General features: G+C 59.3%; 2 protein-coding genes and 1 long non-coding RNA gene across 19 annotated transcripts; 1 reads left to right on the forward strand and 2 right to left on the reverse strand.

Annotated features, from left to right (window-relative positions):
- Nucleotides 1–823: 823 nt before the first annotated feature.
- On the reverse strand, nucleotides 824–56,844 carry ARHGAP8 (Rho GTPase activating protein 8). Of its 7 annotated transcripts, none has more exons than XM_045083721.1 (14): nucleotides 56,774–56,831; nucleotides 49,304–49,409; nucleotides 39,269–39,388; nucleotides 36,628–36,771; nucleotides 28,555–28,642; nucleotides 25,056–25,187; nucleotides 20,717–20,803; nucleotides 18,428–18,526; nucleotides 17,188–17,298; nucleotides 8,930–9,003; nucleotides 6,098–6,175; nucleotides 5,638–5,766; nucleotides 3,558–3,661; nucleotides 824–1,275 (listed from the first exon to the last, which is right to left on the reverse strand). In XM_045083721.1, the coding sequence occupies exons 3-14, from the start codon at nucleotides 39,369–39,371 to the stop codon at nucleotides 1,054–1,056; spliced, it is 1,371 nt and encodes a 456-aa protein (XP_044939656.1). In that variant the 5' UTR covers nucleotides 39,372–39,388; nucleotides 49,304–49,409; nucleotides 56,774–56,831; the 3' UTR covers nucleotides 824–1,053. The 7 variants fall into 7 exon arrangements, 5 of the variants coding, with proteins under 5 accessions (XP_044939656.1, XP_044939657.1, XP_044939659.1 ...); XM_045083725.1 differs by having other exon boundaries at nucleotides 1,110–1,275; nucleotides 5,634–5,766; XR_006607778.1 differs by lacking the exon at nucleotides 824–1,275 and adding an exon at nucleotides 3,932–4,149.
- Nucleotides 56,845–56,969: 125 nt separating this feature from the next.
- Nucleotides 56,970–58,521, forward strand: LOC123393074. Its single transcript, XR_006607780.1, has 2 exons — nucleotides 56,970–57,331; nucleotides 58,320–58,521. It is a non-coding gene; the product is annotated as an uncharacterized LOC123393074 (long non-coding RNA).
- Nucleotides 58,522–69,994: 11,473 nt separating this feature from the next.
- PRR5 (proline rich 5) lies at nucleotides 69,995–118,527 on the reverse strand. Of its 11 annotated transcripts, none has more exons than XM_045083719.1 (10): nucleotides 89,391–89,697; nucleotides 87,237–87,336; nucleotides 86,887–86,967; nucleotides 82,471–82,677; nucleotides 82,010–82,058; nucleotides 81,306–81,363; nucleotides 76,559–76,650; nucleotides 75,976–76,116; nucleotides 72,476–72,611; nucleotides 69,995–70,964 (listed from the first exon to the last, which is right to left on the reverse strand). In XM_045083719.1, exons 6-10 carry the CDS (start codon nucleotides 81,340–81,342, stop codon nucleotides 70,489–70,491), a joined length of 882 nt encoding a protein of 293 aa, XP_044939654.1. In that variant the 5' UTR covers nucleotides 81,343–81,363; nucleotides 82,010–82,058; nucleotides 82,471–82,677; nucleotides 86,887–86,967; nucleotides 87,237–87,336; nucleotides 89,391–89,697; the 3' UTR covers nucleotides 69,995–70,488. The 11 variants fall into 11 exon arrangements, with proteins under 11 accessions (XP_044939654.1, XP_044939652.1, XP_044939649.1 ...); XM_045083717.1 differs by lacking the exon at nucleotides 82,471–82,677 and adding an exon at nucleotides 86,106–86,245; XM_045083714.1 differs by lacking the exons at nucleotides 82,471–82,677; nucleotides 87,237–87,336; nucleotides 89,391–89,697 and adding exons at nucleotides 95,741–95,860; nucleotides 118,484–118,527.
- Between the last annotated feature and the right edge of the window lie 20,581 nt (nucleotides 118,528–139,108).

The raw sequence follows: 139,108 nt of genomic DNA on the forward strand, positions 1-139,108 counted from the left end.
GCCTGGGTCTACGGGGGTCAGCGGCCTTGCGAGAGGAGACCGCAGAGGGCTGGCTCTTCCCCAGCTCCCCCGCCCTGCCAGGCACCGACACCGGGGGAAGGTGGCTGCGGGCAAGCCAGGAGGAGGGCTCACACCTGAACCTGTCCGCGCAGATCTCGGGCTTCTGGACTCCAGCCCGTAAGGAAGAAACGTCTGCTGCTGAAGCCCCTGCCTGTGCTGCTGTGGGGACGGCCTCCGCAGACGGACACGCTGGGGGCGCCAGCCGGCCCTCACCCCAGCCCAGGTGGGGGTGGGGCACACGGCTCAGGCCCAGGCCAATCAGCGTGGACCTGGCCACAGCCACGGCGAGGGTGGGCACGGGACCCAAGCCTGTCCAGTCAGGGTGAGTCTGGGGGCTCTGTGCTGGGAATGTGGAAGCACCTGCCTCCGCCGAACCTAAGCTGGACACGGGCGGCTGCCTCTCCCTGCGTGGAGGGCTCAGCCCGCCGGACACTGCAGGGCTGGAACATGACCGGGGCCTCTCAGCAGGCTGACTGCTCTACGGCCCCAAGTCTCTGCCCAACCATGGTCAACCTCCCCCAAACAAGTTCTCAGAACCCTGCCACAGCGACCTCGGCCTCGGATGTGACACCGGCTCTGGCGCCAGCCAAGGCTCGAAAGCCACACGCACTTGAGCTGCCGCCTGTCTGCCCAGGAGCGCGCCCCGCTCAGCCTAGTAAGGGAACGCGGCACCTGCCGGGGTGCTGCGTCCCCAGAGCTGACCTCCCGCCAGCCCGACACCCGCCGAACCATGCCAAAGGGCCAAGAGTCAGAACCTCGGCTGTTTGCTGGAAGGTTTGCTGTAAGTTTAATGGCAAGTTCACAAAGCACAAGGAGCGTGAGAGCGCGCGCGGACACACACACACACACACACACACACACACACAACTTTGATGTGGCATTTCTCACCCTAGCGGAGTGTCTGGGCCACCGTCAGGGGCTGCGGAGGCATGGGGGGCAAGGTGGGGCCCCCGAGAGGGTCTGGCACTGCCTCTGGTGAAGGGTCCGCCCCGCTCACCTACATTGGGTGCCGGCACTGAGCTCCCCATGGGCCTCAGGTGCCTCAGGGGTGCTGAAGACCTTCTCGTGGTACTCGATCAGCAGTTCGGTGAACAGGTTCAGAGGCACGAGGGCGCTCAGGGAGGATGCCCCCTGAGACGGCCAGATTAAATTCAGCCCAAAGACGCATGCCAGGTTGGAGCTGTTCATTCTGTTAAAAATGCACTCCCGGGACACCTGGAGGAGGAGGACACACATGAGACCAGGCGAGTGACGGTGGGTTCTGTGCCAGGGCCTTGTGCAGCCAGCACAGCTCTGGGCCTCAGTTTCCCCGTCTGCAGAAGGAAGGGCTTGGGCTTGACGCTTGAGGGCCCCTCTGGCTTTGTCAACGAGCTTCTTCTGGAATCTCCTTGGCATCAGTCTTGTCTTCTACTCCAAAGGACCGGGAAGGTCCCCTCGGGGCGGCGGTGGGGGGGGTGTGCCTCCAGGACAGTGGGTGCAAAAGCACGGTGTGCAGTGTCACCCAGCCAGAGCACGTCTCCGATATCCACACTTTGGCCAGTGAGTCGGGCATAGTCAAGACGGACCGGCATGCAGGGGTCACTGGAGGACTGGGGGCGGTATGGGGGCAAGAGCCTGCCTTACAGCACTTAGAACCCCAAAAAGCAGGATACGTCACCCATCTTACGGATGGAGACACTGAGGCCCAGAAGGTGCAAGGGACTTGCTCAAAGTCATGCGGCCAGTAGGTGGCTGGGGAAGGGGGGCATCAGAGGGCATGGCCTGATCTCTTCCTTGCCTCCAGGGTCCTGGGGGTGTCCATGAATCAGAAGTAGGCAATGCAGAGCCTCGGGGGTCCCAGGAGAACACAGAACTGGGGGGGTTGGGGAGAGCTGCACTGGGGTGGATGAGGGTGCCCAGACCGCCCAAGCCTCGTCTCTGGGAGACACGCAGCCCCGAGCCCCTGCAGGTGTCCCCCGGGGGCCAAGGCTACGCAGCGCCAAGCCCCAGGGGACATATTAATGCCAGCAGCATGGCAGAGGACAGAATAATAAATCCATCTCTAGTTCATGAAAAAGTAGAAAAAAAGATGCCGATCACTTAGTTTCTGGCTTCTAAGAAACAAGGTCAAGTGACAGAGAGGGAGAACGAGGTAGCCTATTTTTTTACAGTGATCTCTACGCCCAACATGGGGCTCGAACTCATGACCCCAAGATCAAGAGCGGCCTGCCCTACCGAATGAGCCAGGCAGGAGTCCCCAAAGTTTATTTTTTAAAACGAAGAGGTGGTCCAAAAAAAACCCCCCAAAAAACAAAATAAAACAAAAAACCCAAAAAACCAAGAGGTAGTGTTTGATGAACTTCAACAGGTGACACTGGCCCTGCCCAGAGGTCCCTCCCCTCCACTGGTCATCACATTCCCAGGCCACCTGCCAGGCAGCAGGGTTCCCGCACAAGCCCCAAAGACCCAGGCCGGCCCCCCGCCGTGGTGTCACCATGCGGGTGGAAATGTGCCCCGCGGCTGAGAGCCCCACGGCCAGCCGCACCGCACTTGGCCTGCAAAGGGCCCGGAGGGATGCGCATTCCAGGAAAGGTCGGATGACAGAGGGTCGTGGGTCTGGAAGCAAAGGGAGTGACCTCAGAGACTACTCCTCCCTGCCTGAGGCGTGGGGAGCTCAGCCTGGACCCCGAGCTGGGACAAGTGCTTGCCTCACTGTTCATTTTCTCACCCCATGTAGGGGCTGAATGGCAGCTCCACCAAACAGACGTCTCCCGGGAACCCAGGATGTGACTGACCTCAGTCGGAAACAGGGTCCCTGCAGAGGTAATCAAGGCTCTCAAGTGAGATCATCCTGGATTACCCCACTGGGCCCTACACGCAGTGACAAGCATTCTTGTAAGAGGAAGCAGGACATCTGTAGAGAGGGGACGAGGCCTTGTGGGGACAGGCAGGAGCGAGGCGGCCACAAGCCAAGGGATGTGTGAGCCACCAGGTGCTGGAAGGGGCAGGAAGGACCCTCGCCTTGAGCCCCCGTGGGAACACGGCGCTGCACACCCCGCGATTCTGGCCTTTGGGCCTCCAGGACCGTGACAACACGTTTCCATTGTCTGTAGCCGCCCATCGGTGGCACCGCGTCACGGAAGCCCCAGGACACGTGCGCACCCGGTGACTCACTCCTCCCTCAGGAACGGCCTGCCCTGTCCGCTCACTGTGCATCGGGCTCAGTGCCCTGGCTTGGGGACCCTGCTCCTCCCTCCAGACAGCCCGTGCGGGAGACAACACGGGAGCAGGGGACCTCAGTCAAGAAGTTCCCATCAGTAAGCGAGGGCAGCGGGGGGCGGCAGGGGCGGGCAGAGAAGCAGAGCTGTTGCCTGGTCAGGCCTTGAGGTCCTGCAGGCCAGGGAGACCCTAGACCCTGCTCCGTGTGGGCACCGTGAGCGGGACAGGCCGCCTGGGCCAGGCACAGAGCTTGGGCCTCCCCCGTCCCCTGCCGCCGGGGCCCCGCTTTGCCCACTCACCTCGTGCAGGAAGCCCATGAGGTAGCTGAGGACAGCGCGGTTGTGTTCTGGAAGGCTCTGCAGGATCTGGCGGCAGCGGGTCACCCGCAGGCTGCTCTCCACACCTACAACGGGACGGGGCCCTCCTGAGTCCTTCCCGAGGGGACGGCACGGACGGGGCCCCTCCTGAGTCCTTCCCGAGGGGACGGCACGGACGCAGGGAGGAGGCCAGCTCTGAGGACAGACTGTCCCGATGTCGGGTCTGGACGCCTCCCTGACGCCCGGGCCATGAGGCTGTTCCCCGCAAAGCCCCCTTTCCGAGAGCTCCAGTCCGTTCTTTACCCTGGAACTGCGGCTGGGACCTCCCCGAAAGCGCCGGAAGCCGAGTCACTCACTTCCTAGCGGGAACGGTCTAGCCCAGCAGTCCACGAACCACAGCCTGCGGGCCGCAGGGCCCCCGTTCGTCAGTACAGCTGGACGGACACGGAGCCACCCGCTCCGTGTGTCCGTCTGTGGGGCTTCTGCAGGACGGCGGAGCAGAGGATGGCAACACGGATGGACCCGCAGAGCCTGAAAGATGGCCTGGCCCTTGCCAAGAAGTTCGCCGAGCCTGCTGCAGACGGACATGACCTGTGACTCCCGCGGCTCGGGGCCCCATGCCCTCCGGGTCTGGGTGAGGCTGTCCCGGACTCAGACCCCCCACTTTCCTCGGAACGAAACCCTCCACTGGGCTCCATAAGCTGCGAGTCAAAGCGGATCCACAGTGACTCCGCGGGCGCCCAGTGTGCTCCGCGGCAAACACGCGTGTGCATGTCCCGCTCCCCCAACACGCCCACCTCCTCCGGCCAAGCCTTGGGCAGGGCCACCATGAACACCCTGTGCCTTCCAAACACAGCCACTGCTGAAAGGCAGGGACTTCCCTACCCGTGAATGTTCCTGTCGGCCTCTTAATAGAAGCTCTTCTTTTGTGAACTCAAGCCCTAGTGGGTTATGTCAACGGACAGTTCCCGTGAAGTTAATATTCCCAAGAAACCAACGAGCTTGGAGGCTGCCCTCTTGGTGCCTGGACGTCAGCTTCCCAGCCTCAATGTCATCTTTCTACGAATTATAGTCCCAGAGTGGGTCCTGGTACCAGGTCCACAGCTCACGACAGTCCCTTCGAGAAAGAGCCCTCGGGGGTGAGCAGGAGAGAGCCGCCTACGGACTGTCCCAAAGCCCTTTTTGTGGGCCATGAGCCATGTCACGTGTTTTATGCACATTGAATCCTCAAAGCAGTCCCCTGTTCCATACCAGTGAGGAAAGTGACCTCAGAGAGGTTAAGTGACATGCCCAGGGTCACAGAGCTACCACGTGTGGACGCCCAGACGTGGAGCCACATCTGCCCGGCTCTGAGCCACTCCTCTTTACCTCCTCACTGCAGACCAGACGGCTGTCCCGGCTATGATTTTCCCGTGCCTTGGACACCGCAGGCCACCCAGAAAGCCCATTCCTCCCGGGCGCACCCCGGAAAGCCTTGTTTTCACATCCGTGCAAGGAGAGACCCATCCCACATGAGTAGGGCTTCTAGATGAAACAGAGGACACCCAGCGAACTTTGAATTTCAGATAAACAGCAACTCTTACTTACACTATAAAGGCAATCATTGTTGACTGGAAATTCGAACTGACGTGAGCGTCCTGGGTTTTCTCATATCACTAAATCTGGCCGGGGGGGGGCCTCCCCCTTCATTACAGAGCCTCGGCCTCTGCCCTATTGATTTGGGGGCTGGGGGGGGTGTGTTTACACTGTGAACTTGTGTTATTTCCATCATAATTGTTAAAAATTTTCAGCAACTGCCCCAGCCCGGCCCCCTGGTGCAAAAAGGTCCTCTGCCAGGGCCGCCTGCTCTCCTTCGGGGGAAACACCGACGCCCACCTTGAGACACGCTGCCTCTGTGGGGTTCTGCCCCCGCCTTGGGCCGATGACATGCCTGTCCCTGCAGCTAGCCTGGCCGTGGTGGCCTGGCCTGGCCATGGACACCGTGGCCCACCGTACCAGACTGCAAGCAAACCCTACCCCCCCAGACTGGCCCTCCGCGGGCACCCCTAGGACAGGCACCTACTGGTGATCCCGAGAATCTGCTCATAGGCCCTGAAAGTCAGCAGCGGTTGGGGCAGCTCTCGCAGGAAGGTCTTCAGGATCACGGCGGGGACGTGGATGTCTCCATAGTCATCAAAGTTCACCGGCTTCCCTGGACAGAAAACGTCATATCTGGGTCATGACGGGGTTGGGGATCCAGCTTCACGGGGGGCTCAGACGCAAATGCCTTTAAAAACTCCTGTGGGGAAGAGCTTTCCTGGAGCCAGGCGTGTCCCTGCCCCGGGTGTGCCCCTGTCATCTGCGGGCTGGGACGGCTGCGGCCCGCCCTCCTCTGCTCTCCAGAGGCCTGGGCTATTCTGGGGCTGAGGTGGGGCGGGGCAGCTGCTCTACCCTGGGATTTGGGACCCTGGCGCCTTGGAGAGCGGTGGAGGCCGGTGTGGGGCTGGTGCTTACAGTGAGGGGTCTCTGGGCACCAGACTCACCTTGATTGTAGAGCCTCTGAATCTCGCGGATGGTGTGGACGCTGGCCGATCTCCGGAACAGGCCCTCAGTGCGGAGTCCTACGGAAGGAAGACCTCCAGGCATCTCACAGGTCCCAGCACATCAGGTTTCTGGAACATTCCCTGACTTCTGCTCACACATCACCCTCCTGCGGCTGGCAGGGCATGCTCTCCAGCCGGGTTCATTCCCTCCCACCCCCACCATCCACCAGCACCACCTTTATTCCTCGAGCTGCTTTACTCCCCAACCCCAACTGATGGTTACTTCTGAGGCCCCCAGAAGGGAGACTCTCGTCAGACAGTCCTGGGGTCCAGCCCAACTGTGTTCATCCAGCCGCATGACCTCAGAGAAAGCACACAGCTTCTCTGAGCTTGGCCGCCCTGTCTACAGAGTAAGGCCACGAACCCGGAGTCTGAGGGCCGTAGAGAGGATCCACAGGACGAGGCCCGTGTCCAGAAGGCTCCACAGGTGCTGCCTCCTCGTGTTCCCAGCGCTGTGTCTACACGGCTGACCCGTCTGGTGTGGTAGCCACTGTCTGCCCAGGGTGATGTAAATTTATATTTAAGTCATAAAATTTAAATAAGATTAAAAATCCAGTGGCCCAGCATAGGAGGCATCTAGGAAGTGTCGATCGGGCTATTGGCACCCGCAGCCAGAGGCTACCATGTGGGACCCGGCAAACAGAGGATGCGGCCAAGTCATCCGGGATCGCACTGGGCTCCTCTCCCAGTCTCTTCTCTGTCCTGAAGCCGAGAGAGCTCGTCAGCATTCTACATCCGACTCCGATCCGTCTCCATGGAGCCCGTCCCCATCTCTGCGGGTTAGTTTCCCATGGGCACCACGGACCTGCACAGTCCAGCCTCTCCTGCCCCGCTGCCTGCTCCACACCCCTGCGCCAGCCTCCAGTCTGCTCCACACTCCTTACTACTCCCGGCCTTCGCATGTGCCGTTCCCCCGTGTGAGTGGCTGGTCCCTCTTTTTTCCTTCTGGGAGACTGCAGGCGGGGAAGTTCCGAGACGGCTTCCCGTTCCTGGACCCTGTGCTACAGACACTTTCTTCCTGGTATTCATTCAAACACTAGTCCACGTGCTCCAGAGAAGGGACTCTGCAGAATTCAGGTCCAAGGCAGTGAGCTGACCCTAAAAAATGGAGATTATCTGGGGCGCCTGGGTGGCTCAGTGGGTTAAGCCTCTACAGCTCAGGTCATGATCTCAGGATCCTGGGATCGAGCCCCGCATCCGGCTCTCTGCTCAGCGAGGAGCCTGCTTCCCCCTCTCTCTCTGCCTGCTTCTCTGCCTACCTGTGATCTCTGTCTGTCAAATAAATAAATAAAATCTTTTTTTTAAAATGGAGAATATCTTGGGTGGGCCTGACCTAATCAGGCAAACTTTTTAAAAGGGACCAGATTTTTCCTGGCAACAGAGTGCTGGAGCATGGAGGCTGGAATCCGACAGATGGGAAGGTCTGTTGGTGGAGGGGGAGGGCACAGGGGAAGGGGAAAGTGTGCACCTCTACAAGAAAAAGAACTGACAGCCCCGAGTAAATGGGCATGTCTGCATGAACGGAATTGGGCTTACAGCCTAACGAGCGTGGAAGTGGATTCTTCCCCAGGGCCTCCAGGAAGGAACGTAGCCTTGCCAATGCCTGGAGTTTCGCCCTGTGAAGCCCCAAGCAGACTGGCCCCCGAGCACCCTGACTTCTGACCTACGGAAACTTCAAGAATAAATTCATGCCGTTTGAAGCCACTAAGCTTATGGTCACTTGTCATGCAGCAGAGGAAGCTGGTCCAGTGACCCTCGGCCCAAGTGTCCAAGCTCAGGTCCCCTGATGTCCAGGACAGCTCAACCCCGCCCGTGGGAGCACCTGGTCGTCACAAGTGTAGTGTTAATGGAGGAAAACGTCACGGAGTCTCTTGGTTCCCACCACGAGCCCCCAGAACAGGGGCTGGGTGTTGCGGTTACCATGGCAACCCCAGGGCCTCCATCCGGGCTCGAGACAGGGAGGCGCCCAATGAGCACACGCTTAGTCATGTACTCGCTCAGCAAACACATACGGAGTTCCCACTCTGGGCTGGGTTTCTCGTTCGATTTCATACTAAAGGAACTGATAGGTTCGAACCAAGGAGACGCCATCTCACAGTTTCTGACTTGCGGTCGTGAAGCACTATCTTCTGTGTGTTTCCGAAAGATGGAGCAGACGGGAAGTGCCCCCAAAGTGGAGACCATTCCAAACGACCACCACAGCGTCCTCCGGCCCGAGAGGGAACATGCAGTCCTGAGCTCGCCCGGTCACAGAGCACCGGGGAGTCAACAGTGGCCCCCACGTCTCGTCTGATGCAGCCTGCACCCCCCCACCCCCGGCACCTGCACCTGCCGGTCCACCCCCCGCCGGCAGCCTGCCCCAGCCACAGAACCATTCTCCCCGAAGGCACCTGCCCCACTGGGGAAGGCACCTGCAAAACCATTACCTGTCGCGTCATCATTTATGGGGGGCTCTATGTGTATCGCGGCATTTAGGCCCCACAGCAACCCCGTGCTTCAGGTACTGTTACCAACCGCATTGGGCAGATGAGGAGTCAGAGGCCCAGAGAAGGTAAGTAACTGCCCAAGGTCACACAGCCAGTCCACAGTGGAGCCAGGATTCAGACCCAGACGGTCCACATGCCTGAGCCCAGCCCGTCCTGGTCGGCCTCCCGGTGCGGCTTCCACCCCTCCAATTCCCCATCTGCAGGGTGCGCAGGACAGGAGTCGAGGCCCCCAGGGACGTGCACCCAGAGGTCCTTGTGCCCCAGGCGGAAGCCAGCTCTCACTCACCTTTCTCTCTCAGGTACGTCACCGTGAACCTCAGCACAGGAGGGATGAGCTCCCCTTGATTTTTGTCCTTGAGGCTGAGGGGAAAGAAGAGGAAGTAAGTGCTTCCTGGGCCCGACAGGAGACTCTGGTCTTCTCCACGCCACGGTGAAAACACAGGACTGAGGAGCCATGCAGGGGGAGATGCGGCCTCGGTGCTCAGAGAGTCAGTGTTCCGGGGCCGAGAGAGGATGCCTGTGACACAGGGGAAACCTGGGGGCTGGGGGCGCTTCCCATGAGGGCAACTTCTGAGTAGGCTGTGAGGGATGGGTAGGAGCCCGTGGGGAACCAAACAGGGAAGGGCGTTCCAGGCAGAGGGGAGTGCACAGGGCGGGCCCAAAGGCATGGGATTCGGCCGTGAAGACAGACCCAGGAGACCCAGACCAGATGCTGACCCATCAAACACCACGTCGGACACACCGGACATGCCGGACACGCCAGACGACACCTGGCCTCTTACTGTGCTCATCTGACAGAGATTCACCACACAAGACAACTTGAAAACACAGGTAGAAACATAAAAGACTGGCCCTCCCAGACAGACAGACACACAGACACACAGACACATTCCACCCCAGGTGGCAGAGTTAGCATCTGAGGCCAGAGCCGCCCGCACTGAGCATTCCACTGCCCCCTTTCCTCCTGTGTCAAATTTTTTTCTCTCTCCTCATCTGCCGGACGTTCTCGCCCGGAAGGAAGCATCCTTGGGAGACTGTGTCGGACGGAGGGAAAGGGCTCCGAGGTCAGACACACCGGCTGGAGTCCTGCTCCGGCACAGTTTAGCTGAGAAGAGCAGGGGCCTTGCTCCTCTTAGAGAACACGTTGTCCAAAGGTCAGTTAGGTTCGCTCGGATGACTGCGGTGGTCGCGTCTTCTAGACGCTGGTTTCCCACCTACCGGTCGTTCAGAGCAGGGTACGGATGTCTCCGCGTGGAGCCGTGTCTGCTTCTTTCTTGGTTCTACTAGGTTTTCCTTCGTGTATTTAAAAACTCGGTTACTAGCCCATGCACTTTTACATTTATGCCTTCTTTATTATTATGAAATGTCCCTCTTTGTCCCTGGGTTTATTTCTTGTTCTGAAACCCACTCTGCCTGATATTAATACAGTTCCTCCAACTTTCTTTAGGTTGGTGGTTGCACGGCTTAAGTTCTCCATCCTTTTACCTTTTAAAAAATAAAGTTTATTTAAGGGCACCTGGGTGGCTCAGTGGGTTAAGCCTCTGCCTTCAGCTTGGGTCACGATCCCAGGGTCCTGGGATGGAGCCTCGCGTCAGGCTCTCTGCTGAGCCCCCAGGGAGACTGCTGCCCCCGCTCCCACTCTCCTGCTGTGGTCCCTCTCTCACTGGGTCACTCCCTGTCAAATAAACAAATCTTTTTTTTTTTTTTTAAGATTTTATTTATTTATTTGACAGAGAGAGATCACAAGTAGGCAGAGAGGCAGGCAGAGAGAGAGGGGGAAGCAGGCTCCCCGCTGAGCAGAGAGCCCGATGCGGGGCTCGATCCCAGGACCCTGAGATCATGACCTGAGCCAAAGGCAGAGGCTCAACCCAGTGAACCACCCAGGTGCCCCTAAATAAAATCTTTTTTAAAAAAAACAAGGCACCAATAGCATCCACAGGCCTCCGAGTGCCCCGCGCTCCGTGGGCAGCTGGTTTCCCGGTGTCTCGGCTGAAGCTCTATGTCCGGGACGAGAAGCAACAACCCAGCCGGCTGAGAGGCCCTGATGACAGCCGCTGCCTTTGTGAGTCCTGTCGTCATAGGAACGTGGGGGGGACAACCCCCACCCTTGTCCAAGGCTTGGCTTCCCATGTCCCTCTGGAGTAGAGTCCGGACAGTCCCCTCTGCGTCCCACGGAGGGAGGAACACGGTGGACGGATGAGCGGCTTCTTCCTCCTCCTGCTTCCTGTGGGAGCCACACAGAGCTCCGCCCTGCCCTGAGGTGCGGGGCCCGAGGCCAGTTTCTCAGCCTCCCCAGCCTCTGTCTACCCAGATGGAGAGCAGAGGTGCTGGCACCATTACCGCCCCGCCGGGAGCAGCAGTCAATGCTGAGGTTTGTGGAAGGCTTGGTTACATTCTGAGTCAAATATACTAACAATTCAAATCACTGGAATGCCAGGGCCTGAGTGGCCTCCCAGGCCAGATATGGGCGGCTCGTTTCACGGGAAGACACGGGCTGGGGACACTGCAGGGACCGGCCCAAGATCTCCCAACTTGACAGCCTGGGTCTGTTCATTCCAAAGTCTGTGCTAGTTAACATTTCGGGGAGGGGTCCCCCCCGCCGAGACCTGTAAAATAGGCCGGATGGACACTGGCGAGCGGCCCAAAGACCCCCTTGCCTAAGCTTAGCCCGTATCTCCTCTTTCACAAGCAGGCTGTCAGGGCAGGGAGGGGCCCGGGGTCCCAGAGGGGAGGGGTCCGCTCGCAGCCGTGGGGCCCCCCCGCCCAGACATGCCTCCTCGCCTGGGCATTCAGGGTGCACTGACTCCAGCCGGGCGGCTCGTGGTGAGCAGCAGAGAGGGTCCCGGCGGTCCGTTATTCCTCTCGACGGCACAGAAACCCCCGCTGAGGATTTCTCCTCCATCCCTGTCCCCAGCTGCTGGCTCGGAGAGGGGCCCACTCAGCCCACTGAGTCAGGGCGGAGAATGACCTCTGCCCAAGAGGTTCTGGATAAAAGGTGCCTCCTGACCAGGTGAGGGGGGAGTGCCCAGGCCAGCAGAATCCTGTCCTCCCATGACCCGCCCTGTGCATCCCCAGGTGTGCAGGCCGCGGCCAGTCTCCGCAAGGGGGCACGGAGCATTAAACCCACACCCTGAACTCAAGTTCCGAGGCGCATGCCAGGCGCAGGGGCTCTCGGGGGCACAGTGCTGTTCCGGGCCCGCAGCCCCCAGAGGGATTCCCAGGGATTCTCATGCATAATTCTCGCGTGTAGCCCCTCCCCTTGGGGGACGTGCCCCGAGTTATTCAGAGCATGTTTCTTCCCTGGTTTTGCATGCAAGGAACACAGAAAGGAAGAGAGACTGCAGCATTGTAGAAATAGCATGCACAGGGAGGCACGGCCGGCCTGCCTCGCCGGAACCCCGGCTCTCCCACCCGTCCGAGACGGTCCTTCATCTCTCATCCCCCTCCTAGCTCCGAAAGCAGGACGCTGGCTGCAGCTCAGCTCACGTCGCTGACCTGGGGAGGTCTCAGCCGCAGAGGGGGCCGGGAGGTCCCGGGCACTGGCAGAAGTGGGGAACGCAGGTGGAAACCCCAGGAACCACAGCGTGCAGAAGACCAATGTGCACCAGCACGCCCACCCACCACCGGGACTGCGGGCTTCGTCCCTGGGCCGCACTGGGACAGAAGACAAAGCAGACTCAGAGAGGGAAATTATGTTATCTGAAGCCAGAGAACTGAGGGTTCAAATCAAAATTCGCTTCCGGAGTCCTGTACCCAGAAAGACCACAGCTTCACACTGTGGGTTGGGGGGTCTGGTGGGGTTAACCCACCTCGGCACAGCTGGCCCCTTAGGGAGGTGAAGGAAGAACTGGAAAGTTTGCCCCCAAAACTCTAATGGGGTGGGGTGTCTAGCAAGTCAGGCTAGTTCTCATGTGACTGAGAACCAGAGTCTGAGGGACGCCTGTTCCCCTCCGCACAGGCCATTCCCAAAGAGTGGCAACTTCTGTCTTCTGGACAGCCCGTGGCGCAGGAGACCAAAGACGAGTGAACCCAAGCACGCAGCGAAAGAAAAGGGAAAGCCGGACGCCCATCACCTGTTTCCTCGTGAAAGCAGGCCCTGGCTCAGCCAAAACCTCCCGCTCTGGGAGAGACGCAGCTGGAAGAGACACGCGGTCCTGCTTTCAGGGGACCTCTGAATCTGTCACCCCCAGGTCCCATTCCTGCAGATACGAGAGGAGGCGGAGAGGTGGGGTTAGGGGGAGCACCCGCCCTTCTCCCATGAGTCTGAAGATCCCACAACCCCTGTGAAGGAAAGATTCGCTCTGATCCGACACAAACTTTTGCAAAAAACCGAAGGGCCATGAAGCTAAGTCAAAGACACCACAATGGAAGGTGGCCGCAGGCCCGTGTTTCTGAGGAATACAGGCACCAAGTCACCCACAAAATACCAGCAAAGCAATTGAGCTACATGTGAAAAGATGATCTACCACAAACATCCTAGAATACAAGATTGATTATTATGGTTTACTCCTAGAATACAAGATTGGTTCAACACAAAAACCAATTGATGTCATCACTATATTAGCAAAGGACAAAAGCAGGGGTGCCTGGGTAGCTCAGTGGGTTGGGCCTCTGTCTTTAGCTCAGGTCATGATCTCAGGGTCCTGGGATCGAGCCCTGCATCGGGCTCTCTGCTCAGCGGGGAGCCTGCTTCCCCCCGACCCTGCCTGCTGCTCTGCCTGCTTGTGATCTCTGTCTGTCAAATAAATACATAAAATCTTTTAAAAACAAAAACAAAGGACAAAAGCTATGTGATCTCAATAAAGGCAAAAGAGGCATACGACGCAATCTCACATCTCTTCTTGGAAAAAAGAAAAACAAGACCCGACCACTCAGCAAGCTAGGGATGGAAGGGCTTCTCCTCCAATGGCAGACGGTGTCTATGAAAACCCTCAGCTAAGATCACATTGAATGGGGAAAAATCATAGCCACTTCCCGGTAAGAACAGGAAAAGACAAGGATGTGCGTGCTCTACCCAGTGGAGGGTCTGGTCAGTGCGATCAGGCAATCAGAGGAAATAAAAGGCATCTGGAATGGGCAGGAAGAAGTAAAACTATTTCTATTTGCAGATGACATGATCTCAGATATAGCAAATACTCAGAATATTCACAAAACATCTATTAGAACTAAAAACTGATGTTGGGCAGCAGGATAGAAGGTCAGGGTACGAAAATCAACTACATCTACTCGTTAGCAGTGAACAATCCAAAAAAAGGGAACGCAAAAAATTTCATTTACAACTGCATCACAAAGAACAAAATACTTACATGAATTTAACAAAAACAGGTGCGAAATACAGAGACGGGGAGCCGTAGAACCTCACGGAAAGAAAAGGAGAAGATCCACCTGTGAGGAAAGACTTCTCGTGGTTCACCAACTGGAAAGTGTGGTTTGGGGAAGACGGCCGTGCTCCCCGAAGGGATCCGCAGAGACAGCACGATCTCCGCCGAAATCCCAGCTGCCTTTTTACGAAACTGACAAGCTGATTCTGAAGTTAATTTGGAAATGCAAGAGTCCCCAAAGAACCAAAAACATGTCGAAAAAGAAGAACAAAGTCGGGAGACTCACATTCCCGACTTCAGAACTTAGTACCAAGCGACAGTACTAAAGACAGTGTGGAACCAACATGGGCTGATGGATGAGAATCAAGCGTCCAGAGATAAACCCTCACACTCATGGGCAATCGGTTTTTGACAAGGGAGCCAAGGCAATTCGGTAGCGGAGAGAATGGTCATTTCAACAGGTGGTCCTAAGTCTGTGTGGAGTCATCAGGGAAGGCTTCCTGGAGGAGGGGAAGATGAAGGAGAAATGAGAGCCGGCAAGCCGGGCAGCGGGGACTGGTTCACACGGTCTGCACGCCTTGTTGTGAAGCTGCCCCGGGCCTGGAGCTAAGGAGAATATGCTTTTAGCTCCACTTACGGGGAAAGAAACTGGGGTGAGTTACGTCACTGGCTTGACTTCCCCAAGCTGGGACCTGCATCCCCTCCGTTACCCAAAGGAGGCCCTCATTTAGCTGCCCTCCTCCCCATACCCCACAGCTGCCCAGCGGGAGCTGTACGGAACGTGCACGTGCCTTTCTCCCTCTTCGGGGATGGCGAGGAGCAAAGCTAGCTTGACTCTCTGTCTCGCCCTTAATATATTAACTTAATTAGCTTGTTCTAAGGTGATAGCTTTCTGTTGTGTGCTTCTGAACTTAACTCAGCAAATTAACATTTGTGAATAGGATTTGGTTATGAATTTTAATGACTTCCATTCATTCATAGTCCAAACAAATTACATATTTGGTGCTCTATCTAATATGTTTATTGCCATTTTATTGTAGTCATTTGCAATGAAACAGCATAAAATATTAATTTAAAGAGGCAATCCCATGGATTAGCTCTCAAAGTGGCACACACGCGTGTTCTTCAGAGGCTGTCCCGGGATACTCATTGTTCCCTAAAGCTGCAATGAACTGGGGACGCGGGGCCGGCTCGGTCGGTTGAGCCGATGACTCTTGATCTCGGGATCGTGAGTTCAAGCCCCGCGTTGGGTGTCAAAAAAGAAAAAAGTACAACGAACTGATTTTTAGTTACAACTGGCCCCAGAACTGGAGTGAATAGAGGCCTTTGTAAAGGACATCTCTAACACCCGTCTTTGGTCTGCTAACGTACGCTGCCCCACAGACCAGGCTGAAAGCGAGAGGGGACAACAGAAGCCTCAGAAGTACGGAGCCCACCTGGGCCCCTGTGGACAACTCCCAGCTCCTTACCCACCACTCCTTACCCGTGCCAGCCCCGCCCTCGGCTCGACCCCAGCCCCCCAGCCCCCGCGAGCCAGCGCCAGCCCCCGTGGCGTGCTCTGGGAGCCGGGTGACCGCACACCTTCCTCCCCCACACACTTCTCCCTGCCAGCTCTTAGCTCCCTGTTCCTGCTGCAACCAATTACTAGGACACGGCAGTTCCGAACGGTTAGAGCTTACGGTCCTAGCCTTCTGCAGGTGTCAGAGGCTAAAACGGGTCAACGGGGCTGTGTTTTGTACAGAGGCTCGAGGGGAGAACCCGTTCCTTACCTATTCCGGCTCCTCGGGGTCACCTGCATTCCCTGACGTCACTCCAGCCTCCTGCTTCCGTGCTCCTGGCTCCCCTCTGACTCTGACCCTCGTGGTGCCGCTGGGCCCACCCGGGTCCCTCACGGTCCCAAGATCCCTCACTGAATCACCCCTGCAGAGTCTCCGTCACCATGTAAAGTGACACAACCGCAGGGACACTGACGCCCCCAGGGGCCGTGATTCCTCCCGTCACACGCAGCAGCTCTCCTTCACTCCAGGCCAGGAAGAAAGCGGGGTCCCCAGCGTGTCTCCCCGTAGCCCCACAGCCCCCACGAGAAGAGGAGGAGGAGTCCACATGCCCAGAGACCTCAGGAGAGGCAAGTGGCAAGTCCGAGGGGGCAGGTGGGGATCCCCCAGCGCCTTGGCCAGGACACCGTCCAGTCTCCTATGCTCAACCTTTCAGATTGCATCAAGTCGCAGCAAGGATTGTGACTGAGCAAACCACTATCCAGGACCCAGCACCACCCTCCAGACCCCGGTTTTCTACACATCGCGCACACCAGACCCAACGGCCCCACGCGGCCGTCAGATAAAACACCTCCTCCGTCTGGCCTACGGCCGGCAGCAGAGACCAGGATGGACCAGGTGCTCCCTGCCAGGCAGTGGGGTGGGAAGGCTCCCCATCAGCCCGTCAGAGGCGGTGGTGAGGCAGGAGGTCCCCATACTTCACCAGCAGCATCAGGGAAGCCTTCCTGCAGGAGGGGCCACTGGGGGAGTCTCAAAAGCAATGAAGTCGGCCCAGAATCCTTTACAAGGAAATGCTAATGGGCACATCCTCCAGCTCCTTCATTCCAGAAGTAAGTTAACGAGCTGAGATGGGCAGTGGATTCAGGGTCATGCGGCTGGTAAGGGGAGAGACCAGTCAGGAAGGACAGGACACACCACGCTGTGACATTAACAGTCCCCAATCAGGCGCTAGACCTGACAGAAGTTCCTTTCTCAGTTGGGCTCTGTCTCTGGCGTGGCAGCCACGGGAGATGCACTGTGGTCACCGGGGGTGCCGGCTGGCATCACTGCCCGGCTGCGTCACTACAAGGCAGACAGTGAACTGGCTCCCCAAACTCCCTCCTGACGGGCCCTGCCCCACGGCCACCCCGCCTCACTGGCCGAAGCAAAGCACATAGCGTGCTTCATGTTGAGGCTGGTGGCACATGTCCTGCCATGGCCTAGATGCCCTGAACACAGGAGAGAACCCCAGGAACCAGTCCCCTGCCCGCCACTGGGTCCCCTGCACACATTCACATGGACACACCTGGAAGCAGGTGCTCCTGCCTCCAGGAAAAGAGTGCATTTCAGGTTCCCCTCAGGGGTAAGCGGGACTGCTGGATACAAAGGCGTGGGGACAGCCTCCCTGGGACACGAGTGTCCCACGGTCCCCCAGAGGAAATCAGCAGGTCACCCCCCAGCTCACTTACTATTGCAGACTGACGCCAAACTGCTGGGTGGGCAGAGGGGGCCGCGGCGGCGGCATCTTGGCAGGAGAGGGCGACCTGCCCTCGTGCAGGTTCCGGAGCTTCTCATCATACCTGAGGACACAGCGGAAACACGGCTCTCACCTTGCTGGGGCCAGACGCCCTGTGAACGTCTACAGGGCCCGTGCCCTGTCCTTCTGGGCCCAGGGGCCATACAGCCATCGCACGCGTGTGTGTGAGCACGTGCACACACACACACACACACACACACACGCACACACACACTGTCGGCCACTACCGTGGGTGTTCGCACCAAAGGCACAGAGGATGATCCAACTTCAGCACATGCCCACTCTCTCTGCCCAACCCCGGGCCAACATTTCACCCACGTGTCTCCACAAAGGCTTCCCTCTGCTGGAAGCGCCCTTCGCCGGCCTCTGGGCCCAGCCACCGGTCCCTGGGAAACTCACTTCTTCCCCTGCTATCCCCTCGCCCCTAGTCCCCTCCCTAGCTGTTGTCACCGACTCCTGGCCCTACCACCCGGGGGCAGGGTCACTCCGACACCGCCCTGTGTGCCCAGCGTCTGGTGTGCGCCTTGGCGCCCAGAGCAGCTCAACACCTCCCCCACCCCTGAAAGCCGCCCCACCTCCTGCAGCTCGGCGAAGGCCCTGCTCCCTCCCAGGAGCCCCAGACAGGGAGATGCGAAGGGCCGGGGTTCCAAGACCTGCCCCTGCGTGCTGTGGTGCCACCAACCGCCCACCCTCCTCTGCTCCCGACCCCATGGGAGAGATCCCCGCTGCCATGGAAGCTCAAGTAGCAGACACACGAACAGGCTTTCAGCAAAAGCCGCGGCTGGGCTGGCGTCCAGAGCACCTGCGACGCGCCCGAGAACATTGCATTCTGCACGCGGCGTTATGCACACGCCTGAGAAACGCCCCCGTTTCTCCGCTCAAGGCAAACGTGGTAAACACCAAGACGAACAGCAGCGGCTTGTATTTTTAAATCAGTTCTCCCGGGGGGCGGGGGAAGGGCCCGGCGTCCGCACGCACAGGCACAGCCCGCCGCAGGCTGGGCTCCCTGAGTCAGCAGTGAGCATCCCTGCTGACGCCGCGCATTTCGGGGCCAGATCCGCTGGGTGCGTTTGGAGGCACAGCCTTCCACGCTACGGGGGGCGGGGGGTGGGGACCAAGGCCCGTGGGATCCCCGGGGTGTTTCCACACCTCTGGGGACGGGTCCAACTCACCGCAGAACCTCCGGGGGGACGATCAGCTGGTCGTACTTTAGGTGTTCGCGGAGCTCGCTCAAGCCGTTGAGATAGATGACTTTTTTCCCAAACTTATGACTGAAGAATCAGAAGCAGGAGAAGAAGGACAATGAGCCCAGGAGGCCGGGCCGGGGGCGGGGAGAGCCTCGCGCCAGAGACGGCAAGTGCTGACTCCAGCGGAAACTGGGACACAACAGAAGCCGCGCATCTGCAGATCTGCCGCTTTCCTAAGAACTCGGAGGCACCGACACTGCAGTGTCTCATCTGCATGAAAATAAAGATCTGCCTCCAGCTTGACTCTGCCACGAGTCTGCACACACGGGCGTCTGCACACACGGGCGAGGGCAGGGAGGGGCTGGGGGAGCCTGCGGTTTGGGGCGCCTTCCCACTTGGGCACCCCCTCTCTGCGAGGGTCCCGGGGCGGGGCAGGGAGCACACAAGGCACTGTCTGCCCTCTCCAGAACGGTGTCACCCGGGAGGCCAGCCGGGGGTGAGCACCACCGTGGGGACAAGCCCCAGCCGGGTCTGCTTCCCCGCCTCTGAGGGCCTCATCCTCCCCCTCGGGAACGGGTTCTCCCTCTGAGCGGGACTGTCTGGGGAGACGTCTGCCGTCTACACCAGTACATACCACCTGGGACCACCGTTACCAACGAGCCCACTCCCGGAGCTGCGGAGCGAGGATAGGAACAGGGTCCGGCGGGCAAGGGGCCCCACCCCCTGCCCCACACCTGCCCCTGGTAAAGGACCGCTGGCCGCCTAGCTCCTGGTCACGGCTCCGCTGGACGGTCGCCGGCACCCAGGGAGAGGTGGGACACACACATACGCTGTGATGCTGTCGCCACCATCACGGCAATGAGCCGGTCCGTCGTCTACAAAGTGCTCCTCGCGTCCCCTGGCTTTGTGTGTGTGGCTGGAACGCTCAACACGAGATGTGTCCTCTGGACAGACTGTCGAGGGCACGACACCAAGTCGTCAACCACAACCCCACGCCGGTGCCCGGCAGCCGTGGGGAACCTGTTCCCTTGCGGCTCAAGCCCAGCCGTTCCGCCACAAGCCCACGGGAGGCCACGGGAGGCCCAGCCTCGTGCACCGGCTCCCCCTAGTGGGCGAGCAGGAATTGGGCCACGTGCCCCAACCCACAGCCACCTGCCCTTGCGGGCAGAAGGGGTCCAGGCCACTCCGCATGCGTGGCTGGGCTGTGGGGGGGGACAGAGAGGTCAGCTTCTGAGCTGCAGGGACGCCTCTGGGGCCAGCCCCTGCCCACACAGGAACACCCTCCAACATTCGCCATGTTTCTGCTGCCTGACCCCCTCCAGTGGCCAGGCATTTGCTAGTCACCAGGCTCTGGAGGTCTGGAGGACAGATACAAGCAGAACCCTGTTTCTTGCCACTGATACCCCGGAAAGGCCTCGGGGCAGTGCACTCTGGGGGACGACAGTGGAGGCGCATGGGCAAGCTCCGGGCTCCGACCCCCGAGGGTCGGAATCAGGAGGGGTCCGTGGACATCCTGCTGGTTCTTGGGCGCTGGAGGGCCTCTGTGCTGATCCACTTCACTTCCAAATGAGGACTCGAGGGCTCAGAGAGGTCACGCGGCTGCCCGAAGCCACAGAGCCAACAGGTGGCAGAACCCAGTCCTGACCCCAGTGCCTCCAGCCCTGATTCCCAAGGTTCTCTCCTGGCCCCACTGTACGGCCACACCTGAGGCAGGGTAAGTGGCAGAACCACATGGGCTTGAGCCAGAAACCCGCTGAGCCGGGACTTAGCCTCTCTGAGTAGCAACCTCCTCTCCTTTGGAAGAGAGAGAAGACAGCTGACTTCACGGGATCATTTCAGCTGCTATGCACGTAAGGTACATGAGAAGTTGTGATAAATGAATCACGAAAAGATATGAAAAATTTTTTTAGGGGCACCTGGGTGGCTCAGTGGGTTAAAGCCTCTGCCTTTGGCTCAGGTCATGATCCCAGGGGCCTGGGATCGAGCCCCGCATCGGGCTCTCTGCTCAGCGCGGAGCCTGCTTTCTCTTCTCTCTCTGCCTGCCTCTCTGCCTACTTGTGATCCGTGTTGTGAGCCTGCGTTCCTATCCATGACTGTCAGCCCGTGACCCACCACAGCCACAGGGGGGGGCAGCGTAGCACAGACACATGGGTGCCCCGGAGAGGAGACCTCCATGAGGCCACCTAGGGAGAGCCGCCCCGGCCCACCACCGCCCTGAACCCACAGGATGCAGCCTCCCGCCCCCGTGAGGTTCTCGCCAAAATCGCCGCGTACCTGATGAGCGGTTTGAATATGGTCCACAGGACCTTGATGAAGTTGGTGGGGTGCACGACGTACAGCGCCTTCAAGTTCTTCTTGTACCTAAGGAGGGAAGCGTGAGGGTTCTACAGAGCAACACGCCCAACACCCTGAGCTGAGGAACCGCGAAGCCTAACCGGGAGCCTCAGAACCTGGGCTCTGTCCACGCAGCCGGTTCAAGCACACTGAGCCCCACATCGAAGGGGAGAATCAGGACCGCCTGTTTGCCTCTGCTGCCCGGCATGCATGGCACACCTTACAGTTTGCAGGAGCGGGGTCCCTACTTCTGGGCACTCGTCCACACTGGGAGGCGTGGAGCTCGCTGAGCTGCTCATGACGTGAGGTACGGGGTACCCACTCAAAAACAGGGAGATACTGGCTCCCCTCATTCCAGAATAATTCACTCCAAGGCCATGAGGCTGGGCCCAGAAGGTGGGCACCAGCCGGGTGGAGGCAGCAGGGGAGGGCAGGGTGGTCGTGGCCCCTGCCTGGTGCTGTGTGAAGGGAGGGGCGTGGGGTCCACCAGGGGGACTCCGGCCAGCTCTCACCCCCACACAAGAGCCGATGGATGGTCAGAATTTCAGGCATCTGGGGAGCCAGTTGTGAAAAACAAATTAAATAGCATAAACACATAATAAATCACATTAAGCACCGAGGCAATGTTCAAAACTCATCACCTCCTCATTATTTTACTACGTTGACTTCTTCCCGTGCCCGTGATGCTATTTGTCTGCTGCATCTGAGTAAGTCTAATAAGTCCACACTGAGTGCCCCTAACTCTGTGTCCAGTGGGGACACACTGGGACCCTGAAGCTGGCCACGGTGGCTGGAGATCAGCCCATGTCCCCCAGGAGCTGGTCATCACACGTGTACCAGGCTGCTGCGGTGGGGAGGGGGAGGGGCAGAGGACGGGGACTAGGGAGGTGACTGGAGGCCGGCTGTGTGAGCAGGGCTTCCTCACGGGGACACACTGGGACGGGAAGGGGGTGCACAGCGGTGGGGTGGCCCAAGAAGGTAACACGACCAGCAAGTGAGATAAGTCAGATGCTGGGCGACGGACGGGCAAGCAAGTCAGTAAGGGAGGCACAGGCAGGTCCTCACTGCCAGAGGGGAGGGGACAGATGCGGAGAGAGAGAGCCAGAGGAGCCCTGCTGGGCAGGAACGGCCATAGGCACCACGGTAAGCGCACGGTCCCCGGCAGAAACGGAGACATGCAAACAACACCCCAACTGTCCATGCACAGGGCCTGGGAGCCAGTGTCCCCGAAAGCAACCAGCACAGTCCTTCCAGACCCGGGCCCCTGGACTCTCTGCACTGAGCGGAACCAGGGCCCCTAGAGAAACGGCGGACTGCAGGGTGGGCTGAGGGCCAGGTGACATGTGCCTGGAGCCCCACTGGTGCTCGATTCCGGAAAGGCAGGGCTCGCTTGGCGCGATGGGACACCTCTGAGGGTCACAGGAAGGGCACCCACGGGGCTGCATTTGAATCTGATTAAACACAATCAAGGACTAGAACCCACTGAAAGAAACAGGAACTCGCGGGGTACCTGGGTGGCTCAGTGGGTTAAAGCCTCTGCCTTCAGCTCAGGTCGTGATCCTAGGGTCCCAGCGGGGAGCCTGCTTCCCCTCCTTCTCTCTCTGCCTCTCTGCCTACTTGTGATCTCTGTCTTGTCAAATAAATTAAAAAAAAAAAGAAAGAAACAGGAACCCGCAAGTCCATACAAATGTAAGCAAGCCGGAAGTGTACGCTCTGCCTTAGGGTAAACTGCCAGTACTTCCAAGCACCGTTCGGCCCCCCAAGATCCCTCAGAGTTCTCAGCAGACCGAGAACGAGCGATGGAGGCTAAGACCAGGACGCGACGCTTCAATAAGGAGCAAGGTGTCTACAGAGTCCCAAAGTATCTCCCAAGGAAATACTAACAGATTACAAAGAGAAAGACTCTCGGTGCAGGGAGGGGCCGCAGCGACTTGCGGGTGGTCCAGGGTCCCAGACACTGCTGCCGCCGAGTCACTCCTGACGTGGAGGTGGCTTCCTGGAAGGGGGTCCAGCACGTGTGTGGACTGGTTCCTTAAAAGGAACGGCCCGGCAGAACACTCCGGAGAACGAGGAGTCAACAGCCAAGAGGAAAAGAACGCAGGACACCCACCAGGGTGCAGCGAGAGCAGGCAGAAAACCCTTGTGGTATAAATCTCACTGAACTGCATCTGGCGCTCCACTTGCATGCCTCTGGTGACGGGGAACTCACCATCCCAGCAGACACTCCCCTGCTGGTTTTGATGCCTAGAGTAGCTGTCCTTTTCTCTCCCATCGCGCCGAGGTCTACCATCCTACCTACATCCAGGACCACCTCCTGGTCCACCTTTGTGAGAAGTAGGAGACACGTGTGCCTCCTTCCATTTGATAATTGATCTCTATCGGCTCAACAGAGGGGTACGTATCATGTCCTCCTGTCGGCCTGAGCTTCTGGAAAAGGCCACTTTGAACGTGTCATTCACTTCTCCTCAAGCACTTCCCATGGCTCCCCCTTGCCTCCTAAACCAAGTCCGGCGTCTTCAGCACACGCCCGGCCCTTGGCCACCTCCCTCCGCTCCCTCCGTTCCCCAGCTGAATCCCCCAGGCCGGCCCTCCCACCACGAAGCCTCAGCCCCCCTCACTCTTCCTCAGGTCGGCCACCTAGCAACACCTGCCCATCCCTCCAGGGGCCGCTCAGAGGCCACCTCCTCCAGCTGGCCTCTCTGACTGCCCCAGCCTGAACACCAGCACTCACTCCCGGCCCCACCTGGCTCCTCCACCACTGGAGAACCTACCCCATGCAGACCTTTTCCCACAGGCAGGGGACAAAGAGATGAGTTGGGGGGTGCAGCCGGGCACAGAGGGACGCAGGGAAGGGGCTGTTGATTGTCCAGGGACAATCCAGGAGAGCTTCATGAGGGAGGGGCTACTGCTGAGGCCCGGCTGCCTCCAGCTCCCCTGCAGGGCCTGGTACACAGTGTCAGGTAAATGACGCAAGAATCCTTTCCCTAAGACACAGCACAGAAAGGCAAGAAACTCCACCGAAGAGTCACAGATGACGACAGCAGGACTCAAAGGACAGGTGGCCGGCTCTGGGAGGTCAGGCGCTGCTGGCCAGCATCCCACCCACTCGAAGCTCTGCTAGATCTCCATCAGAGGTATGACGGGCCTTTGAGAAGGAACACCCAGAGGATTCCAGGAGACCCGCACGAAGGCCCGAGAGTGCAGCCCATTAGCCAAGCACACTCTGAAATCGACTGTTACGCAAGACGTCGCTCAAGAAAAAATCCTCTGGTTCCATGCTGTTCCCAAGTGGTGCGGAGCATCGGCTGGGACAGGGAGACAGGGTCTTCGGTGGGTCCCAGCCCTGCCACACACCAGGTGAGGGGCACAGGGAGAGACACCTGCCCTCTGGGACTGGTGTGTCCTCACCTGCCCCGCACGCCGCCCACCTCTCCAAAAGAGACACCAGAAGGCCCTGTGCACACTGTAAGGTGCGGAGAAAGCACAAAGGCCATCTGGAAGACGGCCACGCGGTTGTGTTTCTTTGCCACATTTCTTACACGGGGGTCAGCAATCTAGAGTACACGGGCCACATCTGGCAGGCCCCCGACTTTGGCACAGGCTGCAAGCTGAGAACGGCTTTCCAGAGTTCATTGTTGGGGAAAAATGAGAAGAGTAACAGTTCACGGTATGTGAAAATGACACGAAATTCACAATCTGGTGTCCATCAATCAAGCTTTCCTAGAACCGGGTTCCACGTCTGCGTGTGTGTGTGTGTGTGTGTGTGTGTATTATCTGGGGCTGTTCTCCTGCTGCACAGCAGAGCCAAGCGGTTTCAATGGAAATCTGAGGGCCCGATGGGGCACCTGGGTGGCTCAGTCATTAAGCCTCTGCCTTTGGCTCAGGTCATGATCCTAGGGTCCTGGGATCGACCCCCATATTGGGCTCCCTGCTCTGCAGGAAGGCTGCTTCTCTCTCTCCCACTCCCCCTGCTTGTGTTCCCTCTTTCGCGGTCTCTCTCTGTCAAATAAATACACAAAATCTTCAAAAAATTTTGGGAAAAAAAAAGGAAATCTAAGGGTCGGTGAAGCCAAAATGTTGACTGTCTGGCCGGCCCTGCCCTAGATGAGGAAGCAGGTTAGAGGCCCTGCCGAGGGGAGGTGACCCCACCCACCCCCAGCTCCTTCAGCCTAGCTCCCCGCCTCCTGTGGCACAGCCCGGACCCCTCCTAGTCCCCTGCTCCCCTCCCACGGTGGGACCCTGAGCCCCGCCCCCTGCCCCCCAGGGCTCAGGCACACACCTCCTGTCAAACTCCTTGTAGGCACTCTGCAGCCAGCCCAGCGACGGCTTGTTCCGGCTGTTCAGCCCGTAATGGAAGTAGACGACGGTGTAATCGCTCTCCACGTACTGGTCCAGAGTGTACTTCAAGTACCTGGGCATTAAGTGCAAGACCCGGTTTCGAAAATCACCTCTCACTGTCACTGAAACCAAGGACGCTTTCCCCAGAACAGAAGCCATGGGCATCCATTGGGTGCCAGCACCCAGCACCCCAGGTCACGGGGGTACCCATCCAGGGCCCCTGGGAACCCACCTGCAAGGGGCCCCACCCCCTTTTGTTAGAGGCGGCTCAGAGAGGTGGAGCCCTGAGGGTCATGGTCGCACAGCTAGCAAGGGGACGTGACAGGCCCAAAAATGGCCCAGAAGAGACATCCACGGCAAACGTCTGAGCCCATGAACGTGACCTGACTCGGAAAAGGGTCTTTGCAGCTGTGACTGAGGTAAGGCTCTTTCGAGGAAGAGTTTCTCCTAGATGATCTGGGTGGGCACTCAACATGCCCACAGGACAGATAAAAGGGGAAATCCCAGAAGGCAGTTTTGTCTGAGAAGAGAGAGGCAGAGCAGAGAGTGACGGAGCCCCCCGCCCAGGAGGGGAAGGTCTGCTGCCAGCCGGCACCGCGAGGGGCAAGGTTCCTCTCCTGGAGGGGGCTCGCTCTGGAGGAGCACGGCCCCGCCAACACTGGTTTCGGCCTTCCGGCTGAGAGAATAAATTTGTTTCACTTACTCCATATGCAGGGATGAGTTTAGCAGCCCTGGAGGCCGAGCCAGGATTTGAACCCAGAATGGAACCCTGCCATTCGGATGCGTCTCTAAGGAGCAGGCAATTCCTGCCTTCCAGATTAGCTCCAACCGTTTTCTCTCATCACCCTAGAGGAGAATCCTGACTCTGCTTGTTCTGTCTCATGGCCACATGCCACAGTAAGAGTCCCCAAAACTCTGCGATCGCTTCCAGCCCCAGGCCTCCAGCCACCTGCAGGAGGAGGCAAAGCTGGCCTGACGTGTCCGAGGTTTGGGCTTATCTGTTGGGGAGGCAGCCCCAGTGCTCACTCTCCAGGACACTTGCTCAAACACTGCTTGGACTAAGCCCCTGGGGCAGCCTTCACTAAGGCCGTCCTTCCGTCCCCCTCACAGGCAGAAGCCAGGCTGAGGTCTCTAAGTCCACAGAGCACCCACACCGCCCGGAACCCCTCATTTCTGCAGATGGTCACCCTTGCGTTTCTCAACTCTCAGGAGAGGAGACCAGGGGAACCTCTGTGTCAGCTCACTTGTCCACACGGGACACGTGGGCACTTCCGTGCAAGCAGGCACCCTTCCCCGGCCCGGAGCGCTCCCCTGTCCTTCCTGCGAGCGCGCCGAGCTCTCTCCCTGTCGCGGTGCATCTGCTGTGCAGCGTGCTTGGCGCAGGAAGTCATTAACTAAATTACTGGTTGAGCTTCAAAGACACAGACTTATTTCTTCACCCACTGCAAAAATAGGAGCGCACATCTGGTCACAAGAAAGCTACTGCTTGGACAGGGAGAAGGAGGGTGGTGTGTGTGGTGGCAATGTTTTCCATGGAGTCATGGAAGAGAGCCTGGACGCTTTTCCTAGCAAGACCAAGAAGCCCACAGGCACCTTGGAGTAAATCAGAAAAAGGCGCTCCTTCCTCTGCATGGATACCCTCCAGCGCTGGGTGAGAGGAACGGCAACTGGATGGCAGCCCGTCGTGGTGCCTCCCTTGTGCAGTGAACAACCTACACAACTGTCCACAGAGGCTGTGCTGGCCACTTCCTTCTGGTAGTGAAGGTCTCTGAGGCGGCACAAGAGAAAACACCATGTACCCATTGCTATCAGAGGTAGGTTTTTTTGTTTTTGTTTTTTGTTCTTTTGAATTGAGATGAAATTTGTAACATAGCATTAACCATTTTAAAACGCACAATTCAGTGACAGAGTACATGCACGATGTTGTGTGACCACTGCCATCCAGCTCCCGAAGGTTGTCGTGGCCCCAAAGCAAGCCCACAGCCGTGAATGAGTTTATTACCCCGCCTCCTGCAACCTCCTGCTTTCTGTCTGTCCGGGGTCCTTCTGTCTTTACAAGGAAACAAATCCAAACACCTCCTGGGCCAGCAGTGGGCCTTCAGCGACAGCTGACCTGCAGGTCATGGGCTTGTGAAGCCACAGAAGGAATAATCTACAAGGGATCGTGTTAACCTTGGAGGACCCCAGACGGGAGCTCTCCCTGACCCGGGACCCCCTCTCTGTGTGCCCCCATGTGCGAGCATGCTGGAGGGGGCCAGTGCGCCACAATGCCGGCGCTCCTTGTGGACTCCATGGCAATCTCGCCCCACAGCAGCAGCAGCGCTGGCTCGAGACTCCTGAGCCCCTGGGGCCAGCAGGGTTCCTGCGGTCACACTGTATCTCCCACTGCCGTCAGAAGACCCTTTCGCAGACCAGATTAGAGGTTCGGGTCAAGGGGATTCTCACAAAACCACTACCCACAGACTCTCAATTGCTTCTGGGACCCGCTCACACTTTCCCTAGAGCTGGGGGCTCCAGGGCACGGCCCCTCAGCACTACGCCCTGGGTGGAGAAGTGGGCGGGCTGGAGTGGTCAGAACCGGGAATGGGAGCCACACTGGGGCTGCAGTTGGGACGCGCCGACTCTCCCAGCACCTCTCACGAGGCTCGTGGGCTCCCGCCAGGAAGTAGGCATGGGAAGCAGCACAGCCAGCACATGGAGTGTGCAGACGCCAGCGGCAACAGACAAGACGGAGGGGGTGACAGCAGCCAAGGCTGCACGCAGCTAAGTGGACGGCCTTCCTCTGAGCAGGGGAGAAGCAGACCCAGAGGGCGGGGGTCTGTGTGGGAGGGAGGTGTGAAAGGGCCCCTAGGGCTGGGCTCAGAGCTTCAGACTGTGGACCTAAAGCCACCCTGGGCTGAGAAGAGCCTTAAGCCCCGCAGGTGGCTTTGGTGACCTGGAAAAGGATACAACATCCACCTGGGGACCTGTGAGTTGACCTACACTGATGAGCCTTTAACCCTGAGCATCCACTCATGCTGACGGTGAGGGAGAGGAGTGCATGTGCATGCGTGTGCTTGTGTGTATGTGTGCGCACGGGTGTGTGTGTGTATGCATGGGGGTATGTGTGTGCGTGCGGGTGTGTGTGCACGCATGTGTGTGCACGAATGTGTATGTGTGCGTGGGTGTGTGCAGGGGTGTGTGTGTGTGTGCGCACAGGGGTGAGGTGTGTGTGTGTGCGTGGGGATGGGGGTGGAGTGTGTGTGCACGGAGGTAGGGGGTGGGGTGTGTGTGTGTGCACGGGGGTGGGGGGTGGTGTGTGTGTGTGTGCACGGGGGTGGGGGGTGGTGTGTGTGTGTGTGTACAGGGGTGGGGGCGGTGTATGTGCATGCGCGTGCACACAAGGGGACACACACACACACAGAAGTGCATGCGTATGCACAGGCACCCATGGGACTTACTCCAGCAGACGCCTATGGTTGAGCTCGTGGGAGGGGGGCATCCGACAGCAGCTGAAGGTGATGACCCGTCTTCCAAAGCGGTCCTCCCCTGCAGGAGCAGACACAGGCATGAGCCCCACCGGCACCCAGGGCCGCCTTCTCGTGGGGCAGCCCCCGTCATTGACGGGAAACAGAAGCCTCCCGAGCAGCCCCACCTGACCTAAGGGGCCCAGGCGGCTGGCAGCCAGCAAAGACAGCACCTGGATGAGCGAGTGCTACGCGGCGCCCTGTGTGCCTCCGTCAGACTCAGGTTCGCCCCCAGCCCACACGCAGAGGCACTCGCTCCCCTTTACGAACGGCGATGGGGCCTGGCAGGCCGAGTCACCGGTGCACAGCGGCTCCGCGGACGGAGGGCACCTGGGCTCGAACCTAGATGCACTTGGCCTCACCCCTGGGGTCCGGCCACCCTGCCCACTGCCTCCTCCTCATAGAATTCAAGTGTCCCTGACACCCCCAGGACTCCAGGCCCTGGAGAAGGCTGGGGGGGCCTGGGGGACAGTCTTCCCTGGACTGTGAACAGGAGTCCTGGTGCTTGGTGCTGCCACTGGCGTGGCCCAGGGGACCCTGTGACTCTGCTGACACCGTGGTCCTCACCACACATGGGACAGTGCGAGGGGGGTTGCTCCCCAAGGGCCTATGCCCGTCTGATCATCTGTGTCCCCAGCACGCAGGCCCACTGCCCATGCCTGGCCTCAAATTATGTCCAATCACCCGCCACTGATCAGCTGAGAGACGGATTCTAGAACCTGAAGAAAGCAGGTACCCTTCTAGAAATAACACCACTTTAAATTCGCTTTCATCCTAACGAAGTATTTACAGCTATTTTCAGGGATTTGCTTAAAACGAGAAACAATGAGAGCAGCGCTTCCCAGCCCGTCCGGCTCTGACTGGAGCTAGTGGGGACTGCACACACACTCGCTTGCACACATGTCCACACGTGCACACCCACGTGCACGCTCGTGGCTTGCCCTAACTGCGCACCTGGGACGGCTGCTTATTATGGGGGACACGTCTGGATCTTCCCAGGAGCCCGGAAGCTACTCTGATGCTCAGAATTCGAGAGCTGTTCCGATTTCCAGACACGGCACCTTCTCATTTCCGGGGCTCCTCACGGATTCTGCTCACGCTTCCCACGTGTCTAGAGAGCCCCTGCGTGGAAGGGCTGCACCGGAAGCCTCACCGAATGGGGGCTTCGGGCACAAATCCCTCAGCAGGCGTGCCCGGGAGGGGAGTGTGTCCCACACACTGCTCCGAGCGTCCCAGAGGCCGGGGTCCCGTGGCCAAGCGGTGTCTGCTCGCCTGGGGGGCACAAGGACTGTGCCTTGCCTGTGCATTGCCTCTCAAGCTGGGGATCTTCCGTGGGGCGACCGAAGCCGTGGAATTAATTGCCCCTGGGGCTGAAAGAGAAAGTGAGCGTCCGTGATGGAAGGACAAGAACCCCGAGTGGCGTCATCGTTGCCAATCAGGCCAAGTGCAAACTCTTGGGGTGACAAAATAACGTGGCAAATGAAGACAAGTTCAACAAGCATTCACGGAAGGCCCACTGTGCACTCAGCGTGGGCAGAGAGACCAGACACGGGCCTCGCCCGGCCCCAGAGGGGGTCTCTGCCCGCCCCCCACAAGCCGCTGAGAAGCCTGCGGGCTCTGGCAGCCACAGGCTACGTCTCCAGCACCTTCCACCTGTTTGGGCTTGGGCCACACCTCCTGGGCGAAGGGCTCCATTCTCCACAGAGGGTCCTCGCTTCAGACAGCAGCTGCTGGTCGGGGGTCCCCCGGCACCCCTCTTTGGACCAGCTGGCTACAAACCCAGAGGCTCCCACGACGGCCTCCTGTCGGTAATTCACCAGCTCACTTCCATTCTACCATAAAGGACGCCAGTCAAGACCAGCCAGAAGCGGAGACGCAGGGGGCGGGGTGGGAGGGTCCTGGGTGTGGAGACCCACGCTGCCGCCTCCCCCTGCAGTCAGGCAGATCGACGTGTCACCACCACCACCACCCGGGCATGCGGCTCCGGAGTCCTCACTGGTTTCACCACAGGGGTGCAGCGGACAGAGCTGTGACTCAGTCCATATGCGGTTCCGTCGGTGATCAATGCGGATCAAACACCTGGCAGCGGACTGAAGGCAGTCTCCAGCCCCTGGAGGTCACAAAGCTCGGAACCTCTCATCCTGGTTGGTCCTTCTGGCTCAGCAGCCCCGTCCTGAGCGGTCTTGGCAGCACGCACGACCCGGGGTCCGCTGTGAGCCTCCTCTCTGGCAGAAACAGCTGCTCCTGCCACTTGGGAAATTGCAAGGACTCAGAGGCTACTTCCCAAGAATCAGAGACAAAGACCAGACACGCCATTTACCCCGCCGTGTCACATGACCCTGCGCCCCTGCCACGCCGACTGTGCCAGAGCGGGGTGGGACAGGGTTGTTGGGGGGCCACCACACCCAGCAGGCCAGAGACGCAGAGGCCAAGCTCCAGAAAGGGACGATGAAGCAGGAACTGGGGCTGCAGGCAAGGCCTTGCTGAGGGCAGAGCGGACGTCAGCTCGCGGGCCACCCTGATGGGCCGAGAACAGCACGGGTCTGACAGGCGCGCCACCGCGGGCTGCGGGCTGCCTCGGGAAATGATGGTGGAAGGCGGGGTCAAGGCCACGGGGACGAGGAGAGTGAGGGTCTGACTTGATCCCGCTGACACTGCAGAGCCGGTGAGGAGGGAACGAAGAGACGCCACCTGACGGGTCGCTCTGAAGGCCCACCGGCTGCTGGTGGAGGGGGACCTGGAGTGGGGCGTCCCAAGCAGAGACCGCATGTGGGAGGGAGTAAGGCGGTGGGGGCCAGTGACCTCCACAACTGGAGAGGAGCCCCCAGTGCTGGCCTGGGCTGCCGGGCCATTGCTGGGGGCCACAGGAGGCGGAGCCAGTCCGTGCATACACGGGGTGGGCGGGGCTGAGGGGTGCACGGGTGCAGCCTTGGGCGAGGGCTGAGCCCGTCCAGGATGGAGGGTCCCCAGTGCAGAAGGCTGATGGCCTGGAGTGGATGCGGGGCCAGAAGGAGGAGCAGCTGCCCAGGCCAGCGGATCCCAAGGGAGAGAGAGCTTCCACCACCAAAGCTGCCCAGCCAAGACCCACTCGGTGTCCTGGGGGGCCACGGTCAGGCACTGTTGGGGCTGGAAAGAGGCAGCAAGCGGAACGTCCACAGCCTGCCACTGTACAAGACAGTCAGGAGCACAGACTCAGTGCAGGCACGGCAAAGCCTCAGAGAGGAAAAGGGACAGATGTGGGGAGCACATGCCCTGCCACAAGGGCCCAGCAAGGCCACCCCGGGACCCAGTGTTCAGGAATGCCAACCTTCTGGGCAAGGCCAAGACACAGCAGGTCTCCTCAGACACCAGCGCCCTGCCCTCCTCAGCCCACAGGCCCTGCTTCCCTCCCTACTCTGCTCTGCCGATTTGCTGATGGTGGGCTGGGGGCTTGTGGCCTGTCCAAGCCCCCAGACCCAGGGCTGCTGACAGATGCTGTGCTGGCCGGGCGAGGGGACACGCCACCGCGGCTCTGGTCAGCGGGCCCAGAGGGTAGAGGGTGTGCAGAGACAAGGCAGGCCGGGGTCAGAGGGACGAACTCCCCGTGAAGAGTGTGGACTCCGTTCAGCCAGCGATGGGGCGTGAGGGGCACTGACCAGCCGTAAGCCCCGTCCACCACCATCTGCAAACGAGGGAGAGGAGCGTCCCCGGACAGCGCCAGCATGGGCGAGCCACAGGCAGGGACGTGGAGGGGGCCTGGGAGCCCAGTGCCCACGTCTAGCCCAGTCCCTTCTCATCCCGCTCGTATAAAGCGCTGACTTATTCACTCCTTCACGGCATAAACACTTATTGTGCACCTACTGTTTGCATAGTTCATCAATTCGCATGGTGTTGGGCCACCAGTGAAGGGTTTTTACTCCCCTCAAAACCAAAATGGCAACGTCACTTAGTGCAATCTTTCCGCATCCCCCGATTTCTAAATGTCCCCTAAGCTAATATCCCAGCATTACGCAGACGGACAGACTTGTAAAGCTTACGGTGAGGGCAGCGGCGGGCAGACTGGACTTGTGGACAAGGAGACAGGGAGGACAGCCCGGGCCCTGGGATCCTGGTCCCCTCACAGCGGGGCAGTCCCAAGCCAGCCTCTCTGCCACACTGCAGGGCAGGCCCGGTAATCAGCGTGGCTGGGAAGGGGTGCCCAGAGGGCTGTGTCAGTTGAGCATCCGACTCTTGGTTTTGGCTCAGGGCGTGATCTCAGGGTCACGAGATCGAGTCCCGCATCAGGTTCCATGCTCAACGCAGAGATTGCTTCAGGTTCTGTCTCCCTCTGCCCCTCCCCACTACTCTCTCTCTCAAATAAATAAATCTTAAAAAAAAATAACACCGGCTGGGAAGCACTGAGACAGTAACTTTAGTAAAATCTCGGCATGGCACCGGCACACAGTAAGTGCTCAATACATGTGACCCGTTTCCACGGGCCGGATGGGGGTTGTCTCCAGGTGTGCTATTCCATTTACAGACGAGGAGGCTGAGGCCCGTCGGGGCGGGGTTCCCAGCTGCGCGGTGGCACCCCCAGCCGGGTCGGCACAGCGCCCTCCACCCTCCACCCCGAGCGCCCGCGACGCCAGCGGGGAGGCCCCCGGGGCGGCCCTGAGGGACCCCTGGGACAGCCTGGCCTCCCGCTTATTAAGCAGTCAACACGGCATCTGCATCAATGACATCAGTCAATGTGAGTAAATATCGCTCCGCCGCTCTCCGGTGACACAGGCCGGCGTATCGCAAACGGGCTTCAAAATGATATAATGTGGAAGGAAATGAAAACTATCAATAAAATGCAAATTCTGCGAGGCACCCGTTTAATTCATGACCCCTATTCCTCCCCGCACCGCGCGCTGCACAGCATCGCTCACTGTCTCCGAGACGGAGAAGCCCAGTTTATGAATAAAGAAACGGCTCCCGGAGCCATGGCCCGGAACGCGCTCCCGACGATCCGTCATCGGCTCCGGGAGAAGGACGATTAAAATGCATAATAAAGGCCGCAGCAATCCAGCCCGGAGTGACTTGGGCGTTTGTCGCTTTGGGGTTTTGTCTGACGGCTGCTCCTCTTTTATTGCAAAAATGAAGGGGGCCGGAAGACCCGTTTCGGCTGTGACCCGCAGGGAGGCCTGGCTGGGGTGTAAACTGTGGGGGAGGAAGAGCCAGGACTGGGGCGGCCACCAGTCCCCCTCTGCTCTTCTCCGCCCCCGGCCGCCTCGGCCTCTCCGCTCCTCGGGACCCTTCCTGCCTGCCCCGCTCTCCACCCTTGGGACCTCCCTCGGGCTCACAGCCCCGGCCCCAGACGGAGCTCTGGACGGTGACCACTTCTTGAAACGCCGAAATCAACTTTCTCTGCAAAACACTATCTTAAAGGGTTACAATGCTATAAAGCTTCTCTTTGGCCAAGTGCACGCCCCCTCAATAGGGACAGATCATTCAATATGACTTTGTGTAACGGCTCCAATTTCTAGCTGCGGTTCTGGGTGTCCAGCTCTGGGGGGAGTGACACCCGGAGAGGAAACCAGGGGGTCCCCCTTGGTGGGGAGTGAGGTCTGCTCATGCCCCAAGTGGACCCCTTGGACCCCTTGGTGTCACAGGGTGCCCCACGTCGCTTCCCTGTGGAGCAGGGTGAAGGGTTCCAGGTCATGAGCTGTCCCCGAGGCAGGCCGGCTACCCAGGAGCGTGCACCGGAGCTAGGCACGAGGGGACAGAGCCGGACGCCCGGCGGAGGCTGGGAGGAGGGAGCAGGGGACTGACCCTCCGTGAGGGAACGCCAGGGGCTCTGGCCAGGCGCTCCGATAGAAAAGCCGGTGGTGGCTTCAGGACGTTGATTTCTGCTCGAATGATATCTCTCTGCTTAGCCGCGGGCAGGTCGGAGCGTCTGGATTTCCCCTGCTCTAGTCTTTGCCGTGAAGTCTACCTCAGCCACGCTGAGAGCTGCTCCATCCAGCTTTGCTCCGGCCGCCTCTGCCTGACTCCGGAGGAACTCTGGCTGAGCTGGCCTCTTTTAAGGGTCACCTGAGGCCATCAGGTGTTCTCTAAAGACAGTTCAACGTCTCAAGAGACTCTGGTCTAAAACAAGAGAACTCTCCAGAACCCGAGGACGGCTGTCATCCTGGCAAAGAACCCCGCAGCCTGAGGAGAGGCTCAAGTGTGCCACCCGGCTGACCTCAGAGCATCCCTGGGAGAAGCTGCCTGCAGCCCAAGGCAGCCCACAGACCCTGACCGGTCCTGAAGGATCCAGGACAAAGCATGGGCCGCCGACAGCCTCGCCAGGGGAGAAGCCCCATCCCTTCCCCCAGGCCCGCTGGCCAGCAGGCGGAGATGAGGCACACAAGAGGAAGGACCCCAGCTTATTTCCCAGGGCCCCCATCTCTTGATTCAACTCTCCTTCCACACCCCTGGGAGCCTCAGCCACTCTGCTAGGCCCCGTCCCAGTCAGGTGTCAGCGGGTCCTCCCGCCTGATGGTGAAAAGCTCCATAGCGTGAACTCAGACACCACTGCTCTTGCTCCGATCGGGGGCACCCCCAGCTGCCACCGGCAGCCCCACACCGCAGCAGGAAGGGTCACCCTAAACCACAAGCCCCACAGTGCCAGCCCTCTGCCTCACGCTCGCCAGAGACCGGGGACCAGGTGCAGAGTCCCGAGCACGCCTGCGGGGCCCTGAGAACGTGGCCACGTGGAGGACGAGAAGGACCAAAGGACAGACAGTGGGAAAGTGTCTAACTGCGACGCGAGTCAGCCGTGAAGACTGGGACCGGCTGAGGGAACAGCACGGAGACGACACACCCACCAACACCAGTAAGGACAGAGCACCCGGCCGGCCCGACGACACGAACGTCACACACGGTTGCCGTAGCGGGTGCACAGCCGGACGTAAAGGAGGGCACCTCGAAGCAACACAGAGGTCAACACACCCGAAGACGGGACAGCCCTACGTGTACATGCCCCCCAGAACAGTGTCGAGACACACGGAACAAAAGTGGACAGAATCAAAGGCAGAAACAGACAAATCCCAAGCACGAGCCTTCTGAGCCTCCCCCACCCCCCCAGTCAACAGCTGAGCCGGTGCAGACGCGGAAGTGACCGGAGGAGGCAGAAATCTAGACAGCACCACGCATCAACCGAACCCGGCGGAACCACACGGAACATTCCGCCCAACACCGCAGGATACACATGCCTCTCGAGTGTTCGAGGGACATCCGCCGAGCCCGCTCACGTGCAAGGTCACCGCTTCTCAGACTTTCAGGTCTTGGGACCCATCGATAGTCTTAAAAACTATTGGCATCCTCAAGGAGCTATATTTTGTTTTTTTTTAAGATTTGTTTATTTAAGAGAGAAACCAAGCACGTGTGAGCTGGGGGAGGGGCAGAGGGAGAAGGAGAGAGAATCCCCAGCAGACTCCGGGCTCAGTGCACACCTTGAGGTGGGGTTTGATCTCACGACTCTGAGATCATGGCCTGAGCCGAAACCTCAGGTTGGAGGCTCGACTGACAGAGCCACCCAGGCGCCCAGGTCCTCAAAGAGTCTTAAAACGTTTTAAAAGTGGGTTATTTCTATAAAAATTGCCCATACTAGAAACCTAAAAGGGAAAATTTTAAAGTATTTACTCATTTATTTAAAAATAACCCATCGCGGGTGCCTGGGGGGGCTCAGTGGGTTAAAGCCTCTGCTTTCGGCTCAGGTCATGATCTCAGGGTCCTGGGATTGAGCCCTGCCTCAGCTCTCTGCTCCACGGGGAGCCTACTTCTCTCTCTCTCTCTCTGCCTACTTGTGATCTCTGTCTGTCAAAGAAATAAATAAAATCGTTAAAAAAAATAATAATAACCCATCGCCGGGGCGCCTGGGGGGCTCGTCGGTTGAGCCTCTGACTCGTGGTTCCGACTCGGGTTCTGATCTCAGGGCCCCACGTCAGGCTCCACACCCAGAGCAGAGTCTACTTGTCCCTCTCCCTCCGTTCCTTCCCTGCTCACGCACGGGCTGCGACCCACCTGCCACCTGCAGGATGCCATGCCTGGCCACGTCGTAGAAGGGGTGATTCATGCTCAGCGCAGAGTCCTGGGCAGCTGCGGGCGCTGCCGATGGCTTCCTCACTATGCTCAGAGCAGCTGCTTCCTCCTCATCTCTCTGCAGCTCTATGGTAGACAACAAGGATAAGAGGGGCTCAGCTGTCTTCTTGAGGAAGGGGGCAATGAGGCGGCTTCCTGAGGTCTCTTTATAGGACAGTCACCATGCCTCAGTGTGCACCCACTATGCACCCATTTCTGTTGTGTTCCCATTATGTGCCCGCCTCTCCTGCGCACCCACTATGTGCCCGCCTCTCCTGCACACCCACTATGTGCCCGCTCAGCGTGCAGAATCATGGAGGCATAAAATGACATCTCAGGGCTGAATACTACCCTCCACACCGACAGGGGTGGAAACTGAGGCTCAGACAGGGAATGAGGGCCCAAGGTCAGACTGCTCCTGGACAGTGGAGTGTGGACTTGAACTCGATTGCCCAGCTCCAAATTCCAACCAACCCAAGCCCTCATTGAAGATGTGGACACGGGCAGCTCGCAGGAAACCACATTTGGGTTGGAGGACAAAAATGGGCCACTGTGCTATGAAGGAGGAAAAAGGACCATCTTCCGGTTTCATTTCAGGGGGTGGGGGGGTTCCTCCATGCAAAACAAATCAAGGCAGAGATGTTTTCAGCTGGAAAGAGATCGGGACCTTCGACTTGTAGGCTGGAGTAGACTCGGGTCCCTCTAAGAGTCCTGTCCGCCTGGAGCCTCACGATGGGACCTTATTCGGAAATAGTGTCTTTAGAGATGAAATTCACTAAGACGTGGTCATACTGGACTAGGGTGGGTTTTAAATCCGACAGCGGGGGTCGTGATGAGAAGAGAAGAGACACAGACGCGGGGAAGGCAGCCACGTGAAGCATCCTGATAAGCGGGGGATGGTGCTAAGCTGAGTTCTGGCTCCTGTTTTTTTTTTTTTTTTAAGATTTTATTTCTTTATTTGATGGAGGGAGATCACAAGGAGGCAGAGAGGCAGGCAGAGAGATGGGGATGCAGGCTCCCTGCGGAGCAGAGAGCCCAATGCGGGGCTCGATCCCAGGACCCTGAGATCATGACCTGAGCCGAAGGCAGAGGCTTAACCCACTGAGCCACCCAGGCGCCCCCAAGCTGAGTTCTGGAAAACAGGGCACCCCAAAGAACCAGGAATAGGTGTTCTATCAAAGACAAGTGCACGCCACGATCATGGCAGCCAAGACGTGGCCCCGGTCAGCCACACGTCCATCCAGGGAGGAGCAGACAGAGACAAAATGTGGGCTACCCATGTGCTGGGTATTATCTAGACATAAGAGGAACACAGTGCGAGGGGCACCTGGGTGGCTCCGTGGGGTAAAGCCTCTGCCTTCAGCTCAGGTCATGATCCCAGGGTCCTGGGATCGAGCCCCACATCGTGCTCTCTGCTCAGCAGGGAGCCTGCATCCCCTTCTCTCTCTGCCTGCCTCTCTGCCTACCTGTGATCTCTGTCTGTCAAAAAAATACATAAAATCTTTAAAAAAAAAAAAAAAAAAAAAGGAACACAGTACTGATAGTGTGACGACCCAGACGGACCTGGAAACCTGGAAATACCAGACCACGGTAAAGAGGAGACCATACGATGTAGAATTCCATTAATGGGAATGCCCAGGGCGGGTAACCCCAGGATGTCAGAACGTAGACTGATGGCTGCTGGGGCCGAGGGAGGGAGTAACTGTTAACGGGGTTTGGGGTTTCCTTTTGGGGTGATGGAAATGTTCTAACGTTGTGGGGACACCGCCCAACATTTTGAAGGTAGTAAATACTTTGATTTAAGCTAATTTTATGGTATGTTAATTGCACTTCAGTTAAAAAAAAGAAAAAGAAAAAACTGCTTTAGCACATGGGGCACAGCCATGGAAACGGGAGGAGGCAGAACACTGGACCATCCAAGGAGGGACAAGGACATCCCCTTCAGCCATCCCTAACCGTGCCGCTGACGTCGGGCTCCCGCTCCTGCCAGCGGGGGCCCCAGTGAGAAGTGCTTCCATGTGGCTGCACGGCTGAAGCAGCCAGGGGAGCAAACCAGAGGCACAATGATGGGTTCTCAGGCGCGGATCACGCAGCAGGTGCAAAACCAGCCAAGGCGTCGTGCATCTGGGACGCGCTGACGCAGGTCACAGAAATGAAATCCGTCTATTTCAGGGCAACAGGCCGTCAGCAGATTCTTAGGATCTACCCCGGTTTTTGCAGACCTGGAGGAGGGAAGTGGACTCAAACAGCCCGGGCCCGAGTGCGTAACAGGAAGAGCCTCGCAGGTAAACATGTACACTGACGATCCAAACCAAAACGCCAGGGGGCGATTCCGGGGAGAGGCTCTCCTCCCCGCTTGGCCCCTGTCACCGGGTGCCCTGGGGCACGTTTTCCAGGTACCCTGAGCCTCAGCTTGCTTGTCTGTAAGATGGGGATGCAGAAGCTGGCACCTTAGTGGAGAGCCTGAAGCAGCGACCGACGCTATTACCCCACCTGAGCCCCACATACGTAGATGATCTATTAAAAGACAATGTACACCCAGGATCTCCTTGCAGGACGAGGCCAGAAGGAGAGCATCCGATACCTATTTCGGCCAACTCCTCCAAGTCCAGCTGGGACATGCTCTGCTGCTGGGCAGGGCGACCCAGGCACACCGTCCCGACGCCACCTCTCGGGGATTCCGGCATGGGCTCCTTCCAACACCCTGAGGGAGAAGCACAGAGAACCCATGGACATGGAACACACAGGACCCGGGAGGGCTCAAGGAATGAAGGAAATGCCTTCATGTGCCCGGCTTGCTTCTTTCTCCTTAACATAAAAAAAAAAAAAAACACCCACTTCGGATCCCCCAAGACCCCAAATCAAGACAACATTTCCACCTCTGTTCACCTGCCCAGCCCACCCTCCACGTGAGGGAGGTCCGGGGAGCCGGAGCCCCAAAGGTGCAGGCCCGTGTATGTGACTGCCTCTTGTTTGGGCCCTGGTGCCCCCAGCTGGAGCTCCGTCTCACCACGCCACCCCATGTCGCAGGAGGGCAGGGCAGGAGGCCAGGGGGCAGCGCACACCTCGAGTGGGAACGGCACCCTCGGGGCCGAAGTCCTCAAGGCCACCATCACGCCTGCACAAAGACACATACTCACTCCTGCACCCATTTTATGGACAGGGAAACTGAGGCCAGCAAAGGTCAACTAGAACTGCTCGTGGCTGCAGAGCTACAAGTCACCAAATGTGGTTATTCTGTGCCTGGGATAATGCGTCAGTGCCCACACAAATCTTTACAGAACTCCCTTAGGCCCCAGACAATGGAGTATTTGCACCCCCGAGGGTGGTACCACGTGGGTGATTCTTCAAAACGTGACGCTGGGCGAAAGAAGCCGGTCACAAAAGACATGATTCCGTTCATACGAAACATCTGGAACTGGCAAGGTCATAGACAGGCAGCGGATCGGTGACTGCCGAGGGCTGGGAGAGGGAAGGGAACACGGATGGACGGGCAGAGCCAAGAAGCCAGGAGGCACTGGTTCCTTCTGAGGTAAAGGAAATGTCCTCAAAGTGACGGGGGTGACAGGTGCACATTCTCCGAGATGACGCTAAACACGGGGACTATGCCGGCTTTGTGCAGGCCCACTGTTTATGTCACCTGAATCGTATCATGATAAAGGTGTTTCTAAAACACTGAAAACGCACAGTAAGAGCAGCACGTGGTCTGGCCCGGCTTTTCCTAGCAAGAGGAAATGCACGATGTGGCAAGAAAGCCGTTCTCCAAGAGATCCAGGGTACGGGCTGGTAATTCCGTGTAGTTACCCACGCTTGGCCTTTGTCCATTTTCGCAAAGGCCTGTGTGGCTCTCAGTACAAGACACAGTGGCCTGAACTAAGACAACGTGTGGCTGACAATGTAAGGAGGGTGTTTCAGGACCACAAAGAGTCTACAACCTTGCTGCCTTCTTCTTCTTCAAACTCTCTGTTGGCAAAGCGCTGCTTTTCGTCTCCGTTTTACAGATGAGAGAACTGAGCCACGGGTCAGGGAGGCTCCTGCTCGCAGGCAGAGCCTGGGAAGGGGAGGCGTGGAGGATGTTGCGACGCTGACCCACGACATCAACCAGGTGCGCGGGAGCAGGGAGTCGGGGAAGGCCCAGGGCAGGGACGGCACGCCCCCTGCGCCCCCTTCCCGGGGGTCGCGGAGAGACGGCTCATCGTGGCCACACCCACTCCCTTTGCGGGGAGAAGTCAGAGCCTGCGCTTATCCATGACCGCCGCCAGTGTTTAAACATCAGAATCTAACTTGAAAAGAGAAATACACAGGGGTGGGCACCCAGGACCCCGCAAATCCAGCCTGGACCCATGCACAGAACATGTACATCTGTGCCTGGAGAGACAGGAAACGGGGTGAGGACGCTCCGAGCAGCACTCCTGAAAACACCCCACACGGGAAATGACGCAAGGAGCCAGGGCCAGTGGAAGGGGCTGTCACCATGACAGTCCCACGGGGCGCACTCTACGGCCCTGTGAACAGGCCATCCTCAGTGGGTGTCCTGACAAGGGGGGAGCAACCGGCCAGACGCAGAGGGTGACACAGCGCACAGTTCCATGCTTTACAAGTTCGAAGTAGACGAAGTGACCCTATGGCAATGGAGGTCAGGAAGGTGCCTGCCCCAACAGGGAGGGCGCGGGGGCTGGCCACATGGGGTTCCTGGTGCTGTTGTGTGTCCGGGGGGTCAGATGCATCAGGCACCCGGGAAGGGCTGCCCAGCAGGTGGGAAGGCTGTAGGCAGCTCCGCAGAGGCAGGTCAGGGGAGAGGCGGCCGGGGCTGGTGTGGCTGACACCCAGGCCTCAGCAGGAGGGTGGGGAGGTCACAGAGGCCTTGAACATTCACTTGACAACCATGTCTTGGGCAGGGCACCGGGGCCCCGGACACAGAGGGGAACAGATGGGTGCCTTTGGAAGTGCTCAGGCTGAGAGAGGGACCCGACCAGGAAGAGGTCAGCAGGAGGAAGGGAGCTGACCTCACCAGCAACAGGCAGTAGCTGAGAGAGGGCAAGGCGCCTGCTGAGGTCCCACATGGGCCAGGGAGGCCACCCCCCAAACATCAGGGACATTAGGGGCACAGCAAACAGCATCCCCAGCCCGTGTGGTCTGCACAGTCTGTGCAATGGAACGCCGCCACAGACACACGCTATGGCCAGAGTCCAGGCCTACAACACAGGAAGGGACTCCTTAGCTGGACAGAGTGAACTGTTGTCCTCTTGGCCACCAGCATCCCCACCCGCTCTGCCAGGAACACCCCCCACACTCTCTCTCTCTCCCTCTATCTCTCTTTCTCTCACATACACACACACACACGCACAGAAGTACACGTGCACACCACAGGCATGCAGAGGCCATGCAACGTGGCAAGAAGCTCTACTTCGGGCACCAAGCATGGAACGCAGGATCCTTGCCTGCCCAATCCTGGCACCAAATTCCCTAAGCCACAGAGATGAGGGTGGGCAGGCATGATCACATGCCCTCAGCTGATCTAAGCAGAGTGAATTCTAAGACTTCCATGAAAGCTACTGAGAAGAAATACTACTTCTTTTTCTCCTTCTTTTAAGCAGGCTCAGCGTGGAGCCCAATACAGGGCTCGATCTCACAGCCCTGAGATCATGATCTGAGTTGAAAGCAAGAGCAGACGGTTAACTGACTGAGCCACTCGGGTGCCCTGAGAAGGGACACATGTTAAATATATTCCGCTGGACCCAAACCTGAGAGGCTATGGGCCTGGAGCTACCAAAGTTCACCATGTGGAAGGGGAGAAAAATGAAGCCAAACACAGAAGATAGAGAAACAATCCCATAAAACACTGTGCACCTGGATCCAGCCACACCTGAATGCAAACATCCAATAAATCCTCTTTCCTGCTTAAGCCTGTTTGGGTTATGGACAACCTGTCACTTCTAATAAAATGAGTGCTTCCGTGTTTTTTCCTTGAAAAGTCAGTGCATGCTGAAACACTCAATGGAAACTACTTCAACATTCTCTACTTTAAGAGAAGAAAATGATCACCACCCATACTGCTTTTCTTTGTGCTTGTGGTACAAGTAAATGAACTTCATTTCCAAAAACTCTGAGGGGGAAATCTGGCTTTAGCAACACCACGTCATGTGCCAGCCGACCTCAACCCTACACCCACACGCGGTCCTGGCTCTCTACCTCCACAGGACGCCACAGGGCCCCCAAGGTCACTGCTCTCCCCTTGATGCGAACTTCCCTGACAGGCTGACAACATGATCTCCTCGCGAGCCCCATCCACTTCATGTGGCCACAAGTCAGTCCCTCGCCCTCCTCTCTCCGCTCAGTGCATTTCCAAAGGCAAGATGGCTTAACAGCAACACGGAAGGACTGTGTTCAAGAGGACGAAAGCCTCCCCCTAACCCTGTGAACAACTTCTAGTTCTGCACACAGTCTCCAGGTCCTCGTCCACATGTGCCCGCATCCTACAGTCACACTCAGATCACCCGTGCACGCTGCAATCCACCCTGATGGCTCACTCCCCCCCCATCCCGCCCCTGAGCCATTGGCCCCGAACATCCCACACCCCAGAACACTCAGCCCGAGGCCCAGGGCCGCCAGCAGCAGCACGGCCCAGCATGGTCTGGGGTGGGAGCCGGTGCCCCTTGCTGCAATGAGACAGGCGATCTGGGGTGCAGGGAAGAGGGAACCACAGGACTGTGTCCAGACAGGCGTGGCCGGCAGCCCAGTCGCACAAGCGACCTTAGCCCCCAGATGTCAGCGGCTCTTGGGGTGCCACCATGCCAGGGACCCACCTACGAAGACTGCCGGAATGTCTCCTGTGGGTCTAGTGAAGCCCCCAGAAACCTTCTAGAGAAACTAGCCCTCGGGGATCAAAGAACACACAAGAGGGCGCCATGGCGGGCAATGAACACGCTCAGAGCCATGAACACGCTCAGAGAAATCCACAAGGAGACTTTCCGCAAGACCGCTGGCCTGGCCTCTTCGCAAGCTGATGTTATTTAAAAAGAAGAAGACAGACACACCGTGGATCCCCAGTGAACGGCACCCATTTCTGAATCAAGCGTGTGTGCTCGCTACGATGCCGTCCGTGTTCCTCTCCTCTGAACAATTCTGATAAAAACCAGGTGTGGACGGAGTGAGGGAGGTGGGCATGCGGCCCTGCCCACTCCAGGGCCCCGAGAAAGGCCACCGTCCCCATCTGCCAGAGCACAGAACTGAGGCCGCTAAGGTGCGAACACGGGCCCAAGGCAGGCCCCGGGGGTCTCTGCCTCTGCCCTCTCTCCTGGTTCACCCTGGCACAGGGAAACCCAGGTGCTCTGCACTTCCACTCCCGGGAGCCATGGCAACAGTGACCTAGCTCGGGTCACTTTCAGTCAGTTTCAGCCAGCCTCCTCCCGCCACCTCCCACTGCACCCCCGCCCCTGCCGGTGCTCCCTGCCCTGCCCCCTCCTCGGACGGCTGGGTGGCCTTGCCCAGGCTTCTGCCCTCTCTGGGCTGAGATGGAGCAAGAGCCTAGTCCTTGCTGCCAGGACGCAGCAGACGCTGGTGGGAGACGCTGATGGCACAAGGGGGGAGCCCAGGACAGGGGGAGGGAGGGGGGAGAGGGACCAGCGAGGACTCGGGAGTCACAGGCACCCCCTTCCACACTCCCCGCGCGCGCACGCACACACGCACACACGCACACACACAGGCATACTGGAGTCTCACACCCTCACCTCCTGCGAGGTCCCCCACCCGCCTTGACACTGCCTCCTACCCCAGCACACACGACAATTCCAGACCCATCGGTCACCACCCACATTTCATACCAGAGCCTGGACCCGCCACCAGCTCTGCCCACAGCCTCCCCGGCCCTGCACGTCCCGCGTTTTTCTGAGGTCACCTGACCCTGGAGGCCGCGGCTGCCCAGGGCAGAGCAGGTAATGGGAGGGGAGCCCTACAGCCAGCTGGCCACTGGCCAGGGCCAGGGTGCACAGGGGCGATTGGGTTCACTCCCTGGCAGGATGAAGGGCCCAGAGACCCAGGTAAGGGAGGCCTGGCGCTGCCCCACGCGGACCCCGTGGCCCACCGTGTCCAAGCTGGGAGCCCTGGGCCACCTTCCAAATCCGGCTTCCCCGGAGCTGACGGCAGCTCACTGGGCACCAGGGAGGGAGGGGTGACACCAGGCCTGGCTGCGAGCCACTCGCTACCTGCAGTGAAAGTGAGAAAAGAAACCCAATCATCTACACCCACAGCTCTGGCCACGGCCACAGCCATCGCCATGGCCACAGCAGCTGGGCTGTGATCAGCTCTGGCCAGGAAGCCCGGTGAGCTGAGAACGTGGCTCACCTTTGTCATTTGTCCCGGGGCCACCCGATGAGACTGGCGGTCAGGCACAAGGGTGCCAAGGGCTGCTGCTGCTGGGGAAGGGGGCACCCAGTCTTATGGGGGTCTTCCTGTCACCCCGTCATTCTGCTGTCCCTCACACCAGGCAAGGGGGCTCCCTGGAGATGATGAGGGAAGGAGACCATCTTGTCCCCACCCCCAGAGCTTCCCGAGTCCCACACGTGTCCCTTTTGTGGGCTAGCCTGGACTGATACACCTGCTAAGAGCCAGACCAACAGCTTGAAAGCAACCTTCTGGGGGCATGTCTTGAGGGACCCACCTAACCCGGGGGAGGACACGTCTGGAACATTCTCCCTTCAAAGCCTCATGGGAGGCACTGACCACCAGAATGCACCCAGGCTTCTTCCTGCTCCTATGCCCTGGGGCGGGGGGGGGGGGGGAAGGCCCCCCTGCCGAGCGGCACAGCCGGAGGTCTTGGCAAGGAACTGGTGGGGAGTTGGGAGTTCAAAGCCACAGAAGCCAAGACAGCTTTGTTTTTCCTCCAGAGTCTGCTTGAACCAAACAGAGCGATACTACTCCTTCTCTTCACAGGCTCAAAACCTTCACCCGGACTACCTATCTCAGAAAGCACAGGCAGCTTCGTTTTGAAGTCTGCGTGCTCAGACGTGGGCACATCACACACAACCGGGGGCAACAGCCAGTCTGGGGGCGTGGGGCGTGTGGATCTATCTGGATGGACCCGGGGGCCATGCCCACTCCTCCAATCCTATACCTGATAGTAAAATAAGGCACACCGTCCTGGAGTGCTCCCGGGGTTTGCACCAGAGTCTGACAGCTCCTAACCCCCCGCTGCGTGGGGTCAGTGGGACCCCACCCCACACAGGATGGGAACACAGCCAGAGCAGAAGGAAGTCCGTCCCACAGCTGCCACTAAGGAGTCCAGGAGTTCCTCCGGGAGGCCAGTGTCCTGTCCCCACCAGACACAACTGCTCTGCCTTCTCCAAGTCCAGGAGCCAGTCAGGTGGTGCTGACTGGCCAGAAGGCATCTGGGGGAGCAGTGGGCTCTGGCACCAGGGTAAGTCTGGTCCCATTGGCCTTGTGATGGTTGATTTTTGTGTTAACTTGTCTGGACTACAGTGCCCAGCTGTCTGGTCAAACACTAGCCTGGATGTTGCTGTGAAAGTATTTGTAGATATGACTTGCAACCAGTTGACTTTGTGTAAAGTGGATAATGTACCATGGCATGGTGGGCCTCAGTAGAAGACCTTAAGAGCAAACACAGAAGTTTTTTTCAGAGAACGGCTTCTGCCTCAAGACTACAACACAGAATTCCTACAGCCCTGCAGGTTTTAGATTTGCCAGTCCCCACAACCACATGAGCCAATACCTTGAAACAAAACTCTTTATATATGAGTATCTATTGGTTCTCTGTCCCTGGAGAACCTGAGACAAATCTCTCACATACCCAGATTCCTCCTTCCCAAGGATTATCAGAATCACAAAACAGTGATCCCAGGAAGGACCGCAGTGAACATACTGTGCCATCAACTGTCCCTGTACAGCAGGAAAACAGAGGCCCAGAGACGATAAGGAACTTGCCCAAAGTCACACAGCAAGTCAGTGGAGAGCTGGATCTTAAAACCAGGTTTCCTGATTCCTGCCTAGAACCAGAATGACTCCAAATACGGTGGGAAATGTCAAACATATTCTTTTAAATGCAAAGAGGAGAGTAAACATTGGCACCTGCCCTCACCCCACCCCACCCATTGTGCCAACCAGTTAATTCTGTCTTATCAGAATTCCTTCCAGGAAGTTCTTCAAGGTGTTGGCCTGTGTTGCACCAGGACGCACCTGTGACTCCTAGGCTGGTCTCTGCAGTGGGACCCCCTTGCTCACCAAGGGTCTTAAACTATCATTTAAACCTCCCGCTACCAGCGGATTTCCTGGTGTTGACGACCAGTCCCCACAGGTGCCTTCTCGTAGGTGTGGGAGCAAACCTGTGCCTTGACGGAAAAGTATACGTTGTCTAGAACAGAGACGCCCTACTTGGCTGACTCCATCCTTTGGGGGCTACTTGGTAACTCTGCAAACTGTTGACAGCGAGAGCAAGACAAAATCATTTCTCGTCCGCAGACGTGCAAATTCCATCCTGCCCAATGGAATCCCGTGACTCCTCTGTCTTCCCGCTCCCCTTCCTCCCCTGAAATGCCCCAATTCCCTCCCTTTTCGCTTTCATGTCCATATTCCGGATCTGTAAATGCCTCCACGCTTCAGAACCTCGTTTCAACCAGTGACAGCATCTGCCTGCTTCCCTCTTGAGTTTAATAAAATCCTTAACATGTGTTCAAGTCTATATCGGTATGACACTCACAGCTTTATCCCTTCCCTAGAAATTATTTTTTTTAAGATTTTATTTATTTATTTGACAGAGAGAGGTCAGAAGTAGGCAGAGAGGCAGGCAGAGAGAGCGAGAGGGAAGCAGGCTCCCGGCTGAGCAGAGAGCCCGATGCAGGACTCGATCCCAGGACCCTGAGACCGCCACCCGAGCTGAAGGCAGCATCTTAACCCACTGACCCACCCAGGCGCCCTCCTGGAAATTATTTTTTAATGTGACTTTGCTCTGGGCACCCTGAGCCTTGCAAGAAAGGGACCCTGAATGAGGAAAGGCACTTCTAGCCCCGCCTGCCTTCCTAACAAGACAGCAGGCTCAGGCTCAAGGAGAAGAGGGCCCCCAGCCTGGGGCTTCAAGTCGGGCTTCGACTCCGCCCGCACCCCCTCGCCCTGGGCGTCCTTTCTCAGGTGGCTGCAGCCACAGAAACCAGGCATCAAAGGCTTGCCCAAACCCCATGCTGCACCTACCCCAGGGCCCTTACACAGCCTCTTCCCTGAGCCTCGAATTTCTTTCTGCCCCTGTGTGGTGTTTTCTTCCAGCAACGATGTTTTTCCAACACCACTTCTCTGATCCTCCAACACCAACTGGGAGTCCCACAATTTAATCTTACTCTGACACAATCAACCCGGAGTCAGCACAGACCCCACTGGTTCAGGGCTCAGTCCCACGAGTGACTGCCCCATTTCAGACACCAGTCCCAGATCCCAGGCACCCAGGCTAAAGTGTACTTCGAACTGATGCGGTTACAAATTCGGGCGCTCCCACAGCCGCCATTCAGGTTCAGTAACTCAGCAGAAGACTCAGGAACTCAGGAAGCCACCTGACTTATGATCACTGACCTGTGGGAAAGAATATGACTCAGGAACGGGCAAACAGAAGAGATGCACAGGGCAAGGAATGGGGGGAGATTTATGCATGGAGCCTCTGTGCTCTCCCTAGGGTGTGCTGTGGCTCACCTGCCAGGAAGCTCTCTTAGCCTCAGGGTCTCAGAGCTCTGCCCCCTTCAGCTGGTGACTAATCACCACCAAGAGGGATGGAACTCAGGCTCCAGCCCCAGGCCCCCTTCCCGGAGCTTGAGGGGTGGGGCTGAAAGTTCTAACTCTCTAACCAGGAGTGGGGAGGGGGTCCCCTCTCTAGGGGCCCAGCCTGAGTCACCTCATTAGTTTAGGGAAGGTCAAAAGGGACCCTTTATAAATAAGAAAAGACCCTCAGAAGGGTGCCTGGGTCTAGGGCGCTCTCCCTGGCACGGAGACCAAATCTGTACCGCCCGCCCTCGTCATCCGCACCACCTGCGTCTGCAGGATTCTCCCTTTGCAACTTCTCCCACTGTTAGTGCCCCGTCCCCTCGGCCACAAATGTACTGCGGGCGAGTGCGCCCCTCATTCTGGATCCTTAGATTAATGCCGCCATGGGCCTCCCTCAGCGGATCAGTGTCCTGGGGGCTGAGCTGCTGCCCGGACCTGCGGACCCGGGAGCCCTAGAACTCAGCGCCCTGCAGACACTACAGTCACACTTTCTGTCCTGGGCGGTGGCTTTGAAGCACAAGCTCTGTCCCCCTCCACTCCAGTCCACCCCACGGCAATTCCCTCCGGGGGCTCTCCATGCTGAGCCCTCTCCCCCCAGCTGTGAGCCAGGCCTGAGGAGCCCCCACTGCATGGAGGGGTTTGAGCAGTCAGGAAGGGGGGCCGGACCTGACTGCAGTCGTGGACCAGGGCAGGCGTGCCGCAACGCGGACGTGATGCGACAGAGATTTCAAATTGCCGGACTCATCTGTTTATAATTCATAGCAAAATGGTTTGTTGCTGTAAGAATGCATTTGCACATTTCACAAACAGGCCCTCAAAGCAATTCTGTTAATGCAGTAGCTACAAATTAACACCTACTTACCTTGGGCGAATTAGCACTAAGTTGAATTTGAGTTGTGTGGTCGTGTGCAGGGTGCACAGAGGAAGGGCTCAGCTTGTGTCTCAGAACAGGGTTCTGCTACAGGGATCTGGAAGGAGGGGAAGGTCCCTCACCCTGTATTTCACAGGCACCAGGGCTCAGGGAGAGGGGCTGGCACAGCCAAGGGGAAGGGGAGACAGTGTCCACATGTGAGGGGCTGGAGCCCTTGCTCCTGGCGGGGGGAAGGGGGAGGGAAAGGAAAGGGGGAGGGGGAGGAGAAGGGGGAAGAAGGGGGAAGAAGGGGGAAGAAGGGGGAGGGGGAGGAGAACGGTGGGGGGAGGTTAAGGGGGAGGGGGAGGAAAAGTGGAAGGTTGACCACTGAGCTGGGATCCGGGGTCTCTAGAGGGACCCCATAAAAAGTAATTTTTAGGGGCACCTGGATGGCTCAGTTGTTCAAGTGTCGACTCTTGATTTCAGCTCGGGTCATGATCTTAGGGTCCTGAGATGAAGCCCTTCTCTCCTGCCCCTCCCCCACGGTGCACGCACTGGGGCACTCTCTCCCCTTCCCAAAAACTAATTTTTATACTTTTGTTTCAGGTCTGTTCCAAATTCATTAAATCTGACCCTCCCACTACCTCACAGACAGTTCTGAGTCCCTGACGCTGGCAAGGAGGCACATGAAGACCGTTTGTCCGGGCAGGAGGACCGGAACCCACTAGAACCTGTCCGAGATTCCCTGCTGAGGCACCAGCAGCAGGATCCAACAGGCTGCCTCCAGCTGCATGACCTTGCCCCAGGCCTGGTACTCCCAAAGGGCGAAGGAACCTGTCCCATTGTTGGGGCCACCCGACCCTCCTGTGGCTCTTGTAGACACCAATGTCAAGGCTCAGCTGCTCCCACAGCCAGCTGGGCAGACAGGGCTGCTCCCTCCCCAGCAATCCTGGTGCGCTGCCTGGAGTTCCCAGGTGCCCACTCAGGTGTACACACCACCGCCTGCACAGCCCTCCCAGGTGGCCCGATTACCTAAGAGTAATCCTATCTCTCTTCTCAAAGGTTTGTTGAGGAAGCCAAGCCTAAGCCAGTCAGCACATGGCAATTTCTGGGGCCACAGGAGTGGGTGCATTCAGGCCTGTGAGGCCCCCAGGAAAAGTCTTCCAGATGCTTCTGGGAAAGATCTCAAGAGAGGACCACTGGAAAAGTCTCTCTCCAAATAGCCATGGATGAAGATAAGGCCTGAAATGGCTGCAGCCAACTCGCTCCCCACTGAAGATCCAGAGGTTCATAAAAAAGGCAGGGAACTGCCAAACCCTGATCAAGCCATACCTGATCTCCACACTGTCACCAGACCACTTCAGCTACATAGGCCAATATATCACCCAGTTCAGAAAGGGGTTTTCTCTTCATTATAATCAAAAGCCTCCTGATGCCCCGGTTGCCCCACCCACCCAAGCCCCACCTTCCCAAGGCTGGGAGAGGGCCTTCCTCTGAGCTCTGGCAGCCCCCAGCTCCATCACAGCCCTCCTCAGACTGCACCATGTGTCTGTGTGTCCTTGACCCATCCCTATAAGTTCACTGACAGCCAGGCCGTGTCTGACTCACCCCAGAGGCCCAACATTTACCATCCCCAGGGCTGGGAGTGTCTGTTGAACAAGAGAACAGACAAAAGGCACACAACAGAGTCCAGCATTCTAGACATCCCTAGCAGGGTCTTACCAACACTTCAAGGTCACTCCCCCTGCTGGCCTCACTTACTCTACTGCCCACCATCCAGGCTGCTCTGTCCCTGGAGAGGACATAGCTGGGGCCCCTGCCAGAGTCTCCATCATACAACTCAGACCCATCAGGGCAGAGGAGTCTCGGGACCTCTCCTCTCCTATGGGATGCTCAACCCCATGCTTTCCACCCTCAGACCCATAGCTCTGGCCCAGACTGCTCTCCCCGAGTCTGGTCTTCCAACTACCCAATCCATAATCTCCTGACACCCTCTGAGCACCAACACCTGCCTGTAGTTCTTGGAATAAAATTCAAACCCCTGCAAACACCTGAAAGACTGGCTCTTCATGCCTGGGCCCCACCACAACCTCAGGCCCTCGCCATACAACCCCACTCTCTCTGCTCCAGCCACATGGGCCTCAAGTCCATCTGAGGTTGCCCCTCAAATGCTTCAAGCTGTTCCTGCCCCAGGGCCTTTGCACATGCTGTCTTGGCTACCTGGAACCTACGGCTCCTGCAGGGAGTAAGGGATCCTTATATTGTTTCTATTATTACCATTGGCTCACGTTCAATTCAATGATTCAATCAGGGGGAGGGGGTGGGGTTGCCTGGCTGGCGCAGTTGGTAGAACATGCGACTCTTGGTCTGGAGGTGGTAAGTTCAATCCTCATGTTGGGTATAGAGATTTAAAAATAAAATCTTTAAAGGGGCTCCTGGTCACATGACTCAGTTTAAGGGCCCAACTCTTGATTTCAACTCAGGTCATGATCCCAGGGTTGGGAGACTGAGCCCCACGTCAGGCTCTGTGCTTAGCAGGGAGTCAGCCTGAGACTCTCTCCCGGTCTCTGCCCCTCCACCCCACACTGTGCTCTCACTCTCTAAATAAATAAAACTTAAAAAAAATAAAATCCTTAAAAAAAATAATAATAATACAAACTGAATTCAAATCTATCTGCTCCATTGCCTCCTGGGAAACTGAAGTGGGACCCACGGAGCCCCGGTAAACCCACAAACTTCTGCCATCAGACACCTCTTTATAGAAAGATCCGGTGACAGTGTGGCCAGACCAAATACTGACTTCCCCTCAGTGCGGCCAGAGGGAAAAAAAAAATGCCCCAGGTCCCAGGAGATGGTCAGGCCACTCTACCTGCCAGAGCCAGGGACCTGACTCTGCTCCCGTCGGTACCCAGTCCCGGAGCCGGCTGCCGTGAGCAGCAGGGACAGGGTGAGATGGGCTCATTCCGTCCCAGTCGTCCGTCATTTCTTCTCACAGTGTCCCTTAGGGGGGCCGCCAGCTCCCCTCAGGCCCCACTTCCTGCCCCGTGCAGCAGGCACAAGCCCCACCGACACCTTCCTGAGGATCAAATCAAGTGAAAGGGATGACATCACACCAAGGGGCAGAGTGTTCTGAGGCGAAGCGTCCTAGTGGTCACCGAGGAAGAGACAGCTGGCACGGGTCACGCCCAAAACCGGGCGGCCGTGCCTCCCAAGTCAGGTGAACTGACCAAAACACAGAGACCTTATCTGGATCCCGATTTAAAAAAAAAAAAAAAAAATTTGGTTGTGGGGGAGGCACGTGGGTGGCTCAGTCAGTTAAGCATCTGACTCTTGATCTCAGCTCAAGTCTTATGCACACGGTCATGGGTTCAAGCCCCATGTTGGACTCCATGCTGGGTACGGAGCCTACTTAAAAAGAAAAACTGGGGCACCTGGGTGGCTCAGTTGGTCAAGCAACTGCCTTCGGCTCAGGTCACAATCCCAGAGTCCTGGAATTGAGTCCCACATCGAGTTCCTTGTTCTGCAGGGAGCCTACTTCTCTCTCTGCCTCTGCCCACTGCTTGTGTGTGTGCACGTGCTCTCTCTCTGACAAATATATAAATAAAATCTTTAAAAAAAATTACTGGGATGTCTGGGTGGCTCAGTGGGTTAAAGCCTCTGCTTTCGGCTCAGGTCATGATCTCAGGGTCCTGGGATCAAGCCCCACATCTTGCTTTCTGCTCAGCAGGGAGCCTGCTTCCTCCCCTCTCTCTCTGCCTGCCTCTCTGCCTACTTGTGATCTCTGTCTGTCAAATAAATAAATAAAATCTTTTTTTAAAAAATCATTCATGAAGCTTTTAAAAAAATAAATAGATAAAAAGTGTTCTTTGTAGCAAATGGGAATCCAAATTCTGACCACTGGATATTACAGAATTATGTTATGTTGTTCTTTTAGCATTTTAAGTAGTCTCTACACCCACCGTGGGGCTTGAACTCATAACCCTGAGATCAAGAGTCATATGTTCCACTGACGGAGCCAGCCAGGCGCCCCCGTGTTCATTGCTTCAAGCGTGGCAATGGTATTGCGGTCATGGTAAGAAAACAGGATTCACACTGTGATATTTATGGAGTCTGGGGGCTGCTTTATAGGAGTAGGAGAGGAAGAGGGGGTGAGCAGGTAGCAGGAAGCGGGCTAGAGGTCTGGAGGGAAGCAGGCGCAGTGGGGGTGAGCCTAGGTCAGACTCAGCCGTAGCATGACACAGTGCCCGATGCTGTGACGTCCTGCTTATTTCCAATTGTCTGAACTTCCCCACACAGAAGAAAACACAAATGAATAAAAAAAACCTGCAAGGTGTTTGAACAGCACAGAACCAAAGGTGGTCCCTCTCTCGCTCCCAGCTCCCAAACCTGGGAGCTGTAGGGGCCTCAGAGGCACCGAGAACTTAGCACGGAACAAGCCCTAAAGAAAAGGCACTTTCCAGAAGCCCCACCCACAGCCCCACTGGTTCCAGATCCTCCCCAGCTTCAACCACCAGGGCGTTCCTGCGGATAACCAACATGCCTGCCCAGCCTGCCCACCGCCCACCAGCGGAGGGGGGCGGTGGGGAATACAGCTCCCCAGGAGCTGCTGGAATCCTGAGCTGCCAAACCAGTTCCTTCTGATGGACAGTCACCAGCTCAACTGAAAATTAACTGCTCACCTGTCCAGGGTCAGTGAAGGGTGAACGGCTGCCCTCTGCAAGGGAAGGAATGGGTCACACCCAAGTCCACTCTTCACACTCTCCCAGGGTCCATGGGTCGAACCGACGCTGAGAAACACTTATAAAGGTGCCACATCTTGTATTGGGGCTCAGTGTGGATTAACTCATTTGATCCTCCCAGAAATCCAATGAGCAGGTGATAACACTGTCTGTGTCTTACAGATGGGGAAACCGAGGCACAGAGATGGCCAGCAAGGCTGGCTAGCAGGTCCAGGTCACACAGCCGGGGGCCGGGGAAGTCGGGGTGGGGGCTCCAGAGTCACTACTAAGTTCAGCCCCATCCTTGCCCTACTGAGTGTCCACACTGTTCCCTCTGAGCCTCAGGACAACCGGCTCCTGACGTGGCCCATTTGAGAGGTCAGAAAACAGGGGCGGAGACTCAGCCAGGTCTCCTGCCCTCCAAGGACCCAGAAACCTGGACAGCACCCAGAGCTGGCTGCCAGAAGTTCCAGGAGGCTCCGCCAAGACGGCTGGGGCGTGTCACCGGCAAGAGCTCCCTCCCCACGGGCATCTTCCAGGCCATCCCCACCCCTGGTGCGGGGCCCAGAAGGGCTCCCCTTACATGTGCCCCGGGAGGCCCGGGGAGCCCCTGGATACACACGGTACATTTACCATGAGCATCCATTTCAACCCAAGGATTGATGGAAAAGTTTAATAATTTATCCGAAAAGAAATAGAAAAGTCTTCTTCTATCCCAGGCTAACTTCATAGAGCTCCGGTGGGCAGTCACGGGCAGGCTTCAAATGGCTCCACCGAGAAGGCAGAACTCAGTGCCCCCGGAGGCACCATGGCCCGGTGGGGAGGTGTGGACGCTGCAGTGACACGGTGGGCACGAGGCCAGCTCTCCGCCCGCTGGCCCTGCAACCTCGTAAAGTCACCTGGGCCTCCCTCCCTCCCTTTCCTCCTCTGTAAAAGGGAACAGTCACAGTCCTGCCTCGGAAGCGGCTGTGAGCCAGCGGTGGGGCAATCAAGCCTTCTGTGAGGGCTTAATGGCCCTTAGTGATGGTGATCGTGACTGTTCTGGGGAAGGATGGCCAACGGGGCCATTTCACAGGTTAGGAGGCTGAGTCCCTGAGAGAGAAAGTGACCCTGCTTAAAAACTAGCTCTGCCCCCTCTTGGGGCTCCTTCCCCCTCCTGCTGCCTCTGTGCCTCAGTTTCCCCATCCCCAAAAGAGGGTTAAGATCAAAGAATGGGGTGGATTCTTGGACGTGGTGAAGATAAGCACCCAGGCACCTCTAGGGTGGTCCAAGCTCTTGCTGTCCCCTCTTTAACGGAAGCCACCATGCACGACGTGCCCATGACGGACCCAACTTGCTGGAGAGATGCCACGCATCCACAGGGTGTCTCCTCAAGTTTCGAGACCTTCAAACATCTCACTGAGATCACATTTCAAGGACTCAGTGGTGTCGTCCAAGGAAATTCCTACCAGCTCCACCTACCCCTCCGCAGGCATTTCCACCCCACCTCCCCTGGCCTCTGGGTGACCTCAACATGCATACCTTCCGTGCCAACCTCCCATCCATCTTCCAGTTCAATGGCTGCCTCCTCCAGGATGCCCTCCTTGACCTCCCACTAGCCCCTGGCTTCGCTCTGGCTTCCCTGTGGGCAGGGAGTGTGGAGATGGCTGTCCACAGGAGGAGCCGGGTTCAGGCCAACGTACCCTGTGTCCCTGTTCACCTGCCCCCTGCCCACAGTGTTAGGTTAAGGAATGGTTAGTCCCTGTATTAAAGGAGAAACCCACAAACAAGGTCCCCAAATTGCCAACAGAGACCAACCAAAGGATGTTCACTGTTGAGCCTTCATTTAAATTTTGAGTTCTCACCTGGATGAATGTTAACACTGCATTTCACAGACGCCCAGAAGACAAAAAAACCTCCAAGTCTGTGGCCACCAGATGGCCAAGGCCATGTCCCCCACCCCACAGGAATTCCTCCCCTGTGCTCGCTTCCTGAGGATTCCATAGGCCCTTCTCCAGGGGCCTGGGGAGCCCCCCTGCAAACACACACCCTCCAAGCCAGTGCTGAGATCAGTGACCCCATGCTAGGACCTGAGAACAGTGAAAGGGGCCAGGCCTCTCCTCCAACTGATTCTGGAGACTGACAAGCCCGGCGATCAAAGTCTCTGGCCACTAACTCCTGGCCTTCCATTCCGGGCGCTGACCCAGCCAGAGCGCCGGAATCAGCCTCAGCTTTCTCATCTATGAAATGGAAAGATGAGTCCTACCTCCCTGGTTTGGGGTGAGAGGGGCTGATGGGCCTACAGTGGGCCATGAATTAGGGGAGGAAAATTAGAGGAGCGGAGGGGCGCAGGAAGGGAGAGGTGCAGGGCAAAAAGAGAGGGCCTGCAGGCAGCAAGAAAGAGGAGAGGCGGGGAGGGGAGGGAAGAAGGCCGGGAGCAGGGAAGCGGGATGCAGGGTAAGGAGGGGGAGGAGAGGCGGGGAGAAGGCCGGGAGCACAGAGGGGAGGGGTGAGGGAGAGGAGAGGAAGGGCGCAGGGGGGAGGCGGTGCACGGCCAGCCAGGGAGGCGGGGCAGGGGGCAAGGAGGGGTGTGGGGGCAAGGGGGGAGGGCAAGGGCCACGGCGTGGCGGGGCCGCTGGGTTCGCCCGCGTCCCTCTGCCACGTCCCGTGTCGCCGCGCCCACCTGCGCGGTGAGGGAGCGCGCCGCCGGCTCACACCCGCGGAACCGCGTGGCGTCCCCACGCGAGGCACAGGCGGGCTCCCGCCCGCGGACGCCAGGCCTTACCTGCCACCGCCCCGCGGGCTCCTCACCTGGGCTCCGCGGCGCCGCGACTCACCTGGCCCCGCCCCGGAAGTGGCCCCCACGCCGGGCCCGCCCCTCGCCCCGCCCCCTCGCCCCGCCCCTGCCCGCGCGGCGCGGCTCTTCGGGAGCGGGGACCCCCGGGGTCGCGCGGGGCTGGGCGGGGCCGGGAGCGCGCGGTGCAGGTGAGCCGGCCTGCTGGGCGGGGCTCGAGCTCCGAACCCCTGTCCCGTAGCTCCGGAGGCGCCCCCGAGGCTTGCCTGGTTCGAGGCCCCGCTTGGCACAGCCCCCACCCCTGGGGCTGGCGCTTTCCTTGAGGGTCCGCTTCCCCATTTTAGGGACAGGCAAAGCGAGGTTCGGAGCAGGGAGGTTCGAGGAACCGAGAAGAAACATTCAACAAAAATCTCCCAAAGAGTCCTCTGGGCCAAGAGCCGCCTTCCCGGGACTGCGATGGGGACCGCTGTTGAGCTCCGAACTCCCCAGAGAGAGTGGCCGGGCAATCCCTGACCCATTCTGAGGAGCACGGAAGACTTCCTGGAAGAGGTGACCAAGACTTGGGCCTCTAAAGGGTCCCTGGGGGCCAAGCGGTGCATTTCTGTCTCTGGGAGCTGTTACTGTTCTGACCCGCAGTATGCTCCAGGGCCGAGTTTGAACCCCCTTTTCGCCTACACTCCCTCTGATCTCATCCAGCGCCCTGCTTTTGATATGGTCTATACCCGGATGATCCCTAACTTCTATCTCCTGTCCAGAGTCCTGCCTCTAACCGCCCACCTGACATCTCCATGGGGGGAGGGGGGTGGCCTGAGCAGACAGCGCCCAGCTCCTCTCCGGGGCTTCTTATCTCATTCTCCAGGGGCGCTGTCCAAACCCTTAGGGGTCATCCTTGGCTCCTCTCCAGCTCTCAGGTCCCATACGTGGTCCCTCAGCAAGCCCAGATGGCTTTTACTTCTCAATCGGTGCCCACACTTTTCTCCCCTACACTGGCCCAAAGAGATCAAGCGCCACCCACCCACTCCTCTCAGGTGGCTCCTGCAACAGCCTCCTCCCACGGGGCCCTCCCTGCTCTGCCCTGGCCTCTTTGGCCTCAACACAGCAGCCAGAGGATCCTTCCCTTGCCCCAGATCCAGTGCTCCCCTTCCTGCTCTCCCCACTTCCCTTCTGGGAGGAGGAGAGGCGGGGAGGGACAAGCAGCTCCATAATCCCAGGCTGCTTTGCATGGAAGGTTGCACAGCTGCTGGTGTCCCAGGTGCGATGGGCTCTGTAGTGCCCAGGAGCCTCCAACGGCAGCCAAGATAATCAACCAGGCATACTGACCTCTCCCCACCTCCAGCAGGATATGTGAGCACAGATGTCAGTCGGCACAATACTACTCTTCTTAACCAGTGATGCTTACGAGGTTCTTGAAGTAACTGGGCCTAAGCTCAGTCAACACAGGTCTTCATCATGCCACAGCGAGCAGTTCAGGCCAGTCCAGCTGGAATAGTTGGTGGAAAAGAAGTCCTACCTTTTCCTTTTCTCTCTTCCAACCTAGATGAGGTACATCAGTGCACTAGACACACTGGGCCATCCTGTGACCACAAAGAGATACGGACAAAGAGATCTGAACAGAAATGGCAAGGAGCTGGGTCCTTGGTGACAGTGATGAACCCCTTGATCAAACCTGTCCTGAAGCCTGTAAGAACCTCTGGACATTCTGCTTTGATGCTCCAATAAATTTCTCATTGTTGAAGCTAGTTTAGAGTTTTCTGATTCTTACAACCCAAAGCATCCTCTGATTTATTTAACCAAATTGCAGAATTTCTCTCCTGACAATTCTAGCAGGAAAAAAAAAAAGAAAGAAAGAAAGAAAGAAAAACAAACCCAGGGAAGGCCGCCGATCGGCTGAGTCTAAGACACACAACCATTCCAGGAATGGGAAAGGAGTTAGACCAAGACCTTAACCTCCCCAAAGTCAAGACAGTCAGCTTCACGCCAGTTTTGCTAATGATAACCATAAAGGAAATGAATATGGATTAGTATAGACAGGACCAGTGCCCAGCTCCAAACGCTGGCTGTTCCCATTGCATGACAGGCGGTTTGCTCACTGCCTGCCCCAATCAATGTGGATGAAAGAATGACTCCAGTTTCCTGCTCGCGTTGAAAGAGGATTCCCACGGCCTCCATGCTGACCTCTGTGTGGACCTTCCCACTAAGTTCTTTCCAGCGCATCTCTTAACTCCCACAAAAGACCGTGCAGGCAAAGCGTCCTCCGATGGGAACCAAAACTACCCCCTCAAGCAACAGGGCCCACCCTGAGCCAGCAAGTCCCCCGGGTGACCGAGCCCGTGACAATGACCGGCCTGACCTGTACCGCCCACTTGCACCTGCCCACCGGTTTTGTCCCACCTTTTCCCTCCGTAAACCCACACATCCTTCCAGCTCTCTGGGGGCAGTGTTTGAGATGTCAGGGCGCTGTCTTCCCGGGGTCAGCCTCGCTGACATAAACTCCTTTCCTGTGTCACTGCCGATCTTCGATCTTCTCCGGGCCTCAGGATCTAGTCGGCAGTGAGTGACAGCACCCGGTCTGTTTGTGTCGCTGGACTCAGTCACTCTTGCTCCCCGGTATGCCCAGGGACATCATTACCCAAGTAGCTGCCTTTTCATGTGCAAAGAATTTGTAGCCTCACCAGCCAGCCTGTTCAACTAACATAGTGCACCTGCAAATTATGATTACATCCCCTCCTTGTTGCCAGAGGGCTCCAGGTAGCGAGGAACGGACTGCGGGGCTAACTTCTCACACAAGTGCGTGTTTGAGCCTCTGGACGGAGCAGGAATGGGCCCATTTCAACACCAAGTACTTGCTCTCAAAACATGACAATGACATCAATTTATTTATTTTTTAAAAGATTTTATTTATTTAGGGCGCCTGGGTGGCTCAGTGGGTTAAGCCGCTGCCTTCGGCTCAGGTCATGATCTCAGGGTCCTGGGATCGAGTCCCGCATCGGGCTCTCTGCTCAGCGGGGAGCCTGCTTCCTCCTCTCTCTGCCTGCCTCTCTGCTTACTTGTAATTTCTCTCTGTCAAATAAATAAATAAAATCTTTAAAAAAAAAAAAGATTTTATTTATTTATTTAACAGAGAGAGACACAGTGAGAGAGGGAACACAAGCAGGGAGAGTGGGAGAGGGAGAAGCAGGCTTCCTAATGTGGGGCTCGATCCCAGGCCCCCAGGATCATGACCTGAGCCGAAGGCAGATGCCAAGCGACTGAGCCACCCAGGCGCCCCAAGGATTTGATTCATATTAGCGACTCACACACAGGATCGGGTTGTTCTAGTGCTTGGTGCCACGTTTCTCTTTTCCTTTTTGGGAGGCAAACGTCTTTTTTTTTTTTTTTTTAGTATGAATGCAAGATCGGTCCCCCATAGAAGAGGGACAGTTTGTAGGTTTTCTGTTTTAAAAAGCAACTTAGGGCAGAAGTCAGAGAAAACATCCTCCAGCTGGTGTGCGGCTGGCCCATAATTCCATGGTATCAAGACGTGGAGGGGGAATGCCACCCTCGCATTTGTGTTTGTGTAAACCTCATACAAATTCCTCAAGTATAGCTTAGTGATAATAAAATATGCACAATAAAGCAATAATACAGAATGATGAGAGGGGAAACAATGCAGGTGTATTCCGCCATTCATGGGAAAAGGAAAGAGAAACAGAAAGGAACAGCAAAACCCCGGCAGGTCCTGTTTGGTTCTTTTTTCTGTTTTTTCCCCAAGTGCGTCTAATCAGCAAGGCACCAGTTACTCATTTCCTTTTGTTGCTATAACAATAACTCCGTGCATTTCGAATGCCTTGCAATAGAAGACAAAGAATAATAATGCGAAACGAAGGAATTACATCTGAATGGCATTATTCCCGGCTTTATTAAATTTGCTCTTACAAATGTTTATGAAGTCGGAGATTTGGCTCTCCCCCAAGCAGCAAATTCCACATTAATAAGCACTGGGGGTTGGAGAGCTTGAAGGAAGGAGGAAATAAAGATCCTTTGGTCCAACGTCTTAGGCTTCACATTTGTTTTCTCGCAAATTAACTCTCCCTGCCAGCTGCTGGAGCCAAGACTTGCTTTGCTTTGAACCTTATTAAAACCTCGAAACCAGAATTTCCCTGCTGAATGTGGGCGCGGCGGCTGGACGGAGCCTAAAGGGATCTAGATCATCTAGATCGCGTCCCACTCCTCTCGTTCAAGGCCGGGCCCCTGAGACCCATCGAGGCCAGGAGGCTTCCCTGCAGCGGTCAGGACCCTCCACCCACCCTCCTAGCCTGCGCCCGCACCCGTTTCGGAGCAAATGTGTCTGGTTGTTAGTCCTCACTGCGAACTGCGACGACCCTTGTGGACCCTCCATGAGGTTCACCATGTTTTCTGGGATCCTTTGGTCCTAATTGTTGAAATCCTCTTGATTTGCAACTGAGCAGGCCATGCTCTTGATGCCCTATTTGACATCAGAGTGGGACACTGGTTGTGCCTTCTGGCCCCGTGCACCTTTCACACGCCCCTGCTGCACTGGGATGCTCACTCTTCCTAATCTTCCTGCCCAAGGTGGCCAGACAACGGGTTTACCTGGCCTCCTTTGCAACCAAGGCCCAGACGACAACTTAGGCTCCACCATTGTGATGTACGTGCTTAGGGAGGAACCAGTCCCGGAATATGTTACAGTGGAAAGGGCAGGAGGGCGACGTGCAGTGTTGGGGGTGGGGGAGGCTGCAGTGGCTATAAGTACTTGGAACATGATTGCTATCAGGCCTGGTGGCAGCTGTGGGTTCAGTCCAGGGCAACTGGAACATCCCTGTGCAGTGGGGGCATCTCTGTGCAGTGGGGGTGTCCCTGTGCAGGGACTGCAGTGGCGGCTGTTTTCCCATCAAGTTTGTCCTTTGGGGTGAGTTGAGGCACTGTATCTGGAAGGGAGCACTACCTCAGTGTTGGCTCCCACCTATTGACAACTCTGGGATCTCCCCAAATCCTTTAACGAACTCCTCTGTAATCAGCCAAAATCTGCTTTGGCTGCTTGCAGAGGAGAACCCTGCCCTATTCCACGGCCTCCTGTCTTACGTTCCTCTTCCCGCGCCAAACACAGGCTGACATCAATCCCCATAGTGAAAACAGAAATGTCAGCATGAGAAATTCTTCTTGTGATGATGTGGATGATACTTTACATTTTTATAGCTTTTTACAGCCTATTAAAGCAGTTCTGAGCTCTAAGCAAACACATCAGTCAATGAGGAGAAGCATTCTTGGGGTAAGACCATCCGTTTATGATTAAGCCATTATCACTCGCAGGTCAAAACCCATTAAGTGCTTGTCTGCCCCATACTGTCTTATGCGAGGAGCTGCTAAATTAGGGACGCTGGTGTCTAGGAGCTTGCATTCTTATATCCGCGCTCCCCATGTGTCCACGGTGCATGGACAAGCCGAGAACCATCACCAAGCTCACAGGATTTTATATTTGGAAAAACCCTTGCTGCAGATACCAGACACTGAGGACGGAGGACTTGCCCAACATCATACAGCAAGGTAGTGACCAATTCGGGATGAGAACCCTGGGGCCCGACTCTACCCAGGAAGGCACGCAACACGTGTAAACACATAAACCCGCCTACCCCACTCAGCCTTCTCTCCCGGTTCACCCACCGCTTTCCTCTAGCGTATCTGGGAAAGCAGAGCGTATCAGCCAGCTCAAGCCGGGCCACGCAACAGTAATAAACATCCGCCCATCTCAGGGGCTCACAGAGACTCAGGTCTATCTCCCACTCACACCTTGTCTGCAAGACCCCACCTCACAGAGCAGTCCCCTCTGGAATCCTGCCCATCCCCAGGCAGAGGGCAGGTGAGATCCCGAGAGTCTCTACCTGGCAACTGCAAAGGGCCCCCCCCCCCCCCCCGTGTCCCTTCTGCATAGAGCTCATTGGCCGGGGCCGGTCACGTGGCCCTACCTGTCACCAGGAGACCGGGAAGTGTGGGCCTTCGGTGTGCGCAGGAGGTGGATGCGGAAGAGCGTCCCGATGTTAGGGGCTTGTCTGGCTGATGTTCCCCTGAATCCCCAAGGTCGCTGCTGGACACTCCTGGAGCTCGGGGACCGAGTCCCTCACTGCAATAACGCCCCAACCCCCACTCAGGCCTCAGCCAAGGGGCCAGTGCAGGGCGCTCCCCACTCCCCGAGGGAGATGCTGCAGGAAGGGAAGGAAGTCTTTCTCGACTTCCTGCACCCTCCTGCCTCCCTTCCTCCGTCCTAGCCCTAACGGTGGAGCCCATTCACACGGCGTGGTGTGAGCGGGCAGAACTCTTCATCTCGCAAAGCTGAAACTCTGCCCCCATTAGACCCTAACACTCCAATCTCCTCCCCACGCCCCTGGTGACCCCCTGTCTACTTTCTGTCTCTCTGAGTTTGACGACTCTAGGGACTTCACATAACATGGAATCCTGCAGGCTTTGTCCTTCCGTGACGGGTGTATTTCACCGAGCATAAGGTCCTCAAGGTTCGTCCATGTCGAGGCAGGTGTCGGGATCTGCCTCCGTGGTGGTCTCCCTACTCCGTGGTGCGGAAGGAGCGTGTTTGGTCCATCTGCTCGTCGGTCGATGGGTGGCCTGGGTGGCTCCCACCTTCAGGCGACTGTGAATTATGCTGCGATGAACATGCAAACACTATTTCAAGTACCACTTTCAGCCGTTCTGGGTTGATACCTAGCAGTCTTTCTTTTAAATTATAGGACAAATATTACTTTCACGGTCGAAAGGGAGATCAAAACAAGTCAAGTCTTCGGAGGCACGTGCCGGGTGCCCAGGCTTTCTCCTGTTCCCCGCGTTTTCCGCTCCTTCGCTGGGGGCATCCTCGGCTTCGGACAGCTCCGCCACCGTGAGGGAACCCCTCCTCCCTCTCCCTCCAGAACACAGGACTCCTCCCACCTGTGATTCCTAAATGCAGGAGGTGTTCCTTCCACACACTGACACGCGGAGAGCAGAGCAGGCACTTCGGCAGACGCTTGCGCTCCAAGGCCATCCCCACGGAGGTCTCCTGCTCGTGGGTGTCTGTTGTGGGACGCACACACACACCCCAAAGCAAATGTTACCTCTCAGAAGGGGTGCAGGCAGGCGAAGACACCAGGAAAGCTCCAATGACAACACCCCCTCACCGGCCGTTTTCCTAAATGTCATAGGGTGGGCGGGGCTCCCATGTCTGGGCTGGGTTTGTGGCCCCGTGGTGACCCTCCTCTGACTTCTGGGATGGGCCTGGGGGGTCTTGCTGCCCGAGAAATGGACCCATCACCTCACCAGGGTGCTGTGGATGGCTCTGTGTCCCCTGAAAACTTGTACATTGGAACCAGAACCACGAGAATGACTGTTTGGAGATGGGGTCCCCAAGGACGTAACTAAGGTTAAATGGGGTCATGGGGTGGGTCCTGACCCTATAGGATGAGTGTCCTGAAGGAGAGACATGAGGAGCTCTCTGTCCACCCGCTGAGGACACAGTGAGAAGGTGACTGTCTACAAGCCAGGAAGACAGTCCTTATAAGAACCTGAGGGTGTGGCCCCCGGATCTCAGGCTTCCAGGCTCCGGAGCTGTGGGAAATGAATGCCTGATGCTTACGGCCCCCAGGCTGTGGTATCTGTACATAGGGGGACCTGACTAAGACACAGAGCCCCAGCAAAATGCAGGCAGGTGCCTCGAACGACCATGTATCTGCCCCTCTGTTAGGGTGGCCTTGGGCGAAGGGTTCTCTGGGGCGGTGGGAGGGCGCCAGGGGATATCTGTGACCCTCCTTTGCAAGAGGCACCCCCTCCCTGCAGCGGGGAGGGAGGCCTCGCTCCCGGAAGCATGTGAGTGTGTGCATGCGTGCAATGTGTGTGTGCGTGTGTGGCCGTCAGCACGCCCACGCATGCATGCGAATGTGTCTGTGAGTCCGTGTGTGTGTGTGTGTGTGTGTGTGTGTGTCTGAGAGATAAGACAGAAGAGCCCAGACCTGGGCAAAGGCACTGATAGCAAGGTGGGGACACGCCGAGGGCCCTCCCGCTGCGAGGCTCTGGATCCGGAGTCTGGGGCTGGGGTGGGCAGGGCACGTGCAGCCTGGGGAGGCCACAGAGATGCAGAGAGAAGGAGAGGAGTTTCCGCAGCAGGGGTGAGTGGGTGAGTGGCCCTGCCCGCTTCAAGCGTTCCCTTCTCCCTGAGGCTGCAGTGGCAGCTGGCGGAGAGGCGGGGCTGGGGGGGTTCCTGTTCCAGTAGGACACCTGAGGCAGCACCCAGCCCCCCACCAAGAGGTAGAGGCCAGGGGAACCCAGACGGTCTCCTTGAATACGATATCGCGGGCCTCCCACTGTCTCAGGATGGCTGGTTCCAGGCACACGGAAGTTGATTCTGGAACTCCTGTGGGGGGAGGGGGAGACCGTTGGCTGTTGTGAGTGTGCGTGCCTCGGGACTTGTATCCTCGGGAGCACAGGTCCTCTGTGTGACGGGGCAGCGATGAAATCTAGTCACTGTGAGAGGGGCGTTTTCCCCAGCCCCTCCTCTGCAGGACGAGGACCATGGTGTGGGGGTCTCACATCCACTGTCCCGGCTGCCAGGACAGCACCGGGAGCCAGCCACCGATGGGTACAGCTTGGCCGGCTGAGCATCGCTGCCCGCCCAAGGTTTGAATAGACTGAGGGGCAGACACTCCCGCGGGCTTGAACTTGAAACCCCAAAGGGTGTGCCCCGCCCCTCCATGACCCTGCCTGGCCGGCCCAGACTGAGCTCCAGGAAGGCCAGAGGTGCCTGCCCGTTTTCCTGTGAAGTTTGGGGGCCGTGTCGGTGATGCATGCGGGCATGCCCCCCGCCACGGGGACCCCGTGTGTTTGCGGCGTGCTTCACCCTAAAACAAACCCATGCGGAAGTGCCAGTGCCATCTTGGATGGAAATCTGGGACGACACGAAGACAACAAGGGGCAGTGTGGAGAGAGGCTAAAAATATTGTAGGATTTCCGTCTACCTTTTCCAAGAGAAGAACCAAGGCTCCCTCTGGCCTGGCCTTTTTTCCAAGAGGCTCCTCTGCCATTCAGCTCACCCAGCAGACACCTGCTGGACGGCACCCTCTGAGCCAGGCCCCGGTCGGGGAGAGGGGAAGGTGCAGGTCCCCAGCCACAGGTCCCACGTCCGCATCCCAGACACGCGGCCTGGCAGCCACCAGAGCTCTGCAGCAGGACGGAGCCGAACTCACACCTCTTGGAGCCTCTGCCTTGTCCCTTGTGAAGGAGGATGGGTGGGGCCGCCGGGGACGGGGACAGGACGGGACGGGAGGCGGAGGCGGACGCCCGCCCAGAGCAAGAGGGGGAAGTTCCCGGGACCCAGGAGAGCCGTCCCGCAGGTGACTTTGTCCACGTCCAGTTCTCCTGCTTCTGAAAGTAGGTGGGTCCTGGCGGCTGATAGGGCCTTTGTTGAGAAGGTCAGGCTCGGTAGGGAAGTCTGGGGCTAGGGGACCCCACGGAACTTTTTGCCTGAAAGGAGGGAGATGCTGAGGGCAGGGCCAAGTCGGTCTCGTGCCGTCAGCAGGACAGAGACAGAGACAGGCAGGGACAGACAAACATATGCGCGCACGCACACGCACACGCACACACGCGCGCGCGCAGAATTGTCTCTGCATAGATGCGCATGAGCTGGAGGGGAACCTGAAGTCTTACAGGAATGCAGGGGTGTATGCAGGGTGGTGAGGGTGCACGCTCTCCCGCAGGCCCCCCGCCCCCGGGGGAGATCCGTGAAAGTCCCCCTGTCCGGAACGCTCTGGTGCACCAGGGTTGTTCAGGGAGAACGCGACGCAGGAACCAGTCCTGCTTTGAGGTCGCTGCTCCTCTCCCGTGTCCTCCTCCAGGAGGGACCCTCATTTTACCTTCCCCCCTGCTGGGTTCCAGGGCTGCAAGTGAGGCTGGCAGCGGGGCCATGGAGCGCCCTATGTCTTTGGCCAGATCAGCACGAGCCTGCCTTCCCAGGGCTCACGGTGCTGTGGGAATGTCACGGGCCAAGGTTTCCCCACAGGGACACCGGCAACATCTTGTACGCAGGCAGATGGGTCCAGGCTCAGCGAAAGCAGAGAATGGGGGTTGGAGGTGGGGGTAGGAAGCAGCAACAGGCCTCAGGGAGGTGAAGGTGTGTGCACGTGGGTACGTGTGTGCACATGTGCACTTGTATGCATGGGTGTGCAGACACGGGGATTGTACGTCCATGGAGGACGGTGTCGAGTGTGGGGAGCCAGCAACCAGGGGTGGCCCAGGGAGGGCCGTCCACCCCAGCCTGCAAAGCGGGACACTTTCGCCCAGGGCACCGGGCAGCCGCAGAGGGCTCCAGGAGGGCCATGGGGTGGCAGCCCCTCTGTCCACCCCATGCTGACGCGGCTGGCCGGAGGTGCAGCTGCAGGGAGAGGCAGTCCAGAAGGGCCCTTCCTCAGACTCCCAGAGCTGCCGGCAGGTAAAACTCGGGGACCCAGCACTTGGGGACAGACATTGGCAGCTTGGCTAGCTGCCCTCTTGTGGGGGAGCACCATCAACCAAGCCCAGCCCCGCCACGAGCAGCCCTCAAGGTTTGTCCCCAGCAGAGATCACACTGGCTCACGTCACATCCAGGGGGTGCTGAGACCCAGAAATATTGTCTCGACTCCTGATTCCTCTGATGTCCAGTGAGCATGGGCCCGTGTGAGATCCGGCGGCCGACCCACCCGTAGAGACGCGCGAGGCCGCCGTCCACACGCATTAAAGATGGGCTGGGCGTCGTGGTTTCAGCAGAGTTGGTTTCCTTTGTGACCTTAGGTATTTTATTGTAAAAACACTATTCTAAGAGAGCGTCCCTGGGCTTCCCAGGTGCCCGAAGGAGTCACACAGACCACGTCAAGACCCCCGAGATGGAGGGTGGGACCCCCGCTCTGTCGCACGGGCAGGGGTTCCCCAGATGAACTCTTAAAGACGGATTTTTGGTTTCCCCCAGATCGTCCCCCTCCGTGGCCCTCTGTGGCCCCTGTGTCCTTGTCACCGCCCTCTTCATCCGCGGAGGTTGCCGGGCAGAGCGGGCGTCCCATTCCCACAAGCGCGACGCTCCAGGGCCTGCTTCTGGGTGGGTTTTTGCCTGAAGCACTAAGGGCTTGAACTGTGGAGCAAGACTTCTCTTTTCAGGCTTTCGGAGCCCCCGCGTCAGCTGGGCGAGGGTCACAGCAGAGTCCCATCGGCAGGTGTGGGCGGGCCGGAGACCCTGGCCCTGGAGGCTTACCGGAGGACCTACGACAGACAGAGATGGGAACAGTGAGCCTCGTGGGAAACCCTCCACTGGAGAAGGCGCCCTGGTGGCGCGTGGACAGTGAACCGTTAACCAATGAGATCGCGCATTCGACAGGCTCGACCTGTGGCTGGGGACTCAGCGGGGACAGGACAGGCGGCCTCTTCGTGGGGGGGACAGACTAGTCCTGGACTCCTGTGTCAGATGGGGTCTCCCCAGAATTCGTGCAGCCCAAGCCCCCCGGGCCCCTCTTGGGCCCAGCTCTCTCCCAGGCCATGGGGTTGCGGATGTCCGAATGGCTTTCCCCACAACAGGAACGCCGGCAGAAAGTTCTGGCCCCATAACCCGTTTCCACCCCCTGAAAATTCAGTGACAAGTCCTGTGGAAGGAACGCGTGGAGAGGCTGGAGACGGGAGGGGGTGGGGCTTGGAAGGATGGCAGGTCACGGGGGCAGAGCGAGCCACAGGTCTACACCGGCCGCAGCCAGCTCGGGGCTGGGCCTGAGCTCCTGGTGGCCAACGTGAGACCTGAGCAGGGCTGGGACCTTCATCATAAGGAAGTTTGGTTCTTGGAGGGGACACCAGTAGCCAGAGTCTGAGGTTCTGCGGGTTCAGGGGGACCTTTGTGTGTGGGGACCTGGTGTGATCTGTTCCTGATTTTTCACACGTAATTTACCAATGTATAACAGGATGTTTTGAGGCAGATCTCCATTAACGCTTTTTGAACAAGGCTGCGTGTGACACAGACCTGCTCCCAGCCCAGACGATGAGCTGCTCCTTTAATGGGGGGGGGGGTGCTGGACAGCCGCAGCAGAAGCAGCCCCTGGGATTCTTCAGGACCCAGGCTCAGCACCCGCCCTCCACCCTCCCCGGGGCTCCAGCCTCCCCATCGCCGGTGAGGCCCCACTAGCTGGCGCATGGGGCCCCCCTCCGCCCAGGGCAGGATTTGGCAAAGACCTCAGGGGGCCCCACAAAGGCCACTGGAGTCCCCAGGGACCCGAGAATCTCAGATCTCCTGGTCCTTCACACCAGGAGGTGGAGACATCACAGAGGGCTCAACACCCCGGTGAGGGCAGAGCCCGGACAGGTCCCTGCCATTTCTGCCCTTCGCCTGACCCTTTTGCCTTGAGGGGACCCCACTGGTAATGGTCCCCCCCAACTCCCCACCCCAATGTTAGCTGGGTCCAGGCTTATCTGGGTTGCATGAAGGATCTGGGAGCCAAGGAAGGCCGTTCAGGGATCTCAGCCCCATCAACCAGCCCAGCCAAATGGCCATTCTGGGTTCTCAGACCAGGGACAGGCTTGTGGCCCAATTCCCAGCCCCAGTGCCCCCAGAGGCTGGGGCCAGTCACTCTTACTCTCCCAGCTGAGCCCCACCTGGGGGGCTCCCCCGCCCACTGCCGGAGCATTTTCCGAGGGCCGAGCAGCCACGGAGCTTGTGAAGTGAGTACTTCCCCTCCTCACACACGATAAGACCGCGCTCCCTGTGGCCCTGCAGCCCCAACGCACGTGTGCATCCCAAAATGAGCCCCAGTAGACAGGAGAGGCCCATGCAGGCAGGGGATCCCTCTGGCCGGTCCCCGGGGATGGGGGCCCCTGTGATTTGGCGTTGGGCGAGGCATCCACCTTCCCTCCCTGACCACCTGACTCACAGAACTCCCCAGCCCCCCTTCCATTAGGCCTGCTCCCCAGGCTGCTCTACTGCTGGCCACGTTGATCACTGACCCTCTGAGCATGTCCCTTCCCCACCTCGGGCCCGGCTGCTCCCGGCTTCCCAACTCTTCCTTCTGGGGCCTCTGGGCCCCGGGTCAGGAGAGGACCAGGAAATTGGACCCTAGGAGCTCGCCCTCCCTGGGAGCGGGGAAGGGAGACCCCACCGAGGCAAGGGGACATCGGAGGGTGAGCACCAGGGAGAAAGGACGTCTGGGGCCTGGCGTCAGAGACACGAGCTCGGGATCGGGGCAGACACCTTTATTCCATCCTCTTCCTGCCCGTGGCTGCCCCGAGTGAGGACAGCCTGTGTGAGCGTCTGGGACAGGAGCCCACAGGACATGCTGTGGCCTCAGGTGAGTGGGAAGGGGGAAGGCGGGTCTGCTACCGACCCCCCTTGCTCTGGGAATCATTCCGGAAGCCTGGCTGGGCCACAGTGTTGTCTCCGTGGGTGTGGACGCTGGCGGGCTGGGGCAGGTTGGGGGTGGTGGCCAGGTCTGCTCCGTGCACACAGGGCGGACCGGTGCGCCTGGTGACCCACGTGAGGCCACTGGAGCAGCCAACACATGCCCCGAACGGAGCAGGGCCGGGGGCTTGGGGGGTGAAGCTTTCTCCAACGAAGATTCCGGAACGGCACAGTGGCTGGGATCCACAGCCGACTGGCCGGGACAGAGTAAAAAAATTCTTGCACACACGTACCCCCCCCCAGGCACACAGGGGTCAGCAGAAACACGAGGCCCTCACACGATGCTCCGCCGACCCCCGGCCCCCTCAAACTCCGATGCGCCTGGGCCCCGGCCCCGGCCAAAGTCAATGAAGATCCCTTCTGAATCTGAGTCCACGGACTCCAAGATCTGGTCCACCAGGTTCTCTGGACTGGAGGAGGGTGGGGAGGGGTGGGCCATGCCTGGGCCAGGCTCGGGGGGCTGGGCAGGGGGGTACAGTCTGCTGGGGCAGGGCCCCGACTGGGGGCCGACAGAGGATCTCAAGGCCCCAGGGGAGGCCTGGCCAGGTGTGTCGGAGAAGCCCTGGGGCTCCGGGCAGGACGTCATCTCCGAGACGGAGTGTCTGCGAATGCCGGGGCCGCCGGCGGCTGCTCCTTCGGCCTCGTGCTCGGCCACGGGGTTCAGCAGCGGGGTGTTGTAGCTCTTGGAGCGCACCACTGGGTTCTTGGCCAGCACATCCCCTGAACGGGAGCGGCGCAGGAAGTGCTTCTCTGCAGACAGACAGACAGAAAAGGTGTCAGGCACGGGGTTGGGGGGGCGGTGGCCAGGGTGGGAAGTGGTCACTTGGCAAACCTAGACACCCGCGTATTCTAGGCCCTTCCTGGGGCCAGAGTCTAGCCAGCACCTACTGTGCGCTTAGCTCCGCAAGAAAGGGCAGCCACGGGGAAAAACCTGAACGGCGCAGATCCCTGGCCCAGCCCCCGCGCACCCCTGCAAGGAAGGGGAGTCGGCTCTAACTGTGTGTCCCCTCGCGGCTTCTTCCTTCCTTCCTCAGTCCCAGCCTCAGCCTGGAGGTAGGCAGGGGGCGTGGGTGTGTGGAGGTGCAGGGCTGGGTTCCAATGCGCACATGCCTCAGTTTCCCCACCTGTTGAAGGTTAAACAACCTGTAGCACTTCCTGGAGTCCCAGTGTGTGGTGGGGAGGGAACCCACCACCGGTCAGGTAGTGGTTAAGTGCCAGGATGGGGGTGGGGAGGATGAGAAAGGGTCTTTTCACATGAATTCGGGGCTGGGCTTTTATTCGGACTGTGGTGGGCACTCTGGGGTGCAGGAGAGGATGGCCACGGGGGGGCTGGACTGGGTGGGGGGGCCAGATCTCAGGCTCCCACTCAGGGCCCTGCAGTTCCAAAGACTGACCACCATGTGGCAGGGCTGAGCACAGTGAGTGGCTCAGGGACCTGCCCGGGGCAGGAGAGAGGTTCTGTCCAGTTCTCCTAACCCTAACCCTAACCCTGGGGGGTGGGCTTTATGTCAGCAGGCAGGTGGGCGCTCCCCAGCGGCCCCTGTGCCTCTCTCCCCAGGCTTGGCTCCTCCTCCCTCGGCTCCCCTGTCACTTCCAGTCTTGCCTTTCCCAGCACGGCCCTTGCATCACCTGTGTCTAGGTCCCCCCGGAGACTGGTCAGGGGACTGTGTACTCATTGGCCTGCGTCCGTGACTGTGAGAGCCCATATGGGTGGGGCCTGGCCTCTGCGTCTTCCCCATGGCCAAGAACAGGGGCAGGCACAGAGTAGGTGCTCAGTGTACACAGGGGAACGAACCAACGGACTGTCTGTTAAAGGAGCAAGGTGGCAGGCCTCCAGACAGGCCAGACAGCCCCAGGACGCCCACCTCTCTTCACCCCTCTCCTACAATTCCCCCGAACAAGCTCGGTTTCTTGGGCTCCAGGCCTTTGCACATGCTGTGTCCTCTGCTGGCCAGCTCTTGCCTTTCAGGATTGAACACAGATGGGCCCTCACTGGGAACACAGAGCTCCGTGGGGGGCTCAGGGGAGTCATCTCATTACCATGTATGGTGTCAGCCCGACAAGTCCCCTTCAGTTCTTGTAGGAGGGAGCCCGGGCCCTGCGGGTCCAGGCCTGGCACACAGCTGCCGCATGACTGGAAAGCAAATCCCCAGCGGGACCTGGCTGTGGCCATCTCCTCACTGGGAGGCCTGGACCCTGGGCAGAGGTGGACAGGGCCAGAGGTTACCCCGCTCCCCGCCCCAGGCCCAGGCCAACCCTACCCAGGATGCAGGAATGTGTGAACGGGCCCTCGCTGGAGTAGAGGCCGTAGGTGCCCAGGTAAGGCGACACCACCTTCTGGATCAGTGTCTCTAGGCGCAAGTAGTCCTTGGTCACGCCCCGGGACTCATGCACTCCCTGTGAGAGAGGGAGGGAGACGGGTGGTCACGAGACAGACAGCATGCTCCCTGCCGCCCCGCCCAGCCAGGAAAAGCTTGCCCCCCAGGGCTACACTGATGCCCTTGCCAGGCCCTGCCCACCTCCTCCTCCTTGACCGGCCTTGTCCAGAGCCCTGAAGGGATCTCTGTCTCCTCCGGTTCCATCAGAGCCAAAGCTGGAAGAAGGCAGAGCCGCCTGCAGGACAGACTTGGTCCCGCTGACGCGGAGGGCAAGCTCTGGGCCCCCCGCACCCCAGCAGACAGCCGGCACACAGTAGGCCCACAGTGAGCGCTCACTGAACAAAGGACGGCTGAAGGAACAGGGAAGACAGCCCGGCTCGGGGGGCTGCCAGAGGCTCATGGCACAAGATGCCTTTAGAATCTTAAAATAGCAGCTAGGGACAGCCTGAGCCCCCCTGCCCCAATACCACGCATGAGAAACCCACTTCAGCCGGGAAGACACACACGGACCATAAGCAAAGAGTTGAGGGCCGTGCAGGCGGCTCAGGCAGTCAAGGAGCCGACTCCTGGCTTTCACTCAGGTCATGATCTCAGGGTTGTTGGATCAATCCCTGTCTGGGGCTCTGTGCTGGGCATAGAGCCTGCTTAGGATTCTCTCATTCTGTCCCTCCCTCCAATGAATGAATGAATGAATGATAGATAAACAAAAGCAAAGGGTTGAGAGAGCCATGCCATGCAGACGTCGGGAGCAGCTAGGTTAATTCCAGACAGGGTTGACCCCTGATGACAGGAAAGTCATCAGGGGTGAAGCAGGTCACTATGCAACGGTACCGAGGGCAGCTCTCGGGGAGGACGGAATGACCCCCAGTGTGCCCGCACCTGACAACAGAGCTGCAGACCGCATGGGGCAGAGCTGCTAGAGCCGAGGAACAGACCGTTCATCCGCTTGCGAAGACAGACCAGCAGGCAGGAACTCAGGAAGGACACGGCACGCAACACGCCAATCACTGTCAGACCGCTGCCCCCCGCCCCTCCCCGGATGCAGAAACACACGTCCCACAGCTCCTGCGGTTCACCTGTCAAGTCAGACCACATTCTGGGCTATAAAATGCGTCTTTGCAAATTTAAAAGGATGTAAGTACAGCGCCGGCTCTCAGAGCACAGCAGTATGAAGCCAGGGAGTCAGGAGCGGGGAGAGAGCCGGGAGAGCCCCAGGTATGCGGAGATCAAACAACTCACTCACTTCTAAGTAAGCCACGGATCCGACAGGAGATCTTTTTCTTTTTTCTTTTTTTTTTTAAGATTTTATTTGCCAGAAAGAGCACAAGCGGGGGAGCAGCAAGGAGAGGGAGAAGCAGGCTCCCCGCTGAGCAAGGAGCCCGATGCAGGGCTCGATCCCAGGCTCCTGAGATCATGACCTGAGCCAAAGCCAGATGCTTCACGGACTGAGCTACTCAGCCATCCCCCAAAGAGGAAATCTTAGCAAGTATCTTAAAATGTTTTGAATGAAATGAAAATGAAAACAGATCCGCACTGATGGGACGCACTGGAAGCAATGCTTGGAGGGAAACTGTAGCATCAAACGGATACATTAGTAAAGGGAAAACCTGAAGTCAGTAAGTGTCTACCCCAAACCAGAAAAAGAAGAGCGAACAAAATCCAAAGAGAGCACAAGAGAAATAATCAGAGAGACCTCACTAAGACTGAAGCAGGAAATCCTCAGGGAAAATCAAGGCAACCAAAAGCCGGCTCCTCAAAAAGACCGGGAACATCCCTAGGCCCCCGCCGGGCTGACTACTAGAGAGCACACGAACTCCCACCGTCAGAACGAAGAGGAGCCATCACTACAGACCCCAAGCCCCTGGGAACTGCCTCCGCCCCCACGGACAGCAGCACGGACCAGCACGATGCTTCTGCGCATCCGGGCATTCCGTGAACTTCACGTTGTTTCACTCGCCAGCCTTGTACAGGACGTTTGTCTCTGCTCCCCACTGCACACTGAGAATGGCAGCCCCGGGGCTGCATTACCTGTGAGCACTCAGAGGCTGAGCTGCTCCCCTGGCTTCCCCAGGAGAACGGTCACTCTGCTGGGGAAGTACAGGGCACACGGTAGGCCCTCGACACATGCTAACCAGCAGCTGTGACTTCAGATCCATCTGGGACTCGAAAACAGTGGGGACAAGCTCAGTCAAAGTGCCGGCCAGGTCGGGAGTGGGGCAACAGCGATGGGGCAGGAGGGCAAGTCCTAGGGGTGACGGGACCAAGCGGAGGAAGCTGCATGAGGCAGAGAGGCCACCAGGGGGCAGCACCACCCCAGTCTAGCCACCAGCCTGGGGTGGGACCTCCTCGGCTCCAAATCCCTGTCCAGCCACCGCAGGCTCCCAGAAGCACCACAAAAGGCTTTACATCGGATTACTCCCCGCTGTCCTTGGACCTGTCCTGCAGGCAGGACGTCATACAGGCGAGGAAAGAGGCTGAGAGGCACAAAGTCCTTAGAGGGCCCCGGCTTCAACCCAGCCAGGTTCCCCTAAAATCCTTCCAAATCCCAACAGCAGGACATGTGGTTGCCAGAACGACCACCAGCTCCTGCCCTGTGCAGTCCCTCGACCCTCAGACCTCCACATTCGTCAGCACCTTCCTTGCTCTGCAATCTTCACTGGCTGCCCTGGACCCTAGGACCAACCTCGCAGACTAACTTAGGTTACCCATGTGCACGAGGGGATGAAGAACAAGGAACAGGACTTCGGAGCCGTCAGATGTGGGTGAGGCCAGGCCTCGTTAGCTCTGGGCAAACGAGGACTCTATTTCCCACCTGTAAAATGGGGTGGATGGCAGTGCCTACCTCTGTCCTTTTACAGTGCGACAAGCTGGCAAACTACAGGGTCCTGCGCTTGGGATGCAGGAGTTTGCAAAAGGCCCTGTTTGTGGTCCATCAGACCCTCTGCTGTTTTGGGCAGGCCACTGATCCCTAGCTGCTGGGAGCAAGGCTGCCAACAGCGTGTGGCCGCCCCCTTCCTAAAGCTGCTCTGGCGGGTGAAAGACACCGGCACCAGGAATGTCTGGAACCGTTGTGGGGAGGCAGCCAATAGCTCCAACAGCTGGCTGGTACAGGGTGTGATAGCATAGTCCCTGCCCACTGGGGACACCTCTGGGCCCATCCACACTCCTGGGCTCCCCATGGGATGAGGCTGATGTCTGCCTTCTCTTGAACTCCCATCTCCCCCCAACACCTTCTGAGATCCTCCTGCTTCCCTATCTCCTTACAGGTTTCTCCTAACAGTCTCTCCCCATTGACGAGTCCTGTGGACCCAGACCCTTGCCTCAGGCTCTGCGTCTGGAAGGCCCGGCCTCATGCCCAGTGGCCTCCTTGTGGGGCCACGCACCTGCAGCACCAGCAGCATCTGCACGATGGCGGGGGGCACCCGGGCATGGGTGCGGGCCAGCGCATCCTCCAGCTTCACGCTCAGGGTGATGGCGTTCCGGAAGTGCAGCAGGGCGAGCTGGCGCACGGATGGTTCCTTGCCCTGCGGACACAGAAAGCCGTGCCCCACCCCGCTGCCATCGTCAGAAACTGCTGCTTCCCTGTCTGCCGATCCGGGGCCAGATCCCAGGGCTACGACACGACCCTACATATCCCTGGGCCCCCTTCTACCCCACCCTCCTCCCTGGATGGCCCTGTCCCGAAGAGAGGCCCCAGCCAGCTTGCCCAGGCAAGGAAAGGGTCACTGTCACATACCAAGCCCCTACTGTATGCTGGGAAGGGCCTACTATGTGCTGCCCAGGACTTTATAGGGCCTGTGTGTGTGTGTGTGTGGGGACACCGTCCTTCGTTCCAAATTGTAGGAGGGAAAGCAGGTGAGGGGTCCAGGGACGTGGCCATCCCCGGGCTGGGGACAGCATGCTGGAAGGCTGGGATGGGTGGTCGCCTGGGCCCTGGGGCATCCCACGGCTGCAGGGGCCATTCACCTGCACTGGGTAGAAGATGGCCTGCAGTGTGGGCAGCACGTCACTGAAGAAGAAGTCCCACGTCTCTGCCAGCGAGTCCAGCAGTTTCTGTCCTGTGGGCACAGGGAGCTGTCACTGCTCAGCCCTCCCAGGCTGGAGTCCTCTCTCCCATCCGCATGGGAGCTGAGGGCCAGGCTCTGGGCCCTGGAGGCGCCCTCCCTGCCCCCCAGGTTGACAGCACACAGCCCTTAGCAACTCTGTGGCCGGGGGTCCACGACGTAGTTACCCCGTGCCTCAGTTTCTCCCATTAATAAAACAGGACAGTGAAAGGGCCAACCTCCCAGGACTGTGGGGATGAAATGAGCAGAACCAAGGCCCAGGGCAGAGAAAGAGCTGGTAAGTCCTGGCCGGTTCCCATTCCTTCATCCCACCCCAGTCCTACACAGGAACGCCCCCTGCCCGCGCTGGCAGCTGCCACACATAGCCCTGTCTCCTCCCAATTCCCACGGTGTTCCCCCAGCAGGCGGGCAATCTGTCCACCCATGCAGATGTTTGCAGAGCACCTATACTGGGCACTGGGGACCCACCAGAGCCTCCCAGATCCCCAGACCCATCACAGGACAGGGAAGCAAGACTCTGAATGGCAACTAGGAGCGCAATCATCTGCCCATTGAAGGGGCGACCTCAGTGGGCAGACCAAGAGACGGAGCCTCTGAGAGGTTCAGGTCCTTCTCCTCCAGGCCCCTGGTCCCTGCCAGCCCGGGCTGCCTGAGCTGGGGTCAGAGGAACCGGGGAGATCACATCCAAGAACAGTGCATCCCAGGTCGGGAAGGGAACCAGAGAAAGTGGAGAGGAGCCGGCAGGGAGGGCTTCCCGGAGGAAGTGCTAAGCTGATTTAGGAGGCTGGATTTGCTGGGTTGATGGACATCCTCAGTGTGGGAACCACACAAGTAGATGTGTGGAAAGCAGGCATTTGGTCAGGCTCTGGGTGTTTCTGCCAGCCCCAGGAAGGAGCCTGCCTTCCTCAGGGAGGGCAGTCTCTGAGGGATAAGGACAGATGAGGTGTCCCCGAGCTGGGACTGGACTGCTGACTGCTGACTGCTGCAGGACATGCAAAGCTCTGAGTGCTCAGCCCCCCTGCCTGGAACAAACAGAAAGCTTGGCCTGCCGGGTCCAGGCTAAGCACGTCGCCAAGGCCCCTGCGGCTCGGTGGGACCTCCAGTGGACGGCTGGAGAAAAACGGGGTGTGCTGGGGTCTCTGGGTGAGAAGGGTGAAGTGCCACATGCTGGCTGGCCTCCCAGACCACACCGCTCGTGCGGGACGCCTCGAGGTCTCCATGGGAACCAGCGAGCCGAACAAAGGCCTTCCCCTCTTCTCCGTACTTCCTTTGGACTCCGAACCCCACACTTTCACTGCCCGTAGAGGCCCCAACTCTGTGTAGGTGCGGGGGCTCTGGGAGGGAAGCCTGGTGGGGGCGGCCCCGGGAAGCCCGTCCAGCCCCGTGGGCAGCGAGGGTGGCCTCTGTGCATGGCCGATCTGTGGGCCCTGGGGCTCTCCGCCCGGCGGCCAGCTCCCAGCCCTCCCCAGGGGCCCACACCTAGCTCTGTGGAACCCAGGATGGGTGGCTGCTGCCGCCCGCAGGCCTCTGTCTACACAAAGGCCCCGGTGAGAAGAAAGACGGCTCAGTTTTCTGGGCCGGCCGTGGGGTGGCTCTGGGCCCGGGCCAGGCCGGCGTCCGCAGGCCGCTCTCCAGCCTATGGGGCGGAAATGCTGTGGAAAGCAGATGTTGTAAAACACAGCCTCGAGGGCCCGTCAGAGCTCCAGGCGACCAAGAGGCCAGGAAGCACAGGCTCGCCCACGGGCCAAGTTCTCTGCTGGGGCCTGTGGTCTAGGGCTGGCGACAAAGGCTGGGTGGGGGGGCTGTCGGGGGTGACAGCGTCAGGCTGCCCAGAGCTGGAGCCCTGCTCTGCTTCGCCGTGGGACCCTAGGGAGTCCGGCAACCAGGCCTCCATGTGACACTCCATAAGATGGTTGTGAACGTCCTCGCGTGCACTGGGCGGAGGCTGCTGTGCAGCAAATGCTCACTCAGTGGTGGCCATGGCTGTGGCCACCGGTGCACCCGTGCGGGCCGCCTTGTCTGTGCTGAAGTTCGGCAGAACCGGGCTTCTCCCCCGGTATGTGGGTCCTCTGCCCTCCTATGTTCCCTCCGAGCGCTGAGGGCCCGGGAGACTGGAGCGTACCAGGCTAATCTTGGCTCAGGTCTCAGCCCCGTGATGACCACAGGGCCATGGAAAAGGCCACAGCAGGGGCTCCGAGGAGGCCAGCTGGCCAGGAGTCAGGCCCGCCAGCCAGTGTGTGAAGGCCACTGGGGAGTCAGGCCAGATGGCCAGTAATGGGCTGGGATACCTGCAGGCCAAGAGAGGGCCGAGCCCAGGGCCTGGAGCCTGCAGGAGGCCCTGGGTTCCTCCCTGGAGTCATCGGGTGTCTGGCCGCTAAGGAGCCATCCTGGGCGGCAGCCCGACCCCACTCCCGTAAGCCTGGCTGGGAGACCACGGAACCACAGCCTTAGGCGTGGTCCGGGAGAGAGGCTCCATGGCAAGGCTGTCCCTCCTGGCCTCTCGTTTCCAGGAATTGCTGTGCTTGGGAGTTGATGTCCGCAAGGCTGGAGGCGGGTGGGCGAGGCCACCCCCGGCCCCCAGCAGAGGCACAGGTGAGGACATGGCTGGCCACAGGGAGCGATCTCAAGTAAAGAGCTTCTTTGGGAGCCAAACGGGGCAGAAGGTGGACAGGGCAGGCTCCAAAGGCCGCCCATCGGGGAGTGGCGTCAGCGACTGTCCCCTGGTATAGACCGAGAGGGGCAGAACGGCTTCCCGACAGACTACATTCTGAGGCCTGACTCAAGGGCCACTGCTTCCATGGAGCCCTCCCTGCTAAGACGGAGTGAACCCTTCCTTCCCCACGGCTTTCCTTCACCGCCATGCATCACACGGAGTTGTCACCGTCTGGTCCGCGTCCATGTACCCGACTGGACTGTTAATCCCTGGTGGACAGAGCCGTCTCCCCCATCTCCAGGCCCCCAGAAGCTAGCTGCGGCCTGACCCGTACTGAGCACATGGGTGGAGTCCATCCAGCCCCACGGAGCTAAGAGGGGGAGACCAAGGCTGAGGTCTGTGGCTGGGTGGGAAATGGAGGCCAGGACCCATGGCCCCTAGACTGGGGCTCTGTGCCGGTCCCTGCGGCCTGGGGCGGCTCGATGGGGTGGGCACACCCCAGAGGGTGGCCTGGTGACACGGCCGCTACAGGCAGGGCCTGACTAAGCTGCACAAAGCTTCTCTTCTCTGAAGCTCCCAGCTCCCCTGGGCCGGAGCCGGTGGGAGGCAGAGGGACTGCTGGAATGTGCCGAGTAAGGAGGGGGCGTGGGAGGGACCTCCACCAGGTGCCAGATCCTTAGCGCCTCGACTGCTGACTCAGTTGCTGCCTCCTCCAGGAAGCCAGCCTGGACCCCGGCGGTCTGTCTCTCCCTCCGCTGGACTGTGGTCCTGGCGGTCCTTCCCACGCTCCCGCCTCAGCGTTGCCCCCGACAGAAGCAGGACGTGCAGAGAGAGCGGGGGACACGCGGCTCTGAGCTCACCCAATGCACACTAGGCCACTGGCCTCAGTGTCCTCCTCTGGGAAATGGGATTATACTCCTTCTTTCTAGGATCAGAGTAAGGACTGAAGAAGGAACCAAAGTGGCAGTGGAACCAGGTTGCCGCACAGAGCCACATGGCCTGGGTGCCTCAGTTTCCCTGTATGTGCAGTGGCTGCAGTGGTATCTCCCAAGCAGGACTGCTGGGAAAGCCAGTGAGTTAGTAGCTGGAAAAAACGCAGGACGGTCTCGCGGAGAGTAGGCAAGTGCCGAGTGCGTGGTGCATAGAAGGTGCTCAGCGAATGTTCCTGGAGCCTGAACTCAGCCCCGGGTCTGGCACAAAACAGGCCTCAGCAAAGGCACTGTGGTCTGAGCTGGGTCCTCTCAAAATGTGATCGTTCTCTCTGCCAATTCACTCCTACGAGGACACACCACTTTGGTCGCTGCCCCCTGACCTAGGGACATGGGAGCTGGAGGGTGCTGGGGGGAGGGAGGCGGAGCCCGCCGGGACCCTGCCCTACCTGCTGAGGCCCGGGCCCGGCAGAGGTGCGCTGGAGATCAGGGGCCTCCAGAAGGGCCAAGGGCATGTGCGCTGGGGTCAGACTGGCCTGGGCACCCCGCTCTCTACTCAGTGCGGCTGCAGACATACTGTCCCCAGCTAGGAAACAGGCACAGGGAACCAAAGGTCTCGTGGCTGGGTATGAGCATGGAAAGAGCAAACTCATCTAGAAGGTCCAGCCCCAAGCTCAGGCCCCAACCTCTGACGGGACAGCGGCTCCCGGTGACAGTCCCCGCCTCCCACCTCCTCCTTCGGGAACATCAGGGCAACCTCGGCCCTATGCTAGCTGCCCGGTCCTCTAAGATCCTGTCAGGGGATCTCCCAGGCTGCGGGAACTGGCACCAGAGGCCCCGGGGGCAGGCTTTTCCCCGATTTCGCAGCCCTCTCGGGCTCCAGCAAATTGTGGGGCTGAGGCAGGAAGGGCAGATTCTCTCCCCGGTAAGGTCCGCTCCTGGAGTCAGACTGTGGCCTCGCCGCCCTGCCACCCGGGGGCACAGGCAAGGCACGCAGGGCCACGTGTCCCAGCAGGGACGGTGGCAAGTCCCTGCACTCGGTCCCCGCTGTGGGCCACCACACTCACCCTCATAGAAGCGGATCTTGTCCCGCAGGATCACCATGCCTTTCGTCAGCAGCTGGTTCTGGAAAGCACACACAGGTAAGCTGTTACTGCCCCGGCGGATGGCGTCGGGCAGGCGGAGGCCCCCAGAAGGCCTCCCCCTGCCCCTTCGCCCCATCAGCCGGCAGCTGAGGCCCAGGGGGCCGGGACTCACCCATTGCCCCCAACCTCCCCCACCCCAAGCAGAGCTTGAACCTCGGCTCGTGCTGGGAAGACACTGACGGCCGGTTCCGGGTGTGCGTGAACTCTGCAGGCTCCCTGGCCAGAGGCGGCATGACGAATGCAGCCAACGGCAGGGCCTCGGCCACAGGGGCCTCAGGATGCCGACGCCAGGCCAGCAGCGTCACTGCGTGCTCGGGGCGCAGGGGCCCTGCAGTGACGGGGACATCTGGAAGCCTACCCTGTGTTCCGGGAGGTGAACGGCCCGGAAGGGAACCAGCCCTGCGTCCTGCCACGTGCCAGGGCACGCCCGGCGCGCAGACTTCACCCGCACCGTTGTCATGAACCTGCCCGACGACCCGCCCCAGCGGGACAGGGAAACGGAGCCACAGTGGTGCGGCAGTCCTTGGAACCTAGCACACTGTGGACCACGGAGAGGAGGCGACCCCGGTCCCTTCTGGCCTGCTCGGAAAGCAACCCCGGCCCGCTCGAGAGCGCAGACCACCCACCTGCAGGTACTCGGTGAAGAACGACCCCAGCTCTGTCTTCAGGAGTTGCCTGTGGGCGGGAGGGGACAGGACAGTGAGGGGCGGCAGGGCCCAGGCGGCGCTGATGGGGGTCGCCGGGGGCAGCAGGAGGCCGACCCGCTCAGCCCAGGGGGAAGTGTGGGCATGCGCCCCCCACCCCGTCCCAGTGCAGGGGGCAGGCGGGGAGGGAGGGCTGGGTGGGCCTCAGGCCTCCGTGGTGTTCACTGGGGCTCTGCGGGCTCCCGCCAACACTGCACACGAGAGGAAGCGGAAGGTTCCCCGGAGCAAGCGAGGGCCACCGGCATCTGTCACGTTGTCGGGGGCGGGAGCAGTTCTGGGCCTCTGAGCCTCGGCTCCGTCCCCCACCGCCCAGCCCAAGCCACCAGCACAGCTACCCGCCTTCCGCCTCTCTCCCCAGGGCAGCTCTCCTGTATTGTCCTCACCAACCCAGCAGCAGGTGCCCAGTACGGTTCCCTTCTAAAAGCGAGACAAGGGAGGCTCAGGGAGGTCCAGTGACTTGTCCAAGGCCACACGGGACACACCGAGTTAGGGTCTGAGCCGCCTCCTTCGCACTCAGGTTGACAGCTCTCCGCACTGCACACCTCTGGGGGCTGGGCATGGCGGGCGTCCCGGTCCAGACCAAGCACGGCCTGAAACACGCGGGCGCTGTCAACACGTGGCCCAACACCTGACCTCCCCTCTCGTCTCTGTCGCCCTGGAGCTGTGTGTGTGCACGCACACGCGTGTGTAAGCAGGCACGTACACTTGAGGGGGCACCAAACTCACCGTCCCTCATCCCCACTAAGAGGGTGCGCTGGTCCTCAAAGGCCTTTTCGGGGGACTATACTCCACCCTCCTGGCGGAGCTGAAAGCGGACCACCCCCCAAGGACTGGCTGTCCCCAGTGGGGGTGGGGGGGGGTGCGGGCCTGAGGGTAAATGAAGCAGAGGGACAGAGGGCAGGTGGCTTGTGTCGGTGACCAGCACCCAGCACCCAGCACCCAGCACCCAGCAGCCGGCATCCCTGGAACCTGGGGCTTCGGGCAGGAAATAGGCGCAGAGATGATGGCGTGGGGGCTGAAGAGAGACACAGCTGGACCAGGCCGGTCCCAGCCCAAAGCTCATGCCAGCCTGACCATGGTCCTGGTGTCCCTGGATGGGGCAGATGGGGACCCTGAGGGTCAGAGCAACTGCGGCTGTCTGGGGGCAGCCCTAGGACCCTGTCCCGCGCCCCTGGCACCCTGTCCTACACCCCTGGCTGGCAGCTCCTCTTAGCACAGGACCAACCCCATGTCACAGCCCGACGCCATCCCTGCGTCACTGTGTCGTTAACCGTGGCCACATTCACCAGGCTGAACTCCACCTCGGACAGCAAGGGGGTGTGAAGCCAGTGGCCCCTGTGGTCAGCCCCTGCCACGGTCCCTCCACCTTGTCCCAGTCGTCTGGGCTTCCAAGGACCGGATGTGACCTCACCTCACATGACCTCAGCTGTGTGACCCCCATGGGCAGGCTCAATGTCTATCTCAGGTCACCACGTGTGTGACCCAAGGGGCCACTCATGGCCACAGAGCAAAGGGCAAGGAGGGATCAAGGCTGAGCCTGGGTGAGTCCCCTCCGCCCGTCAGGGGTCAGAGAGCCAGCCCGATGCCGCTGGTCCATCGTGTGACTCTGGGCAAGTCCCTGCCCCTACCTGAGTTCCGGCACCCTCCTCTGGGACCAGAGACATGCCAGGAGGCGGGGAGGAGGGTCCGGGCTGTCAAGTGAGACCACAGCTCACTCTTGGTGTATGCAGCAGGTGCTCAGTAAAGCCCTCCTCTCTCTCTCCCTGGCCTGTGATTAGTGACAGTGAGTACGAACATGAATGAACGAATGAACAAATGAACGAATGAATGAACGTCTCCTTCAGGGCCGAGCAGACCCTCTGCCCCACTGCCGGCTGCCTGCAGCTCCCCACACACCTCCCGATATTTCCTCTTAACTCACTACGTGAGCCCCTGAGCAGGGGTGAGGGGCATGGCTGGGCAAGCATCTGTGTGTGCCGCATCCACTGGCTCTCCCAGCTGCTGGAGGGGAGTCACGCTCATTCTATCATTCTACAGATGTGGACACTGAGACGCTGGGGGGCCTGCAGGTTAGGCAGCTCCCGTATCCGCAGGCGAATGCCCAGGCAGCCTAATCACCCCAGGACACCACCTGGGGAAGGCACTGCCGGGGGAACAGCCCGGGTGTCATCAGAGGGGAGAGAGACAGCCACAGAAAGGGGCCGGGGTGGGGGGCAGAGGCCGAGGCCAGGGCCACCCTGGCCAGATGGGTCTGGTGGCTTCTGGGAGTCACAGGGCCAGTGGATCTGCATGCCAGAGCCCAGAAGGCAACAGAAGGGGCCTCTCAGGACAGAGCAGGTGGCTGAGCTCTTGCCCAAGAGCCCCCACGCAATTCTCCTGGCCCTGGGCAGGCCAGGAGTTGTGCCATCGAATGCTGGGGGCATGGTGTGCCTGGAGGGGTGTCCTCTGTGACCCAGAGTGACTTAGTCTGGGGAAACTATTATACGAAGTGTGCCTGGTTTGGGGCCTTTGGAGAAGGCGGTCAAAGGAACGGGTCAAGAGAGAGGCTGGACCACACCCTGGATGTCACCAAAATTGAACCTTCATGGTTCAGAGAACAGCCCCAGGAACGTGCGAAGACAACCCACGGAGCGAGAGCAGATGTGCCAGTCAGAGCCTGCTGAAGGTCCAGACCCTGAATATATAAAGAACTCCCGCGACTCAACAAGAAAGAGATAAGTCATCCCATTTATAAATGGGCCAAGGAGACATTGCCCAAAGATGGTCTGCAGATGGCCAACAAGCCCGTGAAAAGATGTTCCCGTCCTCAGTCATCAGGGAAGTGCAAACCTCAGCCATGAAAGGGCTCCTCACGCCTGCAAGTGCCATTAGAATACAAATTCCCGAAAGTCAAGTCGCGCGTGCAGGGAAGAAGGCGGGGGCGCAGGCCGCGGGCTCCGGGGTGGGAAGCAAAGCCATGCAGAGCAGCGGGGCAGCCCCTACCCCACCCTGGGGGTGGCCCCAGGAGAAACGAAGCCACGTGTCCGCGGGTCACAGGAAGCCCTGCGCGCTCACAGCCGTGTGCGTGTCACGGCCGAGGGGGCAGCTATCACCGGCGAACGGGTGCAGGGAACGCGGTTTCCCTAGCGTGGAACAGTATTTGGCCGCGAGAAGGAATGAGGCGCAGGCACGGGCTCCGATGCGACGAGCTTGAAGGCGTGAGGCGACACGGATGCGGCCGACCCAGGCCGTGCGCACACCGGGTGATCACGCGTATGTGAAACGTCTAGAAGAGGCAAATCTACAGACACAGACGCTCGACTGGCCTTTGTCAGGGGCTGGGCAGTGACTGTTAATGGGGACAGGCTTTTATGGGGGGGTGGGGTGGGTGAGAATGTTCCAGAATCAAACAGCGGTGAGGACTCACAACTCTGAATCTGTGAGGAACCACGGAACTGTACATCTGAAGAGTGAATTACGTGTCGCTGTGCCCACCTATGCGTGTACATGCGTGTACATGACAACGGAGGGAAGAAAGGGTGATGGCCGATGTCAGGGTCCTCTGCCTGTTCACCTCCTTGGCCTTAGCCTCGCCGGGGCCCACCGAGGAACACCCCCACCTACCCCCATCTCACCACGTGGCCCCGAGAACCGAGGGGAACGTCTGGGTGACAGCGCCATCAACGGCTCCAGTCACCAGGCTTTCTCGTGGGATCGAGGCCAACGACCACTCACGGGGACCACGCGTAACTCCTGCCACTTGCTTTAACGTGGCTTTGGGATGGAGAAAGCTGGGTGGGGGCTGGGCAGGGGGACGTCCCAAAGGACCCACAGGCCCTGGGGTCAGGGACCCGAGCCCCAGCTCCACTGACCAGCCCTGTGGGCACACGCAACAACAAGTGACCTTGGCCTCAGTTCCCTCCCCGGTAAAATGGGCAGTCGAGGAGCCTGAGGAAAGCAGGACCCCCGAGACGGGTTGCATGGAAGGGGGCCTGGGAGAGGCAACGCCGCCCCTTACCCACCCCGCTCCTCAGTTTACCTGTCTGTAAGGCCCTTTGCGGCCCTGCCACACCGGGCGGGGTGCCCTGTATGAACACGATCCCGCTCCCCATCATCCTTCATTCCCATCGTGAGCCGACGAGGAGCTGGGCCGCCCCCTCTCCCCAGCTGACACAGGGACTGGGTAGCAGAGCCCGGAGTGAGAAGGGAATAGCACAAAGAGAGGAAATGCCTCCTTGAGGCAGCTGTGCGGCCCCGGGCAGACATCCCCATCTCTCTGATCTTCAGCCTCCTTCACCGCAAAGCAGGACGACCGGGGCTGGCCTTGCTGACTCCCTGAGTGACGGACGGTGCCCGGCTCACAGCAGCAGCCTGGAGGGGCTGGTCCCTCCTGGACTCCCTCACCAGTGCTCACTGCTTGGCCGTCCACAGGAAATGAGGGGCATTCGGCCGGGCTGTGACTGCCTTTCCGGGAACGACACTCCCGTCATTAGGCAGGTGGGTCCTTCCTCTTTAACAGAATAATATCCTTCATGATGCTCAACACCAGCGGGGAATGTGGGCGTGATCTCGAGCCCCTGTCCAAGTCCCACCCTGCTTCCCCTGAAGACAAAGTCCTCGGGACCAGTGGGGGTGAAGGTCTACCAGGCCCAAGAGCCACACGACCAGAACCTGGGTCAAGTTGCACACGGTGGCCCCGGGGTCGCTGCCCACCGCGGCCGTAAGGGCAGTATTTTAGGCGTGGCTGGGGAGGCAGGGCCTGGCTACAGCCTCCCGCCCCACTCACAGGCCCCGGACAGGACAGACAGGCGGCCACTCACCGGACGCCTTCGTTGAGGCTGAAGAGCTCCTGGTCAGGCAGCCCCTTGCGCTGGAAGACGGCGATGACCCCGTTGTGGATGCTGCGGGCGGGAGAAAGACAGTCACTGAGGCCCCGCCGCCCCTCCCCACCTGCCCTCTCCTCCCCTACTTGGCTCGAGGGACAGAAGCGGGTCTGATCAGAAACAGGTGCCCATCTTTTCTCTTGCAAGGCAAGCCCAGGAGAGCAGGGGTCGGCTGTCCTCACGGGACCCTGTCCATACCAGAACCTCAGTCCCCACCTCGACCCCAAGATCTACATCCCTAGCCCCAGCCTCCCCAGAGCCCCAGGCCTGAGTCACCTCCAAGTTACCTCTCCAGGATGTCTTCTGTGGCCTTCACACACTCTGCTTCCCTTCCTATGTTCTGGAATCTTCTATTCCCAAGGGTACCCTTTGATCACCTGTCCCACCCTGCAACGTATCCGATCCCGACACTCACCATGGGCTTCCAGGTGCCCCTGAGCCGGCCCTTCCTGACTCCTGGTGTCCCTGAGCACTGAACGCTCATGCTCTGTGCCCCACTGGGAAGTGGCCTCCAGCCACAGGGCCTTTGCACACACCAATTCTGCTGGCTGGTCCTCACCCACTTCCATTATCTATTCTCTTTAGATCACACACTGTTGCCAGCTTTTCCGGACCGGCACTGTATAACCGTGTTTCTGTGATCTGATTAACTTGTTTCCATCACTGTCTGTAGACCCCAAGAGCACAGAGCCTCGCTGTTGGAGAAACTTGTAAGCATTTGGGGAAAATTCATTCTTGACTCTCCCTCACCCTCTGAAACCAACTGACCCTGAGGTCAGATCCATTTCTAGCTCCTGGAGCTCCGCTGCGGCCCTCCCCTCCCCTCTCGCCAGGGCCCCTCGTTGCATGCCTGGACCTGATCCCACCAGCTGCCCTGTCTCCCTGCTGCCTCCAGTCACTTCTCTGACCAGGGTCTTGTGAGGAATCCGACGCCTGCAGATACAGCCCGAGGCCTGGACATGGCATTCGAGGCTTGTCAGGAACGGCCTCTCCCTGCATTCCGGGGCATCTTACACTCCAGACTGCGAGAGTGCTAGATCAGCCAGAGGCCACTACACCTCTGGGTTTCTGCACCCACTGCCCCTTCCGTCTGGAAAGCCCTTCTCCTCCCTGTCTACAAGGTAAGCAGCTGTTCATACTGAAGACTCAGCTCAGTCGCCACTTCCTCCAAGAAGCCCTCCTGACCCCTCCCTTTCCCCAGGGAGCCTCCTATCCTGGCACTTTGCTGATTCACTTTCCTATCAGCACCCCGCCCTCCCTTGGCCACACACTTCCGAGGGCAAGAACCAGGTCTGGGTGGCTCCTCTGCCCTCCACCCAGGCCCCAGGCATGGCTCTGAAGCTCACAGACCCACTGCCGAGACTCTCAGCGTGGAGGGAACAGCCGGGCGCGCGCTGCCATTTCCATCGCAGACCAGGCAGCAGCCACCAGGCTCCCAATGCCCTTGGCTACTGGCATTAGCGCCACCCTTCCCAGGAACGCAGACTGGCCCCCCACTTCACAGACGGGGAGACAGAGGATCACAGAGGCCATGTCTCCTGCGGAAGGGCACAGAGCTCCTCATCCAGCAGCTGCCCCCTGTCCCCATGCAGCCGGGTCTGAGGCCGGCCGGGGCAGGACCGTGCACACCCCCACCCCCTCCCAGGGGCATGAACAGCGCCAGTCCTCCAGCAGCTGTCACCCTGGATCCGAGCAGCTGCAGGCCGACTCCCAGCCCTGTGGGGGCTGCCGGGGGGCAGGAGGCACAGGACAGTCCTGGTCACCGCCCTGGGGCCCGGGGGCCCAGCCGGTCCGAGGTGCTCCAAGGTGCAGCGGGGACCAGGTACAGAGGCCCTGAGGTGGGAGGGGCAGGACGAGCCCCGGGCGGCCCCTCCCGCTCTTCACACACCCCTGCTCCTAGCAGCCCCGCCCCCGCCTTCCTCCTCTACCAGGCCGACTGCCAGAGGGACCCCAGCCCAGAGGTGACCCTGCACCCTGTGGCTCTGGATGGTGAGGCCGGCTCTCTGACCCTCAGAGAGTCCCATGCGTCAGCCCCTCCTGCCTCGGGTCCTTGCCGCCCCTTCCCTGTAGGCCTGCCCTCCACCCGCTCCCCTGGCCCCTCCAGGTCGGGCCCTCCTCCCTCACGGCTGCGTTGCAGAAAGAAATCGACCTCAGTGGTCTTTCAGGGGAGGGTGGTCTATCTGCTTGACTGTTTTGCCCCTGTCCTTGACCCCCGGCTCCGCGCATCAGCTGATCACCTCCCTTTGATTCCCGCCAACACCCAAGTCTCAGCAGCCTCTGGCCCAGCCCAGGGGCCACCCTGAGACCCGCCGTCCCCTCCCTGCCCACCGTGAACACTGGCCACCTGTGCCTCGGCTTCCCCACGCACACCATGGATTCTGAACTCCAGCGCCCAAAGGAGACGGTGCCCGGCAGTGGGGTGCCCCGCGGGTGACACTTACTGGGGCATCTTTAGCTTGTCTCCGAGGAAGGGTGTGTCCCCAGCAGCTCCCACCACAGCTCAACCATCCGCTCTGGTTTTCTCAGTCTCTCCCTTCTAACCACCACACCGGGGGCCTGTCACACCCGAGGCTACGGAAGGAAATGACGAGGGTCTGGGGAGCCAAGAACTGCCCAGCGTCCCAAGAGCACGACACCTGGCAGAGCCCGCGAACCTGGCCCGTGGGCCTCCGACCCCGGTCGCTGGCTCGGAAACGGCCTCCCTCGCTGCCCGAGCTGGACGGGCCCTGCTCCCTCTGTTCCTCCCCGGCCGGGGGCCGAGGTTCCCCTTCTGTCCCAAGTTGGGCCACGAAAAAAAACAAAAAACAAAAAAACTTGCTGTAAGCCACTCAGGGAGAGGAAGGGCGGGGAGCAAGAGGCCCGCATGTGACTTCTCTTTCTCCCCAGCCACCCCGGTCTGTGGCCTCCCGACCAGAGGTGGGCAGGCCCGGAGTGGGCACTGGCAGATGGTCCCGAGGAAACCACAGGCGGCCTCCAAGGGCACTTCCGGGTGAGACCCGTGGCCTCTCCCCGCTGGGCTGTCCTTCGCAGAGCCGGTCCCCCTCCCCTGTGCGGGAGGACAGTAGGGCAGGGCCGAGTCCCAGAGTCTCTTCACTGGGCCCGAGGTGGGTCTGGAGCAAAGAGAAGGTGCCAGAGCCCTGGTGAGGCTCCAGAGCGTCCCTGGAGTCTGTGGCCCAGGAGGGGGGTGGGGCATAGCCAAACTGGGAGAGGGAGGGCTCACCGTAGGGCTCCTGGGGGTGCCTGCCTGTGGTCACCCTGGTTTGGGCCAGAGCCCATGTGGGGTGGTGGGCTGAAGGAGACACCGCGTGTGGGCCTCTGGCCCAGCATCACTTTTCTCAGGGTTGCCCACCCACCCTTACAGAAAGCCCCAGCAGAGGCTGAAGGGGTCAGGCCCACCACACGCCCGGCCTCTGGTCAGGTCGGCTGATATACCTCTGGGGACCCTGGAGAGGGTAAGGCCCCTGGGAGGACCTGGAAGCAGAGTCCTGCCTTTTCTGGTGCCTTCCTCAATGTGGACACGGCCTGAGGACACACAGAGGGGGACAGGCCTCTGCCAGGTGACGCCAGAAGGCCGACCTGGACCCTGAGCAGGGCGGCCACCTCCTCGGGCCCCTCCCCCTGGTGTCCAGGCCTGGTGTGTCCCACTGGCTTCCCAGCCAGCAGTCCCTGCGAAGGGACAGCCATGTGAATGAGGAAGGGCAGGGGAGCTGGGCGCCACCAGGTTCCCGGGGCCACCCAGGCTCCTTCCTCCACCCTACCTGACTGCTGAGGCTCTAGTCCCCTGTCCTGTCTATCTGAGGGTGACCAGATGGAGCCCCAGTGTCCTTGCCAAGAGATGAAGGGGGGCCCACCTGGCTTTGTTGTAGCCGCCTCCGGAGCAGGGCCCATGGCTTCCTCTCTACGTCCAAGTGAAAGGCACAGGAGGTAGGCAACTTGGAAGCCGACTGTGCCCCCTGGCCAAGCCCCGAGGGGACCCGCTAGTGAACGGGTGATGACGCCATTTCCAGTCCCGTGTCCGCTGCATCGGCTCCTCGGCAAACGTGTCCCACTCACACCCGGGTTTCAGTCCGCCTAGCTTCAGATGCTCGTTCCCAGCGCTAACAGGGTTCCTGGCTGAGCAGGAGGGGTCCGTGCCCGTGCCCACCCCCACCCCTCCCTGGGCACCCAGCAAGGGCTCTGACCTGTGCCAGTCCTGACTGTGGAGGGGACAGCACAGTGCCCCCTTCCCAGCTGTGAGGTCGGGCCGGGGTGTGGGAGGTGGTGGCCCAGGGCGCTCAGTGGTGCAGGGGGAGGGGGAAAGCAGGGGGGAGGGGGGAACGGGTGTCAGCATCACAAATTCTACCAACCTAGTGGCTTCAAACAACCCAGATGTGTTTGCTTTCCTTTCTGAAGGCCAGAAGTTCCAAACCAGTTTCACAAGGCTAATCTGTGACTCGCTCCTCTTGGAGGCTCTAGGGGAGAATCTGCTGCCTGGCCTTTTCCAGCTTCTGGAAGCACCCACATGCTTGGCTCAGGCCCTTTCTTCTACGCTCACAGGAAGCACCGTGGCACCCTGGCTCTCCACTCCCATCCTGACACCTCCTCCCCGACTCTGAGCCCCAGGCCTCACTCTCGGGAAGACCCTTGTGACCACACTGGGCCCCCACCGCGAGACCCTCCACATCATCATGCCTGCCAAGTCCTTTTTTTGCCTTTAACATAGTCGCAGGTTCCGGGGGCCGGGTGTGGACATCTTCGGGGCCATTCCTCCGCGGACTCCACCCTGATGGCCCCGGCGGGGCCGAAGGTTCAGGGCCCAGAGCAGCCACTAGGCAGGGGTGGGGTATGGGGAGCCAAACCCAGGCCCCCGGCAGCCTCCAACCCCGACCCCCAACCAAGGGATCACCCGGGAGCCTCCACCGGCTCCTCAGAGACCCTCCCCTGAGGTGGTGGCAGACATGCAGGCTTTGGAGCTGGACCTGGGTTAGATCCCAGCTTCTGCCCAGACTCCCTGTAGAGACCTGGGCCGGTTCCCAAACTTCTCTGAGCCTCAGTGTCCTCGCCTGCAAAATGGGGCTGCTGAGTCCCACCTTGAGGGCCGCTGGGGAATGACAGGAGCGCCTTCAGGTCTGGCATTTGGTCAGGACCCCTCACTAAGTGAGTGCAGAGCTGGGGGTGGGGGCTAGCATTGATGGAATCAGGCAGAACATTCTCACTCTGCAGGGGTTCGGTAGGCGGCCCCTGCCCATGGCAGGGGAGTGCCCACAAGGCGTCTGCCGCCAGCCTCCAGGTTCTTACCACCAATACCCACCTCTCTTGGTCCCTGAGCCCTGACCTCAAGTCAGACCCCGACATTAGTATAGGGTCTTTATTTTTTTGATGATAATTCTTTTATGTATTTATCTATTTATTTATTTACTTTTAGCGTGCGGTCTTGATCAAGTCCATTCCCCCCACCTGCTTCCCTCTCTGCAAGCTGAAGACAATCACCCCTGCCCTGGAGGGAGACGATGGGGACAGAGGGAGTGTCCGACGCTGGGCAGTGTGCATGGCACAGCACCGGCCCACACCCCACACTCCCCCGGCCTGGGGCCTCCCCTCCCACAGCTAGAAGCTGGGACAGATGCTGGGCTCTCCAGACCCGGAGCATTCAGGCCCGGCAGGGAATGAGAATTAACACGAACTCCATTAACGGTTAACACCTCTGGCCCAAACACGTGCCCAGGGGACCTGCGCTGGGCAGGCCTTTCGGGCTGAGGTTTGGGGAGCTCCCTCTTGCCCCTCAGCTCAAGAGCATAACCTCCACAGAACTAGTCGCCCCACCCCTGCACGGGGTCCAAACCCTGTCAGGAGCTAACTGGGGAGGCCCAGGAGGAAGGCATTCACAGAGCGTTCTGTCCCGGCCCTTGACGGAGGTGGGGGGGGTGGTGCAGCTGCAGGTTGGAACAGCCTGTCTGGGGCCCTGTGCTTGACTTGGCTCAGGGGACAAACCCGCCCAGCAGAGAAGGGCCGAGGACACAACTGTGCCTGGCAGCCAGCACTCACTCGAACACTTCCGCACCCCCGGAGCCGAGATCCTGGAGGAAAGAATGACAGCCCTCACCTGTCTCCCAGTTGATCTTCTCCCGGGCACTAAACACAACCTGCGGTGACCTCATCCCTTTACCTGTGTCCCTGTTTATCTCCTGACTCCCTCCCCCAACTCAGGAAGCTGTTCTTTCTCTGCTGACTCGTGGCCCCAGAAGCCACCCAGTGCCAGGGAGCACAGGAAGGAATGAGAGAACAAGTCACAGGGATGAATGTCTCAGTGAGCGCACGGATCCCGTTCTCACGAGAGCAAGCCTTGTATGTTGGCCCCATGTCCAGATGAGGAAACATGCACAGGAAATTGGTGGATGCGCCCAGGGTCACTGTGGTGGGCTGAATGGGGTCCCCAAGAAATTCTTGTCTACTCTGGAAACAGGGTCTCACAGACGTAGTTAGGTAAGGATCCTGAGACAGAATCATTCGGGATGAGGGTGACCCCAGAGTGAATGATTGGTGTCCTTCCAAGAGAAAGGAGAGGGAGTTTCGATCACAGACCCAGGAGAGGCCACGTGAAGACAAGCAGCCTGCCACAAGCCAAGAAACCACCAGAAGCTGGAGGAGGCAGAAGGCTACGGAGGGAGCACTGTCCCCCCGACGCCTTGGACTCCGAATGAGGAGTGCCCAGCTCAGCCAGGCGGGCCCTGAAGACAGACACGGCTGTCCTGTATGAGGGCTGTTGTCCTGCCCCGCCTCACAGGGGGCACTGCAAGGAAGGGTGGGCAGGCAGAAACCAGAGTGGACCCCCAGCCCGACACAGCTCCCACTCAGGGAAGGGCAGATGAAGGCGCCCCGCCTCTCCTTGGCTCGGCACCCTCTGTCTGGAGAGGAGAGAGCAGCGGCTCACGCCCTACAGTGTTCTATGTGGGTGACACTGACATGGGCAGGTCTGCTGGGCGCTGTGTCCCCCTCTGCACCTTCAAAGGGGAGATGAGAGAAGTAACTCCCTCTCTGGGCTAAGTGAACCGAGGGACCTGAAGGCGTCGGGTGCATAGGAGAAGTACAAGACGTCAGATGGGAGCGGTCAGGTGCCCAAGGGATGGAAGACTCAAGCAGGGGGAGAGGAAACGTGTTCTTCTGAAGTCTGGCAGGTGCTGGTTCTAAATGCCATTAAGTGTAAAGCAGTGGAGGGACTCAGGTGGCCTTTCTCTGCAGTCCCCTCCCGGAGCTCCCCAAGACTTTGAGCTGGCCCCAGGGTCACAAGGGCAGGGGGCTAAGCCCTTGAGCCGATGCCCTTCCCCTGTCTGGACACCCGTGAGTCCCTACCATGTGCTGGGCACTGCGCAGAGGGCTTGAATATGTATGTTTGCATTTAATCCCTAAATGCAACAGCCCCTGAGGCAGACACCCTTATGAGCCCATTTTATGGTTATGGAAATTAAGGCCCAGAGAGGTTGATTGACTTGCTCAAGGCCACACAGTGAGGTAGAGGCGGAGCTGGAAACTGAACTAAGTCTGTTTGGCTACCACTAAGCAAAAGCAGAGAAGTAAGAGTGTGTGTGTGTGTGTGTGTGTGTGTGTGTGTGTGTTGGTGTGTGTGTTGGTGTGGGCAGGGGATCAGCTTCTCTCTCCTGAATTCTGAGACAGGAGAAATCAACTCTTGGGACATTGTGCAGTCAGTGCGTCACTGACATTCTCCCGTGACAGACCTTCCTTCACTGTCTCCACATCGGCCCTGTAAGGAGGAATGCACACACCCGCTGACAAATAGGGAAACTGAGGCAAACCCAGCCACAAGCAGTCTGCAACCTGGTAGGGGACAGAAGCCAAGCACATGGATGATGGGGTCCTGCCTAGTGCCCAGACAAGGGTCTCAGGCTGGTGGCCCTGTGCCCACTGGGATGCTCAAGAAACTCTCCTTGGGTGGCCACATGGACAGCCGGGTTCCTGGGGGCCAGGACCACAGCCAGCAGAGCATCTGGCAACAATTCCCTGCCAGGTGTGTGTGTGTGTGGGGGGCGGCATTCACAGCCCCCCCTGAACAGCCTTTCAGTCCGTGCCCCACCCCTCCCTTTTCCTTTTGGTGGAAATGTCTACTTTGAAAAGGGATCAGGAACAGACACGCTGGGGAATCCCACTACATAAACCATCTCTTTTCCGGATCCCAGCCTTGCTCTTCAAACAAAGCTTGGGGGTGGGGGGACTTCCCACGCCCCTGCTAGTCTGGGAAAGGCCCCCAGGGGGGAGGGTCGTCTCAGGAATGCCAGGCAGCTGCTGCACCCCTGCTGACAGCTGGGAGGACAAGGGGCCGCTCAGGGGAAGCTACCCGCCCACCTCCCTCCGACCAAAGGGACCTTTACTCGGAGACAGGAAGCGCAGCGGCCACCCACCGACGGCGCCCTTGAGGCTCATCTGCTCATCTGAGAAATGGGAAAAACACTTCCTGCTCGATTTACCTCCCAGATGGCCACGAGCACCGGGGCGCAGACGTGGGAAGACCCCCGGGTGCGAGGCAAGCACGCGGGCTCCAGGCCCACCCCGTCGCCCACCAGCTGGGCGCTGCAGGACGAGTCCCGAGTCGGCGGTCTCGTCCCTCCCTTCCAGAAACACGTTGCATTAAACTTCCCTGTCCGCCCGCACAACTCCGGCGGAGCAAGTTCTTTGCTCACTGCGAGGTAGCGCGGCGCTCAGGGCTCCATTCCTCGCGCGCGGGCCCGACAGAAGGCTCCCTCTCCCCGGGCTCTGGGGCCCCGGGCCCGGCGGGCGGGCCCGGAGGGCGCGGCCTTACCTGTTCCAGGTGGCGTTGGCGCAGGCCCGGCGCTGCTGCGTGCCCCGCTCGTCCGCGCCGGCGGTAGCCGGCTCTCTCTTGCCCAGGTCACTGAGGCTGGGCGAACTCATGAACTTCAACCTGCGGAGAGTCCTCATGGTGACCCGGGCGGCCCGCTCCGCGCCCACGCGCGCCCGCCGCCGCGCCCTGCGCCACGCCGCGCCGCGGGCCCTGGCCGGCACTGCGCCCTCTACGAGGAAACTTGGGCGAGGGCAGGAAGCCGAGCTGCCCTCCGGGGTCCCGCTGCGGCCCCGCGCCTCCGCCCCGGGCCCCGCGCCGGCTGGCCCGCCGGGTTAATCATTGCTCCGAGCGGCCGCAGCTTGGAGCGCCAGAAGCGCGGCCGGCAGCGCGGACCCGGCGCAAACGGAGGCGGGGGCGGGGCCGGGGGCGGGGCCCGGTCCGGGGGCGGAACAGGGGCGGTCCTGGGGGGCGGGGCGGGAGAGGAGGCGTGGCTATGTCGGGCCGAGGCGGGGCCTCAAGCAAAGGGGTGTGATCGGGGGGGGCGGGGCATGGAGGGCGGGGCCCCTAGCGGGGGCGGGGTCTGCGCCTCTTCGGCCAAGGCCGCCCCAAAGCCCCCTAGGTGTCCACTTCCGGGTCAGGCTTGGACCCCCTCAGGTCTTCCGAGGGCCACCTATGCCCCCAGGAAACCAACACGCATGGGACGCACAACCCAACCCCAAGCGTCCTCTCCGAGCCGGCCACCGCAGCCACAAGCACGATGCTCAGGGACTCCTTACCCCCTCCCATGCCAGAACCCCTTTGCCAATGCTTCACCCATAGTCACCCCCTCCTGGCCATCCCCACAAAGGCTGTGCCCACGCGGAGCCCTCCAGACCCTGTCACGTGAACGCAAACTCCTCCCAGTTTCCGTCAGGAGGTGCAGACCTCCTGACCCCTTTGGGCACCGGGCCAGGACCCCACCCCACCGAGGCCCAGCCTGGGCATGACAAGTCACCCTCCCCTGGTGTGGAGGGGCTGCCAGACTGGGGCCTGGGGGGATCACCAGTGGCCTCTGCACCGCAGAAACCAGCAGAGCTGGCGCTCCACCCACCCCTCCAGGTATCAGGGATGGCAGAAACAAGTGGGTACCCTAAGACTTGGTGGCCGGGGACAGTGACCCCAGTGAAGGGCGGGCACAGCCTTGGCGCTCTCCACGCTTTACACAGCACTTTAGATGTTTGGCCTCAGGCCGATCTCCCTCTACCAGGTAGGAATTCTTCTATTTATTCATTTATTTATTTAGAGTATCGATACAGAGGTGGGAAAGCTTCTTCCCATTCCCCAATAGAGGAGATGAGGTCTAGAAAGTGAAAAAAACCCGCCCAGCACCTACAATCGGCAAATGGCAAAGTTGGGCCAACGCAGGCCTTCTAAGCACAGGGCACGGGCACGCGAACAGCCCCCACCCCAATCAGACAGGGCCCCACAGCATCGCTGCCCTCATCCTACCTCCTGGACAGTCCCTGGGGCCGTTCCTGTGCTGATCACGGTCTGCTGGCACCACAACCCCTGCTCCCTTGTCTTCCCATAGACACTTCCCCCGTAAATCAGTGGGGAGAAAGGAGCTGCGGATCCTCGAATCTCAGCAGGCAGCAGAGGCTCAGAGGCCACCCCCCACCCCTGTGTCACACGGAACAGGGAACTGAGGCCTAGAGGCCCCTGGTTCCTTTATGCCAGAGTATGTGTTTCTCCTGCTGCCTCTTCATGGCAGAGCCAAAGTGCCCGCCCCCTGAGAAAGGGGCTCCTTCCCTTCCCTGGGTGGGGGCTAGCTCATGCAGTCTGATGCGGTGTAGACAGGAGTCAGCCAGTGGCTAGGCCTGGCTCAGCCCCCAAACGGAAGCTCTTTTCAGCCGAATGTTCCAGGAGGGGTGGTTTGCCAGGGTCAGGCCAAGCAGCAGATGGGCTGCTTTTGTGGCTTCGAGGGCCAAGAAAGCCCCATACGAAGTGTACAAGAACCTTGCAGGGACACATGGCCCGGTTAAAGTCAATCGGCATTTCCCAAGCCCCTGCTGTGGGTCAGACATGACCCTCACCCTAGGGAGGCAGGGTCATGACCATCAGACTCCCCGCCCTGAGCTCAAAATTCTATGGAGTGGAGACCAGAGGCTGTGGACTCCCGCAAAGCCCGTCATCCCCAAGGCAGAGACTTGCACGGCCTGGTGTGAGCAGACAGGCCAGGAAGGACTGAGCTGGCCCCTTCCTACCCTTGGGGGTTTCTCACCTCTTTAGAAACACCCCTGGAGCCTGTATGCTCCCTCCACGCCCATCCACCTGCTGGGCCGGGAACCACACACGCCTCCCTCGGCACCGGCCATCTCCTTCTCCGGCTGCCTCCACCCTGGGTTGGGCTCCGGGGTTGCCCTCTGGTCATTTGGGGAATTTGCTGCCCTAGTGCCAGGAGCCAGGAGGGCAGGGACTACTAAACTGGGTCGGCACTACATTCCCAAACCCGGCGTGCAGTAGAAATGCGGCGCTCACTGAGAAGGGACAGTTAAACATCCGGGCACAGGAGCGGAGGGACGACATTCGACCATAGGAAGGCCAATGCTCTGTTGAACGTGCCCTGCCGGGCGCACGGAGGCAGAGCCACGGTAGCCACCAGCGGGGCAAGTGGGGCGGAGCAGGGCTGTGGGGTTGGACTCTGGGTGGGACGTGATGTATGGTGGTTTCCCAAGCCGGGGGAGAGGGCTGGCGTTGTTTGCTGGGCACGCTCAGGTGGGTGGGCTGACGGGCAGTCTGGCAGCAGGGGCCGGCTCCATGTGGGAGGGAGGCGGACCCCTCTGGATGAGAAATTAAAGGGAAAATGGGTGGCATGTGGGTAAGGGCAGCCCACGGGGGAGGTGGGAGGAAGGGCTGAGGGGGGTCTTGGTGGGAAGGGGGCTCTGGGAGCCGTGTGGAGAGCAGCGTTCTGGAACAAGGGGCCAGCAAGAAATTCAGGAGGTAGGGATGGCTGAGGGCCTTCAACCCTGTCTGCGGGTCTGTGTTAAGGACATTTGCTGTCACCGTGCCCTAGCCCCAGCTGAGGACCTCCATGAAAGAGCCCAGGGCCAGTGTGTATAGGACACTCAGGTGAAGGTGACGCTGCCCTGGGTTTGGGCAGGTGCAAGGCGGCGAGGGGTACAGGGATATGGGGGTGGGGCTCGACAGCCCAGGGGAGCAGCCAAACCCCCCCCCCCCGGGCTGGAATCTGAGGCTGAGGCCAGGAAGAGACAAGACCGTTCCGATCCCCCAGAACAGGGGACAATGGGGTGGCCACAAACCGAGCCAAGCCCCTAAATGGATTCTGCACAGCCTGCAGTGCGGGGGAAAAACAAAAACCAAAAACTGTGCGCAGCCAAGGTTTTACAATGGAGAGATTGACATAGAAACCCTGATTTCTGGCTTCCTGGGAAGCATCAGATGACCGGGCCTCCTGGGCCCGAGGCCCCACGTGACAGCCCTCGCTGAGCTGCCGCCCCCGCAGGCAGGCAGAGGGGCTCTGGGCGCCCACCAGGCCCTCCACTCGCTTATGGGGCCTTCCGGGCCTGATGAGCGGGTGGGGACTGAGTGACTATATGGCAAGGGTGGCCCTGGGCAGGGTCCATCTGCGCCGAGACTCCTGGGAGGGAAATGCCCTCTGTGACAGGGACTGGGAGACTGGGGTCCCAGTCCCCCACACTGTCAGAGCGCCCTTGCTCTGGACCCATGCCAGGCCAGATAGCTCCAACCGTGCCCTTTCTTCCCCCAGACCGGAGATTTAGTCATCCCTGCCACCCACCAGTGGGGGGTCAGGAGTTGGTACAGGGCCCTGGTCACCAAGAGGGACCCCAGGACTTGTCCTTCTGATGGGACAGAGAGCCCTCGACGGAGCAGCCGGACCTGGGGTCCGCCAGCCCTGCCACCAAGTCAGGTGATTCTAGGCCTCAGTTTGCCCATCTGTAAGATGGGTGGGCTTGGGGGTGAGGGGCCTCGCTGCACCAAGCCCCCACCGGTGCGTGTGAAGGATGGGGACTGAGAACCCCAAAGCTCTGTGGGGGCCACACGCTCCCACAGACGTGGCCAGAGATGGGGATCCAGGTGTCTTTGAGGCGCACGGTAGGACTGTGCCGAGGGGCTGGCCCCGAGGTTTTGTCTTCACAGGAAAGGCACTGGGACCAGAGGGGACTTGTGGGACGGGCCTGGCCCGTGGCACCGAGACTTTGGATCAGAAAGAGCCGCGGGGTTTGTCCCGCTCCTGCTGGGAACCTCAGTCAGGACAATCGGGGGCAGGGCTGGGGATGACGAACGAGCATCTGAGGGGACTCTCATGGTCCCCTGGGCTCCGCGAACCCCTGGCTCAGCCCCTCACTTCCGGCACATGGCACGGACGGCAGGACGGGCTCGCAGGTCTGCTCCCCGGGCCTCCAGGCGTCCAGTCCACCGGGGCAAGCTCTGGAGCTCAGGGACGCCAGCCTGTGTCCTTGGGCCACCCGGAGTGGGGAGTCAGCCCAGCCCCACGCGGCCGGGTCCGAAGGGGGTCCAGGGCCTGGGGCAGCCACCGCAGCTGTACTGTGTCCTCCAGGGCCATCTAGGCTGGGGGGGAGGCACATGCCCGCAGCCCCAGTCAGCAAGTGGCAGAGCGGAAGCGGGAGCCAGGCCAGCCTGGGCGGTGGGGGTAAGGGGTGGACGGCTGCCAGCTCTGTCACTGTCACCAGCGCTGTCCTCAGCCGCTCGCGCCTTGCCTACTTCCAGGCACCGGCCGCTGCGGGGGCACCTCTGCCCCCTGGTGGCGAAGCCTGGTGCTTCCCGAAGCCGGCTGGGACCGTGCCTCCTGCCCCCTAGGGGTCTTGGACACAGGGAGCAGAGGCCATGGGAGGAGTGCCCGGCTCATTCCTGGCTTCTCTCTCCGGGGTGGACAGGGATGGCGACACGTCTGCCTCGTGACGGGGTGAGGTGGATGGGACAATGCATGTCACCATGAGGGGTTCTGTAACGGCTGCCGATTAGGGCCATGTGGCAGAATGAGATTCCCGTCAGAGCTGTGATGCCGGCTGCCTCCAGCATCGCCCATGGTTCTGCTGGTCATCCCTGAAGGCCTTGCAATGTGCTGTCCTCGGTGACTGTCCCGAGGCTGGACAGCTGCTCGTCATCCCGGGCTGGATGGGCAGCAGAAGTGACACCTGTCGTCTTCCATGAGTGGGGGAGACCTCACAGAGACTCCCACTTGCCATGCCTGGGGCCAGTGGGTTCTGTTCTTGTGCTGGTCCAGAGGAAATGTGCCTCTGGTGGCCTTACAGCCAGGCTCAACTCTTAATACTCCCACTTCACAGATGGGGAAACTGAGGCCGAGTGGGATTACGTTGCTTGTTCAAGTGGTCGACCATAAAGTTCCGGAGCTGGGACGGCGCTGCTGGTGAGGCAAAGCCTGCCTCCCTCGTGCTTTAGTAAACACTGCAGACAGACTTATGGAACACCTCCTACAGACATCCTAGGTGTTGGGGGTACAGCGGGGGACAAGAAAGACTGGGTCCCTGCCATCATGGGGTGAGCTCCTGTCCCGTCCAACACCTCCTCACATCTTCATGTGCCCCTCCAGTCTTCCCGGCCCCATCACACAGCCATTCTGAGCTCTTCCCCAAGCAGGCAGCCTCTGGCCTCTGTTCTCAGAACACTCCCCCTCCACTTGCTCTGGATCCAGTTCTAGGGGTGGGTGAGGAGGTTCCGATCAGCACAGGCCCCTTGTCTCCCCCGCGGGCACTCTATGACTGCATCCACACAGCTCTCCAAACCTGACCTGCCCCTCTGTAAGTGAGGTCTCGAACAAGCAGCGTCCTAGGTCCTTCCTGGCAGGTAGGACTGCAGGAGTTGGATAGCCCCGATTTGGGTCTGTAAATAAGGTGCCTGAGGCACAGTGAGGGTAAAGGCAGAGCAGGAGCAGGGCACAACAGAGGTCGCAGGCTTCACGGCCCCCCAACTGGGGCCGCTCTCTGCTCCCACCTCCCCTGCCGGCCTCTTCCCCTCCAGTGCCTTGTCCTCTCTGTTGAGTGAAACGGGCAGGCAGACCACGGACCCGGCAGCGCGAGCGCGAGGGTATGTGACAGCAGTGACCGCATGTTGTGCTCGGGGAGCACCTGCTGGGGCTGGTTCGTCACCGCGTGCACCCTGACTTCCCATAGCCATTCTGCACAGAGGCAGCTGCCCCTACCATCCCCATTTACAGGGAAGCCAGCTGGGGCCCCAGCGTTTAAGTGACTGGTCCAAGGCCACACGGCCAGGCCAGGATTCAAACCCAGGCTGCCCGGACTCCACCTTTGCTCACGAGCAGTGTGTGTCTGCCAGGGCCCCGGTACGGAGCAGGCCTGGAGGAAACGGCAGCCACCGCGGATTCTCATCTGTAATCAGCATCACATCTAGAGTCAAGGTCGGCCGCATGCGGGGCGGGGAGAGCTGGGGGCCGCCGCCTTCCCAGCCCCTCCTGGGGGAGGATGACCCCGCCAGCCCCATCTAGCGCTGCAAACTTGATTTGGATACAGACACAGTCATTGCCTGCCGGTCGGAGTCCTGGGGGTATCCAGGCTGCTCTCCTGTTGTGGGTAGAGCTGTGTCCCCCCAAAAGACATGCTAAAGTCCTAACTCCTGGTCCCTGTGCACGTGACCTTGTGTGGCCAGAGGGTCTTTGCAGATCTGACCAGGTTGAGATGAGGTCATCCCGGAGGACCCTAAATGGCAATTTATAAGACCCTGTGAAGACACAGATGGAGACACGGGGGGCGGGCAGCCGTGTGAAGACAGAGGCAGACGGGTGTGGGGAGCTCACCCGCCAAGCAGCGCCACGAAACGCCGGCAGCCACCAGCAGCTGGGAGACACAAGGAAGGAGTCTTAGCCTTGCCCCCACCTTGAGCTCAGACTTCGGACCTCCAGCACTGCGAGAGAGTAAGTTTCTGTAGCAAGCCCCTCCAGCTTGGGGTCCTCTGTTAAGACAGACCTAAGACACGACTGCATCACCTTTCCCCCCACAGGGTCTGCACGCCCCCAGGCCCTGGCTTTGACCTCCGCATCTGGGAACCTGACATCCAAACATGGACAGGTCGGGCGCCAAGGCCAGTCAGCTGGAGACACTCACGTTCCCTTACCCCTGCTTTCTCCAATAGGAACGCACAATCCCCAGGAGAGTGGGGGGTAGGTGGGGTGGACAGCTTTATTTCTCCCTTGGGCGCCTCCTTGGCCAGCAGCCTTTCCTTAGAAGAATCCTTGGAAAGAACCACCACTCAGGATATTGGAACTTACCCTGATAACCAAAGACATAGGAGAGGGAGCCTGAGAGAATGGGGAGACTGGGTGCAGGACTGGGGGCCTTAGGAAGGGCTCTGTCACTCACTGCTCCTTCGTGACCCCTCACTAATGACCCTTCCAGGCAGGTCCCAGGACTCTAGGAATTACTAGCCCCAGGCAGGCACTCCGATCCAGCAGGGCATGTAGGAAGCGGTGGCACCCAAACTTGGCCTGCATTCTCGAGTTCAGAAACAAAGCCCAAAGAGCCCAGGAAGGGGGTGACATTGGGTTGTCTGGACTCTGCCAAGTTCAGGGCTTCGGTCCTGGAGGAGGGTGTGTCCAGCCAGCAGGGGAATGGCTGTTCCACGAGCCATCCCCCCTACCCCGCCCTGCTCCTGCAAGAAAATGGTTCAAAGGCCACGAAGGGATGGATTCTGATGGGGGAGCGGACCGCTGAGATGCACGGGAAGGACTGGGGGCGGCGTTCTATCTCCCTGTAGGGGTGGGAGGTGTCCCTTCCTGAGGGCCTGGCCCACATGTCCCCAGCACAACCCTTCCCGCTGGGCAGCCTCATTCCCTACTACAAGAGGACACCGAGGTCCCAGATCCTGATGTTACCCACAGGGTCACAGGCCGGTGAAGGGCAGGGACGGGGCGGACACCAGGCTGCCCACTCCAGTCCCTCGCTTCCCGCCTGGTGGACTGTGGACGGAATTCACCTGCCTGGAGGCCAGGCCCTTCCACACCTGAAGTCTGAGCAGGTACCGCTCCCCTGAGCAGGTACCGCTCCTCCCAGCCCCCGCCGGGCCACCTGCACTGGCCCCAGGGTTGTGCCGCAGCTTGCCTACCCCTCTGCGCCCCCAAGCCCTGCAGGCTCAGGACTCCTCCCCGCCCCCAGACACAGCGTCCTGGCCTCTCAGCCTGTCGGGGTCCACCCTGCCGCCCGCATGCTCCCTCGCTCCCTCGCTCCCCAGCTCACAGGCATCAGAGGAGCATCTCCGCCTGCCAGATCTCCACATTTCCAAGCTCGGGGTCCAAGCCCCTCCACAATCTGGGCACGAGCTTCCATTCCTTCCATTCCGCTTCATCCCTGGCTGCGCCTGTCCAGGCCTCCGTCTGCACCAACTTCCAAGCAGAAGACAGAGGGACTGCTTGTTCTCCAGACCTCCTGCCTGTTTCCCACCCCTGGGCCTTTCGCCAGGTGCTGCTGCTCTCCGTCCGGGACGCCCTTCCTCCCTCTCCTCCAACTCATTTCTTCCCCAGCGATATTGATGATAATAATAGTACTAAGACAGCAGAGTGCCCTGGCTCAGGGCATGGGCTGTGGCTTATACCGGTGAACAGCCGTCTGCCTTGGGCTCACGAGTGTGGTTCAGTGTGCCTCAGTTTCCCCACCTGTAAAATGAGAACCAGAACAACACCTTCCTCCCTGGGTGATTCCCAAGGCTGAACAGGTGTCCACAGATACAAAACAGGCCAGGTGCGCAGTGGGTGCTCGTCGGTACGAGCTCTTATCAGTAGGGGTCCTCCCCCCCACGCTGTCTTCCCCTGTATGGGAGGTCTGTGTCCTCTATCAGACTGGGCGCTAGCTGAGGCCTTTGGCTGCAGTGGACAGAGGCCTGTGGTATGTGCCGGGTGGACACGAACAAAGCCTTTCCTTCTTGACCACACTTTGGTCAGGCTCCTTGGAGCCTCTGTCACGGGACCGACCTTGGGCTTCCCACCTACTCTTGCAGGATCCAGTCTGAGCAGGAATCCTGCCAGGTTAGTTTAGCCCAACCCCCACCCCCTGTATCTTATCACCCTGTCCTGCCTTCAGCAAAAATTCCCCAGAGTCAGTCACAAGAGTGCCCCTTTCCCCACAGGTTTCCACCCACTGACCCTGGCCCTGCTTGTTGACGGTAAATCCCTCCTTCTGCTTGTTGGAACGGGGAGCTGAGGCTAATTTCTCTCCCCCATGGCAGATCCCACAGCCAGGAAACGCACAAACTCTGAAAATTCAAGTTTTTTCAGAGTCCAGCCACAAAATCTGGATCTGCTCTGATGTGAGGCTATCTGGAGTCCTTGTCTGCTCCTCTCTGTGCAGATGTGGTAGAGAGACACAGTCCCCCGGACGCCACCCTGGTGTCTCCTGCCAGCTATCAACAGGTTGGATCACCATTCAAAAGCCAGCAGGAGTTCCCAGGTCACATCTGGCCTGAGGGTCTCCGATAAGGGGTGGAGGGTTTGAACCGATGGGAAGCTGAGTCACAGAGCTTGTCCGTGGCTGAGCTGGGTTCCACCAGACCCCGGACTCCAGAGGTGGCCTGCCATTTCATAAGAAGCCTTGGAGACAGGTGCTTAGCACTCTGGAAAGTTCTCTATAAGAAGCAGTCGTCCATAGGGGGCATTAGGATTCTTCTGCAGTGACCACTCAAAGGCCAAGAGGCTGGACAGTTTTAAGGATGACACAAGCTGAAAGCTCTCTCCTTACGTCCTTCTCCCAGAAATGCTGGATTTAAAAAAATGACACATCTAAACGCATAACTTTCATACGCACTTGTAAGAAGAGGAGGAAGATCGCCAGGGGCCAGAGTGTTAATACTAGTATTATCATTCAGACTGTTTCATTCCCACACCTAGATGGTATTCAGTATTGATTTCACTGAAGGGTGTTACCTCGAAGAACGAACGAAGAACGCTTGAAAGACGCAGTCGTTCAACGTGGAGGGACCTTCTCGGTGCCCTTCTCGGTGCCTTAGGGCATCCAGCCTTCTAGCACTTACGTCCAGCAACCTTATTCTTTGCTGTGCCCATTTTGCAGATGGGGAAACTGAGCGACTCTGTGCTGGCCGAGCTAGGGTGCAAGCCCAGGTGGACTGGCTCCCAGGTCTGTGTGTTTCAGTCTCAGCTGCTCCCCTCACTGTGCTCTAATCAGCGTAACAGTGAAGTCCCAGGAAAAGGCCAGGAGCTAAAAACTGGGGTCTTGAGACAGAGGGTCAAACCAGCAGTCAGGAGGGAAGATGCTGAGCAGGTAGGTGTGAGAGACAACTGAGTCCCTCACACAAAGCCAGGGCTCTCGAGGGGGCCTGTTCCTCTAATAAATGGGTAGCTGAGAAAAAGATCTGCCCCCGGGCCAAGAGAGATGGCCCAGAAACCTGGTGTGTGTCTCCCTGAGCTCCAGGGAGCTGGAAAAGCATGCACGTCTCCTAGAACCTGTGTGGGCATCTGCACACATCTGCCCACCATCTGACCAGCCTGGTGATAGCCTCGGGCAGCCCACCCGAGCCATCGGGAAGGTGCCTTGGAGCGTCAGGCCCCCCCGAGCCGGGCAGGTGTCTACAGATAACCCCTGGCTGGAAGGAAACTCAATCCCAAGGATGCAGCGCCCAAGGCAACCGGCCACCAGTGGGAAGGAGGCACAAGCCACAACTGTCAGAACAAAACCCCCGAGGGCTTGAGCCAAGAAACCATTCAAAAGAGACCCCGAAGTGAATTTGCTTAACACTGTCAAAGGCATACCAGAGAACAAGAACGCACGATGTTATAAAAACCAGCTCCCTACTGGGAAGCCAGCGTCCTGGGCATGCGGACGGGGCTCACTGGTCCCAGTTTCCTGGGCACCTGGATAGGTGTGTGCGAGGGGACAGATCTGGAGGAGGGAAAAGGTTATTTCTGTCCTTAAATACACATGGTTCTCTCTCTAACAGATGAAGGTGAAATCCTTGTGGAGCCTGAAGATGACCCAGGACCCTTCAGTCCTCTCGAGGTTATGGGACTTCACTGGGCCCTTCTCACAGACCCCCTGAGGATGCCCCCCTCTCTCTCCCCTGTCATTAGGGCAGCCTGGGGACCCTGTTCCAGACACCAGATCCTTGGATCAAGCCAGACCACGGGAATACCAAGGACTCGGGTCAGCCCATCGCACGGGACCCCTCGGGTCTCATTACCAGGAAAACCTGTGCTCTCTTCTGAAGGGCATTCAACTCTCGCGGGCTTGATCCTTCCTCTTTGCTCTGGTCGCTAGGAAGCGCAGAGTCAAAAATCAGTCCCTATCTCACAGGTGTGCTGGAACCTCCTGGCTGGCTTTATTTATTTGTTTTGTCATTCCAGGTACATCTTGATAACGCTTATAGTAACAACACAGCCACAGGTATGACTTTAGGGACATTTTTCTAATAGCCAAGCACAGGCCAGGGAAAAGCAGCAGATGCTGAGGTCCTACTGGGCGCTGGGAACCCACTTCTCTCCCTCGCGGGGCTGCCTTACCGGTCAGAATGCCCGCTCTGTTTCACAACGAGGAGGCTGCCGTTCAGAGGACACTGGCTGGCCCTGGGTGCACAGCAGGTAAGGGAAGGGCTGAGATCTGAGCCCAGCTCTGAGCCGGAGGCCACCACCGCAGAGTCATCAGTCATCATGAGCACCTCCTGGTGAGCCACGGGTGGGCAGAGCCACAGGAGGCAGTGGGTGGAGGACAGAGATTGCCTTGGGGAGTCCTGAAGAGCCCTCAGCAGCTGTGCTATTTTAAACAGGCCTGGAAAGATGACCTCTCTCTGCAGGGCCCGGTGGGCCGCACCCTCAGCAGGGGCAGGTCTTGTGCTCGGCAACTCCACAGGATGTAATCTCCCAGCAGCCCACTGGGAGGGGCTCTGGAGCCGTAAACACAAGGCCACACAGGCAGTCGGGAGGTGGCCCTCCGGTCTTCCTGCCGTGCTCTTCACCCACAGCGCCTGCCGTCCCAGACCTGCCCAGTGCAAGGCCGTAGCTGGAACTTGGACAGACAGGGCCTTCCTCCAGGATTGGCCCCTGTGGCCCCAGAGCCCCAAGAGCTGGGCTTGGAGTGAAGCCAGGTGAGGGTGAGAGGTATTCCATGAGGGGACCAGACCTATAGGGCATGTGAAGGACAAGAGCCCCACCAGGTAGGGGATGTGGAGCGTGGGGGGAGAGTGTGTGCCATGCTGCCGGCCATGGGGTGTGTGAAGGTTCTAGAAAGGCCACTGCCTGGGGTTCAGACCTCTCATGTCCATGGGCTAGCTCCAGTCCCTTTCTCTTCCTGCACTGCAAACCCTGCCGGCCCCTAGGTTCTGTCGGCTTCAGTCTCCCACCAGGTTCCACCACTACCAGCATGAGGACTTCTCATGTCACGTGGGGATGATGACAGGACCTCACGGGGCCATGGTGATGGTGGAAGGGGCCATGTATGTGAAATGAGGCACGGAGGCCATTGCGTTTGGTCAGCCAACTCCTGTTCATCCTGCTAAACCCTGCCCAGGGTCACCTCACCCAACAACGTGGAGCCCCCTTCCACTGGGCTGCCAAGATGAGGCTGGACCCACAGCTCCGGCTCTGTGAGCACTTGGGGGTGGGGGGAAGTCACATGAGGCTCAATTAGCTGAAAAGCCCTGGGGCCTGTCCCCAGCCCTCCTTGACCTGCATCCGTTTGGGAAACCCTTGCCTGCGGGCAAGGTCAGCCGGCTGGGCTCAGATCCGGGCTCTCTGGGCGCCCCAAGAGCATGATGCAGTCACCCCAGGCTTGGTCCCTACTGCTCATCCGCTGAGTCCTTTGAGCCAGAAAGCTAGACTCTGACCTGGAGGCGGACGCAGCGTCCCGCCACCTGCTCTCCCTCAGCTCTTCTCTGGGTCCCGGGTGCGGGAGGACAGCCTTGCCCAGACACCTGGCCTGGCCCCCCAGGGGCTCCTCGTGCGGGTCTTCTTGGTAGTTCCTGGTTTGGCTCTTTCCCTGAGGTTCCTAGTGTGGCTGGTGGACAAGGTGGGGATGGATGAGCGCTAGCTCTTCCCTGGGAACCAAGGCGGCGAGGTGCCTTGTAGCACCTGTAAGCTCTACTCCTCCCCTGTGCTGGCTCACCCCGCAGGGATCCCCCCCCCCCCGGACTGGAGGGCCAGGTGACAGCAAGAGGTCTCTAGGGCTGCACCCCAGGGATGAGACAAAAGGATGAGGCTGTAAGCTCCCAGCCCTCTTGTAGGTAACCCACCAGGCTGTCAGCTCTGGGGCTGTGTAAGGGGAGAGGAAGGGGAGCAAGAGCCTTCCTGAGGCTTTCCAGGTGAATGAAAGTGGAGGTCAGCATCCTGGAGAAAGCTGTTGTCCTTGGAGGCCAGGCCCAGTTCATGGCCACATGCTTGCCCTTCACTCTATCTGGTAAGACCTTTCTCTAAGCCTGGCCTGGACAGCCAACTCCTATTCATCCTGCAAAACCCTGCCCAGGGTGACCTAACCCAGCAACGTCTCCTCCATGAGCCCTGGGGCCTCATGTGCATCTGCATTTGGAGGACAGCACTGCCCAGGCTGCTTGGAGGTTGAGAGTGGGACCCCTCACTATTAAGGACATGTTCCAGACTCTTTCCTTGATCGGCTCCTGCAGTTATAAGTACACCTTAGAATTCACACACAGCATTCTCAGGTGGGCAGGCTGCGAGCCACCCTTCACCGGGGACGCAGAGTTGTGAGGACAGGACCAAAGGCTGCATGCACTCCCCTCCCTTTCAATCGGTGAGTATTTCTTGAGAACCTAGCATGTGCCAGGCCCTGAGCTAAGTGCTGGGTTTGAATTTGACCTTGGCCAAAGCTTTTACCCTGGGCCAGCCTTGGTTTCTACTTCGGCATCGTAACTGCTCTGGCAGGAAGAGACAATGTTGGGGGGAGGAAGCAGTTCCCATTTACCAACAGGGGCAGAGGCCTGCACTGGGCATGTCTAGAGCTCAGCATCCGAGGCCACACCCAGAGGGACCAGCCCACCCCACCTTGCCTGTGCAGTTGACAACGGGGCTCCTGCCGGAGCAAAGATGGTGAGCCCTGGCTGGGGCCTACGCAGGCCCTTTCCCCCTCCCTCCTGCCTACAGCATCTGCTACCATACATATAGGGGAGAAGCTCGTCTATCTCAGAGACATTCTTAGCAACTACCCCCAGCCGCCCAACATGAGGGCCCATAGTCTCCTGGAGGGTCCTCTTGGCCTTGGAGCCGATAGAACAAGATGACGGCCCCTGACCTTGACTGTCGGCACAGAGGAGGTCTTTTCCCTTCACTGGCTCCTTCTCCTTACCTTCAGGTAAAGATGAGGAAGGAGCTCACCTGCACTGGGCCAGCCCCTCTGTGACTCAGTGGGCAGATCTCCGTGGCAGGGGCCTGCTGCTGCCTAGAGCTCTTTCTGGTTGATCTTGGGACATGACATTCATTTCCCATTTCTGGGGGTTCACCTGTCCCCAGGGTGCCTCCTGTGCTGTATCTCGTCCCCTAACCAGGCACCCTGGGTGACGCTCTGACCACAGACGACAGAACAAGTCTCAGGGAGGACTGGAGGTGGTAAGGGTTGTGACGGTGCCCCCTTGCTCTATGATGTCAGCTGCTGAGGCCCTCTCTGCAGATGAGCCAGCGGAAGGCCTGAGGCTCTGTGAGAGGCAGGGCTGCAGGCAAGGCCAGGGGTTCCAAGCTGGGTTCTAGAGACAAAAGGACCTGCACTCGGAAAGTGCAGCTCTGTTCCTTACTGTGACTTGGCCTCAGTTTTCCCATTCTGTGAGATGGGGACACAGCAGTGCCTATCTCGTAAGGTCAGGGCAAGGTTCTCAGGGGCTCCTTAATGCAAAGAGCCTGCCGCAGGGGCAGGGCGGCGGGTGGAGGGCTCAGGGCTCAGGGGATGCTGTTCCTGCGATGCTCTTGGGGCGGGGCATACGCCCTCTCCCCGCTGCATCACTCAGGATCCCGTCCAGCCCTCTCCTCCAGGGTCTTACCACCCCTGCCTCACCCTCATTCAGGGCTCCAGCCACGCAGCACTCACAGGCCTAGCCCACCTGCTTTCTGAGCAAACCCACCCACCAGCAAGGTCCCAAGCTGATGGCTGGGCTGAGGCCTCCCCTGGGCTGCCCTTTGTGACAAGTCCATGGCACCGCGGGTCTGCGTTCCTTTAGCCTCCCTCATCGGACTATGTCAGGCCAGTCCGATGGAGACTTATGCCCAGCAGGCAGGGATGTGTCTTTGTGGCAACGGCCTCCTAGAGTTTAGCAAATGCCTCTCAACACACGTGCGTGTTACTGAGCGAACGCCCCTGAACGCGCCCTGCCACCTGCTGGCTTCTCTCCAACACGGAGATGCCGGCTGTGCAGGATGGACGCGAGGCCTGACGGATGGGACGAGCTGCTCAGGGTCACATGGCTCCAAGGCCGGGAGGCCAGCCCTCCGGATCCCTGGGTCTCTGCAACAAGCCTCCGCCGGCTGTCTCTCTCATGGCCCCAGAAATCCTTCCTCTCCCACTGAACGTCTGTTGTGTCTGAAGGCCAGGCACACAGAGTCCCTGTCTGCAGAGACTGGTCCAGAAAGGCAGTGGGTTTCCCCAGGGAGCACACCTCCTAGCTTTACTGCTGTCCTTGACCACCTGTTTCTGAAACCCTGCCACGGTCCTGGGTGTCACTCACTCCCTCACTCACTCGTCCGTTCATCAGACGCTCCCGGGGTTCCTCTCTGCGCCAGCCCCAGGCTGAGCCTGGGGACCCAGAGATGGATCAGGCAGAGCCCCACCTTGGAGCCTTTGGAGGGTGAGAGACTGGGAACAGATGAGCATGGGGCACTAAATGCTGCCGCAAATGTAGAAGCCAGGATGCCACGGGCTGCCCCATCTTGCCTGGGTGGATGCGGGGCAGCCGAGAAGGCTTCCTGGAGGAGGAGGGCACCATCCAGCAGGGCCTTGAAGAACCAGGGAAAAGCCCCAGTGAAGCTGAAGAAGGACAGGAGGAGTTCCAGGCAGAGGGACGCCGGGGGGGCTGAGAGGAGGGACGAGTGAAGAGGAAATAGGCAGATGAGATGCCCCCGCGCGTGGGCAGGCAGTGAGGGGCGACGGTGGCTCGATCCAGCATGGGGGTGGGGGTCCTCGGGGGGTGGAGATGACCCCCGGCCACCCACAGGTAGCTCATCAGTAGCTTGCATGCGACCGGGCTCCCTCTTACACCTGTGGGTGACAAGGGCACTCCAGGACCAGAGCCTGCCTTCAGAACTCCAAGCCCCTTAGGAAAAGCCACTGCCTTAGAGCAGCAGCTCTGCAAAGCCCCTCGGGGCACCAGCTCCGGTTCCTCCCTGGGAGAGCTGACCGCAAAGCTTGCTGGGGCCTTTCGGAAACCAGACCTGGTCCCAAGGCCAGTGAATGCCCAGCAGGCTGGTGTGCAGAGGTGACAGAGAGAAATGACACAAGTGTGATCTTCACTCGGGAAAGAGCAGTTGACCCTCAAGCCACAGCCTGGAGGCCGAGGCTCAAAGGGGTGGGGCGGCCTGCAGGAGCTCCCCCAACATGTAAGCAGGCGGTGAGCGGGCCTGGGCGCTGAACCCAGCCCTGACGGTTCCGTGGGCTCCCCCCACTGTGGCATCAGTGTCCCCCACGGGTCCACGGAGCCTCGCATGGTGGCCCGCGGCCAGTGCACCCAGAAGATATTTTATGAATGAGCGAACAAAAGAATCTGAAACCCCTGCTCTTCCTCCCCACCATGAGGCCGTAGGAAGAAGCCATCTGCTACTGTTTTTTGTTGTTGCTTTTACTCTGAAAATCAAAAGCACAAACCCAAAGTCATAGCTCTGGGTCACATCAGGACGGACAGACAGCCCGGCCCCCGATTCTGGCTAGAGCTGAGTTTGTCCTCCCAGGGACAGGAGTCAGACAGACGAGGGCCAAACCTCCGCTCAGCCACTAGCAGCTGGAGACTTGAAGGGCTGCACCCCTGCTCGGAGCCTTGGTATCCTTCCCCACCCCCAACAGAGATGCAAGAGGTCCTACCTCCTTTGCCGGCTGCTGTGAGGACCAAGGAGGTGGGACCCTGCAGGGGTGAGTGCATGGGGATCCCGGCCTTCAGGCCTCCTCTGCCCGTGACCTTGGCGGCTGGATAAGCTCTGGAGCCCTCAGCACTCACTGTGCTGGGTGCCCTGTGGGCAGCTGAATGGCTTACACATTAGGAGGTGCGCATGCGGCCAAAGGGCAGAGGAGCCAAGGGGGGTGCAGGCAGGGGGCTCGCCGGGCTGCCCTGTGACTCAGCAGGAGGCAGGGAGGCCGAAGGTCTAGGGAGGGGAGCTGCCCCTGGCTGCGCCTTGTGCAGGGAAGCCCAGATGTCGCTGTTTCAGATAAATATTTTATCACTGCTCACAGAGCCGTCCCCAAGAAGGTGCCTGCCACCTCTGAGCCGGCAGAGCACTCCTTCCTGCCCGGACAGAAGGAAGTGGCTGGGTGGGGTGCAGGGTGGGGTCAGGAGCCCAGACCGCTAGCACGTTACTGTTCCGCTGAGACTTCAGGTCAGCTCGGCTCAGCAGATGCCCCCTGGCCTCACCCACACTCTGCCCTGCCCTGGGCTGTGAGCCGCAGGCTGGGTGCAGGGCTCAGCGCTGCCCCGTGGACAGCTCCTACGTTCCTCTTCACCGTGCCTAAAGCACTGGCCCCCTCTGCCCTTTGGCTCAGGCACACGTCCCATCCTGGTGGCCCAATGTCATGCCACCTCCTCCAGGAAGCATTCCTGGCTTTCCTTCTTTTTACTGTGTGACCTTGGGCAGGCCCATGGCGCTATCTAAGACCGTTTCTAAAATGGAGCTAACGACCCCCACTCGTGGGGCACAGGATGAGATTCTGTAAACAAAAGGTCTCCCAGCACTTCGCCCACAGGAAGACATTCTCTTTGGAGGGAGCGGGACATCAGGCGTCCGATCAATAAACACTGAGCACGTCGCAGGGTGTGACCCAGGGACGCAGACCGCCTGGCTCCTGTTCACAGGGGTCCATGATTTTCCTAGGGACACGGGACCCAAATAATCCTAATACTAACAGTAAGCGCAGGAGTAGCAACATGACAGTAGTAACAGCTGCCACGTTTCCAGCCCCTGCTGCTGCCAGAAACTTGACATCACACCCCCCTGTTCACACCTCCCAGCAGCCCTGTGCCGCGGGGTTCTTACCCCACTTCGTAACAGAGTGAAAACCATAGCTCCCTACCTCTCCACGGCTGGGCTTCCCAGCACGATCAAAGCTCAGCCTATTCTTCCAGGCGTCCCTTTCCACGCTGAGTCTGCTGGGCCAGGGACCATCACCACCACTTACTCAAGTCCGAGACTAACAGTCCTATGGAACTCATAAGGTAGTGAGCTCCCTGTCACAGGAACTAATCAAGCAGGGGGCATCATGTTTATTATCATCAATATGTGTCCTCAATGGCTGGCTTTCCGCCCATCTTAATCAGACCTAAACACTTACCAGTGGTGTGACCTTGGACAAGAGACTGACCTCTCTGTGCCTTGCCTTCCTCATCTGTACAATGGGGTCATACCATGGCCTTGGAGGGTTACATGAGGTGCATCTCAAGGGCTGCTTATGTGCTGACTATAACTATTCTGTAGCTTTACCTTACCCCTCTCCCCCATGGGAACCAAACACGGTAGAAATTGAAGTTCCCATTTCACAGATTTGAAAACTGAGGCGTGGAGAATGACCTCTCAGACTCAAAGGGTATGTGGCAGAACCAGAACCAGAACGCAGGTCTCCTGGTGCTGAGTGGGGGCCTCCCTCCCGGCCTGGATCCTCCCACCCCCGATCTTTCCTCCTGGGTTCTCCTCTGGGCTCCGGGCACACTGGTGTTGTTGGAGAAACTGCTTGGGGCAACACATAGAAGCTTTTTAACCAGTTCAGCTGATGGCACAGACAGCAAAACCTTAAGAACCTTCCAGAAAACGAGCAAGACTTCTGCTGGGGTCAGAGGAGCCCACTGTGGTGGGTCCTGATGTTGGGGTGTTTTGGTGACATTCTCTGACCTTCAGGCGGGTAGCACAGAGGGGTGGAAAGGGGGCGTGCACACCTGCCAGTCGGCCTAGGTCTGAACCCCAGCCCTGGTCCTTGCTGCCCGGGTCTCCAGGCAAACCACTGGGCCTCTGAATCGGCCACGCTCACCCTCTGGGCTGGCTAGTCCCTGGAGAATCTGCACATGGGACCAGGCACATGGTAGGTGCTCAAGAAACAGCAGCCCCCTTCTTCCCAGGGGTCAGCCCACTCTCTGGAATCCGAACCGAGGAGAGAGCACTACTTCCTGCTGAAATGAGCTGCGATTTTCTTGATAATCTTTTCAGAAGGGGCCCAACCCCTGCACCCCTACCCCCACTTTTCCCAGGGCGCAGACAGTCGGTGGCCTCACTGTCCTCCCCGGAGGGTACAGATGGGCGCGAGAAGGAGCTGAAGGCTTCCCCAGGCCCGGCCTGGAGTCCTCCCGCCACGCCGGAGGTGCACAAAGACGCTATCGCTGACCCTGATGCTGAGAGTAACTCTGGGCCTAACGCCAGCCTGAGTGGAAGACCACACATCGGAGCACCGTGACGGCGAGAGCCGGTGGCCGGACCGCCACTCTTCCTATCTTACACAGGGACTGTCCCTCTCAGGGCGTTATGCGGAGCCACCAGATCCTCACCACGACCCTATGCTCCGAGGGCTTGCCTTTCTCACCGCTTTCCAGATGAAGAAATCGAGGCACACAGAAGTCGAGGGCCTTGCCAGTGTCACACAGCCGGGGACAGGCGGGGCCGGGATTCAGACCCGAGCAGCCCGGCTCGGGAAACCAAGGTTTTGATCATCTCAACAGTTCCGTCCAAGCGACCCAATGCAGATGACACAACTGAAGCTCAGAGAGGTTAGGCAGCTTTCCCACGGCCACACAGCTATTGGACGGAGCTGTCAGGATTTGCAACAGGCGGGCCTGACTCTGGGGTCCCCGGCCCCTGCGGCCCCTCTCTGGGCCTGGCTGGCTCCTCCTCCCCACTGCCTGGAGCCGTGTCCTGGACTTAGGGATTCCTGAGTCACCAGAACTGGGGTCACACACAGACCTCAAAGCCCTCATCCTGCTGGTGCTCCCCCACTGAGATTTGGTTCTGAGACATCTAAGGGGGATGTGGTTAAAAGGCAAAAAGAGGGTTACGGTGTCACCAGGAAGTCACCTTTTTGTGCCACTAAACCCATGTCTTCACAGCAGTCCAAGACTCTAATTTGCTTCTCCAGACTCAGACTCGGGGCGTAGCTGGGTCTTCTTCAACGCGTATCCCGAGGCCACCCAAGGCTTCTGGGTGAGCCTAAAGCAGGACATCCTGACCCCACTGTGTGACCCTGTGCAGCAAGGACCCCACAGTCTGACCCTACAGCTCCCCGTTCAGATGGCATCTGTGGCTTCTCCCTTCTTGCCTCAACCGGGACCCCCCTGCCATCTGCCAGGCCTGGAGAAGGCCAGTGGGAATGAGCGAGGGAATGAATGAAAGAATGAATGGCTTTTCCTGGCCTTCCATGGGTGTCTTGGGAGCCTGCCCTCCTCACAGACGTCCCAGGAGATGATTTTGTTCACGTCCATGAACGCCCAGGACTCAGGCCACCTGAAGAGGTGGGGAGAGGGCCCCGGGCTGGCTCCTTCCTCCTCTTGGCCCCAGCCCCTCCTGGCTCTGCTGGGAGCCGCCTGGGAGACCCGGGTGTCATCTCCCAGTGCCTGTCTTCAGAAAGAGCTGGCGCCAGCATCCCAGCCGATCCCACGGAATGCTGCTCAACCAGCCCCATCCATTTAATCCATCCATTAGAAACAAACAAACAAATCCATCTGCAAACAAATGTTTCTGCACCGACCGCTTTCCCTGACGGGGAGACATTACGTCCACATGAACGCCTCCATCACCAGGTCGTTCAGGTAGCCGCAACACAGACGGTGCCCACCTCTCTCATGGCTCACCCCGGGTTCGCGGGAATGGGGGGCTTGCCAAATGTCAAGCATCCCCTGACTACCTGTAAGGAGTGGGGGATACTAGGATTTCTAGTTTTCAGATGGAAAATATGGAGGCCCCAAGAAGCAGAGTCATTTGGTCAGACCACACGGACAGCCAGAGGTGGCCCTGCAAAGCTGACCGAGGTCTCCCTGACACCAGAGCACCCTCCCGCCCCCATATTTTCAACAAACGGCTCAGAATCCCAGACAATTGGGTAGGAAAGACCCTTGGGAGGCCGTCCCCCGCTGCCAGATGGGGACCTGGGCTCAGGAAGGGGGAGTGGTTTGCCCAGGGGACTGGTGAGACCAAGCCCCTGGGTTGGGCTGCTCTTGGGTCCACCCCACAGCCCACGGGCCAGAAGGAGTATGTGATCTTGTGTTCAGCAGTGTTCATATTTGCACGTGCATGCGGTGGGGGTGGGGGGGGTGAGCTCTAAGATGCGGATTCCCGGTCAGGACGAGAGCCCAGGCACTGGCGTTTTATCAAGCACTGTCATTGAATTGGACAATCTGGTGGTCCTGGACCCCACCTCCTGGAGCCCCTAGCTTACCCCTCCAGGAAGGGTTCTCAGGCTGCACCCGGTGCAGGAGGTCTGCGAGGCCACAGGGAGCCCCACCTCCCCCTCCAGATGCAGTCCAAGGAATGCTGTTTGGAATCCCGGGGAACTCCCGCCCAGCGAGGATGTCGCCAAAAGCATCACTAATCACCTGGACCACGATGGCCACTCCAGGCAGCTGTGCACTGTGTCACTGGTGCCCTGAGGCACGGATGGGGAAATGGAGGCCGCTCACAGGAAGTGGCTGGGCTGGTCGGGGCCAAGACCACACCCAGTGACCCCCAGGCCAGGGACCCTCCCCGAGCCCAGCACATTTTCCCCTGCTGTGTTTCCACTGGAAACAATCTTAGAAAGCGTCAGGCCCTGCTCCTGTGAACTGGGTCCAGCGCATGGTCTGATCTTGCCAGACCCAGACCCCGACGCTCGCAAGTCTGCCCTGCCCGCCACCTCTCAAAGGATGTGAGGGGAGCTCCCCAGTTCCGAGGCCACAGACCCCTCTGTGCTCCAGCCCTGGGGTCTCTGCCCTCAGATGTAACTGCTGCCCCAGACCATGCCCCCCGCCCTCAGGGTTCTGTAGAGCCAGCTCCCCACAGGAAGGTGGCAGGAGGCCCAGGCCAGAGGCCAGAGGGGTGGGGCCCCCGCGCTGAAACCGGACAGGGCTCCCAAAGGAGGTTCTCCCTGCCTTGACCATCTTTGTTTGCTCTGTTAAGGGGGAGCCGTGTAAAGGGAGGGGAGGAGGGGCCATGGGGAGGGGGCAGTGCTGGGGAAGGAAAGCCAGGAGACAAGGCAGGGGGACACCCCGCTGGACGCACCCGCAGAGACCCACCCGCAGAGACAGAGCCCAGAAGGGGGCGGGGCGGGGCGGGGCCTTGCGGGGGGGGGGGTTGCTGGCGAGAAGGAGAGACCCCGAGAGAGGAGCTGGGAGGTCCCGGGGGACTCGTAGTGGGAGAGGCTGGAGCCCCTTGCCCGGGGGACACCCGACCCCTACCCCATTCCATGTCCCCGCAACTCGGCGTGACGCGCGGCGCACACAGACACACACACACACACACACACACACACACACACACGGCGCTCCGGTGCCCCCGGCCCGGCCTCTTCAGGGGCGCGTGCGACCCCCCAGGCCCCCCAGCCCCCTTCCCGCGCGGGGCCTCCGGGGCCCGTCGCCGCCGCTCACCTTGGTCCCCGCGCCACCGCCGCCGCCGCCGCCACCGCGCAGAGCCGGAGCCCGGGCCGGGGGAGGGGGCCGCCGAGGCCCCGCCCCGCCCCGCCCCCGGGGCCCGCGCTGGGGCGCAGGACGCGGACGCGGCCCCGGCCGCCGCCGCCGCCGCCCGGGCTCCGCGGCCGATGCGAGCGAGACCCGCGGAAGGAGGCGACCTGCGGCCGCCGGGGACGGGGCCCGCCCGAGCTGGGAGCTGGGAGCTGGGGCCGGGGCGCCCTCCGCGGATCCCGCACCCCGGTGCACTGCGCAGGCTGTAGGCGGTGCCCGCCGGGGATGGGGCGTCCCCGGCCACCCAGTAACCCCCCACCCCCCACCCCGGGCGGCGGTCCTCTAACGCCCACTGAGCGCCCTCTCCTCGAGCCGCGGCCTGTGCGGGGCGCTGCGAGCCGGAAAGGAAGAATCAGACATTCGGATTCTGTCCCTGCCCGGTTGGGCGGGGTGGGGGGGGGGGGCTCGGGATCGGCGGCGGGCAAAGGGGGCAGGGATGGAGCCAGCAGACGCTTCCAGCATCTGAATGGCCGGGCCTGGGGTTCTCAAAGTCTGGCCCCACCTGCCTCGTGGGCATCACCCTGAACTTGTCAGCTATGCACTTTCTCAGACCTCATCCCAGACTTACAGACTCTAGGGTTGGGGCCTAGGAACCTGGGTTTTACAAGCTCTCCAGGGGATACCCAGGCCCGGAGAAGTCTGAGAAGTACTGGCCTGGTTGAAATGTCCAGCACCCCGTATCTTATTCCCCAGACGGAGCACCCCGGCCCCACACCCGAGAGCATAAAGAAGATGTTCTTTTCACCCTTCGTTTAAAAAGGTCCCCCTGTCTCCTTTGTGATGTTGTGTTGGGAAGGGCGGCCGGGGCGAGGGAGGCTCCTGGACTTCTGTGGCAGGATTAACAGGCAGAAAATGTAGAAGGCCCTCAGGGGCAAGGCCGCCTGGCTGGGGCCTTCCCATGGCAGTTACTGGTCCTTCTGTGTGTCACAGTGTAGGGATGGTTTCAAGTTTTGAGGTGCAATTATGCGGGCACTTCTGTCTGCATTCAGGACTTTTCTCTCCCCTGACGGTGCTTGTTTGAAGCCAGGCCACCTGCTCCTGTTAGAATCGCATAGGTCAGGAAGCAGGCCTTCCTGGTGGCGGGAGGCCAGGAGAGGGAGTGTGCTGGTGGGCTTTGCCAGGGTCCAGGGACCAGCACCTTTGCCTGGGGGGCGGGCCAGGGCGTCCAGAGGGAGGAGAGGGCATCTGCACGGAGGGACCAGCTGGAGTGAGCACGGGAGGCGAGCGGGCCCGGGGATGTGCAGCATGTTTGCGCAATCTCAAATAGCTTCCCTTTCTTCTCTCTTCCCTTGTCCTGCTTCCGTTCTCTTCCTAATACTCGGGCTTGGCATTTTATTCTGTGATTGGTCATTTCTTTTGTGTTGGGCTTGTCTTCCAGGATGCAAATTCCCTGAGAGAGGGGCCTTGTCTCCTCTCTTCCCCCAAAGCGACCCCAGCGGTGAGGACAGTGTTTGGTACTTAGAAGGTGCCAACTAGGTGTTTGTAGAAAGAATGGGTGGGGATGGATGGCCCCATAATGAGCACCACTGGTCACTTTTCACTTGTGGCATCCCTGTCCCCACCCCCACCCCCCGCCACCGCCACCAGGTCCATCCTCTGGCAGTCTGTGTCCGCCCTGATGGGTGGGATCCTCTCCTGGTTCCTGGCTGGGGCTGAGGAGGGGGGAGAGGCAGAGAGGGTGGGGCGTTTCCTCCCCCTGACCACGGGCCGGGCCGCATCCCCGGCTCTGGCTGGGAGGCCCGCTGCAGCTGTAGGTCCCCTGGCTTCCGTACGAAACACGCTTCCTCGGCTCATTCTTTCCAGCCCCAGGGATGGTAGCAGCTTCCTGCAATCCCAGCCCCTGGGTGCTTCCTTAACCTGCCCATGCTTCTGTGGACAGTCCCTTTCGTGTGTCCCTTATCTGGACCACATGGGTGACATTACCGTGGTAGGTAGATGCATGTCATTATATATTTGTCCAGACCTTCAGAATGCACACCCAGAGGGACCCTAATGTCAGCTCTGGACTCTGGGTGCTATGTCAATGCAGGTTCACCTGTTGTAAGAGATGTCCCACTCTGATGGGGGATGCTGATGGCGGGGGGGACAGTGCGTGGGGGGTGCAGGGTATAGGAGCTCTCTGTACCTTCCTCTCATTTCGGCTGTGAACCTAAAACGACTCTAAAAAAATTAAGTTAAAAAAATGCCCAGGACCATGCAGTGAGTAATAGTATTTGAACCCAAGACCTGGCGGTTTGAAGCCTCTCTGTCTGGCTCTTGGGGGGTGTGAGCTCTTCTCCCCTGAGGGGCCCAGGACCAGGGTAAACAGTGACAGTGAAGGTGACACAGGTGGTATACACGGCAGCCGACCCCTGGGAGCCCCTGGAGGGCACATTGGTGGCTGTGTCCCCAGGATGCCCGCCTGCCTTTTTTAGCAACTCGCCGAGAACTTAGTGTCTCCCAGGCCCGGCAGGAAACCCCAGATCGAGCTCTCGTGTGTGTGCTAGAGCGGCTCCGAGGGTCACGTGGGGCGGTGGGAAACCACCAGGAAGCTCAGGTGAGCCCTGTGTCCCCACCGCAGCAGCCGGCTGACCTTCCATTTCCTGCCTCTCCTCTCCAAGTGAGCGCAGGAGGCCAGTGCTCCCATGTGCCCAGACCGTCCTGGTGCTGGAAGGACACATGTTCTGCAACCAGGAGGCCCAGGGTGATGCCCTTGTCAGGTGACCTATCCCCTCTGAGCCTCAGGCTCCTTGTCGCCACAATGGGGGTGGTCACACCAGCTAATTTCACGAGTTTGTGCATTTATGTATTTATTCATGGGTTGATTGAGTCACTGGAAAATATCTCACAAGCTTTTGCTCATTGCCTGACACCTTTGCAAATCTATAGACCTGTGCAAAATTGAGTTCTCTGATGAGTGAGTGTCTGTTGTGGGACAGGGTGGAAGCCCACAAACTCTGAGGGCTTCCTGCATCGGGGGGGCTCTTGGAGACGCCTGCCCAGTCCATGCAGACCGAGAGCCAGGGGCCAGCAATGTATGGTGACTTACCTGCTGTCATAGAGCGTGTGACATGAGGTCTGTGATGCACGCTCCCCTCCCCGCCCCCAAATGTCCACGTCCTAATCCAAGAGTTTGTGAGTCTACTACCTTTCAGGGCAAAAGGCACTTTGTAGATGTGATTAAGGCTCTTCAGATGGGGGTTGATCCTGGATTACCCAGTGGCCCCCTTTAACACAAGGATCCTTCTCGGAAGGAGGTGAGGGGGAGCTAGAGGAAGACACAGGTGGTGTGGCTCAGAAAAGGAGAGCGAGGACAGATGTCACACCTGTGGCTTTGAGGGAGGAGGCCACAAGCCGTGGAATGCAGGTGGTCTCTAGGAGCTGGAAAAAGTGACAAGACAGATTCTCTCCTTAAGCTTCCAGAAAGAAGGCAGCCCTCCCGACTTTTGGCTTCTCAAACTGCAAGAGAATGATTTGTTTTAAGCTCATAAATGTGTGGCCCTTTGTTCGAGTGACTACAGGAGACCAGTGTACACAGCAAGGCTGGGTGTGGAATCTGATCTCCCGCAGCTCAGCTGAGCCCTGCCCTCAAGCCTGCCCTCCAGGGATGCCCTGAGATCAGCCAGTGATTGGGGATTCACTCTCCTCCCATAACCATGTGGTTAACAGGTAGCACAAAATACTCATAAAGTATCTAACAATGGAAAAAGCAAAAACAGAATGGCTCCCAACCTTGCCTACCCAGTGGAAGAACCGAGGGCCCCTCTTGCTTGCTTTGCAGATCTGATCTGTTATTGTAGATTTAAAAGGTTGGTGCTGCGCAGCATTTTGGAACACGAAGGGAAGAGAAGGGTTTCTGAGTACTAATCCGGCGACATTTGCATTGTGTCCCCATTATGTACGCTGCTTTCCTTCTGCTCTCCAACGTCTTGGACTTGGCTGTTGGTCTCGGACGCTCTGTTAGAGGACACTGCTTCTGTAACCCGTCCGTTGCAGAGCCGGCGTGCCGGGAAGCCGCGACAAACGGGAGGGGCCGTGGAGGGACTTCCCTCACCTCCCCATTTTCTCTTCTGGAATGGAAGTGGGGAGCCCCGCCCTCAGCCCCGTGTCCCCGGGGTGCGTTCCCGGGCGTGGTCCACAGTAGGTGCTCAGCGAATGTCTGGCAAATGCTGGAAATACCGGACAGAGCGCTGCATAAAGGTGGAACCCAGAGACATTTTGACAAATACATGCCTCACCTGCGCACCACACCTGGCACCACGTGTGGGCGCCGCACCTGGACGTCGCACCTGTGTGCTACTCCGGGGTATCGCACCTGTGCGCAAAGCTCAGGTTGACCAGCAGGCTGCGGGAGCTGGGAAGCAGCTGGGTTCCAGCCAGGCCGTGAGGACGCCACATTGCTCCCAGGCCAGGGCCACGCGGGTTGGGGAGACCTTTGTCCTTAGCCGTGTCTCTCTTGGGAGGCTCTGGACTCTCCCTTTGGACTTGGGAAGTGCCAGCTCTGCTCAGGAGGGCGCCATTGGGATGGAGGCTGCCTCCACAAGCTCGTACCAAGGGGCGATCTCCTTGCGATCCGACCTTGAACCTCTCGTCTTGGGAATGTCCACTCTTGTCCCTGGGCCCTGCCCACCCAGGCTTCCAGTGCACCCAGACTGCCGGATAGCTGCCCCCGCCTTGTCCCTGGCCCCCAGGGGAAATCCAGGGGACCTGGGAAACCTCAGTGCAGAGCTTGGCTTTTCCGCCGTGTCGACCCCTGAGCCCTCCATCCCAGCATGTGATGCATTCGGGAAATTTCCCAAACATGTGAGGGGCTGCGGGGAGGGCCCACATTTGGCCCCACACAGCCCTTCCCCTTCTCGGGAGAGCCCGCTCTCTCCAGACCAGTTTGTCCTCCCACGGAGTATAAACCACCACGCAGAGAATCAGACAAGGCCGCTAACTGAGAATCAAGACAAAGACAGACCCTTAGGTCAGCACTGAAACGGACGACGGTGTGAACGCGGTACGGGCCGCAGAATGACCACACCCAGCTCTAGCCGGCTCCAGGCTCTGTGGACTAGGGGTTGTTGTTATTATTTTTTTAAACTAAGCTCTGTGCCCATGACCCCCGAGATCAAGATTCGCACACTGTACGGACTGAGCCAGCCAGGGGCCCCTGATAAGGGCTACTGGGATGCCGCCTGCCGGACAGCACCCAGGCGGGTGGAGCAGAGCCTCGCCTCCTCCACCAACCCCCCCCCCCCCACCGCCCCGCTCCGTGCCCCCCAGCACTCGCCCAACGTCCCGTAAGTCCTTCCTCACCCTCTAGCTAAGCGCCCCCCGCTGCCGTGGTGACCCTCCCTCCAGGCCACGGGCGATGGTCCCTCTTTGCTCACCCACAGGGATGCTCCTTGTGGCCTCTGTCAGAGACGTTAGCCAACGGGGAGGCTCTCCCTGGGCCACCAGGAGGACGGGCTCCTTCTCCAGACCCTCAGACTGACGGGGAAAGAGCTGGAGGGAAGGTGGGAGGTTCAGCGCTGGCTGGAGGCTGGGTCAGCTGAACAGTGGACCGTTGGCAGGTGATATTCCTGTGGAGAGAGCCCAGCCGGCTGGCGGGGGAGGTGACACAGCTGGGACAGTGGGCAGGCTTGCCAGGCGGGGCTGGCAGGGGGTGGGGGGCGGTGCCGGCGGAGAGTTGTCTGCTGCCTGATTCTCCCACTGGCTCTGGCTCCAGCATTAGATTTGCGTGCTCTGGGCCTGTGTCCCAACAGAAGGCCAGGCATCCCGCTGTCTTAGGCTCTGGGGAGACCACTGGTCCACTGGTCCCAGGTTGCGGAGTCTGATTCAACCGGAGGGCCGTTTTCCGTGGTTTTCATGCGCCTCTGCTGTGCTTGGCATTTCCTGTGGGCCTGGACTGTGGATGGGAGCCCCAGGGGAGCTCAGGGGGGCAGGGGAGCCAGACTCTAAAACCGATTCTGCCACTGGATGGGACAAGGGCTCTCAGCTGGGGGTGGAGCCATCCTCTCCTCCTGGGAGTTTGGTAACGGCTCCCCATGGAGGGCAGAGCCCAGCTCAGGACTCCGGGACCAGTGCTCACCCTGCGTGCCTTTGAGCATAGAGGCGCCGGTAAAGTTCTCCAGGTCTGCGGTCTGCCTGTGAGGGTCTTGGGCTCAGGTCAGGGCCCTGATCCGAGGGGTGCCTGAGGGGTGAACTCAGCAGGACCCAGCCTGCCAGCCTCGGGGGCCAGGGTCTACTTCCATAGACCCGCTCACTCACCCCTCCCAGTGGGAATGGCTCTGGCTGCGCGAGGTTCCCTCCCCTTCCTGGGGTGGTGGTTGGGCGGGGGAGTGTGCAACTAGGGGATAAAAGGGGTCTGGTCTGGGCACAGCCAGCCACTGTGCCTCTGTCCCTCCCTGAGAAGCTAGCAGGAAGCCCCCCTGCGCTCGGCCCAAGCGTCCGGGGCCAGGGAACAGGACTGGCGTGGCCTGGCAATCCTGCCAAGAAGCCATGTTCAGACAGAACAAGCCCGTCCACCACAGAAAACCTGGCCCAATTTGCCTTAAAACAACGTCAGCATCCTCGGTGGCCTCCTGGGCAGAGGCAGCCCCTGTAGACTTCTCCCCAAGTTCAGCATTTCCAGACGTCCCCTTCAAAGCCAGAACCACCCCCCCTCACCGAGTCCGGGCCTGGTGGGCACTTTGTGGATTCCCTAGGGCTCTGCATGGACCACCATGATGCTGGAACCTCCGGGCTCGAGGTGGAAAAGATGAGGGACAGCGGACACAGCATCTCCTTCCTGGCTCTCCAGGGGGAAAGCCTCTGGTCTCGTACCATTCCCTGGGGGGTAGCTATAGGTTTTCTTGTAGTTTCTCTATCTAGTTTGTGATGTTCTCTCACCTTCCTAAATGACTTTAAAAAAAAATCATCATAAATGGATTTGATCACTTTTTTTTTTGCATGTACTGAAATACTACGGTTTTAAAAAATCCTTTATTCTGTCAACAGAGCAAATGGCCCTAGTTAATTTTTTTTTTTTTTTACAATTTTTATATTTATTTCTTTGACAGAGAGAGAGACAGTGAGAGAGGGAACACAAACAGGGTGAGTGGGAGAGGGAGAAGTAGGCCTCCCGCTGAGCAGGGAGCCTGATGTGGGCCTTGATCCCTAGACCCTGGGATCATGACCTGAGCCGAAGGCAGACACTTAACAACTGAGCCACCCAGGTGCCCCAGCCCTGGTTGATTTTGAACATTAAATCAACCTTGTGTTTCTGGCAAAAATCCCACCTTATCATGATTCATTATCCTTCGTGTATGTTGCTTAGTTCGATTTGTTAGAACTCTGTTGAGGATTTGCTCTACATTTAAGAATGATACTGGTCTGCAGTGGTCCCTCTCTCTCTCCTTTGTGTCAAGTTTCCATATCAGGATGGTTCTGCCTCATTAGAATAATTACAGGGTTCCTGTCAAACTGGTATTGTTTCTTCCCTAAATATTTGACAGAATTCACCATTGAAGCCATCAATGCCCGAAGTTTTCCTCCCGAGAGTCCGAGTTACAAATTCAAATTTTCAAAATAGATACGAGGCTCTTTAGATTTTCTTATTTTCTTCTTGTGTCAGTTTTAAGTTATGGTTTTCCAGGAATTTGATTCACATCAGTTGTCAGCTTTACTGACATGAAGGTTTTCCCAATGTTCCTCTGTTATCCTTTTAAAGTTTGTAGGATCTGTAGTGATGTTCCCTCTTTCCTGGGGTTGCTAATTTGTGCCTTTCTTTTCCTTGATGAGTCTCACCAGGGGGTATGGGTGTTTTATTAATCTTTTCTAAAAATCAATTATTGGCTATGTTGATTTTTTAAAAAATTTATTCATTTATTTGAGAGAGAGACAGACAGACAGGAAGAGAGAGCAGGCTTGGGGGAGGGGCAGAGGGAGAGGGAGAAGCAGTCTTCCTGCTGAGCAAGGATCCTGACGTGGGGATCGAACCCAGGACCCTGAGATCATGACCTGAGATGAAGGCAGACGCTTGACCGACTGAGCCACCTAGGCGCCCCAGGTGCACTGATTTTTGTATTCATTTCCTATAGCTGCTGTAACTAATGACTTGGAGCCCAACAAGGCAAATGTTTTACCTTTGGGTCCTGACGTAGGTCTCTCGGGGTTAACATCAAGGTGTCTGCTGGGCTCTCCCTTTCTGGGGGCTACCGGGCAAAGTCCCTCTTGGCCTCTTCCAGCCTCCAGACCCTCCCCACACTCCTTGGCTGGCAGACCCTGCCTCCGCCTTCAAAGCCTGCAGTGCGGGGCTCAGCCCTGCTTGTATCTCAGCACTTGGAACCTCTGCCTCCCGGTTCCACTTTCAAGGACACTTGCGATTGATCACTCTGGGTCCACTGGAATAACCCAGCATAATCTCTCTGTTTCAACAGCCTTCACTTAACCCGCCACCTAATTCCCCTCCGCCACCTCTCCTCACAGAGTCGCAAATTCCAGGGATCAGACGTGGCCATCTCTGGGTGGGGGTGGGGCGGCTATTTTGTAGAATTTGATTTTCATTTGCTCTCTAGCGTCTTCAGATTCCTGGTTTTAAACCTCTGTTTTTTCAAACTATAAACACTGAGAGCTCCCATGCCCTCTAAGCCCCGTGTTCGTTAGCGGCTCCCCGCAAATTCTGACGTGCATTTTTGCTTCTCGTTCAGTTGAAAATATTTTCTCTGTTCCCTGGGATTTCTTCCTGGACTCACAGGGTTTTCCATGGCGTGTTTCTTGAATTTCCGAACATGTGCTGCTTTTCTAGATTTGTTTCATTGTTCCACATCTTTGCATGATTTCAGTGCGTGCGCTGAGACTTGCTTTACAGCCCGGGACCTGGTCTATGTGGGTGAAGGTTCCACGTGGACCTGAAATGTGTGTACTTTGAAGTTGTCTGCTGTCCTGCTGCTGTGCAGGCGTTGGCTGGGACAGACTCTGGATTACCATCTCTCCTCTGCACCTATTGTCCCAGCACCTGACCCCTGGGCCTGGGTCAGTGGGTGAAGGTGTGCAGCTGGGGGAAAGGGGGAAGAGACGGAGGCAATATTTTGGTCAAAGTTTGTTGAACGAACTCAATGTCAAGTTGTAAGCTTGGCTCTGCCCCAGGGAGCTGAGCAACCATGAGCGAGGCCTTCAGGTCCCTGGGTCTAGGCTTCCTCACCAGTTAAGTGCAAGTATAACCAGTACTTGGGGCGCCTGGGTGGCTCAGAGGGTTAGGCCTCTGCCTTCGGCTCAGGTCATGATCTCAGGGTCCTGGGATCGAGCCCTGCATCGGGCTCTCTGCTCAGCGGGGAGCCTGCTTCCTCCTCTCTCTCTCTGCCTGCCTCTCTGCCTGCTTGTGATCTCTGTCAAATAAATAAATAAAATCTTCAAAAAAAAAAAAAAGCATAACCAGTACTTGCAAGTACTGAGAAGGTTGAGTTGAAGACAGCGGAACTCCTACGTGGCACAGCACCTGGCACCCGGCGTGGGGCAGATGCTCCCTCTTTCCTGCTGCTGTCTGTGCCCACGGGTCTCCCGGGGCCTCCCTGCTCTGTCTGGAATCCTCGGGCGGCTCTGAATGCTGAAAGCAGAACCGCCCACGGGAGGCTCCTGTGCACCTTGTTATAACCCCTGCCCCCTTACAGACTCCTTTCTGGGCTCCGGGCCTCCCGGCATCCAGGGGCAGATTGATTACTTCCAGAGATGCTGGGCTCACTACGACCAGCATTGCCGGAACTCTCAGTGGGGGTTCAGGTCGGAGAAAGATCTTTCTCATCTACCTCCCTTGTCCTCCTGTCCGCTGCCTCACCTAGACTATCCACCGAGCAGGTGGGCTCCTCATTTGGGAACATAAGTAAAGCGGGAAGATGGATCCCAAACACAGTGAGGTCAGGGAGGCAAACATTCTGGCCACTTCTCTCTCTTTTTTTCTTCCCTCCTCCCTCCTTCCTTCTTTTCTTTCTTTCTCTCTTTCTTCTTAAATTCTTTTTAAAGATTCTATTTACTCGACACACAGAGAGCACAAGCAGGGAGAGCAGCAGGCAGAGGGAGAGGGAGAAGCAGGCTCCCCGTGGAATGAGCTGTTGCACACAGGGCTGGAGCCCAGGACCCTTCACCCCCCCCCAACCCCTGCTTGTTCTTTTTCTTTTAGAGGCTGGCCTTGGTATTTCTGGGGTGGGGTTGTCTTTTTGTCCCTCTGCCCCATCTCTCCCCTGACATCTCCACCTCATCCTCCGGGACGGGCCTCAGGGATATCACCATCCCTGAGAGGTGCTCGAAGCCTCTGTGCCTGCCGGCGGCTGCTCCACTGTGGCATTGGGCCGGAGCCGGGGGTGGGGGCCTGGGGATGGGGCAGTGCGCAATGTCGGTCCTGGAGCCTGGCCGTGCCTGGGCCACAGCAGTTCCACATTACAGCGATGTCCCTGCCCTGGCTTCTGTGGGCTATCGAGGTGACCACTGTGCCCTGCCCCCAGCTTCCCACAGCTGCTTCCTGCCCTGCCATCCGCAGGAACCCAGCCCTCCCCGGCTCCCCCACGACAGGTGCTGACCCTGCCCCAGGGGCTCAGGGGACCTTTGTCTGTGACCTTGACGGAAGCCTGGGGACGGGAACGCCCTGGCCTCCTTGCTGGACCTACTGAGCATCGGCCTCACCCCAGAGGCTCCCTCTATGCCCTGGTTTCCTGCTGGGGGCTTGGGTATGGACCCCGCGTGGGCGGGGGCCCTGGAAGGACTTCTGTCTGCCTTAGCCGGCAAGGGCCCGGGGCCCTTTGGTCCTGGTTCACAGAATTCTTATAACGGGAATCTCTCAGCTCAGCTTGGGACCCATCATAAATGCTCAGAAAATACATTTTCAACAACGGTGTGCCTGTAATGACATGTTTCTGGGGCCCATCTCTCCTCCAGAGCCCGATGGTAACTTGGCAAGAGGGTTTTGCCTGATTTATTTGTCAGTCCCCAGCCCCAGCCAGGCTCCACCACTGAGGACCCCAGGGACATTGGTCCTGCGCTGGGTGAGAGCGGGCCGACGGGTGACGCGAGCCTCCCAGAGCACGGCCCGGCTCCGAGGCCAGGGCTGGGGGGAGCACTAGGCCTCCCCGAACAGACCACATGCTCCGGCCCGGCCCTCCCGCCGCCGAGACGAGAAGCCAGGCGGCCCGGAGGGGGCCCTGGGCCTCCGAAACAGGAAGTCGTTCTGGGACACATGGATCTTGACATGCCCGCCCCCCTGCCTCCAAACCGCATGGCTGGTGGAGGGGACGTGTCATTTTTAAAAAAAGACTCCAGTTATCCAGAAACTTCTGCCAGGCAAGGGGGAAGCAAGAAGGCACTAACGACGTCCAGCAGCCCAGCGTGTTGGATCTGCTGCTGTTCTGGGAAGAGGCAGGAGTGGCTCTGGCCCAGGGAACAGTTCGTCCCCCTAAAGCAGGCCAGCCAGGGGGATGGGCTGGGAGAGGGGACAATGTGGTGGCCGGTCCCTGCGTGTGCCCGCTGTCTACGCGTTCTCTTGTGACCCTCCCGTTGTCACCCTGGCAACTGCTGGCCCAGGCCAGGGGCCCGGATTTGAGGGCTCCCCCAGCCCAGCGGCGTCCTCCCCAGCCTCCGCCCCGCCAGGCCCGGAGAAACTGGCAAGAAATGCATGGGCAGCCCTATTGTCACAGGGGTGGGAGGGCGGCCGCTGGAGCTAGGCGAGCACCCCCCACCCCAGCTTCAGGTGGGCAGCTGCAGGGGTGGGAACAGGTCGGTCTGGGCAGGCGGTGGGGGACGGCGGCCCTCTGGCAGGAACATGAACTTCGGCACCCTGGCTGGAGGCCCGCCGGGCGGTGTGGGTCAGGAAGTGAGCTGACACAGTAGTTCCACATCTGGAAACCCATGCGGAGGAAGGATTCCAAAACCTTTCTCACTGTTCCTCCCAGCATTTGTAGTGGAAGAAAATGTACATGCCCAGCAAGAGTGAAGCATTCCGTGATTATACTATCTTTTCCCCAGACGGTGAGGGAATTGGGTTTATAAAGAGTTTTGGAAGAGGGTCGGGGTGGGGGGGATGCTTACGCAGTTAGATCGAATTTTAAAAAGCCCTCCCCGAGATTCAGAATGTTACTGAGAGTGAAGGACCGGAGAGCAAGTGCTGAGTTGTTACCAGCAGTGATGCTTGTCGCCCTCCAGTATGGAAAGTTTCTGCTCCCGGTTTCCCAAATTCCCTGATGCCTGGTAACGAGCGTGTCTTGTTTTGCGGGAGGGAGGACGTGGGAGCCATCACTCCGTGGACCAAGGGTGGCCTCACAGCGGATGAAGCGTCTTGCAACACATCCAAAATTAGGGAGAAGCAAGTCAAGCCTGCCGCGCAGCCCCTGGCCCAAAGCCCGGGCTGAGGACGGGATCCCGATCCACAGCGCATACTGAAATGATCTCCTGGTCTCGCTCAGGATCTCCGTCCCTCGCAGGCACCCAAGACTCTTCCTTCCCTCCTCGCCTCCCTCTACCCTCCGGCCTCTCCGGCTTGGGTTTGTCAGCCCCGTTCACAGATCCTGCCGCTGATGCTCAGAGGCCTGGGGGCGGGGGTGGGAGGAGGCCCGCGGACGGGAAGGTGGATAATTGCATTGTAATCCCTGTTCCTATTTTGCCTTTAGACCCTGGTTACACTGAACCTGAAAAGCAGGCACCATGAGTCCTTCAAAGCTGACCCGTAGGGCGTGGGTCCTCATCACCGCTCAGATGCTAAGACCTTAATCTCTGGCCCTCGGATTTGGCCTTGTGGCCAGGTTTCCTGTTCCTTGGGCACCGCGGGTTTCCGGCCCTGTGCTGTTTGCTTCCCGTGACTGGATGCCCTCAGAGGCGAAAGCACCGCCTGCGGAAAGCCCTCCCCATCTCCTGATAGGTGTGTGGGCTACCCATCACTCCCCCTGACTTGGCTACAGACTGGCCGTTGCCATGACCTTGTCCCCCTTCGGATTTGATCTTTTACTAGAAGAGAGCATAGAACTTACGGATGCATGTCTGTTCACCAGTTTATAACATTTAAGCTGTGAAAAGGATACAGATGAAGAGCCCAGTGAAGACGTAGGTAGGGTGAGGTTGGGGACAGTCTCCGGGGTAGGAGCTTCTGTCCTTATAGAGTTGGGGTGCGTTACCCTCCTGATACAGGGATGTGTTCATCAACCCGGAAGCTCTCCGGACCCCCTACTAATGGGGTTTTGCGGAGGCTTCCTCACATAGGTGCAATCAGTCTTTAACTCTGTTCCTGGCCCCGGGGCCCCTCTCCAGAGGGTGGGGTGTGGGGCTGAAAACACTGGGCTTGTGATTCTGCCTTGTTCTTTCTGGTGACTGGGTCCACCCAGAGCCCACCCAGAGCCCACCCAGAACAAGAGATGCTCCGAGTGCTCCTACCTCAAGGTATGTACAAGGGCCTCGGGAGCTCCGTGTCAGGAACCACACCTACATAGATCCTGTGAGCTCACACCTGCCCCGGAAGGTGTCGGGGAGGTCTCCTCTTAGAGCGGGCCGGGCGGGGGGCTGCGCAAACCACCAGCAGTGTGCTCTGTGGCCGGGTGGCCATGGAGTGTGTCTGTGAGTGTGCATCCGCACGTGGGCACAGGGAGGGTACGCACCCATGAGGCTCTACCAGCCAAGCCCAGTCTGCAGTGTGTCTGTCTTCCCTCCTCCCCTCTGAGTCTGTGTGTGCTCCTGGCCTCTCTGCGAAGCCAGAGAGGCCAGGCCTGGGCCCTCCCTCAACCCCCTCCCCAGGCCAGTGCCCTTGTCACCACTTGGCTTAAAGCAGAGATGGTCTGTCTTCTCCGAGGGCGCTCCCATGGGTCCTCTTCTCACGGCCCCCCCAGCCAAGGGAGGCTTGGCTGTGCTGTGAAATCCAGGGCCACGAGTGGTGCTGACCCTCACCCTCCTTCGCTGAGCTCGTTTGGCCTGACCATCCCCTCCCACCACCCTTGACTGGCCTGGAGCCACTGGGGCTAAAAGTAGAGAGAAGATACAGGAGTGAATGGAATTCCCTCTTCCCCAGAGGGGGTCACTGGGTGGACTTCCTAGGCAGATGGAAACCCTTTCTCCTCCTCCCTTCGTCGACCAACCCATCCACTCACCCATCTGTCCATCCATCCATCCATCCAGCCACTCATCCATCCATCATCTGTCCATCCATCCATCCACTCGTCCGTCCATCCATCCATCCACCCACCCGTCCATCCATCCGTCCATCCATCCATCCACTCGTCCGTCCATCCATCCATCCACCCGTCCATCCATCCATCCACCCATCCACTCATCCCTCCATCCGTCCATCCATCCACTCGTCCATCCATCCATCCATCCATCCATCCACCCGTCCATCCATCCATCCATCCACTCGTTCGTCCATCCGTCCATCCACCCATCCACTCGTCCGTCCATCTGTCCATCCATCCATCCATCCATCCACCCATCCATCCATCCATCCACTCGTCTGTCCATCCGTCCATCCATCCATCCATCCACCCGTCCATCCATCCATCCATCCATCCATCCATCCATCCACTCGTCCATCCATCCATCCATCCATCCACTCGTCCGTCCATCCATCCATCCACCCATCCATCCATCCATCCATCCATCCATCCATCCATCCACCCATCCATCCATCCATCCATCCATCCATCCATCCATCCACTCGTCCGTCCATCCATCCATCCATCCACCCATCCACTCGTCCGTCCATCCATCCACCCATCCACTCGTCCGTCCATCCGTCCATCCATCTATCCACTCATCCGTCCATCCATCCATCCATCCACACATTCATCCATCCACAACCATTGTCTGATTCCTGTTTTATGGAGTCCCTGCTGGGTGCGGTGGGCACTGCCGTAGCCAGGGTGGTCTTTGACCTTGGGGAACTCACAGTGGGATGGCGGAGATGGTGGCCAACAGGGACCGCCTTCATGTCAGGTGGTCAGTGCTGTGACGAGGGTGCCCAGCAAGACCAGGCTGTGTCTTCCTAGACTTTCTAGGTTGGTGGACAATGTGCCCGGGGGATTCAAGAGAGAGAAGAAGCAGGAGAGGTTGTGGGGCCTGGCTTTTCCATATGAATTTTGGGATCAACTTCTGCAGAAGGGGCAGCTAGGATTTCGGCGTGTGGAGGGCCTTTGTCTGAAGGACAGTGGGGGCCGTGGGAGAGTTTTGAGCATCAGTGACAGGGTCAGACTTGGGTTTTGCTAAGACTGACCTCAGTAGGGAGAATGGATTTGAAGGGGTGGGTTAAGTCCAAGGAGATGCAAGGAAAGGAGGTAGGAATTGGGAGGATGGGGGACAAGGAGCCATGGGGTTGGGGTGGGCAGAGTCAGGGTCTGGGGGAGAGGGAAGGAGAGACGGAGGGGGTCACCTCTCCAGCAGACCCAGCTCCCACTCCCCACTCCTAACCCTGCTGTCCTGGCCCCCCTCCTTTTCAGCACAAGTTCTGGGCAGGACAGGGGGCCCAGGAGACGGCTGGACTGGTATTGGGAACATCCAGATTCACCTCTGCCTGTGTCCCATGGGGTCTCTGATGGGCAATTTCCCAGCCCCTCTGAGCCTAGCTTCAAACAGACCTGCCCACCAGAGCTGGAAAGGCCTTCTGAATCCGTGTGATCTTGACCCCCACTTTGCCAACGGGAAGACTGCGGCCCCGTGGGGCTCATCCCCGAATGAGTTCTGCACCTGGGAGCCCAGCTTTGCTCTTGCTGCTGATCCCTGGCTTCTCACTCCGGTCTGAGAACACACCGCCTGCAAGTGAACCGCGCAGCAGAAATTTCTCTTCCCGGGGAATCAAGTCGCAGAGAACTTGATTGTTTTGAGAACTTGCTGAAAATCCGTCTGTGGAAACAAGAGCTTACTCAGTGAGGCAAACCGCTTGTCATGAAATGACTGTTGGCTCACCACCAAGAGCTTGGCGACGCAGCCCTTGCTGTGTCCTCCAGCCCCATTCTGCTGTCTCCGGAACCTGACCTGCGCCAGCCCGTCTCCCCGCGGACCCAGACAGCACCCCCCTCACGCCATGACCTCCTTTTCCCAAGACAGTGAGTCTTGAGACGTCTGGCCAGGGCCGTACCCTCTTGTGATACAGGCACTGAACTTGACTTTGCTGGATTGATAGGTCATTTAGTGATTTCTGGACCCACCAGACAGGACGGGCCCCGACTCCTGGATGCCTCTCAACCTGATTCTTAAAGCATATTTGAAAGTAATAGACTTAAAAAAAAAAGAAGAAGAAAGAAAGTAATAGACTTTATTTTTTAGAGCACTTTTGTGTTCATGGTCAAATTGAGTGGGAAGTACCGGGGTTCCTCACACACGTACATAGGCTCAGCCTCTCCCATCACCAGCATCCCCGACCAGAGCGGGTCATCGGTTACAGGCAATGCACCGAGGCTGACAGGTCCTCACCACCCAGAGTCTGGAACTGACATTAGGGTTCTCTCCTGGGGTTGCATGTTCTATAGGTTTGGACATTGTAAATGACGTGTGTCCCTCATGATAGTATCACACAGAGTGTTCTCACGGCCCCGAAGAGCCCCGTGCTCCAGCTTCTCACCCCTCCCTCCTCCCTCACCCCTGGTACCAAGCCTCCGTGGGTCTTCTCAGTGTCTCCAGAGTTCTGCCTTTCCCTGAAGGGCATTAGGTTGGAGGCGCACACCGTGTGGCCTTCTCAGACTGCTCTTCTGCCCAGCAATGTGCCTTGGAGTGCCCTCCGTGACTTGTCATGGCTTGGTAGTGCACGTCATTTTATTGCCACACAGGAGTTCCTGCCCAGGGGCACAGACATTCACTCACCCTTCCAGCCGCCGAGGGAGGTCAAGGTTGCCCGCAGCTGGTCTGCTTTTGCCGCGGTTGATCACAGAGGTGGCTTTTCTCCTTTGGGAGGCCCTGGACAGGAGGCCCTGTCTCTGTGGCTCTGGGCCATTCAGGAGGTGACACGGAAGTAATTTTAGAGAGAACCCAGAGTTAGGCTCTCTGCGTGTCCCTAAAACCCTCAGCAGGACTGGGGAACCCAAATCAGGGGTCACGGGGGGGTTGCCGCTGAGGGCTGTTGAGGGAAGGTGGGTGAGGGGGACCCCCTGGGCACCACCATTTGCCAAACGTCACCTGGCCCTCTCTTGCTGGGCTGCATTAACTTGGGGTGCCTCTGGGAGCAGAGAGGGTGTGTAGTCATTTCCCTGCCCCCCAACAGGCTCCTGTGTGGCCAGGCGCAGTGCAGGTGCTCAGTGGGGCCCGAGTCTGGGCCAAACACTGTGCGAGTATGATCTCCTCTGGTCCTCGAGGTGGGGCCAAGAGGTGGGACCCCCCACGGTCCCGCAGGCTGAACGGAGTGGAAAGGACACCAGGCTGCGAGCGGAATCTGCGTCTGAAGGCAACCCCCCCCTTGTTAGGCACCCACTCTTCCCTGAGCCCTCCCCCTCCTCTGACCAACGAGGTTGGACTAGAGGGCCATTTGCACTTCTGAAGACCACCTTCCTGCTCCAGACACCCCCTGGCTTCTCTGGGGGCAGAGCTGGGGTCTCAGCCTATACCGGCTGTCTACACAGAATGGGCTCCTGGTGGGAAAGGGGATTGGAAGTGGAGATGTAAGCTCTGGAAGGAGGATGAGGACCATCCCCTTGGGGAAGGACCTGATGGAGATGCCGGGCCCAGTTCCCAATGTCGTCTGGCCTTGGCTTGTGGGGCAGTGGGGGGGGGGGCTCTGGGAGGAGCTGTGGCTTTTGGACACCCTCCTGGGGGTCCCGGGGGTCCCGGCCCCTCACCAGCTCCGTTACCACGTTTACTTCTCCCCCATTCCTCACTCACAGCGTGGAGAGACAGAGCAGAACGGTGGAGAGAGACTGGTGTTGGGGGAAGGCTGGTTTGGTGTCCCCGCCCTGGCGGCCCCGTCCCCATCCTCCCGATGTCCCAGTTTCCAGCTACATGGCCTGGGCCCAGCTTTCCGCCTCCCCCAGGGCGGTGCACCGCCTTCTCCGCATCCGCCACAAGATGGCAGCAGAGCCCCACAGATCCCACCCTGGGTGGCCCAGCCTTGGGGACTAGAGGGCTGACCACCCATCCTGGGGGCTCCCCAGGCCCCGAGCCTGGGGGTAGGGACCTGGCTGCGGGACGCAGAGCTGGTGTTCCCACCCCTGCATCCTGTCCACATCCCGGACAGTTCACCATTCAGTGCAGCCGTAAACCCTTCCTGCTGCGTGCTCGGCTTGGTGTGGGGGACCAGAATGCCCATGGCATTGGACACGGGATCAGGGCCCAATGCCAGGGCGACCCAGACTGTGGGACGGAGGCCCAGGGTGAGAGAGCCTAAGGGAAAGGTCTAGCTCAGTCTGGCAGTGCAGGAGGCCTCCGGGCAGCCTGACACTGTCCTGGAGCTCAGGTCCACGGAGCGGGAGCCACGGGGGACGGCTGGCCCCGTGGGAACATGGGTGCTGCAGGACCAGGCCCCGCTTGCCCGGCAGCCCAGGGTGGAGGGTGTCCTCCACCAGCTCATGGGCTCCTGTGGGAGTTCCTACACTCAGGACCAGGACGTGATGTGCGTGACCCCGTGCAGAGTGAAAGCGAGGGGCCCTTGTTGAGAATGGTGAGCTTTATTTGATTGATTGACTTAAAAAATTTTGATTTATCTGACAGAGAGAGACACAGTGAGAGAGGGAACACCAGCAGGGGGAGCTGCAGAGGGAGAAGCAGGCTCCCCTCCGAGCAGGGAGCCCAGTGCGGGGTTCGATCCCAGGACCCCGGGATCATGACCTGAGCCAAAGGCAGATGCCCAACGACTGAGCCACCAAGGCGTCCCCAACTTTAAAGATGGTGACAGCACAGTCTGAAACGAAGCTCTAGCCTTTCTGAGCCGGAGGCCCTGTGTGACTGGCCAGGCCCCCAGCGTCCCAGGCGGGGTTCCCACCCACAGCCGCATGGCCTGGGCTGCCATCCCCCCGCAGGTCCCTGGTCCCGCAGGCAGCGTCGGGGAGGGGCTCCGCAGATTAGGCTAGAAGATGCGCTGCCCTCGGTTACTCCACCGGTAGCTGTGCGTGTTCCCATGACACCCTGACGCAGAATCCTGGCTAAGGGATGTCCCGGTGCCGGCTCAGCGGGACACCCTCCCTCATTCCCGCTAGAGGCGCCTGTAAAGGGCGCCGCGGCCAGCAGGGGGCGCCGCCGCTCCGTTCGCGAGCTGAGCCCTGCACACAGGGCCCCAGGCCGCAGCCCTGCTCAGGGGCTAAGGGGCATGGGCATCACCAGGTCTGGGGGCTCTCTGCGCCTTCAGAGCCCCCATATCCCGCTGGGGCCCCTGCCCTGCCGGGGTCCCCGCGTTCCTTGCAGTTTCCTGGGGACGGCTGGCCTGAAAGGGACCTGGAGGTGTTGAGTCCTGCTCATATGAGGGCTCCCAAGGGCCCGCCCCTTCCAGCTCCTGGCTGGGGTGCTCCTGGGCTTGTGCCCAAGTCACCCCCGTGTCTGTCCTGGTCTCCGACAGCCTGCCCTCTGTGTCTGCCTCTTACAAGGACACCTGCCACGAGGCTTGGGCCCGGGCCCCACCAGACAATCCAGCACGCAGACACCCTTTTTCCAAATAAAGTCTCACTCACGGGTTCTGGGGTTTGGGATTTGGACACTCAACCCACGGCAGGCCCCAAACCCGAGAGGGCGGGGCTGGCCAGAACCCCAGAACCCGGCCCAGCCCCAGGCCTGAGCTCCTTCCTCCAGAGGCCCCGCCCGGCCTGCGGTGTGGGGCCTCTGCTCTCAGTGACTGGTTTCTCCTTCGGCGTTTCTCACCCCCTCCAGCGTGGGCAGCGTCCCACCCCTGCCCCTTCCCTGGAGGCCCTCCCCACTTCGAGGGTGTGCGATGGCCTCAGGCCCGTCGTCAGGCCAGGCCTGGCCCAGAGCTGGCTCAGAAGGAATCCACATGCGCAATCTTAACACCCTCCCTCTCGATGGCCCCCGGTTGTCGCCGGCCTCGGTCACATACAGCCTCCTCCTGGAAGCCCTCTAAAGCCCCTGGCAGAGTGGGCTCCCTTTCTCCAGCCTGGCCCACTCCAGGCTGTGACCCTTGGATTGGGGGCCCCCCCAGGCAGGAGGGGGTCTGGTCCCCCTGCCCCTGGCCCTGGGGAGACAGAGGCTCAGAGGATGCCGAAGGAGGAAGGGGTGAGCCAGGGCGTAAGGAGGTATGCCCACCGCCTTTTCCCTGCCTCCTCTTCTGGGAGGCTTGTCCCTGGCGGGCTGGGGATGGGGAAGTGGGTGGGGGACAGAGCCCCACCCCGGCAGGGACAGGAAAGGCCCCTCTGGCCTGGAATAGAAGCTTCCCTACGGAACCCTTACTCAGATCACAGCGGGGGGGGGGCTGGTGTGCGTGCGCTGCCGGCCGGGCTGAAGGCTCAGGGGCCAGTGGGCAGAGGGCTGGGCCCTCCCTGCGGAGCCTGTGAGCGGGGGTTCCCGTGGGTCTCTGGTCCGGCCTGTGTGTGTTGGGCGCAACGAGAGGGAGCCGTGGGCTTCACTCAAGGTGGGGACTCAAGGTCCACCTCCAAGTTCACTTCTGAGACACCCTGGATGGGGGTGAGGGCAGCAGAAACT

The sequence above is a fragment of the Mustela putorius genome, unplaced genomic scaffold (genome assembly GCF_011764305.1).
Source record: "Mustela putorius furo isolate JIRA1106 unplaced genomic scaffold, ASM1176430v1.1 tig00000738_pilon_pilon_pilon, whole genome shotgun sequence".
Taxonomy (NCBI): Eukaryota; Metazoa; Chordata; class Mammalia; order Carnivora; family Mustelidae; genus Mustela; species Mustela putorius.

Excerpts from the sequence above, each read along its gene's own strand:
- ARHGAP8 (XM_045083722.1), bottom strand. The coding sequence starts at position 39,371 with ATGCCGGAATCCCCGAGAGGTGGCGTCGGGACGGTGTGCCTGGGTCGC. Across the intron at positions 20,804-25,055 it reads TACAAGGAGTTTGACAGGAG|GTACAAGAAGAACTTGAAGG; the intron begins GTGTGTGCCTGA and ends TTCCCTCCTTAG. Across the intron at positions 18,527-20,716 it reads ATATTCAAACCGCTCATCAG|TCATAAGTTTGGGAAAAAAG; the intron begins GTACGCGGCGAT and ends CTGATTCTTCAG.
- PRR5 (XM_045083713.1), bottom strand. The coding sequence starts at position 90,142 with ATGCCCCACCCCCCTCCTGGGCCACAGACTCCAGGGACGCTCTGGAGC. Across the intron at positions 86,968-89,585 it reads AGGTTCGCGGGCTCTGCCAG|CATCCACAACGGGGTCATCG; the intron begins GTGTCGTGCTCT and ends TCCCGCCCGCAG. Across the intron at positions 76,117-76,558 it reads CCATCTTCTACCCAGTGCAG|GGCAAGGAACCATCCGTGCG; the intron begins GTGAATGGCCCC and ends CTGTGTCCGCAG.